Below are 144,179 nucleotides of genomic sequence, written 5' to 3' on the forward strand. Positions count from 1 at the left end.
TTCACTTCGACAGGAACACGTTGGAATAGCAAGGCAAACTAGGAAAGCGTGGTTGCGACATACGGCCTAAACCAGCAACTGATTACTTGGTACACTGACGGATCCCTCACAGCAGGAGCGGATGCCGGTATCATTGGTTCAAAGAAAATGTACTTTGAGCCAATGGGCAGGTACCCTAGCATATTCCAGGCGGAAATATACGCCATAGACAAATGTGTCTCCTTTGATCTGCAAAGGAACTATAAGGGGCAGAACGTAGCTATTCTCACTGATAGCCAAGCAGCGATCAAGGCACTTAGGTCCAACCAGGTGAACTCTAAACTGGTATGGGAATACCTTGAGAGATTGAATACACTCGGCTCGTTCAACGAGGTCTGGATACTTTGGGTTCCAGGCCATGCTGGGTTGGAGGCAACGAGGCAGCGGACGAACTAGCCAAGAAGGGAGGAGGGACGCCTTTACACGGGCCAAAACGCTTTTGTGGAATCGGAAATGGTTTCATGGCTATGAATCTAAGAAAGAAGAGGAACGGTTGAGGGAACTATACTGGGCGGGCCTACCAGGGATGGAGCAGTCCAAGGTGCTTATTGGGGGCTACGAACCCATACGCACAAAGGATTGCTTAAACCTCACCAAAAAGAACCTCCGGATCATAGTGGGAATTCTCACTGGTCATTGTCGGCTGAACTATCACCTAGGGAAGCTAGCGATATCTACGGACATTGCCTGTAGGTTTTGTGAGGAGGATGACGAAACTTCTATACACGTCGTGGGACAGTGTCCGGCACTTTTCGATTTTCCCTTAATAGAATAATAATAATAATAATACTATTAGCCAATGGGTCGGTAATCTGGGCAGGCAGAACTGAACTCACCACAATAGCCAGGGAGTTACAAAAACTTCAAAAATTGGTTTGCGTGAGTATCACTGGGGTAATGGGGATATGGACAATGCCATCCCTAGAGGTTCCCGGGGATTAACTCCTCTCCACCGCATATACAGATGAAGGCAAGGAAGGCGATCTTCAGAAGGGCCGAAAGTGTTAGCGAGGCGGGAAGCTGCTTAAATCGAAGGAAAATTGGCATTATTTCTAGGCGGTATCCCGAACTACTGATACCAAGGGATAGCACGTTAACGGGGCTTCATTTCGATATGAAGTGTGAAACACGATGGGGTAACAGGGCAATATGAGTGTGGGCGTAACCTACAGTTTATTCCAGCAACTGATTATCTGGTACACTGACGGATCCTTTGCAGCAGAGCAGTAAGGAATGTGTACTTTAAACCAATGGGTAAAGATACTGGTATATGCCGCGCGGAAATGCATGAACTACAGTAGGTAGAACATTGTTATTCTAACCAAGTCATTAAGGCACTTAGATTCAATCAGATGAATTCCAAACTGGTGTGGGAATGATTTGGCAGATTGAACATGCTTAGCCCGCTTAATAAGGCCTGGATACTCTGGGTTGCAGGCTACATTGGGTTAGAAGGCAATGAGGCAGCGGACGAGCTGGGGATACGCACCCACGCGCTCGAAGCATTGCTTAAACCTTACCAAGAAGAGCCTCTATAGTAGGAATACTCACTGGACACTAGGGAAGCTAGGTACATTCTGTGAGGAGAAAACCTCCACACATGTTTTAGGACAGTGTCTGTCACTTGTGCAAAGTAGGTTGAGGCACCTTGGAGAAAACCTAATACGAGATGCCAGGTTGGAATGTGACAACATAGTAAAGTTTCTGTCCATTATAGGCTTGAACGAAATACTGTAGTTGATAGGCTTCCGTTAACAAATGTTATTATTATTGTTAACCTGACAACCTCAGATGACATTTTAAATACCCACTCCGATCCTCAGGTTGCATAAAAAAATATACAAATCCACCTAGGTCGAATTAAAAGAGAAGTATGGTTACGTCACCTAACGGGCTAAAGATTCCGTGAATGGTGAAATGCGTTTAAGAATCTTAGTATGCAAAGGGGCAGATGACTAATGTGGAAGAAACATATCGAGACAAACGCACTGCAAGTAAAGCTGGAAACAACATGCATTGGTTTCTTAACTAACGCCTTCTCTATCAACTCGTCATTATGTCAATCTGGTGGTCAAAGGGTAGTATAGGTCTCAGGGCGAAACGTGGATTGGTAAACAGGATGGAGCATAAAACCTAGGAAACGCCTGCTGAACCAACACCAATAGCTCCACTACTAAACCTTATTTCGACCTCCACATGGTGATCGCTTGGAGTCACTGCAGACGGTGAAGGATGCAAGCGAGTCTCCCACGTATCAATTGGTTCTCCAGGGTGGGGCTGATAACCATACCCGGGAAACCAAAATGATGGAATCTGGCAATGAAGTGGACTAACGATTTGCGCATTTTCCCATGGAACATGCTCTCCCTATACAGAAAAGGAAGGTATCCGACACCCTGTCCCAATATGGGAATGCAGTAACAGCGTTGCAATAGATACTCTGGACAGGGACCGATTTCCTGGAGAAGAACCACTACACCATATACTATGGTGGTCATCCGGTAAATCATGTGCTTGGAGTAGGTTTCCTAGTCAGCTAAAAAATGAAACCTTCTGTTATCGGCTTTGAGAACCTAAGTAAATTGCTATGCACTCTGCGTTTGCGAGGTAAATTTCGAAAAATAAGTCGCATTAACGTTGACGCACCTACAGAGGAGACTGCAAAGTCAAAGAAGGATACTTTCTACGAGGCAGTAGAACGAATTCTCGAAGCCCCCATCAAATTTGGGGATTTTAACAGCCAAGTAGGGACGGAGCCCGTATACAGGCGATATATCGGCTCCCACAAAACTAGCAGAGCATAAACAAATAATTTTAACAACCACCTGAAGAATATTATCATTGGTACGGTCACGAACATACTTGGCTCAAGTTGTGAAAAGAGTCAGAACGACTAATTTGATGATCACTGTAAGTTTGTAACGGAACAGAAAAATGCTGCATATCAAGCAATGTTTCATTCTCCTTGAACAACCGCACGCGCGGAGACTTTTCACGTACTTCGTCGAGCGGAGAAGCAACTTCACAGACGGAAAAGGAAACCTGGGAGAATCAGTAGGTCAGTGAACTGGAAAAGTATAGGGAGCAACCGCATCAGGCGTGGAAGTTTTATCAACAAGTCAGCAGAATGTAGCCTTGATGTTCATCTCGCAGAAAAAACAAGGAAATCTGATTTGGGACAGAATGGGCATATTGGAGCGATGTAGTTTGATGATGGCGGTCAGTGCAATCCATCGGCTTATCATAAGTCGCCAGGAGTGGATGGAATAACAGTCAAACTGATTAAATGTAGAGGCGACCAACTACACCATGCGGTTCATCGGCGTATACTTAAGGCGTGGGCCAGTGAATCATTGTCTGACGGTTGGTAACGAGGCATTATCTGTCCCATACATAAAAAGGGAGATATCATGCAGTGCAGCAATTATAGAAGTATCACGTTGCTGAGAACCATCTATAAAATATTCTCCACTATCGTGCTAGGCCGGATAGCCCCATACGCCCAGAACATTATTGGCCCATAGCAAACAGGCTTCACTCCAGGCATATAAGCGACAGATCAGATCTTCTCTGTGGCCATCAGATGGTGCATCTTTTCATTGCATAGCATAGCCAGGGTAAAACTGCATAAGGCCATGAGAGAATTCGGTATTCCAACGAAACTGATAAAAGTGACTAAGTTGACCCTGATTGTGTGAGGCTAGACAAAAGCAACAGGATCACTCTCGAGACCATTCAGCACCAATAGCGGCCTAAGAGTGCCCTATCATGCCTCCTCTTTAACCTGGCCCTGGAAAAAGTGATCCCCGATCCAAATGTTATTGCAAGATGCACCATTCTCGTGAAGCCCATCCAACTACTGACCTATGCTGATAATATTGACATTATGGGAAGAACGAGCCAAGATGCACAAACTGCCTTCATTCAGATCGAGCAAGCGGCGCGAGATCTTGAGCTGCACATTAATGAAGACAAAACGAAGTATAATATATGGTGGCAACGTCAGTACCAAAGAACAAAGAAACGACAACATAAAGTCGCATTGGTCAAATAAGAACAATAAAGGTAGGGGATTACATAATGACGAAATTTAGAGCGATACCATGACCGTCTGGTTGTGGATAAAATCCAGCACAATAGGTCGCGATGGGCGGGTCATTTAATCCGTATGGGTGAGAATGATTTAGCCCGGAAAATCTATGAAACCAATATCTATGTTAAAAAAAGAAGATGAGGCAGATCCTGCTTGATATGGAGCGATGGCGTTGGCCAGGACGCTAGACAGCTTTTAGGGATTTAGGGATCAAATTGGTGGACGTCGGCGCAAAACAAGGATGTCTGGAGATTCTTACTAAGGCAGGCGTAAACCGGATACCGGTTGTAGGCGCCGTTGATGATGATGAATGTCAGTCTGGATTGGATTGATAGTACATCATGAAACATTAAGTTGCTACATAGAGACCAATTGAGAATACACTGATGCATGCTCATATGTTTCGCGGTTTTCCTAGTAATCGTTTTCCCTTCTCCTTTGCCCAAGGCGCATGGGAATTCTTTCGTCGATACGCCTTGACAGCAGTTGGAAACTGGAGCCTTAATCTGCGCGACAGCTTCTAGTGTGTCATAGAATAGGTGTAGCTGATTTCTTCCATGGGCCTAAGATTCTGAGGACTCGACGATCGGAAGTATCGATTTTCTGCTCATTGGCCTCGTTCATCGTCCAAGTCAATGTATTGTGGTTTTTGTTTCGAAGAGCGCTGGAACATAAAATTTAGAGTGTATGGTACCGATTCATCGATATTGCCGTGTGTCTCTTTGGAGCCTACGAAAATGCAGTGTACATCAACGTTATATTTCCAGCATTTCTCTAGAATCTGTTTTACTGAGAATATCTGATCGATCGTTGTTGCTCCACGTTAAAATGCTCCCTATCCTTCCTTCTGTTCGCCAGGGTTCGATTCTTCTTTTGATTACAGCATTATAATATGTACACAAAAAAGATGTGCCCTTTCTTTTTTTTTCGCAACTGAGTTTGTCAGCTCCTTAGATAGATAGATAGATGAGCCAAATTATACTTATGTGCCAATCTTCCAATTTAAGAGCTCATGAAGCTGTTCGTTTTCGAAAATTGAAGGAAACAGTCAATTGATCAAGAAGAATTGAGATGAGGATTTCTGGTGGTCAATGGCCGACAATGGAGGTTAGCAACAAAGAAGAAGACGTTGGTATGTGAAAAAAGTAATTATCCTTAGAGATCTAAAAATTGCGACAATGAAAGAGGAGATCTCATTCTAGATGACGAAGTATAAAGGAAGGTTATCTTCTTATACTAACCCCTCAGCCAGGAGGCTGCACTGCCATAAAATGGTTAGTGTGACATTTTACCATCTTTAGAGGAAACACTGTGACAGCTGTCGGAAACCAGGCTGCTGTTTGCAAACATGTCTTCTTTATTCCCACCTTTCTGTTAGTACTCCTATATTTCATTCGCGGGTTTGGTCGATCCGAAGTTGATAACTCCAGTGTTCTGTAGTGCTCCTACTCCGGAAAGAAGTCCAGAGGAGATCGGTGAAACTGGAAAGATGGCTTTGGATATAGGCGGAATGGAAGCGCAGTCGACTGCCCTCAAAAGAGTTTGAGACGAATTCCTTATTAATGCCAACTTCTAGTAGAAAAACGGGTAAATGGACCTAGAACCGTACCTGGATTGCTTTTCCCCTTACAGGTGGATATGAACAGCAACACGTGACACCTGAAAGCGTTAAATGGACCGCAGATGGTTCATTGCAGAGAAAAAGTGGAAAGAAAAATATGCATCGGAAGGATACTTTATCCAGAATAAGAAGAAATAAATTGGTATGGTAAAGGAAGAAATAAAAAGACGAGGAAACGATGTAGGACCAGACCAAACCGATCAAACGTGAAGACAGTGGGTTAGAAATATGTTCCATACGGAAAACGAAGGGTGGCGGAGTTTTCATTAAGTTACATAGGAATATTTTCTGTGAAATAGTCTGGGAGAGAAGGCTCTGGTTTCTCCTTTCCGTGCGCTAGGTACATTGGCGGGGTCAATCGATGTGTCCGGCAGTATTTTGCGGATATCAAGCGATTATCTGAGAGACTCCTCTCGGCTAAATGAGAATATACAGGGCCAGATGGGAATGGCAGCCGACTCAGACATTTGTCTGCCTAATGTCTGTCTGATATCTGAGACAGACGCAGCCATTTGCCTGTCTGATGTCACACAGACATTAGCCTGACACAAGCACAGATGTTTATCTGACACAGAGTTTTGTCTGAAACAGTCATTTATATGAGAGCGACATTTGTGTGACACTGACATAAATATTTGTCTGTCTGATGTCTGAAACATGCACAGAGCTTTGCCGGCTTGTTGTCTGGGGGAACCAGAAACATTTTCCTACGCCAAATATACGTTAATAATAGTGTTTTCAAAATGTATACCTTATAAATACCCGAGGCTATATTTTGGCGTGTCGTGCTGTGCCGTTCCTAGTGGGCGGGCTCCTTTAGCCAATCTGTCCTGTGTCCTGTGCCGTGTCGTTCGCAATGGATTTTAATAAAACTGTCGCGTTGTTCCAGTGACGCGATACTTTAAAATAAAGTCCCTCGCTAAATGTTCCTGCCAATGGGTCTAACCTTTTTCGAGCGAAGTGTTTGTGACAGACAAACCGATGAATAGAAAGCCAATTTGAATAGGGTTTTGGGTAAGACGAAAGTTCAAAAATTAAAACACAAATCAGTAGAATTAGAATGCGAATGTTATTGAAAAAAATACTTCCTCATTTCCGAGGTAAAATCAGTACAATTCTGATTCTTCATAAATTTGAACTTAAGGCGGTAATTTGTTATGTTTATGTCTCGTACACATAAGGAAGGTAACAGTAAAATATATTGCATATGAACTGCATAAAACAGAACAGGAAATAGATCATAACCTCTTTAACAAAGAACTACTTTCGCTAGAAACCATTAAATATGCCGTTCGGTATTTATTATTATCTAAAGTTATGTGGCTACTCGTTTATTTGGTCCTATATTTATTTTTTTATAATTTTAATAATAATAACAATATCTTCATTCTTCATATTCACTTTCCTTAATTATCTAGGATTAAATTAAGGATATAATACTTTTTCTTCAAGTTTACAGTATTGGCATTTAGTATTTTATTGAGTAGGAGACCTTCACACAATTTCATTTATTTTATATCATTATTAATGGCGTTTTTAACTCGGTTTATCATTTTACAATTTTCAATATACAACAACCAAATATTGTCCAAGAAATTTTAATAAATTTCCTATAGGATTCAATGTAACGGGATAGAGCCGTTTCCAAACTAAAATAGTAACAATTAAAGATTTCCACCTTTAATTTCAAATAAATAAAATATCCTGAAAGCAATCAATTATCGCTACAGCTTTTTGTATGCTTGGTTGTTTGAATTACAAATTCTATCTTAGTATTTTAAATATAAGATTATCACAATAGAAATATTGATAGTTTTGTAGGAATATAAAAAATCGTTTGGTTGCAGGTTGTTATGGTTCAGCCTCGATTAAAACTACGTTAAAATTTCCGAATGATCCGCTAAATATTTCCGCTATGTTTAATATGTTTACTACAATTGCCTCTATCGTGGTAGATTATCTTACATAATTTCATCTACTTACGGCTTTAACATGAATCCTTTATTAATTTTAAAGCTTTTCTATTTTAGAGATATCTAGAACCCGACTCCATAGGAGACATTATTGTGTAGCATTCACGCTGAATTTCCAATAAATCAATGGCGTTTGCTTCCTTGTGAAGACAAATTTTCAAAATTCTCGATCTGATACTCCATTGGTTTCCGTCTTTTACAAAATAATACAAGAGCCCCGTTCACGCTTCACGGGTTTCGCTTGCAGTTGCTCCAGAGCCGCAAGCTCAGCCTGCCGCCTGGCAAACCATGCCTGCTTCTGGAGGCGATTGATAATGATTCGGTAGGCGCCAGTAACATCACTTCGGGGTCCATTTTTGATGGCAACTCGTAGCATTTCGGTTGTGATGCCCAACTGTTCCAGGATCTGCCTGGCTTCCACTTCTAAGGAATTCAGCTTAGAAACGTCATCAGTGTCGGTTGGGGTCATAATAAAACTGCCTTTCTCCTCGTCGTAATTTTTCAGAGATATTGGCGACTGGGGTGATTCCCTATGAGCACCGTAATCCAGGGGGCGTGCCAAGTCTCCATTTTGGATGCTCTTTTTATTCCTGTCCACTTCCATGGGCCCAATCTTCTTCTTTAGGGTTCCTGCGAAGAAGGATCTTTTTGTGTTGGCCGTTGATTGATCTGGCTCGAAGATATCACTGGTTAGGTCAATCGGATGTAGGAAGTTATCAGTCATTATCCCGTCGTTCCTTTTCGTGTTGAACTGCAAAATGCTTTTGTTCGCCACTTCCATGTATCTTTGGCGCAGGGAATAATTTTTTCTTGCGCGATTTGCTTTGGTGCGAAACCAGAAAGTTGATTTCTTCCCGTTTGATGATTTTGTGTGCTGATTGATGTGGTGCGTCATGAGTGTGGCACTCAAGTTGGGGTTCGCTACCCATTGGCTAGTGAGGATTTCGTCGATGGTAGGCCGGCGTGCAGGTAAGTGGACTAGAATTCGTTCTGCAGAAAAAAGTAAAAGTTGTTAATTTTGCATTTATTTATCACTGATAATTTTTATTTCTAAAGAATAATTCAACAATCAATTCTGAACATATGCCCATCTAGTGAATTATGGCTAGCCAGAATATCCACAATACTCCTGCAAATCTTCCTGTTTTTTGACAGGATAAACTTTGCCGTATGTTTGTTTGGTTCTAACAGAAAAAGCTTGGTGTGTTCAGCAGCATTAAGACTCAGCCACCTGTCATTATGGGAAGCTTGTTCCCAGTTTTTGTTAGCAGCATTAGCCAATGCTACTGACATCCCAATTGCTGGTTCCGGGCCGGGTATAGGAGAAATGGAACCTTCTTTTGCTAAAGCATCCAAGATTTTATTTCCCTCTACACCACAATGACCGGCTACCGAGAGTAGTTCGACCGTATTGAATCTAGAAACAGAGTTCAATCGATTTCTACATTTCTGAATGATTTTGGAAGTGACGAAAGGATTGCTCTATCGCTACGGATGGCGGCATCACAGAGTTTTTGGAAGAGCGTACAATCAAAGACCCTTCAATGTCCACGAACACGCCGCTCGCATATTCGCCTTTCAGTGTTGCGTCCTCTATCTTTGAAACCAAAGAATGAAGACCAGACACACAAGACTTTTCACATTGATAAGTATGTTGGTTTTCATTTAAAGGGTGCGACCTTAGCACCTTCTCGCGAATTTCACGCCCAACCAGTCTCTTCAGACATTTCAGCGAAAATGATGTTAAGCTGATTTGCTTGAAAATCTTGGGATTTGAATAGTCATCTTTCCCAGGATCGGCTATAAATACTATATCAACGTAGGCACGTAGCCTAGAGCAAGACATCCTCGAAAAATATTTTTTAGAAGTCGTACTAAGTGCTCTACACCCTCCTTTAGCATCGCTGGATAGATGCCATCCATGCTAGGTGCTTTGAAGTCTTCAACCGCTCTTGCCGTCTCTCAATTCCCACTGCAACACCTTCGTGTTGAAAGGTTTGCTGAAGCCGCTAATTCTCTTCCTCCCATTTCTGAGACTTGTTTTCCTGAATGTGGTGCTGCCAAGAGAGTTTGTATAGAGTCAAGTCTGGCTTTTGTGAAAGTACCATGCGGTTTTCAAAGAGAGTCCAACTTGGCCGACTCATCCATCCAGTGCAGAAACAGCCTTGCAGTCTCCCTTTCATCTTCCAGTTTCTGACAGTCTTTTATTAACGCTGTGAGTTCCGGAAGTTTAACCAGTCTTCATTCTTATTGTATTTGCAGGTACGATTTAGAAGCCGTCCCTGAGTGTTTGCAGTCAGTCAGTCTTTGCTCTCTCAAGGAGTAAGTGAGAAACTTAAAAAATCTTGGGGTGTTGAAGAGTACTCGGTGGGAAAATTGAACGATCCCTATTTAGTTATTAATTCCTGGCTCTTGGGGCTTTTGCTGTTATTATACCTTTAGTAATTCATGCTGAACTTTGATAAATATATGTTAGCTTTTCTCAGAATGTTTTTGACTATATTCCCAGAGTGTAGGTTCGATTTTAACGCATTATTTAGCCCCTCAGCATCGTAGCAGGTACTGTCTATAACATTTTCGGGGCCCTGTGAGGAATTAGCTAATCTTAGAGATGACTTTGTGCGTCCACAAATCTTTCGTCTTATGCTCGGGAAGGCATGACACCATTCCAGTCGCAAGTCTTATTTTTCGCTCGCTACAGATGGGTCCATTTATTTCACTTCCTATACAAGTAAGTTGGGTGGGATCGAGCTCGCTAGAATCACCGTTGCTTCGGCAATTGGTGTATATGTAGTTCGTTAATTGTGCCCATATTGACATTTTGCTTACAAAGTCTATAAGAGTAAGTCCAAGTTAACCTTAATCAATTTCATTCTGAATTTGCATGTGAGGCTTCCCCACATTGCAGGCATCTACTCTCTACTCCTTAATATACTGATGGTTCACATATTGCTTCGTTCTGCTACACAATAATGCATCTTATGGAGTCGTTCCAGCTTTGGATTTTCCGCATAACTTACATCTGCAGTTCAAATTTCTCCATGCAATCGGAAACAGTTATCTTATTTTGAACGAGGCTAGGAATTTGAAGTACATATAGCTTGGATTTATGTGGTAGCACTTGTCAAACTTGGTTAAAGTTAATCGGCCTCTTGTTACGAGTTAATCGGCCTCGAGTCACGATGATTGCTCCACGTACCACGGCTGCTTTGCTGGAATCTAAGGGGATCACTTCATCAATTTGGCATATGCAGCGGATCTATCTTTCTTCGAAATTATAATGCAGAAACAGGGTGCAGACCTTTTCCTATGACAGTCTAGCGCTCTAACCACTAAGTCATCCCATATTTATTGGCTGTCATATTGAAAATTTCACCAAGACCCAGCAACGAAAGGCCGAATGGTGTCAGTAGGTTTATTGCAATGGACAATGATGCCTGTGCTGTCCAGTCAAGATTTCTCTAAAGAGGTCATTGTACTCGATATTATTTTGCATCAAGGGGATACTCTGTTCTGGTGTTGTTTAACATCTCTTGCTTTACTGGGTCTTTATGTCCTTTGACATTGATGCCCAAATTACTCAACAGGTCGGCTCCGATAATTGACTCGAGCACGTTTGCAGTTGAGGAGGCTCACCTATACTAAGTCCAAGGTTAATTTACAAATCGTCCGGTCTCTCTCCAAATGTGTCAAGAGGAGTGTTTGTTGCTGCAAACAATTTAAATTTCCAGGTTTGAAATTTCTTCGTGCAAAAGAGCGGGCTCCTTTCTATAACCCTCTTTGCACATTACGACGATGGTTGCCCTACCAACAAATTTGTTAATGGTACGAAAATAGCCCCTTTTCGATTCGCCCTAACTTTTCAAAGATTAATGACCGCAACAGGTTTACCTCTCCTCTATATTCTCTTCCTCTCTGGGAGGTGAGGTAGGCAAACCAAATTTTACCATCATTCTCTCAAAATTATCCTCATTTTTAAGAGGGATGATCCCCCAGATTTTTAACAAGGTTTAATTTAGAGGACCTTCCAATTCTTTCTTCATAACCTTCCCTCTTTGCGGAAGTGGTTCAATATCAAAATAGCCCTGCTTTGAGGAACCACGACTTTTTGAGAGGGTGAACCATGTAATTCTTTAACGGAATTAGCAAGAGTGGAGCTCCTTCTTTCCTCAACATATTCTCCCCGTCCTTTTCACCCCACGAAGTAGGGTTGAAGGGGGGTTCAAACTTTCACACTCTTTTTATTGATTCTCGGCTAATAAGGAACTTACGGTATTGTCTGCAATGATGTGACAATTCGTGCTAGATATTCCCTTTCCCATTTTCGTAATATATGCGTGGAATTGTCAATGAATTGGTGAGGTCGGCACCTTTTTATGTACGCATCAGTGAATATGCGAAGGATTTCACGTTAGTTTAGTGCATTCATTTTTGGGATATCGATCGGATTTTACGATTGTTCTTGTTCTTCTTTGGATGTTATGACGTGTATAGATAGGCTTGAAAAAATGCATTCACAAGTCCGTAACTTTGGCCGTGGAAATTGCATATTCGATAAACTGTAGTTAGGCTCAGTTTCGAGTTTTATTTTCCGACCGGAGTACAAGTAAAGCCCATTTTGTGTGGGGCGTAATCAGGAGGGATCTGGTTTATTCCCGAGGATTCCGGTGATGCTTTTGATCGACGATCCTGTTTACAGCTGGACAACTTTATGATAGATTAAAAATCATCTATTGGTCATTCTCATAGCCGAGCATGCTACTTCGTCGATATCTCTGTCGACTTCTGCGGACAAGATGTCGCATACTTTTTTTGGGAAAATACTCCAAATTGATGGAGTTGAGTTCTATCCCACTAACATCGTTGGTTTGGCTTGAACCGTTTCCCGCATGGTTACATATCTAACGAAGAAAATGATCTTCACTTTTCGCACTCTATTTAAGAATCATTGATCGATCATATGGATATCACACGGTACCCTTTCATTGAAAACCTGCTTGGCTTTTAGATGAGTTTTTTTAGTTGGGATTAACACTGAGTAGCCTGCTTGAGAATATTGACGAAGATTGGTCTACCATCAAAAATACTCTTTCACTCGTCCCGAAGGGAGGGAACAACATCTGGCCGACTGCCGAATTGTGGAAATGGATCGATGAATGGAGGTGGCTCTATTGACTGCTGCGAGCGATGATGGGGGCGGTGCGCTCGAATTCCGATACCGTGCCAAATCCCGAGAAGTTCAGTGTAGTGTGCGTCGCTAGGAAAGGGAATTTGCTATTGCGCTGTCCTTCGTCCTCTTCGATTGAAGCTGCTAGGCTTAGCTATCTCCCACAGAGTTATTTATCGCTTCACTTGCAGTTATTGATACATTACTTCCACTGGTACGGAAATTTTGGGAATCCGAGACCTTTCCCCGATAGCTTTGGGTGTAGCAATTGGAGGGGTATCTGAAGTGATGTCTGCTGTCGCAAAGGTAATCCTGGAACATGTCTGCACGCTAAATGTTGGCACCCTAACTGGATAGAGCGAGGAACTCGCCCACACACTCAATACGGTGTTGGCATTGCCATCTCAGAGGGTTTCCGTAATGCCATTAAAGAAGTCGAACGATTTGAAGACCGGCTCACTTCTTCACAGCGTACGTATCACAGATAGGTCAACCTGATGCCGAGAAAGATGCCTTCTGGAAACTTCTTGATGAAAAGACCTGCAACGTGCCTGTTGATGACTATATCATCAATGCCGGTAACTTTAATGGTCATGTGGGTGAATATGCAGACGGTAACAGGTGCCATGGGTAGCGCGCGTATAACCGATTTTGTGGACATCCATGCCCTTATATTTATGAACCCTGTACATGGTTCATTAAACAATTGTCTCATATTCCTACATTTTATGCTTGGAATAGTAAAACGCAAATCGACTTTATTCTCTAAGACGCCGACATTTTACCACTGCCACTGATTGCAAAGCCGTTCCCTATGATACCATCTCATCTCAATATCGGCCGTTGATTGCCGTCTTGCCAATCAAGCCACCGACAAAAGAGCGTGAGGAACGCACTGGCTCGCCGCGCTAAATGGTGGTGATTCCGCGTGAAATTTTTCCGATAGATTGGATACTCGGGATGACGAGAGAGATTTCGACTTTCCAAAAGCCGAAACGAACCCACACACAATATCGAACACTTTTGTTGCGTTAATGTCAAGAACGGTAAGTTGCTTACCGACCGCGGTGAATATATATCGAGAATATTTCAAGGAGATTCCAACTGAAGAATTTGCTCATCCTCCATTTCCACAATCATTGCCGACATTTGGAGCGGTTCACCTGTCAATGCAACTGAAGTCGAGGAAGCAATAAAACGAATGAAATCGGGGAAAGCAACAGGACCTGACGACATCGCAGTTGAGCTCTGGAAAGCGGAGAGCTGGAACCCACTGTGGCTCAGTGAACTCTTTAATTGGGTTATTGAAGAAGGTAGAACACCATCTGACTGGCAAGAAGGTACCACAGTTCCAATATGGAAAAAGAAAGTTAGTTCAGCAGAATGTTCAAATTACCATCCGGTCCGGTTACTTTCCCATACCAAGAAGATTTTTGAGCACATTCCTGACGACCGTTTTCGCGAAATCGTTGAAAAGACCGTGAATCAAGCCGGATTTGTAAGGAACTGCGAAACTACTGGCGCAATACATTCTATGCGGTTACTTATGGAGAATTTAAAAGCCTCGCGATTACATTCAGATCAGGTATTTGATAGAATGAAATGGTCAACCCGATCACAACGAATCGACCCCGCTTGTAAACGGGGCAAAGGCCGGAGAAAAAGAAAAATCCTGGAACGCATCAAAGAACATCACGAAAGCTTGATCGACAGACAAAATATAAGAATAATGATAATAACCATTGGCGCAACAATCCATATTGGATCAGGGCCTTGAACTGTGTTAGAGCACTTCATTCAAGACCGTAACGGTACACTACAGCATACTGTAGGAGGCAATGTGGTCACCATTGTGCTCACCCGAGATTATTACCCTGATTTGACTCAGGTACTCAATCAAAGCTGAGTCGACTGGTATCCGACGGCAAATCACAAAACAAATTCCACTGCCACCACTGCCTTGCGCTCTAATGACTCAGCTATCCGGACAGACAAAACATTATTAAAATCGGTCTTAGCGTCTGCTTGTCTGTCTGTCACACGCATTTTTCTCAGAAAAGTGGGAACTGCGAACGCTTGCGCATACGGTAAGTCTTTCTTCGTTGCTAGATCGGAGTACTACCCAGCAAGTGACCCCCCATATCACTCAAAAGCTCTAAATCTTCTCCAACATCTGCGACGTATTGTCCGAGTACGTTGACCTGACACTATCACAAAAGAAGAACTTGTTGGGCGCACAGGCTTGACATCCATACGCGACGTTTTCGGATGGCGGAAGTGGCAAGGGTTAAGTCACGCATTACGGAGGGGCGTCAATTGCTTTGCTGGCTATGCCATATTGTGGAATTCACTCTTCCAAGATGGTCGACGAGAGGGTCCTTCCAAGGGCGGACGCCGTGAACGATGGTGCATAGGCGTTGTTGATGCGCTATACTCCACGCCGTTCATTGTCTTTTATAGTCGGCCAACATTCAGAACCATAGAGGGCGATAGAACGGACGACATTGCGATAAATTGTGGAGCGCCACTTCATTTGTGGTAAGACCGCATTTTGCCGGTAGATCGGTTTGAACAGACAAAAAGTCACATGAAATTCCTAAAATCATTTGGGAGGATCGACGAAATCCTTTTTATATATTATATTGTTTCGGTTTGCGCGTTCGGCGTTTTCTGAGGTCAGCGATATTCAAAGAATCAAATCACATGTTTAGTAAATCGAGCCGACCCCGCTTGTGAACGGGACAAAGGCTGAAGAAAAAGAAGAAGATAGGTGTTCAGTAAATGGCACTTTTTCGACAGATGCTGAGAATTGAATGTTTCACTATCACCATGATGAATTTGTTGAGGCGACCAAAACTGTGGAGGTCGCTGGAATTACTCTATTGACAGAAATGCTTGTGGGAAACAAGATAAGCTTTCAGGATTTCTCGCTGTTTTTGGTGTGATAGATTGTGGACAAGATAGTTGTGCTCCTATATAGGTGAGAAGCGAGGCGAGACTTTCTTGCTTTTTATTACCCACTCCTTATGTGAAAGTTTCTTTTTATGAAAGCGATGACAGTTCAGTCAGGAAAGTCAAGGTTTTTTTTCGGAGGTAGATGAATGGGAGTTGCCCACTCACATCATTGTAGGTTGAATTTAGTCGGAAGGAAACAATTTCTCATTTACTGGTCTGATGATGGCGATAAGTTAAGATAAGTTGTGTTAACGTTGTATGTATACATTTTCTTTAGAAGCTATCTTATATTACTCGTATTTTACAATAAGTGTTCAAGTCAATGGTACTTACGTATGAGCCTTATGCAAGGTAAACTAATATGCGATGGAAGAGAATAATCGCCTTTCAAAACGGCTGAGCGTAGTGCGGGTACAGTTGGTGCTCGAAACGGCATGTTTCCCACAACCATAAAATATAAAAGTATCCCTAAGGCCCATACGTCGACTGGACCGCCTATATAATGATCATCGCTGAATAATTCTGGGGCAGCATATGGTGGAGATCCGCAAAAGGTATCCAGTTTCTGTTGGGGTCCTGGAAGGGAATGTTTAAAATGTAAAATTTGCATTGTACCGAATTTAATTAAATCTTTGAAAAGATATGTATTTGTGTTTAACAATATTGTACTTAAGGAAGATAAACTATCGTCCTAGCATTGTCGCTTCTTATTCTGAACGAGATTTCTTTTTCATTTTTTAGGTTTTGTGTAAAACAGAACCTTATTAAAATCGATTCAATGTTTGTCTGTCCGTCTGTCTACGTACTTTTTCAGAAACAGTTAAATCTACCGAGACGAAATTTGGAGGGAAGATGGGAGCTCTCAACTCACACGCATGCAGTGACTTACATCTTTCTACTTAGATTTTAAGGGGAGGGTTAGCTTAAAATTGACACTTTTGTGTAAATTGACTGCAGCCAATAACACTGAAAGTCAATATCACACTAAAGTGAATAGTCCGATATGCTGAACGCATGTACATTACGTATACAGCTCTACACACAAATTTACTTACAGAACAAATACATAAAACCGTTCAAACCTGAAACGTCGAGCTTTCGGTTTTCTGATTATTTAACTTAAATTTATTCTGGATAGATGCCTACAACCTCACCTCAAGTGTACCGAAAATTTGGAAAGCCATCGTGTTGGCTTCTGTCAACTAGTCTGTTAAATGAGGTCAATAGCTTCACAGGATCACTTTTATGTATGATATTTAATTTATTGTAATTCTTACGTGCCATGATTTGCCAAGAAGAAATATGGGAAGTAGTATCTAAGCTTGCGTACAATTTAGAGAAGGTACAATGTCTAAAATAAAAATGCTCTGTTAGGGTTTGAACATGTTAGGTCTCTTGACTTGGAGTTGGAAAAGATTACAGTAGATTACAGTAGATAGCCGTGAAGAGACTCATATTTTTCGCGATTTAAGGGGGTCATCCCGTGTGTCGGGTTGGAGAAATCGATTTTTTTTTGCATGAATTGTGTCTATATATAGTGGAGAATATGCGGGCAAAAGGATTTTCCGATATTCCGAGTCGTGCAGAAATTACAGTGTTAAACAGGTGAGGAGTTTGCAGCCGCGGCTAGAGTACTCGATGGGAAAGAGCATCAAATCTTTTTTTACCTGTAAGTTTTTTACCTGAGCCTTATAAATTCGAACACAGGTATAAATATAAAAAGATGGAAAACCAATCAATTGTTTAAACTTATTTGCTGTTTGGAATAAAAAGAGTGAGCACTGAAAGGCTGTTTGTGTGTTCAGTGATTTTTTTAAATGGATCGTACGAAGGGAGATCGCTTTAACGTTCAACGTCATGCTCGCACGAAAAAACGAGTATTTCATGGGAATCGATACTTATCAGAGAAGAAAAAGGACTTCGCATCAACATCAGCAAAGAAACTTTTAGCAAGCATGAACATGGATGTTCCGATTGTGACAAGTTTTGTATATTGTATATTGGATTTTGCTGGAGTTTTCTCCGGTATTTCTGCAAATAATAAAATATACGTAGTAGTAAAAAAGGATGCGTAGGACATGTCGAGAGAAGAATTTGAACGCGGCTTAGAAATGGAAACTTACTGATAAGGTTATTAACGACCTCACTACATTTTGTAGGCTAGCTATTCGTCGACCGGCAAATTCGATAGAAGGAATGAAGCAAGAAATTTGTGCAACTTTCTTCCATAAATGTTCTACAGACCAAAATCCTCAGCATCAAAATTGTCCAGCAGGCGAGGGCAGTTGGTGCAAATGGCGCAAAGCGGAAGCTAAAGGAGAACTGGATAGTTTCCACCACGAGAAGGCACCTTTGACTGAAGAAGTTCAAACAGTCATCAAACCAATCTACGAAGATTTGTCACGAGATGATCTCTTGAACAGATGTTTAGGAGCAGAGACCCAGAATAACAATGAGTCGTTAAATGCATTGATCTGGACTTTCGCTCCTAAACACCTTCAATCTGGGGCCTAGGTCGTAGAAATAGCCACTTTTCTGGCTGTAATTATTTTCAATGAAGGATTCAATGTCATTCTCAAAATCCTAGTGACAATGGGATGTCAATTTGGTCACATATGTCAGGTTTATGTCGACCGTTGGAATGAAGCGCGAATTTGGCGCTCCAAACGACGATCGACTGACCTCGCTAAAAGAGCCAGAATTGAAACCAGAGAGCAACAAACGGCCTTACAAGACTTTTTTGAAGAAACGGAGGGTGCTCTCTATGGACCAGGAATAGCAGATTAATGGTGAGTTAAAATTTTACTGTTTTGAAAATCAGCTGCCACCATAGCTCCAAATCTATTCAACCAAATTCTTTGAAATTTTCACTTCTTCTTTAGTACATATTTCTACGGTCCGCAAACTAGGATAATTGCAATCGGACGGGTCGTACCAACTACCAAAAACCAAAAAATTAAGTTTAAAAGCCCACCAAAAATTTACCTTTTAATATTTTCTAATTATCCTAGTTTGCGGACCGTGGAATACTGTCCATATTAAAATGCTGTTTAGTTTTTTTTCCTCAGATGAACACACCGCCCTCCAGCGTGGGAGCAGAAAAACACCTTTTTTTGGGGATGGGTGAATAAATTGACACGTATTCCGAAAACTAGCTACGATATCAAGCTGAACAATTCTATTTGATATTTTTATATCATTTTGTTTTAAGACTTACTCCTCAATAAGTTACCACATATACTAGAGATATCACTAAACATATGGTGAGAAAATCACGTTTCTATCTTTATCCAGTCCTCCAAAATAATTTTTCAAAAAAAGGCAAAACAAACGGCCTTCACACGGGATGACCCCCTTAAGTGCCATGACTTGCCAAGAAGGAATATGCGAAGTAGTATCTAAGCTTGCGTACAATTCAGAGACGGTCCAATGTCTACAATAAAAATGCTTTGTTAGGGTTTGAACATGTTAGGGCTCCTTACTTGGAGTTGGAAAAGATTACAGTAGGCAAATTTTGCATCACATAAATGGCGTGAAATTCTAAGTAGCACGTCAACTGTAATCATGCTAATTCAATGAGTTTCGAATTTTGACATGAACTCGTCCTTATTTGAAGGGAAGGTGAACTGTCTGTCTGTCAAGACGTCTGTATCTTGAGGCGACTTTCAAGTTAAATGACCGCATTGGTATGCTTCAATTTTTGTACCACCAGGCACATAACATAGTGTACATATGTTTATCAAGTACTTAAGTAAATGGTCGACAATTTCATATTTCCCCCTGTTCAAATTGACCATAACGGTATTAATTGCAGCCTTCAGAGAAGAAATAGTGTTATGAGGATGTTTGTTGGTTTCACGCTCAACTACGCCCCATACGTAATAATACAAAGGATTAAGGTCTGGGGAGCTAGGCGGCCATAAGTTCGGTGTTATGTGGTCATGGAAATTTTCAACCATCCAATCTTGTGTCGCTATCGCTTTGTGTGAAGGAGTAGAGTCTGGTTGAAAGATGTATGGGCTGTCACCGCGAACACTATCAATGCAGAGTTTCATTGCTGTCTCTAGAACCTCGATGTATGCAGCAGAATTCACACGAAGTCCTTGAGTGAAGAAGTGAGGTGGCATGCCCACAACACCCAAAACCATAACAGTAGCTGGAGACTTCGTGTGCATGACAACAGGAACATCTGTACGATCGTAACAGAGCCATCTGTCATTTTTACGGTTGGCCTTTTGGTCTTGGTTAAAATTTTTTCATCAGGAAAAAACCATAACATATCAGGCCCTTCAGGGTGTTTAATTTTGTATAGAAAGCGTTTTGATTGTATAACTCGCTGTTCTCGTGTTTGCTTCGACATAAACTGTCATCTCTGCAAAACGTAGGATTTATACCGGAGATCTTCTTGGACAAGTTGACGGATAAGACGGTCAGAAACATTTAGCTCCCTCACAAGGGCCCTCATTGATTTTGAAGGGTCCTCGTCAATGATCATTTGCACTTTTTGAATAAATTCTGCAGATCGGGCAGTGTCAGAATGTCGCACGTGCGTTTTGCGTTTTGCAACAGATTCTTTATCGCCGCCTGATGCTTCCAATTCACGGCGAACCTTATGAACGAAGGAACAGGCGCACTTAAGAAAATTAGAGTAGGGATTTCTAAATCGGTGTGATTTGCACATATAGCGACGATAACCGCATGTTTCTTCATTTCTTGAGTTAAGTTGTAGTCGCCCATATCTTATCTGAAAAAGAGCAAAAAAAAAATAATGATTTCGGGAAATTATAGCGGCATATATGCATGCCCTCAAATACCGCACGCACCCTGTATAATATTAATCGACTATCTTGAGAAGGAAAACCGTCAAAAGCGACTATTATATAGCGTTATTGGAGCATTTGAATTATGAAATCGCTAAAAACAGTCCCATTTGAAAAAAAAGAAAGTGCTATTTCATCAAGACAATGCACCATGTCAGAAACCAATGAAAACGATGGCAAACTTGCATGAATTGCGTTCCGAATTGCTTCCGCATCCACCGTATTCTCTAGACTCGGCCACTCAGTGTCCTTTTCTGTTCTCAAGACTCAAGAGAATGAAAGTCCTGGGGGTTTAACGTGAGTACCTGCCGTGAAGGCATAATTCCACGGTCCTCTTCGGACACGGATTGATTTTGGGACCACAATCAGAGCCCCGCCATGCAAGCACAGCGGTCCTGGTTTATACTGAGTGTAGGCTCAGCATTCATACCAGTGGATGCGAGGCCTATCTAACACCTCTGCCGTAACTAAGGAGTACGGCACCCGAGTTGTACAGTGCAACTCCATGCTCGAGCTCCGAGGAGCTCTGCCCGCGATGTAGGCATAACCACAACCACCATGAATCTCCCACCTGGGGGGCCAACCACAAATAACCGGACCGAGAACACATCTTCCAGGAATTCTCCTGGAGCATATGCCCTCAGAGGGCCATCCCGGTTCCCATAGTACCAGATAACCTCCGGTGAGGGTTCGTGGCAGAGCCACTTCAGATGAGTCCCTTGCGGACTCGGGTCTGATCACCCTCCTCGAGTACGTGGGGACAGAACTCCCCAACGGGTTAACTGGAATCAGCCAGACTCAAGAGAATGCTCGCTTAAACTGAGACTTTCGCATAAGGACTCGAGTCGGACTTCGAAATGTCTGTACGATTCTCTACAATGGTACCAGAGGCCGCCGAAATGCTCGCTTCTTCTAAATTTAGCGTGAGTACCAGCGCTATGAGCTTGGCATTCTGGGATTGAGTGAGGTGCGTGTAACATAACACCTTTCCTCAAAAATCTTGACTGCGCTAATGATTACTGTTTGCTCACTCACTGAGTCATGAATCTTGGGCAACTGGCTCTGAATTTAGAGAAGGCCGTGAGCAGAATGAAGGTTCTCAGTCAAACTAATTATTGCAGTCTTCCTATCTGCAGTAATGGGTAAAATATTCAAGGCGTCGACCAATTTGTATATCTAGTAAGCGTTGGTTCTATTGGCAGCGGTACCGAATTTGATTTCGTTCCACGCATTAACAGCACTTTCAAAATTTGGAAATGCAGTAACCTCAACAACTGCATCAAGTTCAGATTGTTCCGGATTAACCATCTTTCTATATTTTCTGAGAGCAGCACTAAGAAAGTGACCGCCGTCACACAAATCAACAAGTTTTCGTCAACACTTGGTGTGACAAAAAAATGACCGCACAAAAAAAGGTTCTGCGCCACGATCATACACTAACTCGCACAAATGAAAAATCCATGACTAAAGTGAAACTTTCAAAACTACGATGGTCTTCAGGCATGACACCGAGCAATTCGTTTTTGCTCCCGAATTTGAAAAGTTAGCTACAGGCAGATAATTTTACTGAAATGGAGAGGTCAAGTTTGCAACAGAGGCTTATTTTGAGCCTTTCGATAATTTGAAATACCAAAGGTGTAGAAACGTTGAAGAAACGCTACAAAAAGTGTGCTGTTCATGATGTTGAACAGTTAATAAAAATCGTATATGAGTAGTATATGAGATGCCAAGAAGAAAACAGGCTTCAGTGCCGTATGTGCTAAATTGTATTTGCACTATCTAAAGGAAGGCCTGGAACAAGAAGACTCAGGTTAGATTTAAGCCATCAACAGCAAAATCGACGACGAAGAAGTGGCAGAGAATAGCCCAGAGAGGAATCCTCCAATGAGTCCGAACTTAGGATCCTTAGGAATCTGAAGTTAGGAGCCAGGAAACCCTATGCCAGCGCGATCATACTGGTCATTCAACCTAAGTCATTTCTAAATACAATCATGAAATCATTATCAGCCAGATGTATAAGGGACAAAGTTTATACGCTTTCGATTAGGTTTAATATTTGTGGATCGTGTCACGGAAGACACGACAGAGTGGCTCAGAACCATAGTCCCGAAATTACTGGGTTGGAAGTGAGCAAAACTGTGAACATGTGCTGGGGATGATATATCAGAGAAAGATATATGGGCCGGACTAAATTTCTAAAGCAGCAGCAAGGGAAGCTTCTGATTGTAGAAAAGAGTAAAGTAAGTAAAGCAGAGGATAAAAATAAACTCCTCATGATCGGGGTGGATGACCGATCCCTGCAGGCGATCAAAAGCTACAAGTGTTGCATTAGCAATAGATTCGGGAACATCACGGTGCGTGTACCCAAGGAGAAACCGAAGAAACTTGGCTGTACCGGAGCAGTGGTGTCATCTAATGAAAATACGAGACCTGGCATTATTCTTCAGTCCAAATTAAAACGTCTTTCAAAGTTTCTTGCTGCAGATCTCGTGGCTGTGGAAGCTCTATTGGAAGCCGGCAGGAAAACTCTAGAGACAGTCGTGCATCGGGCTACTTTCTAGTAGACAACGAAGAAAGTTCACCAGATCAAGTCCTTAGACCGGTAAAGTATTGTGACAGGCACTTCTCCTCCGCTTCGATGTCAATGCACACACTGAGATCCATATAACAGTGGCACCAGGTAAGGATATTCGTGAATTGATTCTTAGCAATAGCTTGGAAGTATAAACAATGTAGGAATCATGTTAATATTCGGGACCAGCACCAGACAAGGGGTTTTGGACATAACCCTAGGATATACTCTTAATAAGTTGAAAACTGGAAGCTCAACACTTCAGGTAAGAAGGGTTTTGTGTATTTTTTCTGTAAATATTTTGTATGCCGAACTGTTCCATTTGTACGTAGCTCGTAATCTATATGCATTCAGCATCTCAGATTACTCACTTTAATCTGACATTGACATTCAGTGTTATTAGTGATAGTCAATTTACACAGAAAAGACAGCCTTGAGCTACTGCTATCTTGTCACTAATTGGATATTTAATGCTTTATACTATAGTATGTATATGGTTTTTGATTTTAGCGAAAGTTTAAGGGGGTTTATAGTCAATTTTCCAAAAACATAGTAGTATATTATTCTCAACTTTATTGGAGTTGATATCTGTATGGGAGATATTTTGCGGCCTGAACACCATATAGGGGCTGATCCAGTTTAAGAATGGGTCCGGGAAAGAAATCAACACCCTGCACGACCAGATTTGGTAGAAAAAAATGTACACCCCCCTTTTTTTTTTACGCAACACCTTAAAAACCGATTTTTTACACCAAACCTTAAAAGCGGGCTAACCAGGAATTGGAGGACGTCGAAAGACGACTTAAGACGATTAAGACAGTCACTTCATAAGGGGACCTATCCTCGTTGTACAGGAACCTAGCCAAAACTCCGAAAACTTTCGTTTCATGAGCAGCCTGGGTCACTTCTTCGGGGTAGACGCGGGTCTGTGTCTAAACTTATATTCGATGCGTTTTCTCAATTATAAGATCTTGGTGATTGCCTAAATTTCATATAATATCTCATAATGAATTTATGGTATCACCCTGGTTTCTGTTGTTGTTATTTTTTCGGGGATAATGTGAGGCGGTTTTTGACAGATCCTTGATCCTGTTAAAGGAAAATTGATATCCCCATACCAGTTTGCATTCCGCTATGGCTGATTCTGCAAAGCGGTTGGGTTTATCATCACTTTCATGTCCCTTTGGGAGTTTTTAATATATGTCTTCTTTTCCGTGGGGCTTTGAAGATGGTGTGAATTTTGTGTGTTCCTTGACGATTCTCCCGATTCGATTCGAGTTCGCTCTGTAAGTCCGTGTTTTCTTTGAGATTCTTTTGTCTTTTAATAGTGCAATTTATTTGAGTAGATGTATGTATATCCGTTGAAAATGAGCACTTCCCTTACTGTTTTCAATTCCTGGTGTAGATGCGGGGATGATAGAGTTGATGACCGATTGTTTGTTTTCCCATAGAAAGCCTGACATTTGGATGCAACCCGTTTACGTATACCTGGAATTCACGAAGTTTCTTATGTCCATGCGGCCTGATTGTTTATGAGGCCCTTGCTGGATGTTTGTTCGTATAATTGGTTGTTGATGGTGAAGGATGCGATGTAACGGAAAATTCGGTATCTGTTTGATAATTTCAATGATTTCGGGAATAGGCACTTTTGTAAATAGGGATCCAGTGTCGATACTGGTTAGTATATCCGTTGGTTGAATCGGTGAATTTTTGATTTTGTTTATGTCAAATAAAATGAGTTCTAAACGTGTGTCGGATTGGCCACTAAATGGTGCTAATCATTCTGGCAACTAGCGTGCCAGTTTATATGGTAGAGGGTCGATGGCCCTTACAATCGGCCTGAATGGCATGTTTCGCTTATGAATTTTTGGTAGGTCATATAATCGTTGGCTTATTGAATTCCCTGAGATGAGTTTCTTGATGGTTGCTTTTGGTAATTGTGATTTCTTCAGCGACATTTCTGCTGTGGTTGATATTTTGTTAGTGGAGTCTTTTTTTAGTTAATAATAGGATAGGAACTCTGAGATACCGGAGTTGTAGTCGGGTTTATTTAAGATTCACAGGCTTCTGCAATTTGCAACGTACAAACTGGCACGATACCTAACAAAACAATTAACACCATTCAGTGACAATACCGGCACATACGTTCAGAGCTCGTTTGATATCATAAACAAAATCAAAAATTCAAAGATTTAACCAGGAAATGCGCCCAATCTTCGAGCCCCGGCGAAAATGTTAAAAACCCCGAAGGACAACACGCCGGTATATGTGTAAAATTCTGGTAGGACGATTCAACAACGGATTAAAGAGCAAGAAAGCTACGTAAAACAAAACCGCTTTGCAGAATTAGCCATAGGGGAGCACAAGTTGATATGGAGGCATTTTTTTTTAACAGGACCGAGGTACACTCCAAAAACGCCTTACATTACTCCCGAAAACCTTATGAGGCTATTGAGATAAAAAAGCATCTACACAATATGAAGAGGGACCAGGGTTATATCAAAAATATATTATGGGATATTAATCCAGAAATCCGACTGAGAATGTTACCTAAATCCCTGTTGATCCTTTGGTCCTCAGGAATTCTGTAGATAATGAGACTTAAATGTACCTAATTTTCGGAGGTCGGAGGCCCCCTTAATTACTCTTCCATTATCGTTCAATATTGTCTGCTTCTCCTCGGTGATGTGTCCGGTTACTAATGATTTGAGGGCATGTCTTAGTCTGTTTTTCTCTTCCGCCAGATTTGTTTCACATGAACCTTGCCGTTATTAGCCTTCTGGTATATTATTTTTCGCAGCCCATGCAAGCTATCTAATAGAGTTTGCTTTTCTCATTGTCATCTTGGGGGTCCTTAGCGCTTTGAAATCGTGTCTTCAGTTGATGAAGTATCAACAGGTACCAATGTTATTCTCATAAGACCCCAAATTTATTTCATTTCCCGAGTTAGTGGCTTATAGTTTATCTTCTCCATTTATTTTCGCACAATGGGGGATAGTGACATCTATAAAACGCGCGAAGCGACCCATATTGTCAACTAACAGCGTTAGTTCAGTTAGATCAGTTAAAACTTGCCGATTCCATTTATGGTTAGTACAATCTTTTCTTCGGTAGCATCGGCAAAGTTAATGGCCGGGATAGTAACATGCTGAGCGCGAAACCCCCTAAGACAATCCGAATATTATTACATATTAGATATTTCATCTGTCATTTGCGACTCTCCTATTTCTCTAACACACTTTTTGATAGTACTCAATAATTTCTTGTAAGTTTCGTTATCAAACCTAACATCGCTTTAAATTTACCCTGGCCTGACTGTAGGAGTATTTGAAGGAGCTTTGTCAAACTCCCAAGAGTTCCATTTTATGAAGTGGCTAATGACGGTTGCACTGAATGAATTCGATGCAATATGAAAATCCAATTCAATCTTTTTTGGAATTCAATTAAGGAAAACTGGATCGCTTCCATTTGCATTGTGTGCAGCCGTTCTATTGTTGAACATTCCTTCTAATTTTATCTACATAAATCTTAATTAATTTTCCTTTTGTCAGCTGGACGTTATCTTGTATCTAACAAGGTTCTGTTCACCTTGTAATAGAAATTCGTCCACATGTACTGAGTTTGAATTTATTAGACAACAATGGGTCTTTTAAGGCAGAATGTACGGTTTTGTTCGAAAAATTGATTAAGGTACAATAAGTGGCGGTTGGCGTACTTTCGGAAGACATGGAAACTGAATGCGAATATTCTAATGTTTCCAAATGGAATGGAAATACAATGGATCGATTGTCTTGTGTGTACGTCATGAGCAATTGTAGGAGATATTCTTCTGTCTCGGGTTCTGAGCGAGCACCTGGGAGGGTGCAAAGTTACTCACAACTATTGATTAAATATTAATTTTACCAACGGATTTCCAGCACTATCATTTCTTTACTCAAGTTTGGATTTCCAATCAACTACCCTTGCATGAATTTGGAAAAAATATGCTTACAAAAGTAGTAGAAGTTCTGGAAACGTTGGGAAGGACGAAGGAAACTATTGACACAGCAGTGCTTGGGGAGAAGTCCAATGTATGGTTAATAATTAATCTCTAATTCGTGATCTTTTTCTTGGAGATAAAATGCGACTACAAACTATAACAGGTGCAGGAGTAGCAACTCGAAAATCTCGAAATTTGCCAATGAAGTACTGAATTCAGGAGGATTTTAAGCTACAGTTTTCAGTTATAATACAAGGTCTACATTTTATATAAAGGAGATATGGTCCCACTAGGACTTCGAATTCGGATTTCGAATATTGCAGGTGTTCAGAAAATTTGCTATCACCAAATAGAGAGGTGATGGATAGTGTTAATAATAGCTGTGAGGCGCACATCTTGTGCGATTCTGTGTCCGACTGAGTATTTAATCAAGCGAAAAGTGATGGACGTGGTGAAAGGGTAGTATAGGTCCAAACGTGGATTGGTACCCACGATGGAGCATAAAACCTGGGAAATGCCTGCTGAACCAATACCAACAGCTCTACTACCAAACCCTATCTCCACCTCCACGTGGTGACCGCTGGGAGCTCTTTCTTAACGAAACGCTGCAGACGGAGAAGGATGAAGGCGAGTCTCCCGCCCTTAAAAACGGGACAAATTGTACAAACTGGTCCTCCAGTTTGGGGGTTGTGTAGGGCTGACAACCTTACACGGAAAACAACATGTTACGAAGCCACAACAGGAGCCTCGGACTGGACGGATTACACAACGACGAACCCGGCAACGACAACGGAATAACGATTTGCGCATTTTCTTATGGAACGTGCGCTCCCTGTACAGAGATGAAGCTGATGAGCAGCTAGCCGATACCCTGTCCCAATATAGGGCTGATGTAACAGCGTTGCAGGAGATGCGTTAGACAGGGACCGGGGTTCCTGGAGAAGAGCCGCTACACCATATATTATAGTGGCCATCCAGTAAACCATGTGCTCGGAGTAGGTTTCTTAATAATAATAATAATAATCGTTGGCACGACAATCCATATTGGATCAGGGCCTTGAAGTGTGTTAGAGCACTTCATTCAAGACCGTAACGGTACACTACAGAACACTGTAGGAGGCAATGTGGTCAGCATTACGCTCGCTCGAGATTATTACCCTGATTTGGCTCAGGTACTCATTCACAGCTGAGTCGACTGGTATCCGACGTCAAATCACAATACAAATCCCACTGCCGCCAGTGAGATTTGAACCGCGGCGTTCGGTACGACAGCCTTGTGCTCTAACCACTCAGTTATCCGGACACAGTAGGTTTCTTAGTCAGTCAAAAAATGAAACCTGTTGTTATCGGCGTTGAAAACTCTTGAACACTCTGCGCTTGCGAGGCAAATTTAGAAAAAGCCTCATTAACGTTCACGCCCCTACAGAGGAGACTGCAGAGTAGGAGAAGGATACCTAGTACGAGGCAGTAAAACGAACCCTCGAAGCCTGTCCTAGATATGATATCAAAATCATATTTGGGGATTTTAACAGCCAAGTAGGGAAGGAGCCCGTATTCAGGCGATAAGTTGGCTCCCATAGCTTATACCAAAATACGAATGATAACGGAGTGCGGGTTATTCAATTAGCAGTGTCACACAAAATGGTTGTTGGAAGTACTTGGTTTGCGCGGAAAGCGGTCCACAAACATACATAGGCCTCTCCAGACGGGCCACTTTCAACCAAATTGATCACATATTGATCGAACACCGCCACCTCTCAGCCTTGATGAATGTCAGAACACATATACTCGGATCACTATCTCGTTGGCATGGTGTTCCAAGTTCGAATAACAACACCACCCAGAATCCCCTTTGACAATCAGCTGAGAGTTAACATTGAAGCCATCCACAACACAGCCCTCCACAACACCTATAAGAGGGAAATGGATGCCGCTATAACCGCAGTCAACAAAGATCCTGGAGATGAAGCATCAACAAATGATCTTTACAACCACCTGAAGAACGTTATCACTGATACGGCCACAAACATACTTGGCCCCAGCCGCAAAAAGAGTCGGAACGGCTGGTTTGAAGATGAATGTAAGCTAGCAACGGAACGGAAGAATGCTGCATACCGAATAATGTTGCATTCTCAAAGAACGCGGGCACGCACAGAGACTTATCACGAACTCCGTCGAGCGGAGAAGCGACTTCACAGATGGAAAAAGGAAGCCTGGGAGAACCAAAAAGTCTGTGAACTAGAAAAGTACAGGGAGCAACTGCACCATCCGCGGAAGTTTTACCAACAAGTCAGCAGGATGAAGCCTTACACACCTCCATGCTCATCCTGCCGAGACAAAGAGGAAAATCTGATTTCCGACAGAATGGGCATATTGGAGCGATGGGGTAAGCACTTTGATGAGCTACTGAACAACCACAACATCCTAGAGTTGGATGTCCCGCCAACTGAATACGACGGACAAATACTGCCATCACCAAGTATAGAAGAAACAGTCCGTGCAATTCATCGGCTAAAATACCATAAGCCGCCAGGAGCCGATGGAATTACAGCCGAATTGGTTAAATATGGAGGCGACCAGTTACACCAAGTGGTTCATCAACTTGTGCTCAAGGTATGGGACAGCGAATCAATGTCTGACGATTGGCAACGAGGCATTATCTATCTCATACATAAAAAGGGAGATATTACACAGTGCAACAATTATAGAGGTATCATGTTGCTGAGTACCATATATAAGATATTTTCCTCTATCTTGCTAGGCCGGATAGCCCCAGGTAAATCAGAAACAGATCATATTTTCTCTCTGAGGCAAGTGATGGGAAAACTGTTGGAATATGGACCACAGTTGCACCATCTATTCATCGACTTTAAAGCAGCCTATGATAGCATAGCCAGGGCAAAACTGTACACGGCCATGAGAGAATTCGGTATCCCGACGAAACTTATAAGACTGACTAGGCTGACCCTGACCAATGTGCGAGGCCAGATAAAAGCAGCAGGATCACTTTCAAGACCAACAACAGTGTAATACAAGGAGATGCCCTATCAAGTCCACCCAACTACTGGCCTATCGATATCGACATCATGGGAAGAACCACCCGAGATGTATAAACTGCCTTCATCCAGATCGAGCAGGCGGCGCGAGATCTTGGGCGGCACATCAATGAAGGCAAGACAAAATATATGGTGGCAATGTCAGCACCAAAAACCAACCAACCAACCAACCAACAACCTCGAACTGCACTGGTCAAACGGGAAGAATAAAGATAGGAGAATACAACTTTGAGACCGTTGATAATTTCTCTCTCTCTCTCTATCTCTTATCTAGGGTCGAAAATCACAACAGCTACGATGATGAAATCCGCGCGCGGTTGTTGCCAGCCAACAGAGCCTATTTCAGGTTACAAAAACTGTTCCACTCGACACGTGTCACCAAATGATCAAAGCTTTTACTGTACAAGATAATGATCTTGTCAGTTCTCATGTATTCCTCGGAGACTTGGGTTCTTAGCAAGAAGAATTGCGAACTCTTGGCCGCGTTCGAGAGGAGAGTCCTCCGAACAATTTTTGGCCCACTACATGTGGATGGACAATTCCGTAGCCTACACAATGACGAAATCTATGAGCGATACCATAACCGTCCGGTTGTGGGTAAAATCCAGCTCAATAGGTTACGGTGGGCGGGTCACTTAATCCGTATGGATGAGGATAATCCCACCCGGGATTAGGCAATATCTATGATGCCTAAGATGGAGCGGTGGCGTAGGCCAGGACGCCAGACATCTTTTAGGGATATCTAATTGGTGAACCTCGGCGCAAAACCGGAATGTCTGGAGTTCCTTATTAAGGCAGGCATAGACCGGATACCGGTTGTTGAGCCGTTGATGATGATGATGAAAAAGGGATGGAAACAAACAATCGTGGGCCTCGCTTGATAGGGGCAGTTTCAACCAACTTACCTAGATGTTAAACGAATATATGGAGAAGTTAAAACAGGCAACAACCGATGTCTGATCTAGGCCTGGCCTAGTAAGGAAATGCAGATATTCTGGTTTTTCGACGAGTTCCAACAATTTGTCTGATGTCTGACTTAGGGTATTGCGCTATCTGAGTGAGGGTCTGTTATGTCTACTGTTTCCCCTACATTGCCCCTATAGGCTTTCCAGACTGGATCACTCTCACCCACGTGAATCAAATGTTCCGCCCACCGCAGCGTTTTGGAGTCGATGTTTTGGATACGACTAGACGACTAGACGGTCAAGGCACAAGCCATAAATTTCATTGTGGTGACTACGGAATCGTCCATCCTTCTGTGGGGGCCAAAAATTCTTTGGATGATTCTCCTCTTCGGTCTGACTAAGATTTGGCAAGTTTTTATTGTTAAAGACCGACGCACCCGAGAAATATATGAAGATTGGCAAGTCTTATACAATGAGCGCTTCGAATGTGTGGTGAGATATTTCGAACGGAACAGTTTTTCTAAGCTGAAATAAAGTTTGTTGCAACCTTGCGCGGATCAGGGACGAAGACGTCCTGCGGTTTCGTTCAGCCCAGAGACATTACCTCACCTCTACCCTGGGGGCAGCATGACTGAAGCGGTTAGGAGATGTTAACTTTTTTCTTTTTATATCCACAACGTGACTACGAATTATAACCAATCCGTCATAGTTCGACCAAAGCTTGACCGAAGTTAGATTTTTTATTTGAGGATATAGGAATTCTAAGTCCGCATCCATTTGATGTTGGACCGGACCAACTGGAGAGAAACTTACTTCCACTGTTGTTGATTCTCGGAACTATCGTTTTGAGCTTAGCACCCAGAGTCAAAATATCAGGGACGAAGACAGGTTATAGTCACTAATAACTAAGTCCAGGTAGGATAATCTTACCATTATCGAGGTCGGTCCACCGAATAGGCTTTATCAATTTCGTAGTTAAATATTTAAATTCTCGGCAGGAGGTGCACATTTGCTTACGCGGATTCCCCTGAGGCCTTTCACGTTGTTTATCACACGTTGTTTTTGCCAAAACTTGTCTTGCTTAACATCCTCTTGTCGCTCATTACATATAACCTTGGTGGTGGTTTATAACATTCCTTTTCCCCTACTATTTTTGTTTTTAGTCAACGACCTCATCTCTCTTCTTATTGTCTTTGATTGCCTTACGACGATGACCTTAAGCTCTTTTCCTCTGTAGCTTCCTAATAGAGTCTGTGCCCCTACAGTCGAATTTAGACTTAGACTCTTATTCAATGGTGCTGTATAAATGAGTTTTCACTTAAAGTGAGTAAATGTCTTTCGATATGCCATTTTCTAAAATCATCTCCCACTCTGTATTCATCTGGTGCCTACGCTACAGCATACCGGAGCTCCATCCAAAACTTAGGTGTATCTTTCGATAATTGCAGTAATCATGCTTTCAGATTGTCATTTGCGTACCACTTCTGAGTTTGAGTTTTTTCACCCCCTTTAGAGTCTTGGATTTCCTACTTCAAGGCTCTTTGTGTATTGTTCCGTGATCTAGTCCCCCTTTGAAAATTGCATTATGAAGGCCTTCCCTCGTTTGGGTTACTAGACTCATCCCTTACTCTTTAAATTTCCTTTACATAACAATATGGACCATGAACTGCTCCATCTTTTCTAACATTTCTTGTTCTGTAGCACTTATAAGAAAGAAACTTTTACATTACCTTTCGCCGGGCTCGAACTCTACTTCTCTCTCCTGATTTTGAGGCAATGTCGGTACTTTAACGCACGACGGCTTGGTTCGTCAGACGTTTTCTCCTATTATAGTTTTAAAGCATAGGCTAAGCTTCCTACTTTCCCCTTTTGGAGACAATCTTATGTTTATTGTCCTCTTAAATAAGTAAAGTACCTCGCTGGTTATGCTATGCAATGAAACTCACCATCTCAGGAAGATCGACGAGTAGGTTCATTCAACTGATGAGGATCTGTTCATTCGTTGGTCATATTTCGATGGCAAACAAATTTGGTTACCGCCCGGGAAACGTTACCCATGCTCTATAAACGACGACAATAGGAACGTAAGTCAAGATGAAACAGTGCATGCCAAGGGTTACATAGTCAAGGGGGAGATTAATCTTTAGTGTGTAGATTCTGAATATCCTGCACACCTTTGGTTTCAATTAAGATCCTGGTGGTAGCCCTTACCACCTCAACCTAACCTCAGGGGAAAAAGACATTGACTCAAATTTTATAAAACGGACAACGATAAAAGAAGAAGAGGTGTTTATGCTGTAACGAGGAATTCATTGTTGTCCAACTGTATGTAAAGAGTACCTGCCATGGAACTCCTGTTCTGAAATCATCGAGGTCCGGACCTCTCTGAGAAGGGACGATTGATAAGAATTTCAGCGGCCAGAAGCCAACGAAGCAGTTGAATTTCGTTGGAATCTTGCTCAAGCGTCAGTATCAAAAAGCTATATATCATATATTTTAAACGAGATTGCGGAGAGTAAGGAGGATTGTTTGATGAGCGGAGTAAAAAGGACCTCCCTACATATCAAATGATTACTACTCAATTAACGTATATGTTATAATAATGAAGACTTGGAAACTAGAAGAAGGCGAAACCTACCGCCACCGATCTTAGCATGAGGTCAATTAGGAGAGTGAAAGGAGAGAGAGAGTTTGTAAGGGCTCAGATAACAAGCGACCTTTGCATACAGTGTGCACGCACTAAGCCCTTCAGCGAGTTAGTTACGAGTGGCAAATCCACTAGTGGAAAACTGGCAGCGGAGATAAATACCAGCGTCGAGTTGTGGTGGTTATAGAGAATCGTTGGACGGCAAGGGGAAACCCCTGACAGTGCACCCCCTGTTTCAATTGCTTCCAGGTGATCTGTGAATATCAAATTTTAGTATAGGAGAATCAGTTCTCAAGGGATTTTCTTAGTTCGTGCGTTGGTAATATCAGCGATGCCTGGAAGGGCCTGAAGCCGAAGAGTATCTCAAATAATAAGATTCGCTGAGGATATATTGCTCTCGTCTGGTTGCCGAAAATCCAAAATCCGGTGACATAATTTTGGTGAAACTGTAGCGATAGCGTACACATCTCCTCCCTGGCGTACCACCGATAAGTACCATCGGTGTAATTACAACGTTTCCCAAAATCACATTGAGGAAAGCCAACCTAAGATAGACTACGATGCTAATACAAAGTGAAGCCTCTGGGACCGTTCGGCACTGAACGAAATACGCCTTCCTTCGATTTTATTATTAATCCAAACTTATCGGTATGCAACAGGGCCAGGCACCTTAGTAACTGGAAATGGGACTTTTAGGGTAGAGGACTCAAGAGTGTCTGAGTCCGTTAGAGGTCCATCATGTATCCCAGCCGTACACTTTTCAATCTGAATCGCGCTCTGAGATCCCAAGAGGATTGAAATTCATAGATGCTGCCAACGGTAACCTCTGGGTTCTGGAGAAGAAATAAGAAATCGCCTTTAAAGTCATGCGCCCGAAAATAATAAGGCAAAGAGACATTGCCACTGTGGTGGAACAAAGACCCGTCCAAATTCAAGAAGCTTACCATAGAGGCCTTTAGCATCCGTTAGCCGCATAAATATAGGTAGGCAAAGACTATCTGAAGACGTATAACGGCCATAACGACTATCAGACTGGAGTTTTATCAAAACATCGAAAAAATCAGCAATTCTGCGAAGCTGAGTGAAATTCTGGCTAAGAAATACAGGAACCTATTCCTTTTTAAAACATCAGAGGGCTTCTGGATCGAATTTTCTGGCGAGACTTTGGAGCTACTCGTCCAGACGCACTTTCTCGTCAGCGAAGAAGATCAGAACACCGATAGGAACCTAACAGGGTAAGTCGTGAGAGTGTAATGACTCAGCAATCAGCGGGGATATAATCAACTAGGCTATAAACAGTTTTTCTGCATATACAGCTCTGGGCCCAGACGTCTATCGTACTCCTGGAGAGGTCTTTCAGTCAATCAGCCTCACTTCTTTCGTCTGCTGAACAACTACTCAAATATATAGTTGTCCTTCACCCTTGGTAGGGTATAGCGCGTCAACCATAACTACGCGTCATCGTTTGCGATTACCTGAAATGCACTTCAGCTCCCCGACGACTTCTCGATATGTTCGCACTCGTCTTCCACTGATCTGCACCAAGTGTCATTGTGGCTACCCACTCGGTGGCCATCTTGGAAGGGTGGTTTCTATTGCATAGGATAGCCCGCAATGGAATTGTCACCTCCCCCTTAATGTGTGACCGGTCAACTGCTACTTCCGTCTTCCTATCACATAGCATACGGGTGCCAGGCCTGTGCCGACCAAATTGTTCGTTTGAGATATTGTCAGACCAGCGTACTCTGATGATACGACGTGACAAGTTTTGACAAAAGCTTGGAGCTTTTGAGTACAGGGGAGTTCACTTTTCACGTGCTACTTCCCTTATAGTAAAAAAACAACATTAATACAGAACAGTCTCAACTTGACCTTGGTGTTGAGATAACTGTATTTCCAAATTTTAGACAGGGCAGTGAAACCGAATCTAGCGCTGTTAATGTGTTAGGTAACAACTAATTCGGTGCCGCCGTCGGCAGAAACCATGCTTCCTAGATACACAAATTGAAAGTGGTCCCCAACTTCAAATCTCAGCACGTCATTAAGGAGGCTCTAGACAGAATAAAATTGGGCTGCTACGCAACGAATAGTATACTAGGAAGGGTAATCTAGGGGCCAAGTAGTTGTGATGACAGGGACGCCCCAGGAGGGAACCGTATCTCTAAAGCTCTGGTTGAAAGCGGTGGATAAAATTCTGCGGGTACGCAGTGAATGTTCGGCGATTTGATGATATTGGTATCAGGGATGTGGTAGATTATGGAGGGCACGCTGGGCAAGATGTGGGCCGTCAGATTCCGATTCGGGAAAGGATTGTTAGTTTCCTTGAAAGTAAAGCATCTGGGAGTGGATCTTAAGTTAAATTAGAAACTAAACATAGAGCTGAGGGCTCTGAAGGTCTGTGAGTAATAGCACAATATAAATATTTAGGGTATACATATAGAATAAATATTATTGGGTGCAGGCATAATGTATTTTATATTGCCTGTACCATAGTTGTAGACATATTCTTATCTTAAGATAATAACAGGACCTTGTTCGAAGAACGCATCTTGTTTTGTAACATGTGTGAACGGGCCTGATAATAAAAATGGTACAAGCATAATGTTATTTATATTGCTTGTACCCTATTTCGTAAGAAATGTGTCTTCATTAATGAAGACACTTTGACCTGCGCATTGTAAAATGCAATATGGACATGTGCGCGACACATGATAAAGATAGGATAATGTTTACAAGATAGGTTACTTTGTAAGAAATAGTGTAAGTAGTCTTTAGTCTAAATTTGGAATTTAAATAGAATGGTCATACGATCCTTCCCAAACGGACTCAAAGTGAATTTTATTTTAATTTGTGTAGCCTCTGCTCCTGGAAAAAAATTTTCGTGAGGAAATGGGATCTCCAGCCGAGGAGGATTTTTTAGATGTATACCTAACGTACAATTTTATTGTAGGGTGGCTGACAGTGAAAAGGAAATACAATAGGGTAAAAGTACCACATGTGCAGATACCATCGGGACTTTACAGCATTACTTGGCGGATACACTTGATATAATACTACACTTCCTTTATCCCTACGTTCATAGCTATATCGTGCAGTACTATCTTTAGAGGCAGCGAAGCCTTACAGTCCTAATAATATCCTATTTGTTTCGCCATGAGCTTTTCAACCACCGCAAAGTGGAAGACCGGTGATGTGTTGGGCAAAAACGTGTACAAACTCACAGTTTGCATGTGCTACTGGGCTTTAGTGCACTATGCCGCCAAACTACGTACACCTTCTTTTTCTTTGTTTTAGATAGAGCAAGGCTTTGGATACTAGGTAAATAATCTTTGGCGACCTCAAAGAGATCTCTGGTTGCAGGGTGTGGTAGCTACTGTCTTCCGCAAATTTCATGGGCTGGCTCTGAAGATTTGAGCCGGCTAGATTCTGTCCCTCTTGTCCTTCCCACAGTAGGTCTGGAACAGCAGCTTATGGCATCAACACGGCGCACAATAGTACTAATTGGAGCGGCCACTTATACCTCTACCCTACCTACCTACCATACAATATCACTCAGCTTATTTTACTTTACGATTAACCGACTTGAAACCAATATTATGATTTCTCGTTCCAATAGTGAACAGATGCCTCCCTAAATGTCTTCTTGCTAGTCCAAGGATGAAATGACAGCATATCTATATTATGATGCTGCTACTCCATATACGTATATGTGTGTCTATATTCTAATAATGACCCCATATTTTGGAATAATTACCATCAAGGGAACACTTTCAGGTCCTTACTTACCATTTAAAAGCTCCGTACTAAATCCGAAATCGGCTAACTTCAGGCGATTCTCTGATACTAAAAGTACGTTTTCCGCTTTAATGTCCCGATGGACATATCCCAGGCTATGCTGGAATGATGAAAAATACAAAATTAATCAACGTGGGATTCTTACAGCAAACGACAAGCAAGAACAAGGACAGCAATCTTAAACAGTTCTTCCTTGAGTTCTTTCAATCGCTCACCATATGCTTAACAGCTAAGAGTAATTGCTTGAACAATGGAGCAGCATGTATTTCCCTTAATGGGCCTCCTTGAGTGATATGATTGTACAGTTCGCCTCCTCGAATCCATTCGGTTACTAGGTAAACACGTCCGAGTGTTTCGATGACTTCAAACAATCTGTAAGATAGAATGGGGTTGATCACTTCACATATCTTCAAGTGTTTGCGGAGATGTCCTCTGTCTACGTCTACGTACATAATTGACGTGAATTTAACTATATGTATCGCAATAGAAAGGATATCCGGACGCTTACTATGTGCTTATTGTAATAAATGGACCACAAGCAATCTTACCTAAGGATGTTGGGGTGATGAACACATTCCAAAGTGGCTATCTCACGGGATAACATCCGCAACGCTCGAGCATCCAGACCCCCTCTATCAACTACTTTGATTGCTACTTTGTCTGCAATTGTGAAAGAAAGGCAATTGGTTAACACAATAGATCGAAGTTGGTTTTGTAGATATAAACAAGTCGAAAACCGGAAGGTTTGTGCTTCAAGTATAAAGGTTTTGTGTTGCTTTATATTATAAAAGGAACTTTGGGAAAAAAGCCAGCTTTTTGTATCGAATTAATCTTATTTATTGGGTAAACCATGGTTCTGGAGTGATTCTTCTCTTTCGCAGCTCTACAGCTTTACAACTGTCTCGGTCCAGTGACTTTGTCTTCTTTATTTCTCACCCTTAATAGTTCTTCACAGTCGGTGTCAGCCGCGTTTGCTCATCTTTGCCTTGGTTTGCCGACTGGTCTCCTTCTGTCGATTTTCCTCTTGTTTCCACACAACTGCTTCTAATATTCTACATAGGACCTTGCTTCCGGAGACATTTAGAATTTTTATGGGTTCCAAGCTAAGGTCCATGCATCACCGCCATAAACTCTGATGGTCATTTTGTAGGTGCACAGCTTCATATTCCTGTGTATGTATTTTGACTTTAAAATGGGAGGGACCAAGTAGTAAGCTTTATTTGCAGGCTAATAACTTAAATAGTAGTGCCTTTCTGGTTTCGGTGGGGAACTTTCCAACTACATATGTGTTTCCCATTTACCTCTTTGCAGGCATATCCTGTCAATTACGTCTACGCGCCGTCGCGTTCGTGGTTTGCAGAAATGCGCTTCAGCTTCTTCCAGGACTTCCTGATACGACTGCGCTCTTTTTCAACTGTTCTGCGCCATGTGCTCCTGGAGAGGCCCATTCGTCATGTTGGGATAGTGGATTTCCCTGCATGGTCTAGTCAGCAATGGAGTTCTCACCCCCTCTTTAGGATGGTCAATGAGATAGTGAGTTGCACCTATTACACGATGAGCCAGAAGCTGCCTTCCATATTGAGATTCGAAAGCTCTTGTGGGCGAGTTATGTGGGGTGTATGGATGTCGAAAGAATTTTCAGGACATCGGACCATAGCGCTATAAAAAAGACAATGTGATCCACATTTCCATTTGCTCGCTGCTTCGGTTCTGCTCAATAATACCGACTTATAATGGCCCGTATGCTGCAGGTAGACTCACGTAGCTTTATTTTGAAAGATGAAAGTCGGTGTGGTCCTTTGGAAGCAGGACTCATTGAAGGCACCAATTGGTTAGCTTCTTTTACGACACTTCTGGGATTAATTCTGCAACAATATCTATTTTCGTCTATGTTTACTTTTCTTATTAAAACATTAATATTTTAGAGAAGCTGGAACAAAAGCTATTAAAGGGTCAAGCAGAATACTCCGGATAAACCAAAGGGGAATGTAAGTCATTGGGAACCAACCTATCTCTTTCTGGGGTGGATCCACCAAGATAGTTAGTGGGTGGTGATAGCCACAGCCTGTACGAGGTGACTTTACTATTAACAAAATGCTACTGGTCTGAATTGAAGCGTCGAAACGAATTTAAGCTGTTATGCGAACCGTACCTATTGTATTGTTTGCAGTTTGGGGTAATTGACTGTATTCAAACGGAACCTCACTGACTCCTTGTCGCTTCAGCGAGTAAGCTTGATCATAACGCGCTGCGGGGCCCGGGGCGGTAGACTTCCTAATCCCCATCTAAAGTGATATATTAAATAATAAGATAAACAAGAAACAAGCGATACTCCATACCATTCCATATTACATCCAAGAAGGGAGAAATTGGGAAGTCAGGCAGTGGAGCCAAGCCTAACACTGACATATAGGTCGGTATATAAAATGATAGGATGGAAGCAGGCACTAAATGGTATTTGCGATGTCTGAAGGAAGGCGTTAATAAAAAGAAGCCCTTAAGAAGCCTTAAGATAGATCTAAGCCTAGAAAGGAACTAGAGAAGCGAGGAGTAGCAGAGATCAGCCTACAATAGGGGAGCATTTCACAAAACCCAAATCTGAATCCGAGAGAGAGGAGACCCCCGATATGTTAGGGACGAAGGTAGGAGCCAGGAGCTCGGCGTTAGCTATGCTAGTGCGGTGAAGGCCCTTCAATTGACTATACTACTGATATTATTTCCGGAGGATCAGAAAATCGTCGAAGATCTTGCGGCCATGCAGACATGCAAGGGATCGAATGCAGAGCCACTGGTAGACCCTGCGACAGAGGATGCGGCGAAATAGCTTAGGACTGTAGTCGTTAAATTATCAGGCTGGAAGGAAGCAGAACTATCAACGTACACTGGGGTACACATGGTGCGATTTGATGTTGTTGCTTATTTATTCTTTGGGTCTCTAAATTGTTTATAATGAAGATCCTCGCACGGGATTGCGGAGAGTCTTTAGAAACTTGGTGGAGGGCAAAAGCAAATGCTTTAGGATTCGGGTACATGACCGGCTCTTGTAGACAATCAATCACCGTAACTGTCTCATCAACTGCAGATTTGGCAACATCTCTGCATCTACACAGGGGGAAACCAAGAAAGGATATTGCGGAAGATATATCAGGTGGAAAGCCTATCGAGATCCTTGAATGAATGGCAAAAGTTATAAAAGCCGAAATGGTAGGAGCGAGCAGGGAAGTGGTTGTGTTGCCCATTGAGGAGGGGAGGCTGGGGAACCTAGACCAGTATCTTCAAAGTCGCAATTTTCAAGAACCCTGGATATTCCGGAGGCAGATGCATGGTTTGTAAGGAAAAAGTATGCCGCGAGTGAAAAAATCAAGAGTTTGCATCTTCCTTAAACCCATACAATATTTTTTGATTTTAAATTTCGTGGCTGTACAAGTCAGCGGGAGAACTCGAGAGACAGTCGGGGCATCGGGACGACATCCAGATTCCACCGGAAATAGTTGTTTGATTGGTAAAGTTCTGCAGGAGGAAGGCGCACTCTCCCGGCTGCGAAACTATCAACCATCATAGGTTTTGGGGGAGTAACGACACCAATCAAAGAAGTGAATACCTTCTTGAATATATCCTCAGTAACAGGCTAGAAATATATAATGTACGGAGCGCGTCAGCATTCATAACTAACAGAAGGCAAGAAATACTAGACATAACTCTAGGGAATGAAGCCTCCAGATATAGAATAATAAGAAAGATGGGACATTTACCAGGAATGAACAGGACAGGCCACAGCTGTTACAAAACAACAACACTTTGCTTGATACCCCAATAATAGATAGAAGCAGAAACCAATGAAGGGCAAGTACAAAGTCTCTTGTCGCTCATGTACTGTATAGTAATTGATGGACTACTGGGGAAGCTGACAAATATTACGGGCCCGGGATTACACTGATCTTTTTTTTCAGCCTTTGTCCTGTTCACAAGCGTGGTCGGGGTTACACTGATGACATCGCATTAATGTGTAAGGGTAAATATTGGGATCTTTTATGTGACAGAATCCAAAATGGATTAAAAGTTACCACCACCTATTGTAGGAGGGCCGGGGTGACCATCGATCCAGCAAACGAAGCCGGAGTATCATCCACTAGGAAACGCTAGGTTAACCACCTGAGGTCAAATATTTCGGAATTACCCTAGACCAAAAATTACTCCGGAAGACGCATGTTGGGACCATATGTCGGAAACTATAAGGGCTTTGATAGCTTGTAGGTCCATAGCAGGAAAAAAAGGGGTGTACTCCAAAAATACAACGTTGGATAAATACTGCAAAAATAAGGCCAACGATTACCTATGTGACGGTAATCTGGGCAGATAGAACCGAACTCAGCTTTGTTCATCACTGGGGCACTGACTACATGCTCTACGGCCAACGGGATTGATTCTTTTCCATCTTTACATACAGATATAGGCAAGAAGGGCAAAATTCAGCATATCCGGGAGTTACCTAAAGCGAGGGCAGATTAATATTCTTTCTAGGCGGTATCTTGAACTGCTACGAATCGCTAAGGGATAGCATTACAATTAGGTTTCATTTGACAAAAACAGTAACAGTAAACTGGGAGAACTGCCAAGTGACCTACAGCGTAAACTAGCAAATGATTACTTGCTGCACTGACGGGTTATTAACCAACATTAGTTGGCGGTAATATGCGCTATAGATAGGATCTCTAGAAGCAACCCAGTGCTATTCTGACTGATAGCCAAGCTACTATTAAGGCATACAGGTCGATCCAGGTCAACGCTAAACTGGGATGGGAATGCCTTAATAGAGTGAATACACTCGGGTCGCACAATAAAGCCTAGATACACTGATTAGAAGGCTATGAGGCAACGGACCAGCTGACCAGAAAAGGAGCGGGGGCGGCACTGTGCGAAATCTTCGGTGGAATCACAGGATGAGTAATAATAATAATAATAATCATTGGCGCAACAATCCATGTTGGATCAGGGCCTTGAAGTATGTTAGAGCACTTCATTCAAGACCGTAACGGTACACTAGGAAGCAATGTGGTCAGCATTGGGCTCGACCGAGATTATTACCCTGATTTGACTCAGGTACTCATTCACAGCTGAGTCGACTGGTGTCCGACGTCAAATCACGATACAAATCCCACTGCCACCAGTGAGATTTGAACCGCGACTTTCCGTACGACAGCCTTGCGCTCTAACCACTCAACTATCCGGACAACAGGATGAGTAGGTGGGAGCAAAACGCCTACCCGTTGATAAAAATTGGCTATGGGAAGGATAGCCAGAAATAAAAATAACATGGAAGAGTAGAAGAGAGAAGAAAGTTAGAGAGAAAGAAAGTTACGGTGGAGGACCTCGGAAAACCAGTTCCGTGGTTTTTGGGAGTGACAAGTGCTCTTCCGGCCGTCGATATCCAACGACTGAAGTGCCTGGGAACTTTGACTACTGTGGCATCTAATATTACAAGTGCACGGCTCGTTCAGAAGAAGCATGGTGCTTCACAGATCCCCATTCATATGGGCACAAGCCCTTAGTGGGCAGTGTGCAGCAAGATAACCCAAAAAGGAAGAAACCTTGGCGCCAAACCACTCGAATGATGTAAAATGCACTAGGTAACACGGTCATGAAGCTCTGCAAACACATTAACGGAATATTCACCAGAATATAGGCGCCATGATAAGGAGCGATGAAGGGGCATCGAGTTGGCGTGCGGCGAGGCGAAACGAATCAACAGGGCAGTGAACCTACTGGTAGAACAAGCTGTATGTTTCCGTACTTCACCAGAGGCTTAGAGGAAAGCCCGGTAGAGATAATCGAGAGGAGATACACAGATAACTGCGGATCCACTTAAAAGAGTTCTTGCGGAAGTGTAAAAAGAGTCGCTTCTAAAAGCTATGCAACCTGTCGATATAAACCTTTGGGGGGGGGGGGGGGGGTTCTATAGGGCGGTAATGAAAAAAGTACAAAAATCGCATCAGCCCAAGCCTTCTGGAAGAGATTGTTGCCGTTTTGTTTTCTCAGCACCAACACGACGTAAACGTTGGTCCACCCCAACAAGCGTGTAGTACCTCTAAAAACCGAGGAGGAGCTGCGTGAAATATGTGGTCGGGTCGGCGACAAGAAGACTCCAAGTTTGGATAGCATCCCTAACAGAACTTTTGTGCTGGCAGTAAAGGCTAGGCTCGACCTTTTCGTTAACCCCTTCGAGGTGTGCCTAAAAGAGGGAATATTCCCTGCTCCGTGGAAAAAAAAAGTGGTGCTGCTTCTCAAACCCAATGAGCCACCTGGGCATCATCTCCCCCGATCTGCTTGTTGGGTATAATGGGAAAGCAATTTATTCTGATGTGTGGACGGAGGCGCTTGCAAACTCTGAGAGCAGGAAGCATTCGGTTTATCGACTGTTAGTTCGAGCGTTCGCAGCACTTTAAGAACCACATCAGTGCTGTATCATGCATGACGTTTGGAGGGGCGTATAGACCGTAGGAATGCGGTATGGTCAGAGTCATATGATCTCTGGCAACACAGGCTAGGAAGGGCTGTTGGACGCACAGACTCATTCCCAACATTGGGTATATCTTGAGCAGAAACATGGAGAGCGAGTATTTCCTTCGCTTTGGGTTGGAAGCTGAGTTGTCCTAGATGCGGTGGAACAGCGGAGGATGTACAGGATGTGATGTTTCGCTGCACGAAGTTTGGGATAAAGAGAAGAAACCTCAATTAAACGCTGGAATGGAGGGCGAGCCCCGAGAATATGATTTCGTAGATCCTAAGGTCGAAGGAAGACTGGCTTACGGTTTCTTCCGTAATCTTCAAGTTATAGAACAAGTCGGGGCTGGGGCTATAGAGACCATGGGTGGTTTTTAGCGAGTGGAAATCCCACATGCGTCCGCTCTCTAACGTTCCCGTGACCGAGCTGGAGTCGACGTACCTTTCTAAGAGTTTTACACCTTCGTGTGTGTGTTCCTGTCGATTATAGACTTGGACAGCGTATTATAGTTAACAGGTATCCTATATTGATTAAAGGGCGGTAATAGTTAGTTGATCCTACTATTAAATGCAAATAAATCCTTCTTTTATACAAACATTTGCACCATAGTCTTTCCTTTGATGTCTTCCTTCTTTGCTTCTGATACTTCCGCTACAGTGTCCCCAAGGACAACTAAAACACTTAAGTGAGTGTAAAACCACAAAGGAACTGCTCCTCACATGTTCCTGCAATTTAGCAAAGTTTCATTTGTTGTTCGAAAGTGCAATCGAAACATTCTCAAAGGAGTGCTGCAAGCAAAATAATTTATTCCGCTCAGTTTCTCACCTGATTTAATTAGTGTTCATAATCACGGAATAACATGCGAAAAGGTACGAAGCATCGTAATGAATATTATTACACCGCGTTGCAAACAATTGGACTTAAGAGTGGATTTAATAGTCCTGGGAGGCGGCGGATTATCTTTTGTGTTCATTTTTTTCCACATGATGAGGTGAATATTTCATCCCCCGAGGTTGCCATGGGATGAAGTGATGTTTTTATGCGCGGCTCTGTGTCGACAATATGTGCGCATGGAAGGTACCGAGTTTAATGAATGCATAATTTTATCGCAATTGTCCTTTATTCTGTTGCTTTATCTGTGTTGGTTCTGGGTCGTTTTCTTCTTGCTTCCATTTGTCTTTATGTTGGGGCGATACTAAGGGCCATGCAGATATGATATGAAGGTGTCCTGGGCTCTGTTGCTACTACAAGTGTGTGCACTCATTTATATGTCGAGGAGACGCGAAAACCCGCACTGAAAATAAATTCCGAGTCAAGGGATCACGAGCACGTACTCTGGTGGATGTAATACTTAAATTTCGCAATGAAATTACTGTAATATCTCGAGGGTTACAGGCTTTCGTTTTGGATTCATAATTCGTGTTGGGAGGGTTGATACTTTGATGTTACATATTCTTCAGCATAGCATATGCCGTAAAATGCAGCAACGGCAAATACATTGTGAGAAGAATTATATTAGATTCGATTGAGCGCTATGCCCCGAATATGACCGGAATGGATTGACACAACCAACACACTAAAGCAGGATAAAACAAAGTTAATGAAATATCCTTTCCCAGAGGGAGAGATAATCAAATGAACCTGGTCGTAACGATAATGTGATCTGGTTCTTAATAGGTCTGATGAAGCCTTTAAATAAATCAGGAAACACTGCCTCGTGGAAAGTACAATCAAAGATCCTTATCCCTCTCTTCCTGGGTTATATTCCCTCGACAACGTGTTCGACGAAGCTAATTACGTAGTCAACTCTGGCACATTTTAGAATGAATATTGAATTATTGTAATTGGAATATCGTTTACTGGATTATGATCACGACATTCCTCGGCACCATTCCAAAACGGTCGGGCTAGCTCATTTCGTGGAGTAAATTTACAATTGCTCCCTGGTACCGCCCTCATTTTCGGTGCCTATTTATAAAATAATATCGCTTAATCCACTCAATATCAATTTGGTATTCGGAAATATACTTGGGCATCATGCCAAAGCGAAGTCAAACAAATTAACTAAATCGATGGACAATTTATCCTCTGTTATCTGGAACTGGAGTTTTGGGAAAGCACAGTGCAGACACTTGATGGAACTGCGGGAATATCCTTGGAGAGCCCTTCCTTTAGGACACTATTAGACATCACGTCGATTATTTAAATTGAATTCGTACTTGGAATGGCTCGTTCTATTTTTATGAACAATGGCAGTTATCGTCGCTTCCGATGGCACTTTTGCTCGGTGGCATGGATATGGAAAGGACTTGCTCCTTTTTGATTACAGTTTGTCTGCTTCAACAAGTGATGGTGGAGCAGTGGTAAATGTAGTGGAGGAGGTTAGTGTGCTTTCATTGATTGTTAATATTGAATAGTTTGGTGAATCAGTTGTTAAATCACTTGTGGCCAACATCAAGTATTGTTACGAGCAAAAATGGGACTACAAATGTACCTGGTTTACTCTTTGTAAGTGCAGCACTTGAGGTGGCAGCGATAAATGGCGTTTTGTTTTTCTGAACGCAGGCTTTTTTGTTTCAGAAATATGCATGTGCGAAAGAATTAAGTTCATGTTAGATAGGTGGTGGAGTTTTTTATCGCAGTTGTGGTAAGTTGGTATCGGGTTCTTATATTCATTATTCCGGGTTTCCGGTCACAAGGATATAGGTCAAAGGGACTCCGTTATTGGTTGTCTCTATATGAGCGTTGTCTGCGTCCGGCTGACGATTTTGTGTGTGCCTGATTCTAGGTGGTGGAGGTTCGTCACAAGTTTTTGGGCCAGACGAGCGCAAACCCGTATAGGTTTACGACGTACTAGCTTATAAAGGACCATGTCGAAAAATCCCCCATACACTGCAGGGGGTATTTCCTTTGGAATTACCAAGCTCTTGCTAGTGTCAGACTGAGGGCATTAGTCAAAGCATTTTGTGGTTTTTGGAGGAGTTGCACTTCGTCCTGCACGTCCACAGTCATAGTCCTTAGAAGTTGCGGCATAGAGGGGACACACACAGCGCTAATTGGACTTCTCATAGCTTACTTATAGTCAACTCCACTTTTTCTAAGTCACTAGAAAATTCCTATTTAAAGTTTAAAATGATTTGGTAGTGATTAAAGAGCTGTGAATCGCAACGGCTAACAAGGCATTGACTCAAAGCTCTGATCAAAGGGCAGGATCAGGCGGGGAAGTGAAATTGCTGCCCACAACAGCTAGACGACCTAGACCATGAGTTTCCAAAGTGCAAGTAGGACAGCGAAACATAAGGAAGTGCAACGTCGGAGGAGGATGATTATACTCTAAAGAAAGCAAAATGCAGGGAAGTGTCATATTGGAGGCGGAATATGATACTTCAACGGCGAATAATAATATTCCTCAGGAACACCCTATCTTGCAAAAGTTGCATTTGCAGTAATTGCAAGGGCAAATTCCAAGGATATTATTCGAATAGAATTAGTTCAAGAACCTTGGGTATACAAAGGGTAGATTTGCAATCAGCAAAGAGGAAGCATGTAGGTAATTTGGGATTCCTCTTGTGAAAAATCCAGAGCTTGCTTCATTCTCAAATGAAGTACAATATATATACGTCTTTCAGATAGTCAGGGTGGAAACTTCGTGGCTGTCTAAGTCTCATTGGAAGCTGGTGGGGAGAATTCGAGAGACAGTCGTGGCGACCAGATACTTCCCAGGAGACGACATATGGATCCCACCGGAATGACTTGTTAGACTGGTGAAGTTCTGCGAGAAGAAAGCGCTATCACCTTTCGGCTGTGATCCAATGTTCACCATGAGAGCTGCGGAAGCAGCGACATCAATCAGTGGATTGGTAATTTCTTGAATTCATCTTTAGCACAAACCAAAGAAATACATTACATACCGAGAATGACGAGGACAAGGTACATCAACTTCTCAGAACTCATTTTCCACAGCCGAAGACAAGAATATTCTGCTTGACACCCAAACGATGGGCAGAAGGGCCAAAAAAAGTAAATTGGGAACTAGAAAACGAGGTATGCTCGGAAGTTAGAGTACGATGGGAAATTTTAAACCACTAAAATCACCCAGAGTAGATGGCATTTTACCAGTGCTTCTTTATAGAGGCCATTTCATCCTAAAGACAATAAGGACGTACTGGGGCTGTATCAAGGAAACAAACTCGTAAGTCATATAAGCTTTTCAAAGCAAAATACTAAGAAACATAGTAGCTACTCACTCGTATATTCGAAATGAGGATTTGAATGGGGATCTACGAATAAAGATTGTTAGTGAGGTCATTAAAAAGCATACAATTAGCCATAGCCAGCGATTACGCTCCGATGGGAAAAAATCGTCAGATAACACAGGTCTGACCAGAGCACTAGAAAGAGCAAAGCAAAGAATAAACTTCCTTAGGGATTAAGTTTTTAAACAAGAGCCATTTAAGAAAAAAGCGAAGTCAAAAAGCCAAGTGGGTAAAAATCGTACAACCCCAGGGCGCCAGGGTTAGCCTTCTGCTACTTATTGCATCTGAGGTATCTTAGGCATGGAAGGGTTTAGATTTGCATAATTATTCTAGGTATTTACGGGCTGCTCATCGAAATAGAACTCAATTTCTCTCTACCTTCAACGCCCTAAAGCGGATTAAAACCGCTGGGCTTGATGGTCTCTCTACGGATTTGTTCTTTACAGTTCTAGCAATCCCTGTTATTTCCATTCATTCATAGGAAAATCCTAGAGTTCAGAGATATTTCCCAATAGATGGAAGAATCATCATCACCAACGGCACAACAACCGGGATCCGGTCTAGGCCTGCCTTTATAAAGAATTTCAGACACTCCGGTTTTGTGCCGAGGTCCACCAATTCGATATCCCTAAAAACTGTCTGGCGTCCTGATCTACGCCATCGCTCCATCTGGATCTGCTTCGTCTTCTTTTTCTACCATAGACTTTCCGGGCTGGATCTTCCTCATCCATACGGATTAAGTGACCCGCCTACCGCAACCTGTTGAGCCGAATTTTACGTGACGGTCGTGGTATCCCCCATAGATTTCGTCGTTATGTAGGCTACGGAATTGAATGGAAGAATGGGATGAAAAAATTACTGCGAAGGGTATCCACCTTTCGTGGAGAGACTGGTTTCTACTCGACATCCTATGCTACTGCCTACATTAACACTCCTCGTTTCACTTACCTCCCATCAATACTGAGCAGACTTTTGACAGCGGCAACAGGAAGTATATCTTGAATGATCTACTCAAGGCATACGGAGGAACTAATAGATGTTATCAAAATAATATATAACGGTTCAAAATGTTACAGGCTGCGTTGACATAAAATGTCAGAGGAATCCACAGCTCAAAGCAGGGCTCGGCGGGGTTGTCACTAATACTTTTTCTTACATTATCGGTGATGTTCTTCCTGTTGCCTTATCTGGAGGATATGGACGTTCAATGGACGGAGTCATTTTTCTTCAAACACCTCGACTACGCTGATAAAATCTGCGTGCTTTCTCATAGAGTCATTGTTCTCGGCAGATGGCTGTCGATTTGAAGAAAGAAGCACATAAATTCAAATAGAAGAAAAACATAAACAAAGAAACTAGCAAAAGAGGTATGTTCAGAAGATAGGCTAAAATGGGCGGTGGGAACTTTTAAACCAGTGAAATCTCCCTGAGCAGATGACATTTTCCCAGCACTAATCCAGAGTGGCCTAGAAATTTTCTTAGAGTCTCTTCTGAGGGTGGTAAGGGGGAGCATAGCACTGGGATACATACCAAGGGCATGGAGACGGGCAAAAGTGGTCTTTATTCCAAAAGCGGGTAAAAAAGATCCTTTTCACCCTAAATCTTTCAGACCAATTTGGCTAACATCGTTTGTACTCAAAACGGCGGAGAAGGTCATAGACAACTATATTAGAACTAACTTTCTAAAGCTTACCGGGCAGGACGGTCAATTGAAACTGCTCTGTATCAGCTGACAGAGGTACTACGGAATGCCATAGAAACAAAAGAAATTGCACTGTGCGCGTTTTTGGATATCGAAGGAGCATTCGACAACACATCGCACACAGAGATACAAGATGCCCTGAGCCGCAAAGGAGTGGGAAACACCCTGGCGTTCTGCAGGTGCAAAATGCTAGAAAGCAGGCAAATAGAGGTACCGACAGGTCCAAATTCTATTATCATGAATACCACTCAAGGCTGTCCACAGGGTGGGGTACTATCACCGCTGATGTGGAGTATGACAGTGGATGAACTCCTGGACGTGTTAACAAATACTGGATTACAAGTCCAGGGTTACGCGGAGGACATTGTTTTAATCTGTAGAGGCAAATATGAAGATACCCTATGTGATAGAATCCAAACTGGACTAAGGGTTACTAGTGCCTGGTGCAGGCAGGTGGGACTGTCGATCAACCAAAACCACCATAGTATTATTCACTAGGAGGCGTAAGCTTGGTCACCTGAGAGCATAATATGGAGGTGAAACGAGAAACAGAGGTCAAATATTTGGGAATTACACTAGACCAAAAATTACTTTGGAAGACACATGTCGGAAACACTTGTCGGAAAGCCACGAGAGCTCTGATGACTTGCAGATCCATAGCAGGAAAAAAATGAGGTTGCAGCCCGAAGACACTACTCTGGATATATACTGCAATAATAACGCCAATGATTACCTAAGGAGCGGTAATCTGGGCAGAAAGAACCGAACTCAGCACATAAGCCAGGAAATTACATAAGCTCCAAAGGTTGGCATGTGTGTGTATCAGTGGGGCAATGAGGACATGCCCAACGGCATTCCTGGAGGTCCTTCTGGGATTAACCCGTCTCCATCTGCATATACAGATGCATGCAAGGAGGGCAATATTCAGGATGGCCGGTAGTATGAGTGAGGCGGGGAGCTGTCTAAATCGAAAGAAGATTGATATTCTTTCTAGGCGGTATCCCGAATTGCTGATGCCAAGGGATAACACGACAACGAGGTTTCACTTCGATAAGAAGTTTGAAACACGTTGGAGTAACCAGGCAAACTGGGAGAGCGTGGCTGCGACATATGGTTTAAACCAGCAACTGATTACTTGGTACACTGACGGATCCCTCACAGCAGAGGGAGAGGGTGCCGGTGTTATTGGTCTAAGGAAAATGTAGCATATTCCAGGCGGAAAAATACGCCATAGATAAATGCGCCTCCTTTAATCTGCAAAGGAACTTCAGGGGGCAGAACATAGCTATTCTCACTGATAGCCAAGCAATGATCAAGGCACCCAACCAGGTCCAACCAGGTGAACTGTAAACTGGTGTGGGAATGCCTTGAGAGACTGAATACACTCGGCTCGTCCAACAAGGTCTGGACACTTTGGGTTCCAGGCCATGCTGGGTTGGAAGGCAACGACGAAGCGGACGAACTAGCCAAGAAGGGAGCAGGGACGCCTTTACACGGGCCAGAACCCTTCTGTGGAATCGGAAACGGTTTCATGGCTATGAATCTAAGAAATGAAGAGGAACGGTTGAAGGAACTATACTGGGTGGGTCTTGCAGGGATGGAGCACTCCAGGGTGCTTATTGGGGGATACGAACCCATACGCACAAAGGATTGCTTAAATCTCACCAAAAAGAACCTCCGAATCATAGTGGGAATTCTCACTGGTTATTGTCGGTTGAACTATCACCTAGCGAAGTTAGCTATCTACGGACACTTCCTGCAGGTTTTGTGAGGAGTATGACGAGTGTCCCGCACTTGTGCAAAGTAGGTCGAGACATCTGGGAGAACACTTAATACCAGATGTAAAGCTGAAAGATCTGGAAGTAGGGAACATACTAGAGTTCCTGACGGTTACAGGCCTGCTTGAGATACTGAGATCAATAGGTACACTATAACCACTAAAAGGGGCACAATATTTCTTTAAGGACGCGGTCCGACTTTCCCTTAACAGAATAATAATAAACATAAACAAAACCAAGGCTCTCAGTCAGACAGATCGCCGTAGTCTTCCTGTTTACAATAATGGATACCATTAAGAGATTAAGCGACGAAGTGGGTTTGCCGTTTCATTCAGGGGAGAGGGGATCCACCAGACGCTGACTCAGCTCTAACCTGGGAGCAACATGACCGAAGCAGTTCGCAGATGCTAATGTTCCGTTCGAGCAGACGGTAAATGGAAATAAAGATTATGTTCGGTAATAAGTTAACCTAATAAAATGGAACATCATATCACCTCTTGTTGCACCAAGGAATCATTGCTCTTCTTCCGGAATTATTGCAATGCAATACCGTTTTATCACTAGCAGCGACGTAATTCTGACCGTCATCAGGGATCATGTACGACTTGAGATCCTCATGGAGCTGATAGTGTTGTACTATGGAGAAGGTATTTAGTACTCGGCCAAGCATTCTTCCTTATCCTCAGGTTGATATCAAACTAGATCCACTACCAAAAATTCGTTTGGAATGCATTGGGGCAGGACGTTATTAGGCTAAATCATATCATTAGATCGGTGAAAACGAAAGTGCAGACGATTGAAAGGAACTATGCTATCTTAAACGTAACAAAACTTGAATTTTTGGGATTTTAAAGAGGAAGGGGTTCAACAAGCCATAAGCAACTCGAAGAACTGGAGGCATATAAGCCTGGATCGGGTGCAGAGCGTCTAGTATTCCGCACTATGTACTTCTAGGGTAACCCGCACGTCGGTTAGTTGGGTGGGATAGTAGAGCGAAAGGTCTGTGGAGTTAGATGAGCAGCTGCAAAGAATTGCTTATTATTGACTCAGTAGTTCTTGGATAGGCAACTAGAAGCCAAACAATTTGCTAAGTTGCTTTTTGGATTATGCCAAAGCCAGCGTCCCGCATGCCTGCCTGATCAATGTCCAAGTCTACATTACATAGATCCGAAACAGGTCAAGTTTTTGGCCAACCTCCTGAGGGTAACAACACCTACGAGTCAATTCGTATAAGAATAAGCATTTCCCAAGAGAGGCGTAAATACAATAAATGACAGTTTCTCAAGCTAATGTGGACAGAAACAGAGCAGAGCTGGTTTCAAGACGAAGGCGACGAGGTAACAGCGAAGTGTTGCAGTATAAAACGGGACAAAATAGGTGTTATGTATGTCTCTCTGATGGATTGTAATCTGACACCCAAAGATTGGATAGAAAGGAAGTCAATCTTACCGAAGACAAAACAGCAGAATTGGGAGGACATTTACTAGTAGAAGGAGATTTTAACTCTAAGACAGTTGAATAAGGCATGCAAACGACAAATTCAAGAGACGTGTTTTAGATACAACAGGCAAATTGGGGCTGGTTATAGCCAATACCATTACCACTTTAAGAAGACCAGGATGCGTGGCAACTTTCTCGGATACAAAGCCAGCAGCGGAAGACCTTGATATGTAGATAATTCGAAGAATGTAAACGCTTGCCATGGTATGATCGCGACAGACTTTAAGGAAGGCAAGGAGAACTTGAAGTTGGTTACACTTTTGGTTGTTCATAGAGTATGAATTGAATACAGCAGTGAAAACTCTAAAGAACAATAAAGTAGCCGGTCCTGATCGGTACCTACGGAGGTTATAAAGATACTTGCAGTCGAATGTCCGAAAGGATTTTTTTTCAGAGGGATATGGCAAAAGACAAAACGATTGGTGCTACCTAGGTAAAGGGACCTATACAGATTCCTTAGTATCTTTGACACAGCTGCGAAACTGCGACTGGTGGAACCTATTCAGAATTCGGGCACATTCTCAGAAAAACGGCATGATGTAGTAAGTGTACAGTAAGTGTAAAACAAATTTAATGTGGTATCCATTTTTTGAGACGAAGAGTCACAGTAACAGCGATGGACACCAGTAATGCATTTAACAGCCTCAGGTTATTAGACCGAGCCTGAAGCCACTGAAAGCAGGGTAAACGCCAAACGGGCTGCAGATAGCCCGTTGCAGTGCGAATCAACGAAAATGGGGAAAATAGAAAGACGCACTTGAAGGAGACTTCACGTATGTAGTCTCCAGGATTCAAAAGAAGAAGACCAAGAAGGATAAGCTGATAAACCATTTTCCCAAAGTAAAGGTGGACCAGCATGAGATCTACTGTAAGAACAAGCTCGAAGAGCAGAAGTTTCATTTATACGCAAAATGGAGGGTGGTAGAGTCTTCGTTGAGAACTTGACAGAAAAGACCGAAGCCGAAAAAGTCAATAAGAGGTAGCGCCGAATAGGTATCCTCGAGGCCAAAAACTAGCTATAATGGAAGTCGTCGAGCAGTACATGTTATTCTGTATGCCTTACACTGTCGGGAAAATGCTCGGAAATCTCATCAGCAGTTGACTCACTGAAGCGATACGTGCTGCAGGGGATTTATCCCTAAGACAGTTGTAGGTTTGTGACTGCGGCTCATCAAACAGAGGCACATAGCCGCCGATTTCGCAACGTTTAATGTCAGAAATGTCTTTATTTTCGTAGGATGGAAAGACATGCTAGGCACATTAGAAAATTCATTATATATGCCCGACAACAACTTACGTATATTGAGGTATTATCTGAGAGACTGTTCCCTGCTCTATGAACCGTTAGAGGGTCAGAAGAGCAAAGCTGACTTGGACTATTGATGCGGTGGATAAGAGGATGGATGACTACTCATGGTTTCACTTAGATTTGTGGATGAATCGAAACCGTGGTTAGATTGTCGATGTTCTTACCTAGCGGGCAGGGAGGTTTCCAGTCTTACGTGCACAAGATTAGGAACGCACAATCTTTTGACTGTGTATTCTGCAGCGGGATTGTGGACGACGTCGATCACACCTTCTTTCTTGCAGAAGGTGGAATGGGACTAGTCAACAACTTTATGCAAACATAGTGGAGTTCTTTTCTGATAACACTGACGGAGAGACGCTGAACAGCTCTGACAGACGGAGCCGAGTGTCCCGATCCGTTCAACTTTTTCTTGTTACGCAGAAGGTAGAGCTCGATCGGTGGTGGGGCCGGGTGGCAGGGAGTTTCTTGAACTAACGATTCGCTTAGTCCTTTCCCCTTCCGCTGTTGAAAGCGGTGAGAGTGGGTGCCAGTTCTCTGACGATGGGGGTGTGTTTAATTGGTAGTTCGACGGCATACCGATGCGGGAGCCCAAGGCTCTACTCACAACAAAAATAGCCTAATGTAGACTGATGCCCTTGATGCGTTGAAGCACACTTTTTAAGTCTATTGTTTATTGCAGAGTAACTTCATCATATCCCATTCTATCGGAAACGTCAGTACTGTTTTTTTCGTGGTGTCATTCCTGTTGATATGCTTGCCCAGGAGCAGAAGCTCTAAGAATTCACATTACTGAACCACGAAATGAGACTTCCTGAGATAGAAGAAATGACAGACGGGTATCATAGTTTGGTGGAAGGCACAACTCAACGATGTGAGAAAATCGGGCGAAAGAAATTTTGGTAAATATCTACCAACGGAGTCCTTGCTCGAATACAAGTATAATCATCGCATGGGGAAAAGGGAAAGGGAAAGGAAAAGGGAAATATATGATACTGAGTATATCTTCTTCAGCAGCGTAGATGGCAATTAAAAAGATGACTCAAACCTAACGGCACTGGAATATCATATCAAGCTTTATTGGGGCTATCTTGATGAAGCACCGCGAACATCAAATCAACTAAGTCAACCAAACTAGGGCATCGAGAATGGAAATTAGCATTATATACATTATATACGAGTAGATCATAATTATTGATTAGTTACAAAAAGCCGAAACCGCGCGTTTAGTTGATCACAATGCCAGTAATAGCATAATAATACATATAAAATAACCTGTAAATAAATGTTTTTTTATAGAAGGTTGGATATAAAGTAGTTTATAGAGGAGAGAGCAGGAAGAAATCATAAAATTATAAAAAGTTGTAAATATTAACTTTATAAGAAAGGATTTAGGTATGAAATGCAAGATATAGAAATTTGCGATAATTGATTTAATAAATCCCTACGCTATGAGGAGAAAAGAGGAGGAGTACAACTAAAGAAACGTTCCAAGCAACGAAGGAGATTCTCTGGGGGCCACGCTACGAAATCAATTTGTCAAATGGTATAGAAAATTCGTGATCATCAACGGCGCAACGACCGGTATCCGGTCTAGGCCTGCCTTAATAAGGAACCCCAGGCACCCCAGGCACCCCAGTTTTGCGCGGGCGTCCACCAATTCAATATCCCTAAAAGCTGTCTGGCGTCCTGACCTACGCCATCGCTCCATCTTAGGCAGGGTCTGCCTCGTCATCTTTTTCTACCATAGATATCGCCCTTATAGACTTTCCGGGCTGGATCATCCTCATCCATACGGATTAAGTGACCCCCCCACCGAAATCTATTGAGCCGGATTTTATCCACAACCGGACGGTCATGGTATCGCTCATAGATTTCGTCGTTATGTAGGCTACGGAATCGTCCATCCTCAAGTAGGTGGCCAAAAATTCATCGGAAGATGAACGTGGCCAAAAGTTCGTGCTTGAGCTTTGACCCTATGGTGAAAGGTTTCGAGCGGAACAGTTTTTATAAGCTGAAATAGGCTCTGTTGGCTGTCAACACCCGTGCGCGGATTTCATCGTCATAGCTCTTATCGGTTGTGATTTTCGACCCAAGATAGGAAAAATTATCAACGGTCTCAAAGTTGTAGTCTCCAATCTTTATTCTTCCCGTTTGATCAGTATGATTTGATGTTGTCGGTTGGTTGGATTAGAAAATTGGTAATAAATTATCAATAAAAAGTTTACGTGAACGTCACCATGTAGGTTTGCGCTTGTCAAGGAGAAGGATGAACCCAGGGTAGTAGTTTATATTATTTCATTAAAGTTCGGGGTCTTAAGTAGCAAATGGGTAGGAAAAAAAATTTACATTAGGTCTTTGCAGAGCCAAAACAGTAGAGAGTTTTGGCAGACTTCAATGTTTTCTTCGAAGCACACAGAAAATACCATTGTCAGTTACGAAATAAGTGTCTTAAATTGGAAAGAATCTAACATTCAACAGTACCAGCATCGCGACTTAAAACGCTTACAAGTGTTGTCCAAACAAATTAGTGCGAGGAGTTCTTAGCAAATAACGTCGAAAAAGAATGTCCTTGGCTGCCAATTCGCAAATTAAAGCGTGTAAACAAAAATGGGAAAATGCTCGAAGGAGCTTTCAGTAAAGTCAAGAGAAAGCTGAATATTTAAGGAAGGAAGTCGGCATGATTCGGAATTTCCTATTAGGGGTGCAAAGGGATTGGAACAAGAACGAGGGGATGCAGGCTTCTTTCGCATTTGTTGGATGTTCATTCCTCCGCCGCGAGGAGCTTCCGCACGTGGTGGCAACGCATTCGAATCCCCCAAGACTTCTAAAACAATTAGCCAATTATGCAGACTTTAGCGCACCCACAGACAAAGTGAGTTCCGAATTGAAAGGCCAGAAGATTTCCAATTGGCATCAGCAAAGATGAAATGTAAATATTCGCGAAATGGAAATAAATTGAAAATTTTGTTTGAAATGAAATTGTTTAATTAGAAAAAGGTCATTTTTTTAGAATGTCCATTAAAAGTCTGGCTTTTATTTTAATTGGAATTTTTCGAACTTGTTGTTGGGAATTAATTAGATGAGAGAAATAATGATTACTTTGGATTTCATCCCAAAGTTTATTTATACAAAAATTCTTCGTTGCCTCAGGGAAAGAATGGGGAAGGATTATTATTCGGGAATATTGGGGAATGGCTTTTTGATGGATTGTTGCCGAAAATAATGTTTTTATATACTTAGTAAAATATCTTTTTTCGGAGAAATATGTATATTCCTCAGAAAAAGTTACCTCTACAATGCCCTTTGAGAGGAAGATGAGTAGGAGCACTTATTTAATTTTCAGAGGGCTCTTTCTTATGTACATACAATAAAGTTGAAGCGATGTTTATTGCCCTTGAGATTGGAGATAAATTACAGAATCTATGAGTTTATTTGACTGGCAGGGTATGGGATGAGTTGTGAAATTTGAAGAACTTGCAGGAGAAGTAAGGCTGTGGACAGAACTCAACTATAGCGTTAGAAAATACATACATGAATAGTACACAAATATGGAGAAGTATTATTGACCCTTTTATTACGCCATTCCGTTCAGTCACGCGAAAACCAGAGCTAATGGTGGATCCAAAAAGGCAATGTAAAGTGCTTTAGATAGAGCCCTGAAAATACTGTCAAACTATTGTTGTGTTCGCTGAGAAAGTTATGATATTTCTTCAAAAGTTGTGGATGGACCTTGTTTCTATATCAAATACAGACTATGCGGAACTTTCTCGCTTCAAAAAAACCATCTTCAACCACGAAAACCACCCCCTACTGCCCTCTTGCATGCGCAACTATTGTTAAGTATTATATCGCGGGGCGGACATGGCTCTAGCGTTTCTTTTCGCCCGTCGATTGCATTCACAACCGCGCCTTTCTCGCCTCCTTTGCCTCTCTCAATCTGCACTGAATCTGTCCCACTGTGAATTCCAGTTCTATTGGCACGTAATCAATATTCCTATTCGACTTTCCGGGGATATGTCTCGTCCAGACTCTTCCTCTCCTCTGCGAATTTAGGACAATGGGAGAAGAAATAATCCGAAATAAGGTCGCAACTACCACAGTTAGGTGGATTGTCCAGTTTAAACCTATACAACTGTCTACAGCATCTGCATGAGCTCCTAGCTTATCTCACCAGCCCTTTTTTGCGTCCGCATTTGGATGGATCCATCGACCTTCTCCGTCCTTTCCTACAGATGTTGCCACCTGCTCAATTATTCGTCTTTCGGGCATTGTTCAGTCCACCAGTCCACCACAGGAAAAACCGAGCTCATCATAAATGCGTCCCAAATGGTCAGCCAAAATGCTGATCGGTATTATTGTGACTATCGCATAGGTCGGTTAGTCTGAGACGGCCCTACAACTGCAGCTCCAATAAACTGTCATCACTGGAGCATTGCGTGTGTAGTTCCCCAAACTGGTGTTGCGTAGAGAAGTATAGAGCTCACCGCTCTAGCTATAAGCACCCTACGTGTGCGTAGCTGTCCTTCATCATTTAGCATTATTCTTGCAAGGATCAGGTTGGCATTGAACTCCTTAAGCAAGAATGTTGGAAGCTTCGCCATATTTACATGGCATGCTGATGCCATGACCAGGAAAAAGAAGAGGGTTTAAGGCATCGTATTATATTTTGTACTGTTCTCAGTAAAAGAAAACAAAAAGATGCTGAGATCAGGGAAAAAGACAAATAAAGTATAGTTGAAAGTATTCCACTATGCTAAATCCTATCTCCCGCGACAAGCCGACCAAGATAATGCATCAAAACGAAATGATCGTGTTGAGCTCTAAGCATTGGAAAAATGTTTATCTTAGTCGAAACGGCAAGGCAGGCCCCGATCCTGTCGAGAAAACGGTAAGGGTTCCTAACGCATTAGTCTGAGAAAAATAAGCATCTGCATGCTAAATATTGACATCCTCAGTGGAAAGACGGAGGAATACACAAGGACCCTCCGGTGGCGAGCGTTTAGTCGATTTTGCGGACATCCATGACCTTGTACTTATGAATATATGGTTTATCAAACGGTTAGTTCATCTTCCTAAATTCTGTAATGGGAACAGTAAAATGCAAATCGACTATATTCGCATAAGACAATGACATTTTACCACCGTAACTGGGCACAAAGCTTTTACCTATGAGACCATCCAATTGGCAAACTTGCAAAAATGCCAATCGGGAGGTAAAGAAAGCGATCACTGTTACCCGAGCCGTCCATTACAAAGATCTTTACAATAAACTAGATACTCGGCACAACTAGACAGATTTGCATCGACTTGTCAAATGCCGACACGAACGCTCGTAAGTTGTCGAACACGTCTGTTGCGTTAATGGCAAGAACGGAACTTTGCTTATTGACCGACGAGCCGTGGCGGATAGATGTCGGGAATATTTCGAGCAGATTTCAATGGAAGAATTTATTCATTATCCACTTCCACGACTGAAGTCGTGAAGACAATAAACGAATGAAATCGGGGAAAACAACAGGACCTGGCGGCATCGCATGTACTATAAGTTCTGGAAGGCGAAGGGCTGGGACTTAATATTGACTCAGAGAATTTACATTGCATTCCTGGATCTGGAGAGAACGTTTGACCGTGTGCCACATAGATTCATCTGGTATGCTCCGCGACAAAATCTAGTGCCAAAAGACCTCGTCCGCCGGGTTAAATTGGTCCACCGCGATTCAAAAAGTAAAGTTCGAAGTGTCGCGGGTGTATCAAAACCGCTTCGTGTCTTGTTGGTGTTTATCAAAGAAGCCTTCTCACCATTCTTCATTGTTCTTGTTATGGACATTGTCTCACGGAACATACAACGTCCGGTGCCCTATACACTGCTTTATGCAGATGATGTTTCCTTAGCTTAAATATCTCGGATGAATATCATCAGCTAATGGAGAACTGCGTTATGAAATCGCTTCATGCACAAGATGTTGCGTTGGACTAGCGACGTAATGCGATGAACATCGAAGTCCATGGTAAGCGACCAAAAGGTCGGCCGAAACAATGGTGACTTGGTGTACTGGACGTTTGAGAGCGTCACGACTGCACCCAGATCAGACCTTTGATAGAGCAAAATGGTGCAACTTATCAGGACGAGTCGATCCCGCTTGTGAACAGGACAAAGGCTAATGAAAAAGAAAAAGGAGAAAAATGCAATCATATTGGATATTCTGCCTGAAGTCCACCATCTTTACATCAGTCCAAGGTTCCTTATAGCTAGTTTTGATGATGTGGTTTCCGATTCTGAGGCGAGCAGTCATGATAAGCACCGCCTCTGTTTTGTCCACCGCCAGTCAAAGACAAAACATTCAGCCACTTCTTTCTAGCATTTATTGCTTCGGATGAATACAACTCCATATGCCAGACTGTTTCGCAACAACAATCACAGCTACGTCATTTTCGTGGCCCCGCTAATTAGCGGAAAGTTGAAAATATCGTTATACATGATCATTCACAGTTCCGCTGACAGTGCATTCCCTTACTCCATTGTCTGTGTGGCACAAAAGCCTTCTTCCTGTAAAAGATCCTCTCTAACCAGAAGCAATTTGTTGCCTCTCTAGTCAGGAATAATTTGTTGGTTGACATGGGAAGGGTAGTACCACCAAATATTGCGCAGTGGCCTTGGCAAACATGATGCCGAATGTGAGATGGCCGCGGTATACTTATAGGTTGCTCATAGTGAAGGTGGTGAGCTCGATCTTGCTCTATGCAGTTCCAGTTTGAGGAAAGGCATTACTTTGCAGACTTCAATTAATATTCATAAACTGGGTACAGTCTACGGAAGGACAATCCCAAGAGGGTGTTCTGCTTTCGGGACTGTCTTAGATGGTGTAGCATTCGTCATCTTGGGAATGATGCTGATTGACATCTTGGCAGATAAGATGACGAACATATACAATTTGAAGTCAATTTCTTCCTTATCACAGACGAAGAAAGCTTAGAGAGAGAGATAGAGAGGTCTATAAATAGATAGCAAGAGCGTAGTATTGCTTAGGAAAGGTGGTTGAAGAGATGGCATGAAGATATCAAATAAAATCTTACCCTGTTTCCCAGGTTTGAACTGGATACTTCATGGAATTGTTCAAATTGCCATGAAATCCCAGATGACCCACTGTACACATTTTTCTACTGTTCAAGATTCGTGAAAGAAAGGCGGAACTTAGGGGAGATTCTAGGGGAGCTGCTGATACCAGAAGATTTTATGTGGAGAATGATAGCAGCTTCATGATCGGATCGATTCAGAGGGAACTGTGAAAGGCAGAGAAGACCAGGAAGGCACGGTTACGTACGCCGTCAAGAGAAGAAAGGAGACCAAGCTAGAATGAACTAACTCTGCCCCGTGATGTAATACTTTATGGTGGTGGCGGGGTATGGAGGGAGTCAGGGGTGGTTTTAGTGGGTAAAGATTCCACACAATGTCGTGTCCGTATCTTTTGCAGCTTTTCAGCTCCTGAAGACAGACAGATAGACAGTACTACTTTTAGTTGTTTGAAGGGACATTTTAAAGGAAAACTTCAGTTTCTGTGTTTTGATATTTCCTTAGTGCTCCCAGAGAAATTCAGGAATCTATCAATTCATTTTTTCCTTACTCGTATAAAGGAATGTATTCCAGGCATAGGTTGGCGTCATTCCATTTCCCATTTGGTGAGATTATTTATTCTAGACTTGTCATGTTGACTTAAATTACTCTTAGGCAATGCGTTTATATAAAATGCCCGTTGAAAGTCCTGTTAAATCGAATACATAGTTTATGGAAAAGTTTGGGTCTAAGTACTGTTAAATTGGAATTTACTTATTCATAGCCATTTGCTGGGAATATGTGATGTTGCTTAAAATTTAATATTACAATTTTCCTCTGTTCCCTTCCTCGCTCATTACCTGGCCATATCGCCAAGGAAACATTTGCCTAATGACTGGATGGTATCACCACCATTTACCTGCATAAATCCCAACATCTTCTTGGGAGGATATAATGTGAGATCTAAATCATGTCTGTAGCTCCCTCGTGGAATCTTAATTGCGGCATATTAGGGTTGAAACGTGTCAAGGGAGAAATGGATATAATTTATATTGTTTGTAATAAATTACCCTAAGAAAACTGAGGAAGCAACAAAAGCACTCAAAGTCCTAGTTCAACCATATTTACACACTCATACAAATGGATACTATCAAATTCTTACTCACCTCGGGTCAATTGATGTACGGCCAATTTTACTTTTGAGAAGTTTCCACGTCCGATATCGCCACAAAATCTGTAGAGACCGACTCGTCTGCCCAAAGCGACCTGTTGCCGCAGGAATCGAAAACGAAAAAAGGATACAAGAAAATTAGAAACTTACTAGACCAGGAAATGGAAGTAGAGTCAATTTTTACGATTAGAATTCTTTATGCGTGCAGAAAGCCACAAAATAGCTCACTTTGGGTTGTGGTTTCGCTAGGTATCACCTTCGCCTTCGGATATTTTATTATCAGTCCTTAATAACCGCACGGCGATAAGTCTGGGCTAACAGGATAATGAATAACGAATGACCGATAGTCGCTTTTGGGATTTCACCTTTTTTGTGTAAACTTGGGACTCATTTATTATGAATTCGATCCAATTAATTTGAGGCAAAGGGCTGGGTAATGGATGGGTGGGTTTTCTTCTTGGAAGCGGGAGTATCTCAAGTGAATTTATATCTAAGAGAAAGGACGAATGTTGAGGTGGTTTCAGTTTGTTTAGGGATTGGGAGTTTCTTTTTTGCACGAAGTCAAGACGAGGAGGGTCCTGTTTATAAGCCCAATCGTAATACAGTTGATTGTGGCTCTAAACTCAATTTTGTTGTTGATGTGAATCCTTAATCGGGTCATTTGAAATTTTGTTCGAAAGATATAAGTAAATTATGTAAGATTTGATAATATATACCATATGCGCGTCTCAAAGGCCAGTATCTATTTGGCAGTATCTATATGGTTATGCAAATTATCTAGAAGTATCTTGAACAAATGGCCTAACTTTCAAAAGCAACAAAAAACAAATGGGGTATAGATATTAAGGAATACTTCAGTATTCAAAACCGGAGAACAATTGTTTTTGCTTGAAGAAGTTGTCTTGTTATCAACATGGCAATTATGCTTTCAAGGATGCACTAATTAGGCTCCAATGATCCTGCCTAACCAGTGTCTATACAGTGGCCAATCTTCCACCAGTGTAGTTTCCATCAGCTGTTACTTGGATAGCCTCTGGGGACCGCACAAGCTGGAGACTTTGTTCTTCGGCCCAGACAGGTAATATTGAGGGCGATTGATGCTGGACTACCTTGAGCAAGAAACGATGGTTGCCCAAGAACTTGTCACAGGCTTAACTGAAATTGAAAGGGGAAGCTCAAAATAACTTGGAATTTGACTGGGCCCGGTTAAATGTCTTCAGGGGTTATCAGATGGGCGAGGAAACCCATCTGCAATTGTAAGAATTCGCAGACGAGGACCTGACCATAACCTAAATATACAAAACAAGAGTTAAGGCTTCATGGCACAGAGTGGATAAATTTCTGAAAGGTTTGTGCTGCATTGCACAGCCCAAAAGTCATTCTAGTGAATTCAAAAAGTTCAAAAGGTGTGCGTATTGTCGTTTTCGGAATGCCTTCGGGATTAACGGACTACGATCCGTAGTGAATTCCGGTATTTTCGAAGAAGTACGCAAATATGTAGGTCGGCAACGTTTTCAGAAGTTATGGAAAGAATCTTGGTGTGTAGTTGAGATTCTTCCTGACGATCTAAGGGAAGTTATGGATTTAATGAAGTATCTGTTGTACAGATCAACCAGCAATCCATAGTGGCGCAGGAAGTTTGTACTTAAGGTGGGAATGCCAATGTCCGCGATAATGAAGTGCCTCGCCACACTCCTAGGCTTATGTTGACCTGCCTATAGTCATACTTATTGATTGACGAAGAATTTCCTGCACGAGTTTTAAGGTATGCGGTATTGTTTATGATTCCGGGATGCGGGGAAAATCGAGAGTTCAGCACCTGTATCGATTAGGTAGTGGCGTCGGGCCATGGTCTCAATTGTCAGGCAACGTGGTGTTGCATTCCGGGTAGCTGTCGCCAATGCTTCTGGTGAGTCTAGTTTTTTGAAAAAGCGCAGCCCAGGGACTTGTACATTTCGAGTCTTTTTTCGCAAACCCTCGGTGGTACCAGACTATCCGACTACCCGATAGACATTTTCGGGAGGCGGATCTAGGCCGTGATCAGCTTCTCTTAGCGAACGAAAAGCACTGATTGTCGCCGCCAATTTAGAAGTGGTGACCATGAACCCTACCACCGTCTGTTACAGCTGTTGTTTTGACGTATCGCGTCACACCTCCCCAAATACAGGTTTCATGTAGCCCTCCTTCTACAATATGTTGGCACTCGTAGTGCCACGGCAGTTATATATAATGTTCAACTTAGTCCGGATCATTTTTTTGTTCCAAATTATTTCTGCCCGATACTTGCCTTCACCATGGCGGTTTGCGTTTTACTTTCTGGGCGGGGGTTCATTTGGTTGATGGGAGAACCGTTTATTCCCTTGGATCGCTGTCGGATTGAGTGATTCAAATACCATAGGAAATACCTATAAAAACTAGTGCGACGGCCACGCCGATAATTCGGAAATGGCGCTTGGTAGACACAATTGTTTCGGCCGGCAGGGGGCCCTATATTAAAATGTTGTCGTATCGCGGAGACCTTTTCCCCGGAATTTTTGTCTTGGTCTCGCCGCTAAAAATATTGTTAGTTTTCTTCGAAATCATGGCCAAACTACTTTTTCCATGCCGTTCACAATTCAGTGCGTTCCTCATGCAAGTTGTTTCACCGCCACAATGGAGGGATCAGCATATCCAGTGGGCGCAGTACCTCAGTTCAGGCTAGTGTGGTATTCAATGCTAGAGATCTACAAATCCTTTTCTTAAGAATTCGTAGCTTGATAGATCACCACCGAGGACAAGGTTACCTGTCGGTAGAGTAGACTCGTTGAGGGACTCAGACAGGAATGCTTTTGGAAATATTAATGCGACAGAATTCGAATTCGTACTCGTAAATACGAATTCGTTTGTATTCACTTTCGGACCTCAGAATATAGCCGTATTCTTGTTCACTTATGTAAATACCGATCCACAATATAAACTATTTTTACCATGCCCGCGGTATTCAATTCAACAGCTGATGTCGCAGGTAAACAAATGATAGCTGTCTGCGTACCTTTTCAGTTGTGTAACTTTTTTCAGCTTTTTTATGACACTCTGTTTCATTCCGCTAAAGTTAAGTTGTTGCTCCTAGGGCAGCGGTGAGGCAGCATCTAATGAGTTGTCTCTATGAACCACTTGGGTCTGGTCTTGGCAGCAACGTTTATAGCTTTGTTTGGAATCTTGTCCACACCTGGAACCGTCTCGTAGCTCCTTTTCGGTAACACCGGAGATCGGCAAAATGTCTTGTTAAAGTATAGCTCGATTTTCCACAAGTTGCGAAAAAGCGGTTGAAATTATTTTGAACAAAAGCCGCAAGCACATCAATTGGTGTGATTTTTGTGAACATATCTTGTGTCCGGAGAGCTCAGTGGTTAGAGCACTAGGATGTCATACGGAAGGTCGCGGTTCAAATCTCACTGGTGGCAGTGGAATTTGCATCGTGATTTGACGTCGGATACCAGTCGACTCAGCTGTGAATGAGTACCTGAGTCAAATCAGGGTAATAATCTCGGGCGAGCGCAATGCTGACACACATTGCATCCTACAGTGTTCTGTAGTGTACCGTTACGGTCTTGAATGAAGTGCTCTAACACACTTCAAGGCCCTGATCCAATATGGATTGTTGCGCCAACGATTATTATTATTATCTTGTAATTAACGCTGTACATATTCACCTTCTTGCGTGTATACGCGATTCTGACATCTAAATTTAATAGTCTATGCATTTGGTTCCCAACTGTGGTGGGAACGTTGTAGTGACATTATAACGTCATATCTCTTAGTTGGTGGTCAAAGGGTAGCATGGGTCCCAGGGCGAAACGTGGATTGGTACCCACGATGGAGCATAAAACCTGGGAAATGCCTGCTGAACCAACACCAACAGCTCTACTACCAAACCCTATCCCACCTCCATGTGGAGCCCTTTCGTAACGAAAAGCTGCAGACGAAGAAGGATGAAGGCGAGTCTCCCGCGCCTAAAAACGGGACAAATTGTACCAACTGGTCCTCCAGGTTGGGGGTTGGGTAGGGCTGACAACCCTACATGGAAAACAACATGTTACGAAGCCACAACAGGAGCCTCGGACAGGACGGACTTTAAAATGACGGACCCGGCAACGACAACGGATTAACGATTTGCGCATTTTCTTATGGAACGTGCGCTCCCTGTACAGAGATGAAGCTGATGAGCACCTAGCCGATACCCTGTCCCAATATAGGGCTGATATAACAGCGTTACAGGAGATGCAATGGACAGGGACCGGTTTTCTGGAGAAGAGCCACTACACCATATTTAATATATCATCCAGTAAACCATGTGCTCGGAGTAGGTTTCTTAGTCAGTCAAAAAATGAGACCTGCTGTTATCGGCTTTGAAAACATAAGCGAACGGTTATGCACTCTGCGCATGCGAGGCAAGTTTAGAAATATAAGCCTCATAAACGTTCACGCCCCTACAGAGGAGACTGCAGAGTCGGAGAAGGATACCTTCTACGAGGCAGTAGAACGAACCCTCGAAGCCTGTCCCAGATATGATATCAAAATCATACTTGGGGGTTTTAACAGCGAAGTAGGGAAGGAGCCCGTATTCAGGCGATACGTTGGCTCCCATAGCTTACACGAAAATACAAATGATAAATACCTGGTTCGCGCGGAAAGTGGTCCACACACATACGTGGGCCTCTCCAGACGGGACCACTTTCAATCAAATTGGCCACGTGTTGATCGAACGCCGCCACCTCTCAGCCTTGATGAATGTCAGAACATATAGGGGGCCAATATAGACTCGGATCACTATCTCGTTGGCATGATGGTACGAACTGGAATGACAATACCACCTAGACCCCTCTGACAATCAGGTGAGAGTGAACACTGAAGCCATCCACAACGCAGTCCTCCGCGACACCTATAAGAGGGAAATGGATGCCGCAATAACTGCAGTCAACAGAGGACCTGGAGATGAAGCATCAACAAATGATCTTCACAATCACCTGAAGAACGTCATCATGGATACGGCCACAAGCATACTTGGTCCCAGCCGCTAAATGAGTCGGAAAGGCTGGTTGACGACGAATGTAAGCTAGCAACGGAACGGAAGAATGCTGCATACCGTGTAATGCTGCATTCTCAAAGAACGCGGGCACGCGCAGAGACTTATCACGAACTCCGTCGAGCGGAGAAGCGACTTCACAGACGGAAAAAGGAAGCCTGGGAGAACCAACAAGTATGTGAACTAGAAAAATACAGGGAGCAACCACACCAGGCGCGGAAGTTTTACCAACAAGTCAGCAGAATGAAGCCTTATACACCTCGATGCTCATCCTGCCAAGACAAAGAGGGAAATCTGATTTCCGACAGAATGGACATATTGGAACGATGGGTTGAGTACTTTAATGAGCTACTGAACAACCAGAACATCGGCGAGTTGGAGGTCCCGCCAACTGAAGACGACGGACAGATACTGCCACCACCAAGTTTAGGAGAAACAGTTCGTGCAATTCATAGGCTTAAAAATCATAAGTCGCCCGGAACCGATGGAATTACAGCCGAATTGGTTAAAAATGGAGGCGACCAGTTACACCAAGTGGTTCATCAACCTGTGCTGAAGGTATGGGACAGCGAATCAATGCCTGACGATTGGCAACGAGGCATTATCTGTCTCATACATAAAATGGGGGATATCACACAGTGCAGAAATTATAGAGGTATCACGTTGCTGAGTACCATCTATAAGATATTCTCCACTATCTTGCTAGGCCGGATAGCCCCATACGCCCAGAATATCATTGGCCCATACCAAAGAGGCTTCACTCCAGGCAAGCGATGGAAAAACTGTTGGAATATGGACAACAGTTGCACCATCTGTTCATCGACTTAAAACCCGCCTATGCTAGCATAGCCAGGGTAAAACTGTACACGGCTATGAGAGAATTCGGTATCCCGACGAAATTAATAAGACTGATTAGGCTGACCCTGACCAATGTGCGAGGCCAGATAAAAGCAGCAGGATCACTCTGAAGACCATTCGACATCAACAACGATCTACGACAAGGGGATACGCTATCATGCGTCCTCTTTAACCTGGCCTTCGAGAAAGTGATCGTGATGCTGAGGCAAATGCAAGAGGTACGATCCTCTTCAAGTGCACCCAACTACTGGCCTATGCTGACGATATCGACATCATGGGAAGAACCACCCGAGACGTACAAAATGCCTTCATCCAGATCGAGCAGGCTGCAGGTGTGGCGAGATCTTGGGCTGCACATCAATGAAGACAAAACAAAATATATGGTGGCAACGTCAGCACCGAAGACGAATCAACCAACAACATCAAACCGCACTGGTCAAACGCGAAGAAGAATAAGGATAGGAGAATACAACTTTGAGACCGTTGACAATTTCTCCTATCTAGGGTCGAAAATCACAACCGATAACAACTACGATAATGAAATCCGCGCACGGTTGTTGTCAGCCAACAGAGCCTATTTCAGCTTACAAACACTGTTCCGCTCGAAACGTCCCACCATAGGGTCAAAGCTCTTACTGTACAAGACTACGATCTTGCCAGTCCTCATGTATTCCTCGGAAACTTGGGTTCTTAGCAAGAAAAATTGCGAACTCTTGGCCGCGTACGAGAGAAGAATCCTCCGAAAAATTTGGCCCCCTATATGAGGATGGACGATTCCGTAGCCTACACAATGACGAAATCTATGAGCGGTACCATGTCCGGTTGTGGATAAAACCCGGCTCAATAGATTACGGTGGGCGGACCACTTAATCCGTATGGATGAGGAGGATCCCACCCGGAAAGTCTATAAGGGCAATATCTATGGTAGAAAAAGAAGACGAGGCAGACCCTGCCTAAGATGGAGCAATGGCGTAGGTCAGGACGCCAGACAGCTTTCAGGGATATCGAATTGGTGGACCCCGGCGCAAAACCGGGATGTCTGGAGTTCCTTATTAAGGCAGGCCTAGACCGGATACCGGTTGTTAGTATCGGTATATCTAGTTTTTAAATGTTACTATATATCATTTTCCAGATTATCGGGTTAGTGGATAATATGGGTTTCGCCGAGACCATTCTACGACCGATGTGATGGTAGTGGTCGTAGATGGAAGGCCGTTGGTAAGTGCTCTACGGTAGCGACGCTTGATGCCTGCAAGGCTTTTAATATGGTGAATTGGGGTTGCTTAGTGGGCACTTTGTGTGTATGTTAGGTATTTAACTTGAAGGTTACCTTTCGTATAGGCTTCCCTGGTATGGGGCGGATAACGACCCGAAGGAATACATTGTGACAGCAAGGATCCAAATCCTGCAGTCATGTACGATGGACTGTTTGGGATTTTGTGGATGCGGGACTGTATGAATTTGAAACCATTTTTTCCTTTTTCTTCTCCAGCCTTTGTTCCGTTTAGTAGCAGCCACAGTTCGTATGCAAGTGAAATTATTAATGAAACCAAAACATGACTACGAATAGTTAAACTGAACATGGCAGACGGGAATACAATATTGTCAAAATCTTGGTTCGGTTGGTAGCTGTGAATCTTAATTCAAAATGGATCATTAGATACCAAGGGGTGATTATTGATGTCAAGTTGAGTTTGAAGGGGTCCTTAGACTATGCCTGATATCGGGTCGTTAAAATATGGTTGGTGGTATATGGTGGCTATAAATAGCAAGTTGCAAGCTTATTGCAGGGGTAGTGAAATACATGCCCTATATGCGGCGCCTTTCTGGGCCAGAGCTAATTGCGATGAGGGTTGCAGAACATACAGAGGTGCTTCAGAAAAGGAGGATGTATCTGTCTGAGTTGATCACGGACTTTTAAAAAGCCACTACAAAAATTGTGGGATAATTTCGGAAAAGGCCGCTGGACTCATAAACTGATTTCCTATATTGATAGAGGAGTCTAGCAATAACAAAGAGAATTTGAATTACTACCCGATATGGTTCCTTACGAGACACGGTGGTTAAAGGAAGTATTTGCATCGCCTTGAATTGTACGAGTGTTCCGACTGTCCCAAATGTACCGCTACATCCGAGTACCCGAAGCATGTTCTGTTCCATTGGCGGATATTCGAGGGTGAAAGGAGGTTGAGCAATGCCCTTAATGTGGTTATCGAATCGCAGACCATTGTCGAGATTACTTCTATGAAGGATCAGTTATCAGGGAATAAGGATTAAAGAATGTGTAGTAACAGCAAACGGAAAAACATTATTTTTACATTTTTATGAAAAAGAATTATCTTAACATTCTGGATTCTTTTTTAAATCTGGAAGCTATAGCTTAGTGAGGTGGTTCTCCGTTGATTCATGGTTTGGTGGAATTTCTCAGCTTCTGAAATTCTGAAGTCTAATGCTTAGTAAGTTATGGTTTTATGGTTACTCCGTCAGTTAATTGCAATTGCAGTTCCAAGGAAAACTTTTGATGACCACATAGCATTCCGGTACTGCCTTCGGCTTCTCTCTCGAGATATATCTTATGATAATACAAGCTGCTTACTTGTGTGCAAGAGAATTTTCTGAAATAGTCATTGCATAGAAATTCTTTCCAAACAAACTTATTTCTTTCTAAAACTTGAGATTTCAGTTAAATTCCGCAGAATTTGTTGACTCACTGTATGCGCTGAACTTGAATAATGTCTGACAAAGCAAAGGGGTTGGAAAAAAATGAGTTGTCGATGTCTTACTGGATTAGCTGTTTGCAATATTGGCCTTTGTTTTAGTGGCTGCAGCGATCTTTTGGCGATAACACCGTTGCAATATACGCTTCACATTGGATAGCACTAGGTTAATTTGGGTTGAGAAAATCGGTGGAGTCGTAGATCCTCTCATGCGGGCCTCATATGTAAGATCTATTGTGATTTCCCTTGCTATTTCTATACAAATAGTATATAAGTGTCTTCAGAGATCCTAAAAATTCCACTTGGCGGTTAAGGAGGAGTTAAAATTACAGAATTTGTATGGTTCCCACTTATTCCTTGGTGGGGTCTAGCGCGCCACCGCTCGTGGTTACCTCAAATGTGGTCCAACTCCCTCATGACTTCCTGAGATGCCTACACTCTCTCTCTGCTTTTCTGCGCCTAGTGAACTTAGCGCGACCCATTCGTCGGCTATCTTGGGAAAGTGGATTCCACTGCATGGTGTAGAGAGCAATGCAATTGCTCCCTCCCCTTAATGTGTGGCCTTCCGCCTTCCCACCACATGTGCTACGCCGAATAAGTCCTTCGTAATAGTGTCAGGCCAGTGTACTCCGATAATACGTCACAGATACGTGTTGACGAAGGCTTAGAGCCTTTATGTGACAGTACAGATCACTTTCCTCATGCTACCCTAATATAACAACACAGAAAGAACATTAAGAGCTTCAACTTGATTTTGGTGCTGAGATAACTGCATTTCCAGATTTTCCCCAAGGAAACGAAAGCGAATCTAGCGCTGTTAATGCCTCTTGCAACATCCAATTCGGTGCCACCGTCGGCAAAAACCACGCTTCCTAGGTATATAAATCGATCAACGCTTTTGACGTTCTGCCCATTATTGCATATAGAAAGAGTTCGATGCCCCATCAGATCGAGGATCTTGGAGTTGTTGGTGTTTATCTTCAGTACAACTCTACTCGTTTTTCTTCAAAATCTTGAGCAATGCGACCGCCATCTATAGAGATTTAACTAACCTCCAACTGTGTTTCACCTCATCGACGTTCTGCAATATCCTTCCACGTCCCGCACTGGCACTAGCCGCCTTTTTCAAAACATAGAAGCTCAACTTAGTTTTGATCATCACTGCGCAGATGACTGTGCTCAAATTGCATTAATTTCCCGTTCCCCTGTGGTTCACCAGCAAATCTCTTCCACCTTCTCCTTCGTTAAGCATATTCTCATTTTCATTATTCATATCATCGTTTCGTAGAACGCAACAATCTCCATGTATTCTACAATAACATCCAAGCCGCGAGTCGGAAAGCCTGAGGAAACTCAAGTAATACGCTGGACCCAAGAGTTAGCCCTAAGATAATCTCTCTCTGTACTCTCTATGTCTATCAATCTTCTGCTTCAGCCTTTGTCCTGTTCACAATAATTTAATCGCTAGTAATACCGCACGATCGCACTAAGATAAAGTGGATCTATGTTGCTATGTAGGTCCAGTGCACTACTGCTAGAAACCTCTAAATATTAATTACTTTGCCTCAAACAATCTCGAATGAAGATTCCCATGCCCCATGCCTATAGACGTGTTAGGGTGACCTCTTTCGAGAGAACACGTTTTCTTATGAGTGCAATGTAATTTGCTCTGTTCTGTGCATGGGTGCATGGCATGGGTGGCATCTGCCTACCGCGATGTGTCAATCCAGGCTGTGATGGTGATCTCAGAGTGACACCCGCAGAGTTCGTTGCTAAGGAACGCAAAGTCATCAGTAGGCGCGAAAGGACTTATGGAAGGTAACAACGGCAATATATACTAAATATATTGCTGTTCTTCACGAGCAAGCAGTGATAATTCTGTTGGTCAAATGAGTGCACGGTTAACCGGCAACCGGAAGTGTGATAATTTTCTTGCCCAGCTGCTAAGCAGGAATGAAGGTTTTCAGTCTTACCTGCCCAAGCTTGGGAAGACAGGATCCACTGATTATGTATTTTGGGTGGTGGTCGTTGCCGATAACACCTTTTTTCTTGTAGAAGATGAGGAATGAGATTCGTCAGCAACTTTATGTAGGTATAGAAGAGTTCTTTCCGGACGAAATTGCCACAGCCCCCCTCCGTACCTTCAACATCGTTATGCGGAAGAGGCGCCAAAACCCTTGATATCACGATGGCCGAGTCTCACATGTCTTCAGAGCTATACGATTGCAGCTCCGATGAAACGGTGAAGAGCGCACCTATTACTCTTTCCGAGATGCAGGAAGCAATTGGCGCCTCCTCGAAAGGATTGAAAAAGCGTTCCCTAAAAATAAGTTGCAGGAAGATCCCAACCGAGTGCTCCAAGAGACTATTAAATGGGGGTTCAACGAACCGGGCCATAGCAATTGTGCACCCACAGTAGTGACTGAAGAGCTAGAGTTCAGCAGGAGGGAGACTCCCAACTGGCCAAAGCCACCACCAATACCACACCCAGATTTCACAAGTATCGGCAGTTGCGACCCTGCGTCTATCAAAGATAACCACGGCATGACATAACTTGCTACAGGAAAGCAGAAGGAGGTAAGTCAAAAAATTCTAGTAGTAGTCAAGTTCAAGATTAACAGTTACCTAATCAAAAAGTCAGAAAAATTGCACACTAAACAACGAAAGATTATTCCAAAACCAAAAAAATCCTGGTTTAGAATGAAAACAAGTTCTTCGCGTACATCCTTCTCTCCCAAAAGATTACAAGCCTGTTTCTCTGCGGTATCGGCGCAAATTTCTCCCACAGAAGATCGTTGATGGATTGAAAACTCATGGGGTTATGAGTACCATGAGTGCCAAATCCTTCGACACCACGTGGGCCGACACTAAAAATGCAAATCTCAACAACTGGCTGGTCACATCCGACGCCTCGTTCACTTAGAAGTAGATCAGTTGCATAAAATCGAGGCAGCACCCCATTGTTCGCTTCGAGCAGATCGAAAACAAGCAGGCGCTGCAATACAGAAACTAGCAGCGAGTGGGCCATGTGGCAACAAACTGCTAAAAACAGATCCTCACTTCTCACTGTGTAAGCGAAATCCTGTACCGCACACAAAGTGGCCCATTAGGCGGAGGTAAATCTCCGCAACATTGAGAGCCAGGCAACTACACCCATGAAAGAGAGAAGTTGGGAGGTCAAGCAGTGGAGTCAACGCTAACAGTGGTTTACTGCGAAGACCGCAACCAACAAAGGTCCCGCTCAAAGGGTAGGGACGACCAGGGTACGTCTGAGGGCAAAATATGAGACGCCAGGAAGGAAACAAGCCTCTGTGACGTAGGTGTGAAATGAATTCTGCGTTACCTGGACGAAGGATTAAAGGCAGAAGAGACCCTTAAGAAGGCTCAAGAGAGAATTAAATCTTCAGTATCAGAGCCCGGAAACCGAAGAGCAGCGGAAAAGGAAGTGCTCCCAAGAAACCGAAATCCAAGCCTAAGAAAGAGGAAACCTCGTGACAATCAGAGATGAAAGCAGGAACCAGGACACCCATCGTTGGCTATGTTAATACGGTAAAAAGCATACTGCCGAAAGTATTTCCGAAGCAAATACTCTCTCGTGAGGAGCAGCAAATAATTACGGAGCTCATCGTCATGGAGATATGTAAGGGATGGAATAAGGAGTTTGTGTTTACCGGCATACGTTTTCGAGCAGGTCTTATACTGGCAGACTGCGCGACGGAGGACACGGCGGGTTGGTTTAGGACTGTAGTTCCTAAACTGCCAAGCTGAAAGTGAACAGAACTATCGACATGTACTGGCGATGGCATCCCAGGGGCACATATCGTGACGGCTTACCTTCCCAAAGCCGCAACGATTGAGACCGTGAAGCATCTACGCCTCCTCATCACTCAAAACATGGGCCTCCCCACACGGTTATCGAGAGTTTTTAGAAGCAGGGCATAGGCAAACTTCTCACGATCTGGAGACAATTAAACGTCGTAACTGCCTCACTAATTACAGATTTGGTAGCATGCCTGTGCAAGTGCACAGGGAGAAAAATCGGATGGAAATCCTATCGAGGGCTCTTAAGGAATTGGGGAAGCCATAGAGGCTGAAAGGACAGAGTCAAGCAAGGAGGTGGACCTGCTGCCCACAGAAGAGGAGAAGCTGAACGGCCTTGATCTAGACTTTCTAGGGCTCAAGTCGGACAACGAAACGCAAGAAAATGCCATGTCGGAGGAAGAGAACAATACTCTGACATTGGAGTAGAGCTCCAAGCACTAATGGAGCCGATGGCCAGTACTAAAACAGCCCAGGTAAAAATCCACCATGCACCAGCAGTAATTGTAATTTGGAATTCCTCTCGTGAAAAGCCAACAGTTTGTATCATTCTCAAAAGACAGCTAAGATATGATACGTATGTCTTTCAGACTTTGTAACTGGAGACTTCGTAGCTGTCGAAGTCTCACTGCAAGCCGGGGGAAGGGCTTGAGAGGCAGTCGTGGCATCATGATAATTTCCAGGGAGTGACACCCGGATTCCACCGGAATTAGTGATTAGACGGGCGAAGTTCTACCACTCGGCTGCGATGCCAACGTCTACCATGAGATTTAGGGGAAGCAGCAATATTAACTGAAGAGGTGATTAACTTCCGGAAATCATCCTCAGTAACAGGTTAGAAATACATAACTTAGGGAATATTCCAAAATTCGTAACCAGCACCAGGCAAGAGGTACTAGACATAATTCTAAGGTACACTCTGATGAGCGGCTTATTCAAGAATTTCTTCTATGTTGGATCACACGACATTGAGGTAACTCGCAAGTAGATATAATAAACGGAAAGCTCAGGAGAACACACTGGGACTCCTACACAAGACACCAGAGTGACAACGTCATTCATCCACAGGTGAGCGGTTATGTCAGGAGCGAAATAGAGCTTGAAACAGTGGCGGAATGCCTCAACAAAGTCGTCATTGGCGCATATGAGGCCAACTGTCCCACAAAGATAGTCAAGTCATCAAGTGACGTATCGTGGTGGATCGTGAACCTAACCAGAATGACAAAGGAGGTGCGAAAACTCTTCGACTGGCTAAAACAAATCGGAGACTGGCAGAGGTACAAGAGCATTGACGACGTACAGCAACGCGATCAGGGAACCAAAACGAAAGAGCCTCTTGAAGTGATAGAAAAAAACACAAAACTATTCAGGCTATATAAAACTATAGCCAACGACCGGCAATATATTCTGTTTGTCTCAACAAGGGAGATGGGATTTTTACAGAGAATAAGGGGGACAGGGTACATCTATTTCTCAAAACTTCTTTCTCGGGCCATCCCCCACGGCGGAAGACGATAACATTCTGCCTGGTGCCCCAACAACGAACAAAAGAGAAAGAAAGGAAACTAGTAAAAGAGGTATGTAGGGAAGCTAGAGTAAGATGGGCAGTAGTAACCTTGGCATCTTTCCAGCAATATTCCTGTAAGGGGGGCCTTGAAGTAATCTTAGGATCTATCCTAAGGGTGGTGAGGAGCAGCGTAGCCTTAGGATAAACACCAAGGGCCTGGAGATGGGCAAGAGTAGTTTTCATTCCAAAAGCGGGTAAAAGGTTCTTTTTTACCCTAAGTCCTTCAGACCAATTTGCCATCGTTCGTACGTAAAACCATGGAAAAGGCCGTAAACAATTAAATTAGAATTGAAATTCTAATGCGTAATTTCCTACATCGATGCCAGCACGATTACTGAGCGGGACGGTCAACTGAAACTGTCCTGCATCGGATGTAGTACAGGATGCTATCAATGCTAACAAATTAATTAGTACTGTGAGCGTAGAAGTGCCGATAAGTACAAATTCTTTTATCATTAACAATACGAGGCCATGGTTGAGTGGGTAGAGCCTCCCAATCTCGCTGCTTTGGGGCGAATGCCAGTCGTCATGGATGCCTATGTTCGTTTTGTGTTTTTCTCGCCACTGTACGCTTATCACTTGCACAGCGTTAAGTGTGATGATAGTCACGCTGAAGCATAAACTGACTGTGCGGATGTTCTATACTCCACCAAGGAGTGAACAGGAAACACTAACTGTTAACATTACTCAAGGTTGTCCACAAGGTGAGGTATTATCACGATTAATATGGAGCATGGTAGTTGATGAACTCCTAGCAGAGCTAGCAAACACTGGAACACAGTTCCAGGGTAACGCTGATGATATTGTTTTAATCTGTAGGGGCATATATGAGTATACCTTACGTGACAGAATCCAAACCGGACTGCGGATTACTAGTAACTAGTGCAGGAAGGCCAATACTATTCATTAGGAAACGAAAACTTCACCACCCGAGAGCCATTAGATTCCATGGCGTGGAGAGGTCAATTATTTGGGAATCATAATAAAGCCAAAAACTACTCTGGATGACATATGTCGGAAAGCCACAAGGACTCTGATAAATTGCAGATCCATAGCATAGAAAACAAGTCGGGAAACCGGAAGCTGGGCGCTACAGGTATGGAAGGTTTTTTTTGCTTCTTCTGTGAGTATATTTGAGTGTAGAACTATCCCATTTCTACGTAGGAGAGTCAACTTTGAGCTACTGTAACTTTGTTAGTAATAGTATGATTCTGATCAAATTTGGGGATAATATGCTTCATATTATATTTTATACTACTACCAACTTTTATAACTCTGGGATAAACTTAAGGAAGGTTTTACCCAATTTACCCAAAAATATGGTAATATACTATTATTAACTTAATTTGAATAGATATCGATATGGAGAGTATTTTGAGGCCTGGGCACCATATAGAGGCAGCTTCAGATTTTCCGGTTGGGTAGTTTCTGAGAATGGCTCCGTTAAAGAAATCATCACTTTCCACCCCTCCCACTCCCCGCCTTTTTAACAAATCTGAAAACTAAGACCGGCTTCGAAAAGTTCTAATCGGGACCTTTCATTTGATACCCCACATGACTATATTTGGTGGAAAAAAATTTTACACCCCCCGTTTACATGTATGGGAACCCCCCCTAAATCTCAACGTAGGAGGATATGACTCACTGCATGTCTGGGGGTCCACAGTTCCCACCTTCCCGCCAAATTTCGTGTCAATCAGTAAAGCCGTTTCTGAGAAAAGTGCCTGCGACAGACAGACAAACAGACAGACAGACAGACATTGAACCGATTTTTAAGGTTTTGTGTAAACATAAACATTGGTGTGAACGTGAACGCTCACGCATATAGTGAGTTACATCCTTTTACGTTGAATTAAGGGGGTCTCCATACATGCAAAATGGGGATGTAAATTTTTTTTTCATAAAATATAGTCATGTGGGGTATCAAATTGAAGGTCTCAGTTACTTACTTTTCGAAGCCGGTCTTAGTTTTGACATTTGTTGAAAAGGTTCGGAGTGCGGGGGCTCAAAGTGATCATTTCTTTAACGAACCCATTCTCAGAAACTACTCAACCGAAAAATCTCAAAAAAATCAGGGGGCTGCCACTATATGGTGCCTAGGCTCCGAAATACCCTCTATACCGATACCTGTTCAAATAAAGTTAATAATAGTACATTACTATACTTTTTAGTAATTGGCAGGAACACCCCCCTTATGTTCACCCTGGAATCACAAAGTAATGCAATAATGTAGGCTAGATCATAGAGCATGATCCTACCAAATTTTCTGAAAATCGAACTATTACTAACAAAGTTATAAAAGGCCAAAGCTGTCCCTTCAGTGCAAATTCAAGACTTGGAATGTCAATATCACTTGAAAGTGGGTTTATGCATATATTACGTGCTACATACTAATGGGACAAATGTGCACTCAAATCTCTATATAAAAGAAATACACAAAACCTTTCATACCTGAAGCGTCTAGCTTCCGGTTTCCCGACTTGTAATAAGGTATTGTTTGCAAATAAAACCTGGACTGAATATAAACTGCGTTAGTAAGGCTAATGATTACCTATGGTGCGGTAAAAAGGCTGCCTTGCTAGTGTATCATGGCAAAGTGGGCGATCTTTAGAATGTCCGGAGTACCTGAGAGGCGGGGAGCTGCTTATATAGAAGGAAAATTGATATTCTTTCATTCAATAAGAATACTTTGGGTTTCAGGCCACTTTGGGTTAGAAGGTAATGAGGTAACGGATAAGCTGGCCAGGAATGGAGCAGTTATGAGGGAAATGGGTTCATGCCATGACATTGAAAAATGAAAAGGAGGGGCTGAGGGAACTTTACTGGGCGAACTTACCAGGAATAGAAAAGTCCAGGGTGCTCATGGGGGATACGAACGCAAGCGTTCGAAAGATTGTTCAAATATCACAAGAGCCTCCGAAACATAGTGGAAATATTTATTGGTCACGGCAAACTAGACTATCACCTGGGAAGCCAGGAATATCTGTAGATTCTGTGAGGCGATCTCTCCACACATGTTCTAGGACAGTGTCTTGCACTTGTGCAGAGTATGTTCAGGCACCTGGGAGAATATTGCCAGGTTGAAACACTTTGGAAGTGGAAGCAGACTTGCCTTGTTAATATTATTATTATTGTCACTAAGGATTCCGTTTATATATATATAGGTCTTGGATTTACCAGGGGCTTTGGCAGTCTCAGGTGTTTACATAACGATAACCAGTCCTAGTACGGTACGCCCACGCAACAATATGTACATACATTCCATAGAAGCTCAACCTTCGTTACTATCATATTTTAATCGAACGATGCCAGTGGTCCACTGCTCCATTAGATTGCTAAAAACCAATCCAGACTTCTGAATTTCCGAAAAATGTAATTTTTCTCAAAAACATTCCAGCAGATGATGAGGTTCACCTTGAGTAAATTCAATTTCCATGACGACGCCATTATATAATTTTCCCTTTTCAATTTATCTATGTTATCCTAAATGATATATTCACACAAAGAACAAACATCCTTCATTTCCATCATATTAACCAAACACCTCTTTTATCTTTAACTAATATAATGAAATTCGCAGGAGATTGACATGATTTAAATCACCCTCTTTATCATGGCGGCGCACCTTCCGTGGGAGACTTCAATAAACATCCTGCCGCTCACATTGGATTTATTGGGATTAAATATTTATATCGCATACCTGCAAGCAAACAGGCGTTTTGAATATGACCTTTGGGAATAGGAAGATTTGTGTTTATTGATGCCGGGAACATTGCCGCTGCCACCGCGAATGCGAAACAATTTACATTTTCAATATTTCAAATGAATCCTAGTAAAATGTAATTTCCGCCCAAAAAGATGGTAAATAATAGTCCTTCGGAACGTGATAGAAATTTTCCAGGCAGGATTTGTTAGGTTGGTGTTTGTGCGTTTGAAAGGGTTATGTATGGTACATATACAGTAAAGACGTCGTTGTTGATATTTATGAGGGATGTGCTTTAATTATCGCAGGGGGGGCACCTGAAGGGAAGTATCCTTTTTGATGGATGTGGCGCCCAACGTGGGGATATGTATTAAAGTCATGTGGTGTATCGGGTGGGCAAAGCTGCAGGTTACTTACATATACTTACTGACTAAAGACAATCACTTCGATTGGAAATAATCGACCAAGGACCGTTTGTGACATCAACGATCTAATTTCGAATCTCAAATCAAATTTCGAAAAGTTTCCAGGGACTTGAAAAAGTCTATGATTACATACTTCCCGTCGAAGCAGATAAATTGAACACGATTCAGAGAAATTGCTTTTGGATTCGGAGGAATGAACATTTTAAGGGCCTCCGACGGGGATGACTTCGTCTTCAGGGAAAATGTGCCCAGGTATGTAGTGAAAGGGAGACTGTTTGATGATGGCAAGATTTACTGGGAGAAAATCGAAGGCACCCCAGAAGTGGAGTTCTTTAAGTTGGGAGGAAACAGTGACTTTTTATTCGATCCCAAGTTATTTTTAAGATTTCCAAATGTCACGAATTTCTTCCTATTGATCTTATAAGGTGAGTTGATATATTCAACATTTGAGCTTTCTCTTACGAATGTGAATGAGAAACGTGTTCATTCCCCACCCACCGGAAATTGATGTAAGGATTTTAAAGATATTTGAATTCCGACAGATGTTCAGATTTTACTTTTTCCCCCCTTTTCTACCAGACCGCCTGGTTAAAAAAGGAGACCAACCCAGGCTGTGTGCCTTGTTGAAAAAGGAAGAGTTCTATAGTCGCAATAGGAGAAATACATCCAGGTGTCGCGGATGGGTAAAATCCTTGTTTATCAAACAAATATTATCTAGGAATCGGATAAACAAGGTGAACTGCTGCTTCTTTGAGGAGCCTCGTATGTTGTGTTCCTCTTAAGCTCCCAAGAAATAAATGCTAATCCGCTATGAATGCTATCAACGCAGGTGAGATGCTTCCTCGTGACCAGGTAATCAAAAATATTTCTATTTAGTTGTGCTGTGAATGCCAAGGTGCTTTCCTTTCGTTCCTGCACGGAGGCCGCTGCAAGTTTGCGCGTGGAGAGTTCACAGCCAATAAAAGTCAGCACGCTCTTTTTAGCCGTAAATCCGCGGGATTACCATTTAAATACTACTCAGCGAGGTTGCTTTGACTTTAGGTCCTCGTGTTTGAACCTTATCAATTTTTCTCCTTCTTGCTCCCTTCAGTATTTCTTTTGGATTTTTACTGGTGGGCTTAGTTCGGGTTTCTTTTTTCACTCACAAATCTTTTGCAGCGAAACATCACTTGCCCTGCATATCTTTGTTGCGCTCTCGCATTTAGGACCGGTGAAGCATTCAATTCAAAGTCGAGCAGATAATGTTTTTAGTAACCGCTGCATTTGTAGTAACCTCCTTCCAGTTTTTCTCTGCTCGAACCATACCCTGGTGTTAGGAACGAGTTAATGCGTCCACTGGCTCTCCAGGAATTTATGTGTTCACGGACTCTATTAGAGATCATGCCGATCAAGGAAGTCGAAAAGGGTCATGAAAGCCGCATGCCGCCCATACTTGTGGCCCTTGTTATGAAATGGATTACACAGTATCGATATATTTTCCCGGGTTCTCATTAGTCCCGTACTGAAGGACCATCTATGAGAAATAATTCTCGTACCAGAGAGTCCTCTCTAAAAGATAATTCTCCACTCAAGTGTCCAGGGACACCTATTTTATTCAATACTTACTGCAATAATTCATCTTCAGTTTTTCCAGCTGAATGCATTTTTGATATCCAACGCCAATGTAGAACATCACCCCCTAGAATTTACCGTGGAATAGGCGTGCCAAAGCCCACACTGTGGGCTGCTTATGTCGATAGTCAGTAGGTTGTTACATTTATTTATTTATTTGTTAACGAACAATAAAGAGAGTTAGTACAGTTACTTATTAGCTTTAGGAGGAGAAAGCAAGAACCTTAGCAGCTTAACGCGAGTACACAATCCAATATCCACATTCACATCCATCCGACCTAGACCCAATCGACGCCGCCAACGAGCTGTTGGAGGAGACGGCGATCGACGGTCCGACGGGGGCTGACGAACCCCCCACGCAAGCAGATCATGCTGAGGGTAACGCAGATAAATCTGCAGCACTCGAAGTGCGCCTCGGCTATTCTGCCCGTCTTCCTCTTAGAGGAGACATCGACATCGCATTAATACAGGAGCCCTGGGTCGGAAGCGACCGAACCATCAAAGGGCTCCAAAGCAAATATTTATATTATATTATTACTTATTCCACAGCACAGGAGACGCTGATCAGAGTAGACCTAGAGCATGTATTCTTGCGAGGAAGAGTCTGCACGCTTTCCTATGCCAAGACCTGAATTCCAGCGACCTAGTCGTGGTCAAGCTGGAGCAGGCGGGGGCAGGGAACGTGTATATTTCCTCGGCTTATATGGCTCATGCCGATCAGCTCCGCCAGAAGAACTACAACATCTGACGAACACCATAACAACAAAGAAAGCCAACCTGCTGATAGGCTGCAACGCGAATGCAAGGCATACGCTTTGGGGCAGCTCCGAAATCAACGAAAAAGGTGAGTCATTCTTTGATTTTATTATTACTTCAAATCTATCAGTGAGAACTGTGACGGTTGGGAGGAGGTCCTTGATATCACCCTAATAACCGACAATGGGATTCTTAGGGTGGAGGATTGAAGAGTGTCTGACCAGAGATCCTTCTCTGACCACAGTTGGATACTCTTCAGTTTAGATCTCGCCGCAGAGGTCTCCAAGCCCTTTAGATACCCCAGGAGGATCGACTGGAGAAAGTTTGGTCAGGTAATTAAGAACAAACTCTCCGGTGCGGAAATTAGTAGCATTGGCACGACAGACGAACTGGAGTCAAAGGTCGGGGCTCTGGAGAAGGCATTTGATACCGCCTTTAAAGTCTCGTGCCCTACTAAGTACAGAAAAAAGACCCTGCTACCGTGGTGGAATGAAGATCTCTCTAGTCTCAGGAAGCTGAGCAGAGAAATCTTCAACATCTGCTACAGGCAAAAATACTGGCAGTCATACAAGGACTGCCTGAAGAAGTACAAGTCAGAACATCGAAAACGCTAGTGAATCCGCGAGACTCATTAAGATTCTGTCCAAGGAACATAAGAGCCCATCCTTCCTTAAAAAGTCGGAATGCTCCTGGACGGAATCTTCTAGGGAAACTTTGGAGCTGCTGGTTCAAACGCACTTTCCCGCCAGCGAGGAGGACTGTGAGTCTGAACCTTGCTTGGAGGGTTTGCGGCAACCCCAGCTGTGCGAGACTATCAAATCGGTAATTACCGAGGATAGGATCGGCTGGGCTATAAACAGTTTCCCCGCATACAAGTTTCCAACTCTAGATGGCATAATGCCAGTCATGCTACAGAAGCAGCAGGAAAGGGTTGTGCCGTGGCTTGTTGAGATTTAGCGGAGCTGCATCACTTTAGGATACGTACCGTAGTCCTGGAGGCGCGCACGAGTGGTTTTACCGAAAGCGGGCAGGCGCGGTCATGAGTCCGCGAAGGACTTTCGACCAATCAGCCTGACCTCTTTCGTGCTGAAGACCCTAGAACGCATCCTGAACATTCACTTAAGGACGATTATGGAGAGAACGCCTTTCCCCAACCCAGCATGCCTACCTCAAAGAAAAATCCGCTGAAACCGGCCTCAAAGATGTAATTGGCACAGTTAAGCGGTCGCTGCAGTACAAGCAGTATACCCTTGCTGCTTTCTTGGATATAGAGGGAGCTTTAAACAACGTCAGTGCCAATGCCATCAAGGAAGCCTTGACCGGTATTGGTTGGAGGGATATCTCACGCATTGGATTACATCCGTGCTAAGTACCAGGATACTCCAGTCGGATCTGGGAGGCAACCACTTGACCAGAGCTGTGAACAGACGCACGCCCCAGGGTGGCGCTATCTCACCGGTGCTCTGGTTAATAGTAATGGACGAAATTTTACGTACATTGGGCAGCATCGGGGTGAAGGTGGTTGTATATGCCGACGACTTGGTGATACTAGTATCAGGGATGATTCTGTCCATTATGAGCGACATCATAGAAGGAGCGTTGCGGTGTGCCTGTGGGCCGCAAGATGCGGACTCAGCATAAACCCAACCAAAACGCAACTGATGCTATTCGCCACCAAGCCAAGGATACCTGAATTTCATCTACCACGGCTGAATAAACAAAGATTGGTTCTTTCCTCTAATGTAAAGTATCTGGGTGTAATCCTGGATCTTAAACTAAATTGGAGGTAGAACATAGAACTGAGGGTTAAGAAGGCCTGTATAGCCTTCTATGCCTGCAAGAGAACCTTTGCAAAGAAATGGGGTCTTCCAGGTTTCGCCATCGTATTCCAGGCGGAAGTACTGGCGATATTGCATTTTCTCTGCGATGGCCCAGCAATGGCTAAAGTTAGGCTGCGGACACTGGATAAACCATTCTTTGCGGACCTCAGAGAGATTTCTAGCTGCAGGGTCGGAGAGCTGCTTTCCTTCGTGAATGCTACGGGCTGGCTCTGAAGATCCTAGCCAGTTGGACTCTGCTTCCCTGCTCCCATAACAACAGTCACGATCTTAGGAGTTTGTGGCATCAAAACGGCGCACCAAAGCGCTAATTGGGCTCCTCGGAATGGCCTGATACCTACCTACCATCCACATCCAAGTATTGTGTTATTTCAGGTAAGAGGTGGCTAAGACAGTTCACACGGAAGAAGTAGTTTCTAAAGTTGGGAGACCGAGTGAATGAGTTTAAGGTAATCGCTGCAAAGCCAGCAGAAACAAATGACTAGAAAAGAATAAAATAATAGCCGAATGAAACGAAATCTGATAGTACACTAGAAGGAACGTCAAATACAATCCTCAAATGAAGTAGTGCGGGGCTCGTATCTACGTAACGACATCCTTCTTTGTCTATAAAAACTAAGCTAAATGAATAAAACTTAAATGAGGGTCCCTGGACGATTGCCTTATGTGTCGTGGTGAGGGAGTTCAGTAAAGAAGATTCGCTAGGGAATCAGAGGTGACATGTGAAGCTAAGCGGTACTCGAAACCTCAAGCCAAGGTGTGACTACCGTCCGGAGGGCTGAATAGTCACAGGGGCTGATAAGTGGCCGTGAAGTGTGAACTTTGAGTATAAGGCGATCCCAGTTTCAGCTAGACTCTCTCGGCAATAAGAGATTCTGGCGAGATAGGCTTTCGCCGGCAAAACTAAGGTCATAGCAACCAACTACGAATAATCGGAAAACAAAAAACCCAAATGAAAATGGGTCCAACCTTGAGGGAAGGGGCAACCTTGGGATGGAGAACCAGACTCTAAACTCAGATTCTCAGCTTATTGAACTGGAAACTAATACAATTGAGACGCAGTCCTCAACGGGCGACCCGAAGCAGGCCCCTTTTGACCGCACTTATTGCCTACGGGCATCCATCCTCGGACAGCAAAGAACCTTCGGGAAACCCACCTCCGGACTAACACATCGGGCAAACCATCTCCGTGCAAATGCCTTCGGGCAAACCGACTCCAGATAGATCACAATCCACCGGCCGTGCCAAGGTTGAGGTGAAAGGAGCATCTGAAGAAACTCAGGGCAAACCGGAGCGGCATCGGTTCTTGGACATGTCATTCCGTCGACAGAATAAACAGCAAAGAGGGCTCGGCCGGCAGAGCCTTCGCTGAAATGAAAATCGAATCCAATGAAGGGCTCTTGCATGACGACGCAGGCAGTACTGTTGATCCTTCCACAATGAGTGAGCGGGTGGGCCGGCTGGTGCCGGATTTATTATGGGCGGTGTCCTCCTGCTCCCAAAACCATTAAAGGGAACCTGCAGCCCAGGGAATCTTCATTCAAAGCGTAGTCAGGTAAGAGGTTACCCACATCGACATCACAGTGGAAAGTATCAAACGATACTCCAGTTTCGGATCGCTATCGCATTGATTTCGTAATGGGCACGGATTTACATCTAACCGCTCCTTCCCGGAATCCACGGAAGACAGATTGAGCTGTCCACTCAAGACGTCAGAAAGAAGAAATGGTGAAACTCGGATTTGACCAAACAATCGAACGTCGAAGTCTGATTCAGCCGGCTGGCATCGGTACAAAGAAGCTCAGAAAGTTCTAAAGAACAGCATAAGATCGGATAACGATCATCATGGAGACGCTTGTGCACTTCCAGGGCATTATCCAAAATATGATCTCAGAGCCGACAGATGAACCCATTCACAGCGCAATACGCTTCCGACCGATTAGTTTAATTTCCTTCCTATTAAAATGACTGGAAAAACTGATTGATCGGTTCATAACGAATATATACTTTCCCATGTGGTCACTTCATTATAGGAAACATGCCTACCAGAAAGTCGAACCTCACGGCAAAAATTGAAAACATGATGTCCTAAGGCGAATGCCTTAGACGTATTTATGTACATCGAAAGTGCCTTCATTTATGCGGCGATTTGTTACTCGGTAAGAAAACATCGATCCGGTGTTAATCAGTTGGATCCTTCAGATAGTGGTGTGGAGAAAGGTCCATATATTTGTCAGACAGAGTCTATTGAGACAAGATGTCTTTGGGGCGCAAGCATTCGGTTACGATCTGGTCGTAATAATTACCGGTAAGTTTGTGGACACAGTATGTGAACGCTTGAATGCAACTCTGCATATAATCCACAGTTGGTGCCTCCGGAACGGACTTACGGTAATCGCTAGAAAGACTGGATTAGTTATGTTCACTACAAACTTTAGGTAGGGTATATCATATAAGCAATCAAGTATTTAGGAGTACATCTCAACTCCAAGTTAACGTAGAAACACCGTAATCATGAACAATATCAGAAATCCTGCAGATTGATCTGGTGCTGTAGGACTGCGTCAAATAAGACCTAGAAACTTTCGCCACAACGGATTCATTAGATGTACACAAAATCCATTTTGAAGTATATATGCATCGTCTGGTAGCCGGGAGTGAACTTTGCTAATAGCAGGAAGCTACTGGATTCAAAGGAAGTCATCCTAAATCCACCCCCATTTTCTGGAGCCTCTGTGAGTTGACGAGGATCCTTAGAATGCTCGTCCTATCCAGCTCGAGCGGAAATTTCAATGGCCTATTCAAGGTCTAAGCGAAGTAAAATGGTGGGACTCTAGAGACTACTCCTCTCCCTTAACGAAAACAAGAGTTTTTGCTTTAAACTACCCACGCTGCAAAGAACTGTGTGTCTGGGTATTATCGGTGACATGAGTACGACATCCGGCGCAGCTCTGAACGCATGACTCAATTTGCAGCCATTGGATTCGATTAGATCTATGGGGAAACAATGGCACAGAGCATTGGAAGAACTGAATCCAGTTTTCGCAATGCCTTCTGATTCTCCGCTCCCCATACATCTGGTTGGTGGAAGATATGAGGTTATTTTGAAGCGAAGAGAAAACTGGGACGAACCAGAAGAATGTCAGGAGAAGAGAGAAGAGTATCAGAGTCTACCTCTCGAATAAAAACGAGAAGTGAGGTTTTCATTTGAGTCAATATACAACGTTCTTTCAGGCTGAAGTGTATGCGATGCCGAGGGCGGTAACCTGGATGATTGACGAGCGGTTGAAGGGCAGGCGCATCACAATCTGTAGCGCTAGTCAAGCTTCATTGAGGGCGTTGAGCAGCCCTTAAATTACTTCAAAAATCGTTCAGGAATGTAGAAATCGATTAAACTCTGTTTCTAGATACAATATGGTGGAACTACTCTAGGTACCCGGTCATGGTAATGTAAAGGGAAATGAAATTTCTGATGATTTAGCAAAAGAGGGTTCAATTTCCCCCATGCCCAGACTGGAACCAGCAACTGGGGTGTCAACATTGGCTAATGCTGCTATCAAAAACTGGGAATAAGTGCCAAACTTTTTTTCGTCAGGATTAAACAAATATACGACAAATTTTATCCTGTCGAAAAACAGGAAGACTTACAGAAGTATTGTGGGCATTCTGACTGGTCACAATTCATTACCTGGACATCAAAATGGGAATTCTTCAAGATGACACGTGTCCTTCCTGTAATGAGGAAGCGAAATCTACGGGACATTTTCTGTAGGAGTTTCCCACCTACGAATACATCAGACATCAGATTTTTGGTGCTGATGTGCTACAATTGCCAAGAGTGGCATCACATCCATTAACGAAAATCCTGTGATACATAAACGAATCCGGGATATTCCGTTAGACGGGGGAATTGAATAGAATGAACAACTAGAGTGTGAACGCTCAGAGGCTTTGTTCCTCCCCCAACTCAAAAACACACACAACCCTCTCCCTCTTGCGGTAATGTGCTTTTGAACTGTGGGAAACCAAGTGGCGGCAGACATTAATCCGGTGTCGGATTGTTTCTGACGGCTACCGTAAGGGGGGAGGGGGATCTGACAACACCTTCCTCGGATGTATGAAGGGGATTCACGGTTTTGGTGACCGAAACTTCCACTGCCCCGTAATTGGTAGCACATTGTTCGTGCACGGAGATCAGTTGAGTTTCAACTCACCAGCAACGTACGAGCAGTCAGATCGACCATTTCTAGATCAGTAGTAGATTTAGGAATTGTCTTCTGAATCTGTGTAATAAGAGAGGTGCTGACATTCGCTTCGCTAACGTTCACTTGCGTGCTGCTTCCTCCACTCCTCACAAAGTTGGATAGCTGCGACACCTCAAGCTCAGCATCGCCCGCTTGTGGGAGAACTATTATGTTGAGCGTCGATCGCGCCTCCGAAAGGACGTCATAAGTTTTGGATCACTGCGGAATCGTGGAAGCGGATCAATGAATGGAAGGGGTTGAAGGACGACGCGGTTGAAATCAGCGAGGAGTTCAGCGGAGCATACGTCGTGGCAAAAAAGGAATTTGCTATCGCGTTAGTCGAGGCAGCGGAAGATGTAGCAGAACGAAATGATTTCCGAAGTGTGTACCGCATCACGAAAGAACTTCCATGTGGTCGCGAGCTCTCGATAATCTTGTGAAGGATGATAACGGTCGACTTCTAATCCACTATGACGAATAACTGAAGAGGTGAAAAGAACATTTCACCACGTTTCTTAACTTATCACATCCGGTGAGGTTCCTCCTCTTGTGGATGAAATGGTTAGTTCCCTTAACATGCACATACGGACTGTTCCTCCAATAGAAAAGAAGTCATTTCGACGATCAGTGCACTGAAGCGGAGTAAACCATACTTCCCGTGGAGTTATTTATCGTTGCTCTTATGGAAATCTTGGGAATCCGAGACCTTTTCCAAAGAGTGAAAGAGGGGATGATCGTTAACATTCCAAGGAAGGGTACTTTTTTTTTGAATGCAACAACTGGAGGGGTATTTGCTTGCTCTCTGTTGTCGCAAAGTAATGGCTAAAATAATCCTGGGACGTGTTCCCTTCTTTTCTCTCCAGATCCTCCTGCATTGACTACATCAACACCCTACGGATCATCTCAGAGCAGTGCGCGTAGTTGAGATATTCGGTGAATCTGCTCTTCATCGATTTTGAGAAAGCTTTCGATAGGATGAACAGGGAGTGTACCTGGAGTTCTTTATGTAATAAGAGTATTCTGGAAAAACTAACAGCTATTATCAGAGCGACATATGATGGCCTGATACGATTACAAACGAAGAACTTGGTGAACGCACAAGACTGACACTTGTACACACTGTGATCGGAAGACGAGAGTAGCAATGGATGTGTGAGACATTAAGGAGGGGCGACAATCGCATGGAATTAAAGATCCAATAATCTTCATCGACGCATTAGGCATGGAAGACGGATCGGACGCAGGCGTGTTCTTGATAAATCCGGTTAAGGAACCGAACGACGACTATATTCCAGGCGAAGATATATGCCATTTCATCGGCAGCAAAGGAATGCTTGCGACGAAAATAGCGGATTCGGCCCATTCGAATCTATTTCCAAGAGTAGGGCAGAATTATCAATACTAAACAACAACGACATATTAGGTCAAGTGGTGTGGAGTTACCATCAGTTGCTACTGAAACGTGGCCGACTAAATGATGTGGGTATCAGGGCTTGACAGGGCTCCAAGACATCCAGAGACAGGTTTTGGCATCCCGGCAATCATTGTGAACTCTACTCTGAAGGGTAGAATTGCAAGAATTTATGCAGTCCAAAGGAAAAATTTGCCGGCAAGCGGAAATCTTTGTGAAAGTGGGGCATGAAGACCATAATAGGGCTTTCAACGGGACACAGCTCGTTAAGCTATCATATGTAAAAATGGGGTGATGGTCTCTGCTGAGAAGGAGTTGGTCCTGCATTTCATATGCAGCTGACAGGGCCACTCAAATCTCAGACGAATTCACCTCGTCAATGTTTTTTTCAATGAAGAATCCGCGCACCCTCTACCTCTGGATAATGTTCTCAGATTACCAAAAGACAGCAAACGCAGTAGATGGGAGGCCATTGAATAGGCGATTTCCGGGGATGGTACAATGGAACTCATAAAAGGTCCATTCACCCTGCCCACTAAACCAAAGTAAAAATGAATAAAACGTAATAGATTCCTTTTTTCAGGAATCCTAATCAGACTAAGCTGGCATAGTTTACACCACGACCCAGCGACAAAATATCTGACATACATAACACCAAATCATATCAACAAGTGTTAATGCTTGTTCACGCACAACATCAATCAGCCTGAAAGGATTAATGCCGAAATAACGCCACTCTTTAGGAAGTTCTAATGGCACGCATTTCCTCGCTATTTAAAGTTTGTTACGCACCAAATTGAACTTACAAAATATCGCCCCAAAATGCCAACTTGTTATTTTCTATCGAATTACCTTTACACCGTATTAGCTCAGCAGTACCCTTACGAATCCTTCCAGCATCACTTTCAGGATATTTACCGCCCCATACTTGCCATGGAGCTGATAACATAGACCACTAGGATGTATTCTGGTTAGAATGGAGTAACCCATCGCCACCCTTTTCGCTATCGAACAAATTTAATTAACAAGAACGAATGAGGATAATGAGATTTTGTGTTTTGCTACGACTTGGGGTGTCTGTGCGTCTGCTACCATTGCCTCAAGATAGGTGAGAATAGCAATTTCGCAATCGAAAACAATCAATAAAGTTCATCAAACCTGGGACACGTGGGGAATTTTGTGGAAGATACGGCGAGTACCTACTCAAACGTTTTTTCGCTTGGATAAGAGATAATTCTGGGTAAATGTTTATTATCGTGTTCGATGGCGACGAGGATGCCATCTATTTCACCCTTGGATTTTGCCCAACTGGTATTAATTAGTTTTGGGTTTGAAAGTAAGGGCTGCTTGGGAGGGACGATTTATTTGTAGGAGGAGAGCTATGCATGTTTGTCTAGTATGTGGTACTATTGCGTGATAAACTCCTCATTTGGATAACAGTCTGGACGCCGATTGCATTAACTTCCAGATAAATTTCGGAGCCAGATTGATTGGCACCTAATCGTAAACAAATTGGGCATCTCGAAAGTCGCAAATGGATTTCGTGAAACGAAACGTAATTCAGTAAGACTGGATGCTCCTTGGTTAGGGAGCCGATAAGTAGAATCCAATGTTGATTATGTGAAAGTAATTAATTAGCAATCTTGGGATATATTACGGGTCAGGGCACTAGGCATAGCACTAGGCATGGTGTACAGAAATAAGACGATGAACGGTTCATGTCACATGTAGAGCAGACATAACAAACAGAAAGGAATTGAGGTCAAGTATAGTCTACTGTGTTGTTCAGTTTGGGTGTTCCATGGGAAACGAACATGTTGGCTTGCATCAGGACGAACTTACCATTTAGATACTCAGTTTCCGATTCGCCCAAGAACACATTAACGCTGTTCACGATTTTTAGGGGCTTCGCTCTGGAGGAATAAGTCTAATGTGTACAAGGGTGTGTTTCCCTCTCTTCTCACAGAGGGGTTGAATATGGAGGTATTTTCCCTTTTAATGCTGTAAATAAAAAGCTTGACACAAACAGAAGTTACATTATCATAGAACTGGAAGCTAAGGTTCGGAGCGATTCAGACTTACGACGTAAACCATGACATTGTAAAATGAATACGGATTTTAGAGCACTCTTCGAATAGGTCGATGACTTGGCGGGAGAGGAAATTACTGGATAGAGAGAGTAGTATTTTATTTTTCATCGAAAACTGGATTCAAGAGTGGAAAAGTGTCTGAAATGCGAAAATATGATTCTGCAACTTTAACCTACTAAAATTTTACTAATAGTAGTAGGATTTCCACTAAACTTTCCAGTATGTATATTCCACATTAAAACATATGTTACTGCAAAATTTCACCGATTAAGGATGAACTTCAGAGGGTTTGCAGTGAATTTTCGAATTATGATAATGTACTATAATTAATTGATAACGTAACGAAGACTATTGTGAGGCGTAGATATCATGTGTATGAACCACCATATTTTTTCAGATTTTTCGGTTAGGTAATTTCTGAGAACGGGTTCTTCAAATAATTGGCAACTTTAGGATTTACGCACTCCCTCCTTTGAACCAATTCGAGCAGTTGCATGAACACTCCAAAGAAGCGCGAAAATATTGCATATATGCAATGGTAAAAAGTAAGAGCGAGCACTTTAAGCAACTATATAAGCAAGCTAACACGGACTCCCGGGATAATGTCGAAAGTCAAAGAGAAAAGCGGAGATAGTGCGCCATGAGTTGGGGGCAGAAAGGAACACATGAAGACAAATTGTTCAAATAGATTGAAATCACACTTGGAAATCGTTAAGCAGTCTAGTGCAAATAGCACAGTGATGAAGAGGTCCTAGAAGGAGCGAAGATGGGTAAGCATCTGTCTTCGGACAGCAAGCAGCTTTCGGGTAAAACTCCTCCGGGCAAACCGTTTTTCGACAAGTCACAATCCACGGGCTGTGCTAAGGTTGATGGAAAAGAAACATCCGGGGCACCTACGGCTAAGAGCAAACCGAAGCGGCAGCCGTCTTCGGGCAATCGCAACCCTCCGGCACGAAATGCAGCAAAGAAGGCTCGACCGGCAACGAACAAGAATTCATTTGCAGCTATGGTTATCGAAGCCAGTGGATGGGTCTTCTATGATGACACCAATCCATCCGGTTACGTTACTGAGCAGTGTGAACAGCTTAGGAGGAAACTCTTGCTAGCTGTAAGAACAGCATCCTCGCAAAGCATTAAAATTCGCTGTGGCGATGTAGGTGTATACCGTAAAATGTTATGGCTAAACTTTCCTGATGAAAACACGAACGAGTGGCTCAGGTAGTACTGCTCCTCCCTCAACGATGTGTGGGAGTTTACGCGACCAACCCTGAAAAGGGACTCTGAAACTCTCTAAAACTGCTTCTTCCAGCTTCCAGAAAAGGAGCGTAATGGTGCCGAGGAATAACTTGGTGTCCAAAACAACCTCAACACCTCCACCTGGATGGATCCAGGTAGCAAAACAGGAGAGAGCTCATTGAGCGGGGACTTTCCTTACTATCGGCGTTCCTGAACAGGATATTAGAAGGTTCGAGTACAAACAAACCATAGAGGAGGACGTGTAGTCCACAACATCTTCATCTGAAGTATTAAAGAGGTGCCATATTTCTCAAATAAATTTGCAGCATTGTAAAGCGGTGACTGCATTTATCAGTCGCTGGTTGAATAACTGCAGGATATTTATATACCCAAACTTCTAACATGCTGACCTGTTGCATGCCAATGAAGGTAACAGACCTCGCTCCTACATGGTGATCTCAAAACACCTTCAGGTTAGTTTGGCTACCCATCTAATTGATGGCGACACCACCATGACCAAACTAAGCGTAAAAAGTCAACAGGGAGATAAGGAAATTTTATAATGCTTCGCATATTTCCCCTATACCGCAGAAGAAGCTACTAGTGGAACACTCATCAGAGCTATCCAATATGCCAAAAGTAAAGGCTTTTATGCTGTTCCAACATCATCGTAAGAGGAGGGAGACTATGAGAGAGGAACCGATCTGCGGATTCTAAGTTTGGGTAATGAATCCGCTTTCTTCAACGTGATCAGGCGGGAGGACATTGCCGCTCTTGTCAGAAATTGGAGAGTACCAAGTGATATCAATTCTCGGATGACAGGTGAATTGATTTAGTAATGGGCATGGCTCCAACTCTGGCTACTCAATATCGGAATCCACGGAACACAGTTAGGGCCTGAATGCCCTGGGTCTCCATATTCGGAATATATACCGTGCATGCCTAGCATACGCTTATATTCCAATTAACTGGCGTAATGCAAAAGTAATATTTATTCCCCAAACAGGGAAACCCACCTACATAGACGCAAAAAGCTTCAGTCCAATTTCTTGGAAAGACTACTAGATCAGTTTATAAGGGATACATACATTTCTAGGTGGCCACTTCACTGTAGACAACATACCTCCAGAAACGCGAACCACGGAGACAACACTCGATGAGCTAATGGCAAAAAACTGAGAAAACGATGTTCGAAAAACATCGAAAAGCCTTCAATTATGCCTCGTTCCTGGCAAGAAAGCATGGACTAGATCCGAAGATAATCAGTTGGATCTTTCATATGCTAGATTAGAAAAAGATCCACATATTGGTTGGACAAAAGTCTAGTCTATTGAGACAGGAGTTCTTAGGGATTACTCACAGGGAGGGGTTTTCTCTCTTCTGTTATAGTTTTTATTTATGGACGCCTTGCAGAAAGGCTTTTAGGATTATACCTTTAATATTCTCCGACCGATGGGTCATGGAAGAGGGATTGGGCGCAGGGATTTTCTCGGGAAATTCGATTATCGAGACGAAAATGGAGGGGCTACACCACACCGACAGTCGGGTGGCAATATTAGCACTAAACAGCAACGACATATCAACCAAGTTGGTATGGAGTCGTCGTCAGGTACAGCTGAAACTTGGCCGACTGAACGAATCATTCCTGAAGTGGGTGCCATGGCAATTAAATATCACTGGTAATGCGGAAGCTGACAGACTGGCTCTCCAAGGTCCTGGATCTAGAATGGTGGGGCAGAACCAGCTTTTGGCATCCGGCCGTCCACTGTCAAGTCCACTCTGAAGGGGAAGATTGCAAGGATTCACGCTGCCGAATGGAAAAAATCTGCCGGCAGGTGAAAACCTTGGTGAAAGAATCCGGGACCGCTAGAGCGACATTTTTGTTGTCCTTTAGGAAGTGGAACATGAAAACCCTAGTAGGCTTTTTAACGGGACACATAGATTACCGCATGGAAAAAAATTGGAGTGGTGGTTTCGGCTATATGTAGCTAATTTGAGGGGGAGGAAGAGATGGCCCCTGCCCCGTAGGTGAGGGGCCGTTCTCCGGGGGTAGTACAATGGGCCTAACAAAGATCTATTGGTGAAGCTACAGATGAAGAGAGCCTACGGCCATCAACCTAATGCAAGCAAGGACAGTATTGATCAAGAGTTAGCTAGCTAAAGGTAACTGAAATGAACTTCGTCAAACATGCAGAGATGGCGCGTGGGTTTTTCTGGCACATTTCCAACTATATATTTAATTACATGTCTCTTTTTAAGCTTACATCACCCCTATAACCCTTTCCACCTTATTACCCTATTTTTTTCTTCTTTTCGAAGGGGCTTTTCAAAGTGAGACGCCGTGACAAATGTCCGTGGCTGAGCCCGTAATTCAAACCCGGGGCTAATGTTCCAAAGTTAAGTTCCATGTTCCATTTTCCATTTTCCCGGCCTTGTCGAAAGGGGAGGTAAATTTATATATGCGGCATTTTTCTTTCTGAAGTTCTATGAGCTCAAAGCCACGCGCCGCGGTCATTGGAAGTGTCCAGAAGAAAATGCATTCCTTAATTCATAATGCGGGATTAAGTTATGAGTTATTGACTTAATTTGTCAATACGTCCGTAAATGGGATTAGTGCAATAACAAGCAAGAAACTTTTGCATAATTTGATGGATGTAGGCCTACATAAATATGGAATGAAGGAGAAAGTACATTACACGAAAGAATTAACATTTTCAAGTGCATTATTTCCGCATTTCCAAGCAATTACCAAGGAAAGGTTATGCCAAGAGCATTTCTGTGTAGTTTATGTGGGGTAATTCGATGACACTTTGGAGACGTCTATTACGCTTGGGTGGTACTCGTGCTTAGAGGGTGCCAGCTAAGTTTTATTATTATGAATGCAGTGGATTGTCCGGTGATTAGGGAGTAAACGGAACAGCAAGCAGAAGTAACCGCACTTCGCGCTGAGAACATCATAAGCATCAAACGGACCGCAGAGAGTTGAAGAGCGAAATAGGAAAAAGCGCATAGGGGAAGGTTCATCTGAAGGATAATTCATGTAGGTAGTCTACGGGGCTGAAAAAGAAGGCGAAAAAAGAGAAAAAGAAATTAGACCAGCTCAGGTCAAGGCGGGCGAATAAAGGAAAAGACGGGGAAATGAAGGAGGAAGGAAGGAAGGCAAGACCTTTGTCTAAGTCCTCAGTAAGATCTGTTAAAAGATAAAACTCAAAGAGAGTGGATCAATGGGGAAAACGAAGGGAGGTGGAGTTCATTGAATTAGGTCTCGGGGAGACTGACAAGGATACGTTGTGCAAGGTGATTAAAAGGTTACTGAGAGAGAAGGTTTTTTTTTCAAGAGCTTATGTGCTGTTTGGAAACCCAAGATTTTGACTGCCTTACAGCCCAAAATCGGAGAGTCGGTTAAGGATGAACGCCTAGAAACAATAAATAATAAGCACCATCTCTGCGAATTTTCAGTCAGGTAGGCCGCAAAGCAAATATTTTTGCCTCTGGCGAGAGCCTGGTCCGGTATTCAAGGGCGGAACTGGAAACAGCTAGGAGCTGCAACTAATCGCGAGTTGCTGACGCAGCTTGTTATGGAGTTAAAAGCTGTTCTAGAGGTAATCAACGCATCAAGGATCCACTCATATGGCATCATACACCGTTGAAATCCAGGCTCAGGACGCTATCTGACTTCTAGTTCAAGCCCAAGAACGAAGGGATAGCTTCGTTTGGATTTATTGTTTAGGGAGAACGTTTTTCAGCCTCTGTTAAATAATGAATGCTAGGTTGATGCTCTGGAGAACGTCGCTTTAAATCAGGCATGTCTGACTCCATTGAGATATGCATACAGCAATTAACCTCGAGAACGAGGCTTGTGGTTCTGAATACCGGATTCACGCTAACGTTCTGGCATTTAAATTGCGAGGGAAGCATTCCCTCGGGGCGTCGCGAATGAGAACGTGCCGCGCTGGGCTTTACTTCGGGAGGTAACACTGTCATAAATTCAGTTATAAATGTGACAGCGACAGCCTTGGGGTTTTCATGCTCCGAAGGACCATTGGTGGATGATGGAAGCTGATGACCTGCAGCATCTGCCGCTATAACGTTCTGCAACGCAAAGTTTGCTGCTCCCAGGAGCTACTTAACGCAGCATATGAGCATCCGTAGGGACTTGATTATAAATTAGTCGCTTTAAAGAAACCCTATTCATTTAATACCGACCAGGCGGACCGTATTGTTCGGACATTTTTCTCTACTTAGCGCGGAGGACGTGGAAGATTGTCCACTTTTCGTCTCTGGAAGAGTTGGAACAGGCAGTCATCTCTATAAGAAAAGACTTGAGGACTTGACGGCATCTCGGCAAAGGTATATAAACTTGTGCTTGCCGACCACTTTGTAAGGTTGACACGACAGGGATATTTCTCGAAAAGCTCGTCAGAGCTAGAGACTTATCCTCATGGAAGTTCGGTTTTAGAGCTAGTAGATCCACAGTGGATGATGTCATGCAAGCGGTGGAGGCACGCAGTTGTCGAACTTGACGGGTGCTCCTTATAATGCATAGACATGCCTTCAATTCCGTAACATGGAAAGTCATTCTATGCATACTAGACAATACTTTGTACATGCCGAGCTATCTCGAACGGATATCGAGGGATTATCTGAGAAACCGATCCCTGCTCTATGAGTCGCTATACGGTCAGAAGAGGATACAGGCCACGTCGGAGGTGGCGCAGGAATCCATCCTAGGGGCGGATCTCTGGAACGCTTCCTACGCTAGTCTGCTAAGACTCAACATGCCAGAAGAGTCACGCCTGGTCGCTTATGTGGATAATCTTGCGGCATTTGTTACCGTACGCACAGTTGAACAGGCGTAAAGCACAGTTGGGATGTTGATGCGACGAGTAATCGGATGGATGACTGCTCATGGTTTCAAGTGGTCATCCTGCTTACAAAGAAAATCCTAACCCTGTATTCTATAACGAACAACGAGGTAATAATTGAATCAAAACGAACGGTTAGGCACTTTAGACTGACATTCGACTCAAAGATAAGCATTTTCGAGTAAATCACTCTGTCAGCTCTGTTTTGTGGTGCGGAGGTATGGGCTGATGCTCGTAAATCCCCCTGTGCAGATAAAGAGACGGGCTGCTTTGTCTGTGCCGTTTGTCGACCGCACTGTCTCTGAACTGGCGTTACGGAGATTGTGGAAGTGATTCTCGTTGCCTTTCTTGTCAAATAGCGTAAGCCATATATAAGCGCAAGGGAGAAGAACTAAAGAAGGTGGTTATTCGTGAAGAGTGGGCGTGGATTTTGGACGATGTCGATCACAGTTATTTTTTGTGGAAGGTAGGATGGCAGTCGCAAAAATCTTTTTTAAACACAGTTCAATCCAGGCAACATTTTCGGGGAGATGCTGAAGAGCGCTGACACATGGAGCCGGATTGTGCATTACGTTCGGGTTTTCCGGGTGGCACGGGTTCTTTGAAGTAACAGTTCCCTCCCTCCTCTTCCTTTGGTGAAAGGGCAAGCGGTTCCAGACTAGCTCTCTGACGATGGATGCGGGAGTCTAGCGCCCTGTAGACGCATTCACCTACCCTATCCTACCCTTCATATAAAGTAACCTAGTATTTAATGTTGTGTCCTCGTCCTTGAATAAGCAGCATATGCATAAAAGGTCAGCCAATAGATATGTAATACTCCCAAGTGGTGCACATTGAGCTACTTCTACATATAGGCTTAACCATTACACCACAGAATCTTCGACAGTTTCCCGAAATTGTGCCCATTATTGAACTCACCACATATGCATATAACGTATTTTATATATAACATACTCTGGTATCACTTCAAGGGCAGAATTGTTTATCTGAGACATAACGACTCCAAATAAGCATATGTATATACAACATGTACAAATGATACTTCAGAAGCAGCACCATATTTACCTACTTCGGTCTATTATCACAACATGTTTGCGCTTCAATTATTCCAACTTACCTCGTGAGCACATCTTGGATCTGTTTGCAATGATTTTGTCAAACGCTGATATGGAGGAGTGGAGGGAGAGGGTGGCGTCTCGTCGTATTCACTGTTGGTATCCACGACTGCAATTTTTCTCCAAACCGACTCTTGAATTATTCCAGATGCTCGTGTCGCGATTATTTGTTCACACGTATCTTTTCCCAGGACATTAATTTGCGGTCGTCTACTTGGAGGCGCCAGGCAAAGCACGAAGGAGTACCTACAACGGAAACAGATAAATTTATAAAGGATTCGCTGGAGTGGAATTAAGGAATGTTTTGAATATCGAACATGTTCTTTTATTTAATGGTACTTTGAGATACTGAAGTTCGCGAGGAGCATTCCATGTAGGCAATTAATCATTGAAGTGTATGAAAGCGTAATGAACCTGAGGGTTGTAAAGATGAACTGCGATACCATCAAAAGTCCCCGCAGCACGAACACCAAAACTTGAGAACCTTCAATATATTAGCATTGTACCCGAGGATGGAGCCATAAATAAGGGGGTGCACATCGATATTCCGCCCCAAAACCTTGCACTTTACTCGGCTTACGAGGAACCTTCTGCCATAAAATTGATTTTACCGCTTGCCTCAACGTGGAAAACGTTGACTGAATATGTTGTTCGCCTCCACACAGGTCGTTATCATCGCTAGTCAGTGTTCTTCATCTAAACGCGGCCTGGCCTCCCGGAAAAGAGGAAAATCCAGGGTATTTCCCACGGTGGAGTACATAACATAATTTTGTATGCAAAGTTTTTCGCCCCACATACATCCACTAGTCGTGGGCTCACCGGGAGTTCGTGACTCTTTGACATTTTTTTTAAAGAAAAATTTTCCCGGAACTTTATCATAAGTTTTATTTAAATTTTCCACTAGGTTAGTGTTCCGTTGAGTTTCAGCCAAGGGATTTCCACACGGGCAGTGGGTCTGCGTCCTGCAAGCAGCCTGGGGGATGAGGATGAAAGTTCACTAAGCGCCGAGTTAGTACTTAAAAGTTGGGTCTCAAAAGCGTCGGTGTTTAGGGAAAATGATTTATGTTTTTGAATTTTAATGAATATCAATGTGTTTTGCTGGGATTAAGTGGTTTTCTAATTGTTTAGGATTTATGTCGTTGATAACGTCGTTGGAGTCGAGTCATTTGTTTTATGTTGTGGTTGGGTGGAAGTAAGTGGTTCGCTATTGAAAAAGGATGTCTTAGCAGAAGCTTCGTGAATAATAAATTGCAGGCGATACATTACAAACTTAAGGAACTGAAGAGAGTCTTCTTTCAGATAGATTAGGTTTCCAAAGTTTTGTTTATATCGGGTTTACTGCTCCAATGACAGGAGATCGTTTTACATCTCAACGGCATAAACAATTAATACCCCGCGGAGAAGTGGGAACATTTTTGAAGCAAGTAAACAATGGAGTATCTCATCTTCGCTCTTTAAACATTACATAATTCTAGTCATGTTATATTTCGTCATCATCAACTTGCAGGATATACCTTGTCACCGTGTCATCGTGTTGGAAAATCTTAGTAGAAATCAACTATCCATATCGCTCTACATAAAACAGGAAGTAGTACAACATTATTCGTGGTTTTCACTATGGTACTGTCCTAAAAAATTCGTTTCGAGATTCGATTTTCTTGGGTTCGTCTACATGGTCGACCCACACAAACATTTCATTCTGCCGTAGATCGACCCAAACACTGCATGGCTGAATGGCTGCATGAGTCTAGGTGCATCAGGGACTAGATGGGGTAAACTACATCAGGACTAATAGTATTTACTTTCAAGTCGATACTCCGTTGAGATATTGGCTAAACGATGAGCTGGTAATTTATTATTTGCTCAATAGCTGCATGCTATAAAGGGCGACTATAAGGGTAGAGACCTGTGGACTAGCAATTTGCAATTTTCGAATTTTCTTTTCGCACTAGAAGTGGCAACCATGTCTGGGAGATTGTCCGATCCTTACGTTGCGATCTTTTTTTTTTTTTGATAGTGGTTTATGGTTGGATTCTGGAGTACTTGTATGCTCCTTGACGACAGTGTTGCGGATTTCCAAAATGTTTATCTCCTCCAACTTCAGCGAAACAGGTTCGGTATACAGCAGGAAGTGCACATCTCTCTTTTAGGACACTCTGCTATTGTACTCTGGTAAGCCTGTTGAAAGTAAGCTAGAATTCACGTACTCCAGGTCAGATCGCGACCAAAAGCAGATTTGAGGATTGTTTTCTGGATGTGCGAAATAAAAAAGGTGAGATGATAGTCGCTGGACTTCACATATACTCCCAGGGTTGATCAACGTCCGGATAGCTGAGTGGTTAGAACACAAGGCTGTCGTATGGCTGTCGTATGTCGCGGTTCAAATCTCGTTGGTGGCAGTGGGATTTGTATCGTGATTTGACGTCGGATACCAGTCGACTCAGCTGTGGATGAGTACCTGAGTCAAATCAGGGTAATAATCTCGGGCGAGCGCAATGCTGACCACATTGCCTCCTACAGTGCTCTGTAGTGTACCGTTGTGGTCTTGAATAAAGCGCTCTAACACATTTCAAGGCCCTGATCCAATATGGATTGTTGGGCCAACGATTATTATTATTATATTGATCAACTTTGACTCTCAACACCGTCAATTTTCGGGACCTAGTTGTCGTTCAATGGTCGAGGAAATATCTCGGATACCGGACGATAGATATCTTGAAGTGCTCTTTCTCTGGAGTAACTTAAGTTGTTGAGCATGGCTTAATGAGGCGCAATAACATTTTGGTTGACTAGTGCTGGATGCTGCTGATGCGCTAGAACTCCGGTACTAAAGCAAAAGTTGGAAACTGCGGGAGAATTTTTGAATTTAATATTGCGTTGGTCCGGGAGTTAGGAGTTCCCGCAAATAGCTATCGTATACTCGATCGCGAAAAACCTATAAGTTGTCACGAATCTTTCGATGGTCTGACTTTTCTACAGACCTACTACTTCCACTTGTTTGTAAATACTTAGACTCCCAGTCCGGAGCTCACATTTCCTGATCTTCATCGATTTCGAGACCAGGTCCGAACTATACTATATATATGGCGGGTCATCAAAGATGTGTGAGGCCGAGCGTTGTCCTGGTTGAACACAAAGTCATTCCTATTGACCAATTTTGGCCGCTTCTGGTCAATCGCCTGTTTCAAACGGTCGAGTTGCTCACAGTAGAAGACCAAATTGAGGGTCTGGCCATAGTTGAGCAGCTCATAGTGGATGATTTCCTTCCAATCCCACCAAACAAACAGCAAAACCTTCCTGGCCGTCAATCCGGGCTTGGCGATGGTTGGGCCCGGCTCGCCGCGCTTCTTTTTCGCTTGCCGTAGTCGTACGTGATCCACTTTTGATCACCAGTCACCATTCGCTTCAAAAATGGGTCGAATTCGTTCCCTTTAAGCAGTGCGTCGCAGGCGTTGATTCGGTTCAAGAGAGTTTTTTGCGTCAACTTGTGTGGCACCCGAACATCCACCTTTTTTTGGAATCCAATCTTCTGCAAATGGTTCCAAACGGTTTTATAGTCTACACCCAGTTCCTGGCCAATCGATTGGACCTACCAGTATGGGGTGTATCTTCGGCATTCACTACACCAGAACGAAATCGATCGAACCAACGCTGTGATGTGCGAATCGTTACAGTATCGGACCCATAAACTTCACAAATTTTTTCGGCCGCCTTCGTTGCATTTTTACCTCTCAGGTAGTGAAAACGTGAAATATGACGAATTTCTTGCTTGGTGAACTCCATCTTTGACACGCTATAACTTGAGACTGAAACGTACGATCACAACACTGCCAAAGAGACACTTGTAGCACAGATTATCGTCTCCAAATTGCTGTACAGTATGACCCGGTGCGATAGTACAACACAAAATATGTTCAAGTGTCGCCATCTACTGACAAAATACGACGTTTCTTTTTTCCCAACTCAATATATGCATATATTATGTCAGAATATGCACTTTCGCGTGCAATAGATATTCAAAATCTTCGATTTTGCACTGAGGCAACAATTTTGACCTATCATAACTTTATTGGTGATAGTGTGATGTTGACCAAACTTGGTAGGATGATTCTAGCAAGGGAGGTTTTGCAGCCAATTGCTAAAAATTATATTAGCATACTATTATTAGTTTTATTTGATTTTGGCATGGAAGGTTTTCGTTTTGTTCTACACAAAACCTAAACAAGTCGGGGAACCGGAAGTCGGACGCTTCAGGTATGAAAGGTTTTGTGTATTTCTTAATAAGGAAAGTATTATAACTTTGTTAGTAAGAGGCACTTTCAAACCCCCGCACTCCCCATTTTTCTAACAAATATCAAAACTAAGACCGGCTTCGAAAAGTACTAACCGAGACATTTAATTTGATACCCCACATGACTATATTCGGTGAAAAAAAATTTACACCCCCCGTTGAGTACGACGCAAAAGGTTGTAACTCACTGTATGCGTGAGCGTTCACAGTTCCCACCTTTCTACCAAACTTAGTGTCAATCGGTATAACCATCTCCGAGAAAAATTCGTGTGACGGACAGACAAACGGACAGTAAGCCGATCTTAATAAGGTTTTGTTTTAGATTCCTATCTCAAAACCTCAAGAATAAATGGCCACAGTTGATTGTGCAGTTCTGCCAGCATCGACTCGCGTTTGGGGGGGGGGGCATTATTAATTGACGGTACTACTTAATTTATTTCTACTACATTTTCCGGCCTTACATGGCTTCGTTGATTCTCGCCTTTAATTTATATTTCATTTGTGTTCATCATTTATTTATTTAGCTTCTTTAATTTATTTCAAAGTTGTCACTATCTTGATTGATGTACCAAAAAGTTAGGTTCAGACAGTCATTCTTCTTGAAAGAAATAGAGAGAAAATAAAATGCAGATCGGCAAAAATCTTCCAGAGATAATTTTTGCGTTTATCGGGCATTGCCTACGACTTTTACTCACCGATACGCTACTGATCCGGTTCCTCAGAGGTTTGACTGATCCTTCATGTTAAGTAGACTCAACCAGAAATCTGTCTTGCAAGTAATCACAAGCAAGATGCTACTCCTTTCTGTAAAGAAAGCACGTAGCTACGCCAATGCCACGCTCCAGATTAATCCGACCCATGCCAGAATTTAGGTGATGAATTTGGAATTGGGATTGGAATAGCCCGTATTCGCCGCTGTTGCTGGGCGTGTTCCAGATTAGTCTTTCTGGATGCATACCTCAGTGAGGGATACCGAACACATTCAATGCGTTTGTTGTGTTCTTTCTTAAGAGATGGGATTTCAGCACTAGTTACAGCCGTTGCGTGAATTCCGACGGTAGTGCATATTACAGATTATCAACTCGAATATGGCTTTATTGCTAGGTACTTATAGAAGTTTGCCTTGGTCATAGCTTGGATGTGGAGTTCACCAATTCTATGTCCGAATATGACGGCTGAAAACGTCATCATATGACTTGAGCTCGTACTTAGCACGTAGGGTATACTTGACTGCAAAACCATGCTCTATTCAGTAGTCATGAAAAAAGGGTTCAGTAACATAAAAATCTAATTTAATTCAATGAATTTCCTCTGCAAATACCTCTTCGTAGCCACCTAAGCGGGACGCTGTCAAAAACCTAAGCCTAATCTATATAGCAACTAAACAAAATTCTTTAGTATCTAGTTTCTCTGGCCTACAACTACCAAGCCGATAATGAATTGCTCTTAACCTCTAATCCACCTCGATAACCCATCTGCCCCTCGGGTAGAATCTTGTTGACAATGGATGTAACAATAAACGTTATGAATTTGTGAAGGTGGGACAAGTAAGTAATCGGTTTCGCGTCTGCGGTGTTTGTCCTTTAGGCAGAGAAAGTAGCTAATCTTCGCAGGAATTGCGCCCAGAGGTATTTGCTCTCTACAGCAAGGGTACCATTTCGTAGGCGGCGGTACTGAAAAAGTTGACACCTTCCAAAGGATCTAGGCGAAAATGGCAACAAGATCTGCTGGACCTAGAAAGGCGATCCCATGTTTAAGCTGAAAAAATTCAGCTTAGGTAAAGATGAAAACTTCCATAACCAAATTGAGAACTTACTTGGATAGAATGCCACAGTATGCAGCAAAATACATGAGATCTATATACAGTGCGAGGATCTCGATGAGGAGGCATCCATAGCAGAAAGCTTCACTGCCTCGAAAGGACAATTAAGTTGGAGGAACTCTGAAAACGATCCACTTTGAGTTTGAGAAAAGCTTATGCCAATACTCAAACATCCACAATGCAATTACTGGTGGAAGCAGTCCATAAATTGTTGTCGGCCAGAAAAGTTCAAATTGGATTGGTTGTCATCCATCTCAGAGAAAATACTTTAGTAGCGCGTTGTTTTAAATGCCTTGTGTTTGGACATTTTTCGATGGCATGCACCAGCAGCACATTGAACGGTCCGATTATTGCGGAAAGTGTGGGGAGAAGAATCGTGAAAAGGGGTGCAATTGTGGCCTCAAATGCCTATTGCGCGAAGGAAAAACAGGTTGGGATAGTCGGAATATTGCCGCAAGTGGTAAATGCGATTAATTTGGGAGCCCATTGACTTCCAATATTGCAGCTCAGGATTTACTTGACCAAAACACCCATCATAAGTAAATCTTACAGAAACCGCCACGAAGATGAATGGGTCCCAGGCGTAGTCAAGCTATCCAATCAGGAGTCGGTCGTTCAGTGGTACATTGCTACGCTCCACTCAGTCTGACATTGTCTGGGGTTGAGGAAATGCTACGGCGAAGAAGCCTAAAAGTAATTGCTGGTGATTTCAATGTGGGCCTTCGAAGCAGAGCGATCAACGCAAAGGGCCGAAGTCTATAAGAGGTACGTATATATAGTTCCGGCCAACGAAAGTAATGCAAAAAGGGGCCAGTTTGCCTCAATTGTAAACCTGACCTTTGTCAGCCCTTACCGGTGGTATGTCCTGGTAAATTAGTGAGATCTGAGTGAAATTATGCGGTGTTTCCAACGATTAATTAATTGAAATAATAAAACTTGTTGTTTCTTTTTCGTTGGTGGTGTTGGTTGGTGTGGATATTCATTCTTGCAAATACCGATACTTCGGGAACCACTTGTTCGTGTTGTTGGGAAGGGAACAAGTAGTTCCCGAAATGTCGGTATTTGCAAGAATAAATATCCACACCGACGAAAAAGAAACAACAAGTTTTATTATTTCAATTAGTTAGAGCTACACCCACAGCGATCACCAGGTAATTATCTTCGAAATATGGAGACAACCACACGGTAGGAAAGCAAGAAGCCAACAAGGGCATCAGAATAGCCTACAAAAACATTGGATGCATCTGCATGGAAGTGGAGCGAGACCAACCTACTAAGCCTAGCGTCCCCAAGGAAAGACCTCTTTATGTGACACAATGCACAATCAAAGCAAGTAATTCATCCAGGCTTGGGATAAACATATACCCCAGTAGAAGACACAACCTCAGATGGAATAGTGAACTGGCCAGCCAATCTGTCATCGAACCGTACTATAAGGTAGCGTCTATCAGAGTAAGAGGGAATGTTTTAAGGAGTCCGTGAGCACCTAAAGAATTGTAATGGAACCAGTCTGGAGCCGCTCATATTCTGTTGAAAATCACCCAGGCGCTTTTCTCCCAGCAACAGTGGGGCGCTGACATCTTTCAGTAATCTTTGAATGTGACGAAATTTTCAAAAGTCACCAGAAATGAGCTGGTGGAGATCTGCGGCAGAATAGGAGGCAGTAAAGCGGCCGGTCTGGACGGTCTGGAATAAGGCCCTCAAACAACTGAAGCTGGTACGGCTGCTTACGGTTGGCAGAACTCTAGATAGAGCATCCTTCTATAGACGTCTATACATCTTTTAGACAATATCGGAAAAATTTTGGGGAAGGTAACATAATTTACAATAGATTACTCCTAGTTATCGAAAGCCACGGAGGCTTTTCAGATCAACAGCATGGGTTCTGTGAGGCCAGTTCAATCATGGCATCAATCAAATTGGTTGCTGCCTTGATTAAAAATACAATTCAGGGGCAATACCAATAGATATTGGATGGTTATGATCCCAGATGTTGGGAATTCATTCAATTCGGCCAATTGCAAGAAGTTCCTGGCGACCATTATTTCCACCAATCTCGCTGCTATTGTCGATAGCTACTTGTAAGAATGGAGGCTCTTGTGTAAAACCGATGATAGAGCGCAGGAGTACGTTTTCCCCGCGATTGTCCCACAAAGCTTCGTAATGAGGATTTCATTACTGTGGGATATCATTTAGGCCGATGTACTTATGAGATTAACATTAGTTGTTGTTCAAAAAATGGGTTATTTTACAGAAATTTTTTTTAAGAAAACTTTGGAACTTTTTTGAACGATCATTAAATCATTCTAAAGTGGTTACATTGAACGACTTCTAGCAATTTTGTCAAGGAAGAATATTATACAGTTATGGCAAAAATAGCCGTCAAAAAATGTGTTTTTATTTTTACGTTTTGCGGTGAACGAGATTGTGGCGAACTGGATGATCTGAATCAAAAAATGTCGATGGATTTAGTTAAATAACAATAAAAGCTAGTATTTGGTTGAAGGAATTACAAAAATATGGATTTTTGACAAAAGTTAATGGTCTGATTTTTCAATAAAAAAAGTTGAAATTTGGGTTACAAATCGGCTATTTTTTATCGAAAAAGAAATTCGAACGATCAAACGCTACATTTTTATATGTTGATTAAGCCAGTCAAGTTATAAAAGGATCAGTTCGGTGGCTTGCGAGTAATTTTGGTGATCGGTTTCAAACATGTCATTTGTCGAAAAACTCGGTTAAAGTTTCGGCTTCAGGTCATTTAGGGTTCTGTTTCAACGATCATATCTCAGTCAATTTTATCTAGATAATTCAGATAATTATACTTCCAAAAAAACTTCAACAAAAAAAGTCGATTTTTTGCAAAGTGATAAGGCTACGATGGTAGGTTACACAGCTGACATAACATAGATGACAAGATCGTGAGTTGCGAAGCAATTAGTAGCTTTAAGGCGTGGTTAGAGAGCGCTGGACTGGCACTTATAGAGGAAAAGACAGAAGTGATTTTCATCACCAAGCGTCGTAAGAGAATTTCGGATTAAAATTGATTGTCATATAGAATTGGGTGTGATATGACTTTGGCAAGAATGATACTGAATGTAGGTGGGTCGCGGCATACTTGCAAGCTGCTTATGATCAGGGTGGTCAGTTCCATTCTACCATATAAGCAGTGCTGCATGTTTTATATAATGCGCATAAATTGAGTGTGATCTACCGAAGAACAACCCTTAGGGTATGTTCTACCTTCAGAACCCCCTCATCTCAGGAATAGTGTCGGTTGACAACTTGGCAGACGGGATGGCGAACATATGTATGTAACATCAAGTTCATCTCTCCTTTATCAGAGGCGAAAAAGATCGAACTAAATGACAACATCAATAGAACACATTAGAAAGGGTCTTTTGACACACAGATGATCTCTGTCATCGAGGAGTGGCTGGGTAGAGAGCATTGGAAGATCAATTAAAATGTTACTTAGCTTTTTGCGGCCATGGAGAGGCAGTACCTGTACACTGTTTAAATTGGATACCTCACCTTGTTGTCCAAACTGCGATAGGGTTCCGGAGGACCCAGCGCACGTACATACATATTCCGACGCCCTAGGATTGTGAAAGAAAGGAGAAACCTAAACCAATCTCTAGGTGAAATGCTATCATTTCAAATTTTGTCCGGAGAGTGCAAACAGGAGCATTGCGATGCAATCAACCCCATGATCGCAAAAATGCAGAGTAAACTGCATTGGATTGCTAGGAAAGTGCGATTAAGAAAGTTCACTAACTAAAGTAAACTAACTCGGCCCAGTGATGTGATACCCTAATAGTGGTCCCACGGGCAGGGAGACTCGGCGGTGGTTTTAGTGGGTAAAAATCCAGAAGATTTCCATCTCCTTAAAGTAAAAAAAAGCAACCAGATGGATAGGCAGACAGTGAAGCGACACTAATAAGGCTTTGTTGTACACGAAATCTTAAAAAGGAGCACATGACTAGCAAAAACTACATATGTATTACTGTTCGGCTGTGAAACGTGAAAGGTCGAGTATGCAAAAACCTTTGCAAATGTCATTGGCGTCTTCCAGCACCAAATTCTGCAACGCATGCTTGGTTCAAACCGGGAGAGTTGATATCTTTGACGATTCGGCTCTAATTCTTCTTTTGCAAGCTGCAGTGGGGAGGCTGCACGGGGCACATGGGTGACGCAAGATCCCCAAGCACCTGTTGAAGCGCATACGACTACAAGAAAACCGAGGAAAGATGGAAGGATACGATATACGATTACAGTGGGTAACTGTTAGGATTTGACCATCGGAGGGTGCGTCCGCGAAGGAAATATTTCGCCTCTACGAGGCTCAAATTGAACTATCGCGCTATTGATGATAATGATAAATTTTTCAAACAAGCCCTTCGAAAATATCCATATTATGAATCACAAAATTTACAAAAAAAAGTCCTTTGAAAAATCTGTGCTCAAAGTAAGTCTTTTACAAACTTAATTAAATTCATGCGATGCTTTTTGATTGCAATTCCAGTGCAAGTTGACAGTCAACATTGGAATCTATGAATGCATTTACATATATTCTTTAATTATTGCAAAATATTCAATCCACGATGCTCATAATTCATTTTTGAATAGCCCGAACTGGAGGGAGGTTGACAGGGAACTCCCATAATTTATTATAAAGTGGTGTCCTTTGAAGCGAAGTTTCCGTTAAATCAACACAACCTTCGCCAATATATTCGTTACCCCATAAAAACGCAATGCGTTCAAAAAAATTAAAAATCAACATTCCAGTCGAACGATAAGCAAAATAAATGCAATAAATTTTTTTTCGCCTGACCCGGTTAATATTTTCATACATATCAGCAAAAAATGTTCCGATTTTCATAATGAAAACATAAAATCCTCCCTCCACGCAATGATGGTTGCTCCATTGCCAGCCTTCTGGCAAGTTGCGCGTTGTAAATGGAAACGTCCATTACGAGGGGGTGGTTCAAAGAAAAAATGGCAAGTAAACAGTTCAGCAAATTTTTTTATTGCCAAACGAGCATAAATGCTTATTGCCACCCCGCCAAGTACCTACTATTTTTTTACTATGTGGGGACGAATTTTATGCAATATTATTTTCATTGCGTATGGCGCTGGCGGCGAGCTCGTAATGAACAACAGTTTAGAAATAATGAGAATAAATAAGGACTTTATTAAAACGATGCATGATAACAGGACCCGATTTACGATGGTATAGTTATGTTCGCAGCACTCCACGATTGCTGACTTATTCGCGATTAACTTTAGGGATGAAGCCCTGGTGAAGCCGAACCCGCTGAGTTGCTTGTCACATTAAATTCGAATTATTTGCCAGAGGAATTTGGAGGTTTATTACTTATGCATATCATACGACCTTGATTTGTGAAAGGGGATTTTCTTATCAGGTCGATCGGTGGGAGGGACCGTCTGGCTATATTTCGTTAGAGTACGTTAGAGGTTTGATAAGGGAAACTTTGATTGTTAAATTAAATTATTGCTGTAACGTGTTGGCCTTTGTACAATGTAGCTTCTGTCAACACTAGGTGCTTTATAGAGTAAACCACTACAGCAGTGACATAGCCACTGGTTGAAGGTTTGAGTTGCTTTCACTTAGGTCGTCTCCCCCCCCCCCCCCCCCCCCCCTGTATATATGTACCTGTCCTCCTTTAATTTTTTGAGAAGTGAAAACTGTACAAATTTTGAATATTCCGACAAGAACTAGCTGGAGAGTGAGGTATTCAGAAAAATAAAACAAATGGAATTGCGAGAAAGGATATTTTTGATGGGGCACGACTTCGATAACTCAGTAGGACAGGTTTGGAATTGGGAAACGGAGTCACTCAATGGAGAAACAATTGGATTCAGAGGAAATCTTTTATAAAGTTTTCTTAGTTGGGGCAGGGAGAAGCAGCGAGTGCATCGCAGGACTTGGGAAAAGGTAAGGATAACTAGAGAATTTGATGCAAAGAGCGAATATACACTCTAAAAAATATTGATGTAAATTTACTCTTATTATATGAGGCACTTATTATAGGAGTAAAATTAAAGTCTGGTGTTGAAAATTTACACTATAACAAGCCGTTGACAACGGTCCGCGGTGATGGCACATCACGATTCTTGTACCGCGGGGCAGTAGTAGGGTTACTACTAATAACGGCATTCTTGACATCAGCACATAAATTCTCATTAAGTTTGAAGTCTGACGATTGCGCTGGCCACTTCAACACGTCCACCCTATTGTCCTGGAACCTCTTCTTTGCTTTTCTGCTCGTGTGTTTTGGTTGTCTACCTCAAAAACTCATTTTATCAGCATTTCGTCAGTGGCGTATGACAGCATGATGTTTTCCAGTATATAGACATAAACACTTTGGTCCATCGTGATGAAAGTCCGTGAAAACAAACGCCTCTACCACAAATTTCTCGACGATAAAACACCGGCCCATCGGCAAATTTATAAGAATGCCAACTGGGAAGCAAAGAAAGCGGTCCCTGTCACCCAAGCGAACCATTATAAAAATCTTTACGATAAACTGGACACTCGGGATGGCGAGAGAGATCTGTATCGACTTGCTAAAAGCCGTAACGAACACATACAGGATATCCAACAATTCTGTTGCGTTAATGACAAGAACGGTACTTTGCTTACCAACCGTCGAGCCGCAAAGGATAGATAGCTAGAATACTTTGAGCAGATTTCAACTGAAGAACTTGCTCACTTCCACATTTATTGCCGATATTTTCACTCCAGTTTCACCTATTAGCGCAACTGAAGTCGAGGAGGCAATAAAACTAATGAAATCGGGGAAAGCCACAGGACCTGACGACATCGCATCTGAACTCTGGAAAACGAAGAGCTGGGACCCAACACTGTGGCTCAGTGAATTCTTTGATCGGATTATTCAGGAAGGCAGAACACATGTGACTGGCAAGAAAGTGCCACTGTTTCAATATGGAAAAAAAGGTAGTCCAACAGAACGTTCAAATTACCATCCGATCCGGTTACTTTCCCATACCATGAAGATTTTTGAACGCATTCTTGACAACCGTATTCGCGAAATCGTTAAAATAACCGTGAATCAAGCCGGCTTTGTCAAAAACTGCGGAACTACTGACGCAATATACGCTGGCCGACTATAAAAGACAATGAACGGCTTCTTGCGGTAATGGAGACGAAGATGTTGCATTGGACTGGTGGCGTGACACGTTTAGATTACATCCAAAATGAGGATATCCGCGATCGATATGGGGTTACATCGATCTTGGAAAAATTATGAGAGAGGCGTCTTCGATGATATGGTCATGTAATTCGTGCTAACGAGAATTCACTTACCAAAATTACTCTGAACATCGAAGTCAATGGTAAACGACCAAAAGGACGGCCGAAACAACGGTGGCTTAATACGCTGGATGGGGACTTAAAAGCCTCAAGATTGCACTCAGATCAAGCTAAATGGCGAAACCGATCACAAGGAGCCGACCTCGCTTGTGAACGGGACAAAGGCTGAAGAAAAAGATGATTTTGGTCCATCGTTGATTTTATCCAATATATTGGGCCTACACCATAGAATGAAAAGCAAGCCCACACCATAATATTTGAACCGCCGTGCTTAACTGGTTTTACAGTATATTTGGGGTCAAAGACAATAAGGTGGGCGTCTTACGTAGCTATGGGACCCTTTCTCAGTCTCCCAACTTAAATGGGTTTTGGCGAACTGTAAACGTGCAGTTAGTGGCCTTTTACTGAGCAAAGAGACTTTTCTCGGACTCTTTCAATTTATTCTTTCTTAATCGGCGGGCAATAGTTTGAACCATAGCTGCCACATCACATTTGTCTTTTAGCTCGGTTGCCGTGATGAAAGGGTTCCTCTTGCTACAACGGGCTAACCGCCTCACTAACAAAGGGGGCCCGCTTCCAACCTGAAGTTTCAGACTTACTTTTGAATTTGAGTGCATTTGCAATGGACCGGTCGATTTCCTGGTAATTTTTTCCTTGATCATGATGAAGTTTTTTTATGATTTCCCTTTTCTCCAGGGTGCACGTTCCACGTTTTTCGATTCAAAGCTAACCAAAATCAATAAAACATTTTTACTTTTTCATTAAAAATATATTCTATGGACGTAATATAAATTAAAACCGCAGAAAACCCTTAGTACTCTACTATTTTCTTCGCCGTGCCGTGCCGTGTTAGTAACTATCGATGTAGTTTAATAAACTTTAACTCCCCAGCTTTTTTGCCTAGGACTGGTCCACTTGATCATTTGGCGATTATCTTCGCGCACGTCACGCCTCAAATACATTACATTACATTCTGAAACTATAGTAACTTTACAAAACTGCATAATATTACTACGATTTTGGTTCATTCCCGAATTACACTCAGTTTTGTGTAATATTACTCAGAAAGAACCGTAATGTACTTTTACACAGCAATTTACATCTATTTAAATCTTCTTTTACATTTTTAAGGTTTTGTTGTCTGTCTGTCATACGCACTTTTCTCAGAAACGGCTATATTAATTGACACGAAATTTGGTGAGAAGTTCCCACCAACTCCCAGACATGCAGTGAGCGATATCCTTCTACGTTGAGATTTAGGGGGGTCCCCTAACATGTAAAAGGGAGGTGTAAACTTTTTTTCACCAAATATAGTCATGTGGGGTATCAAATGAAAGGTCTCGATAAATACTTTTCGAAGCCGGTCTTAGTTTTGTGACTTGTTGAAAAGGTGGGGAGTGGGAGGGGTGGATAGTCATAATTTCTTTAACGGACACATTCTCAGAAACTACCCAACCGAAAAATCTGAAAAAATTCATGAAGCTGCCTCTCTATGGTGCCCAGGCCTCAAAATACTCTCCATATCGATATCTGTACAAATTAAGTAAATAATAGTATATTACCATATTTTTGGGGAAATTGAGTAGAACTCTCCTTAAGTTTATCCCAGAGCTTTAAAAGTTGGTAATAGTATGAAATATAATATGAAGCATATTATTCCCAAGTTTGATCAAAATCATATTATTAGCAACAAAGTTACAGTAGCCCAAAGTTGTCTTTACCGTGTAAATTTACAACCCGAAGTGCTAAATCTGACATGCTAAATGCATATACATAACGGGCTACGTACAAATGGGATAGTTCTACACTCAAATATACTCACAGAAGAAGCAAACAAAACCTTTCATACCTGCAGCGTCTAATAGAGAAAGCTGGATAAATCAAGGAAAGGGTAAATAACCATTAGAACATTCGAGTTTTGGTACAGCTATTGTGGTGACTTAGCACTGGAGGAGAAATGTAACCAAACGTCAAGGGATCCTCGAGACAAAATTGGCGAAAAAGCAAGGAAACAAATTTGAAACGGTATCAGTGAGCACATAAGATTCCAGCAATAGCCTCTTTATAGAGTTAGGCTGACAAAGATACCCATAAAAGTGGCTATTTCTCGACTGTTGTCTCAGCACCTGCTAAAATCCTACACTCGGAAGTTCGATCAATGGATGAAGATAAGCATAAAGCGGAAAGTGGTCAAAAAAGATCTACTCGGAAGCAATAATTATTTCCAAGGAAGAAGATATGCCTGTCGATGAGACCTTTAAAGGTGTGAATGCGAAATAGAAATTGTCGGGCTTGGATGATAATATGAGTGGAATCAGGCGAGCACACAAAGGGAATGTGCTAGGCTATTGAACAGATGAAGCGAGAAGCCTTGCTGCATAGACCGCTATTATTACAAGTGGTTTGCCAGCGAAAGCCGCCGTGTAAGGTAGAAAAGGTTGGATCATTTATCGTAAAATACGACTAAAAGGGATGGAAATGTGCGGGCTAGCAGCCTGCAACTTAAAAAAATTTTATTTTCGCCGAAACCTCAACAATGCTTTGGATAGGAACTGACCACGCGGCTACAACCTTTGACTATCAAAAACGGCTAATGATTGATTTTTGGAATCTGAAAATCGTCACCCCGCAAACTGCCCACTTCCTGCAATTCTGCAACTTCTGGGCAAGTGAAATGAGCTTGTGTAACCCTGGGCAGCACTCTTTTCTCCCTTGTCACTCTTATGACCCTGTGGCTTTGTACTTTAGAAAGACAATTGGTAGCAGCAGATCTGCGAATCCGGTGTTCCACTGCTGCTGAGAAGAATGTGTTCTATTGGCAATTATATGCAATTCGGGAGAGGCTGCCTACAAATGTCATTGTGTCCATGATGGTTGATCTGCATGCCAAGGTGGGCTTCGGCAAAACCTTGCTCGGACAGGTGAGTTTCGATTGATCGGCACCGAACATTTAATCAGGTCAACCATCGATTTAGGAGCTGTCTTTTAAATGTACGCAATAATAGAGGTGCTGATATGGTAACAAAAGTGGTACCGTTGCCTCTGGTGAGTATTTTTCGTTGTTGTTTTCTTTGTGTAGCTAAAGTAGATGAATGCATGTACGCATAGAATGTTAGACTTCCACAACGGTACGTCGCTGTATACCTCCACGTCTTCAAAGAATTATTCTATAACGGTTTGTCACATTACTTCGGGCTATTTTTTCCGCTTTCCCGCCTTAGGCAGGTTCCAAGTCAGGGAATTCTTTACTCCAGTGAGAGGCTGATCACCATCACAGCTGGTCCGGAAATGCGATAGGCAGACGTCACCGGCAAAGCAGCAAGCACACCTCCTTGCCAACCGCTTCAGTCCATTCTTCCGCACCATAGAGCAGAACAGACTACACTGCCCTCATTTGAGGATATCGCCTGCTAGATACAGGACCTGACTTAACGTTTGACCCTTGTTGCCTTCTTCGCTACGTAACCAACTCTTTTTTGGGTCCCTTTTATCTACTCAGTTTTCCAATTTTTTTTATTCATGGAACTTGTACCAGCGCATCGCGTGTAAGGGCTCACTCGGGGCAACGTAGTCTATTAATACCGAGAGTCCCGAATAAGCTCGCTCTTGATACACGTCACAATTACTTCCTTCGCAGATCAAAGCTCACATCATTCCATCGACGTTGACAAAGAATTGCTGGAATATTTTACCAAGAAACTTTCTCAAGGCTACTACCTAGGACGAAAATATAGCAGGTCGGAGCTATTTGCTAGGGCATCTCACTTGCTGTATCGAAAATCGCTGCCGACCCCTGTTTGTGATGAAGGATACGTTAAAAACACCAAGTAGAAAACCAAACAGAATTGCCACAAGTAGTTCAGCCTTGATGCAAATCCAAACCCATGAGCGCTGCCTACAGTGAACAAGTTCCGCTGGCAAAATCAACCCCAGGTGACATGCTCGCGAAGCCTGTTCAGAATAATTACAACTACTTTTCCGCAACATGAAGAAAGTGGACCCGACTTTATATTTAACAGGACGTCTCCCCGGATTACAGAGGAAGAACTATGAGTCATCTGTTGGTGTATTGGAGAAAACAAGATTTCAGGATTAGTCGCACTTCTGAACAAACTCCTCAAGATGGCAGCTAAAATTAGGTTTCAATGGCTCATAAGCACATTTGAATCGTGCATGGTTAAAGGTGGGAGAAGCAGAAGTTGGTTCTGTCATCAAAGTCGCAAAAACCAGCTAGAATGCCTTATTTATATCATCCTGTCTGTTTTTAAGACACTAGGAAAATATGTTGGAGGAGGTGATCTACAAAAGATTGCTTCCGGCCGTCAAGTTAGCGGTTGGTCTATCGGGGCACAGTATGAGTTTCTGCGAGCCCCTTTTGCGGTCGATACGATAGCAGTGGTTGTGCAGCTGGCTCGGAATGCTTTGACCATTGGTAAAAGATACTCGGTGATGACGCTATGTCAGGAATGCCTTCAAATTAGCTAACTACGATTGGATTAAGTGCACATTGTCTGCATTAGGTGTCTCTGGTTACTTAGCTCAGTTAATTGAGAGATACCTATCGGAGAGACTTCTATGTTATGAGACGGGCCAAGCCCCGAAAGAGCAAATTTGGACAGCAGGTGTTCCACAATGTTCCATATTGGGACTCAATGTATGATGGAGTGATGGGCTATCGAGGCAACGCTAATTAATTTAGCAGGCGAACTGATGATTGACGAAACCATTTATGCCATTAAATCATGACAACTAATGATTAAATTGGTTTTTCTTCTGAAAAAAGCGACCACGGTCCTTATTAGTGATCGCAGGAGCAATAACGTCAAAATCCGATATGGTAATCAGGACCTCATTTCATAATCAACTTCAGTCTAATAATGGTAATTTCAGAGCAAAAGAAAAGATATTTACTTCCACCCATAAAAAAAATTGCGCCCGGTGAGGTTCAACCCCTTGTGAATGAGATGGGAAACGATCGCCACATCGTCAAAGGATAGCAAGATTGTGTTTCCCTTCAGCGCACTCAAATGTAGTAAGGCCACCGGGGTACTTTTTCGTGTCGCCTCAGCATTCTCTGCATGGTTGGTACTTCCACTCATTCGTAAATTATAGGAATCGGAGATGTTAAACAATAAGTGGAAGTAGGAGGTGATCGTGAAGATTCGGAGTACTCTGCCCTGTGAAAATGGTTTTAGCAAATTTTTAGCACAGCATTAAGTTTGCATTACAAAGTGCAAAATCAACAGCAACCATGATTCATCCCCTCGGGGTGTTAGGAGAAAGTGCGGACCAGGTGTTGTTTACGCGCAACATTGCACTATATATCCTGTGTTTACTATCGATATGTTTGAATGTAAACAGCTTGGAGTTGGGGGAATTTATATTAAAACACATGCTCGCAGATTCACTCTGGAAGTTATTTGCGTGAACTGTAAAGTTTAAAAGAGATAGGTAGGTATCATTGGCCGCTCTGAAGAGTCCAAGTAGCTCTATTGTGTCCCGTTTAATGTCAAAATTCCTAAATCCGCGACCGCTTTGTTAAGAACATGGGGAGCCGAGCCCATCCGGCTTAGATCTTCACCCTGCTTGGGGTCTTAATTTGTCTATCCAGTATTTGTAGCCTGGCTCTCAGAGGGTTTCTATCCCTTCTCCACAGCTTCGGAAATGCAAATTGTAGGACATGCCGAGTTGAGTGGTAAGGGGCCATACGATCGAACTCGGTATACCCTACAATTTACTTTGGCAAAGCTAGGCCAGTGCTCCATGCAGACTGCCGAAATCTTGTATGCAATTGCGTTTGGCGCAAAAGCTCTTCCCATCGGGTTTTGTTACATGTGGACTAAATCCATCTTGATGTGGCGCAGGTGGTAAGCTTTCGCCATCTGAAGTCAGCGCCTGCTAAGTAATTTGAGTACATTCTGCTCCTGGCCAGCGGGACGCAGACTTTGACCACCAAAGGACTCCCAAGAACAGGGTCACGAATAGCCAGTTTGCCACCCTGCTCATTCATGTCCCCACGACCCGTTCCCCTTCAGACACACCAAGGCGTCGCCACTAAGTACAAACATTAATGGTCATATAGTTGGCGGTAAGAACGCATAAGTTACTCTTGGGGCTCGAATCCTGCCCCAGCCATCGACAGCCTTTCACTATTCACAGCAAAGTTCCTCGTGAAGCTCGGCTTGTATGTACATAGTCCGTAGGCCCCCACATTCACTCTGCTTCTGTCCAATATGTGTAGAATTCCATCCATCACTAATAACAAGCGCATCGGAGAGATGGTGTCACCCTGGGGTATACTCCTGCTCACAGCTTTGGTCAAGTGGCTACCTTACAGATGTGACTGAATTATCTGTGTTCTTACCAGGGATAATCCATAATCATATTCTGGTTAGCGTTTCCTTGATTGCTTTGGTACTAACATTGTTGAATGCTCCCCCTTTTTCCAGGAAGGCCGCTAGAGTACTTTGCTTGTAAAGTAGCGACCGCTCAACCGTACTAGTTACCCCGTGAAGAGGGGTGTATATGAATATGCCTTAGGAGTAGGTGTGCTGAGACTTGCAGAAAGGCGTTTCCTCCATAATCGTCCTTAAGTGTAGAGCTGATTGGTCGAAAATCCTTCAGGTACTTATGGCCGCGGCTGCTCGCTTTCGATACGAATTATTATGCCATCTGGGCCCGGCGATTAATATGCGGAAAAGCTGTTTATAGCACAGCCGGTTTTATTCTCGGTAAATACCGATTCCCCACACGACAGGATATCACACTCACTAAGCAAGATTTTGATTCGTAGTCCTCATAGCTGCTAAGGAAGTGTATTCAAGCTCGCAGTTCCAGGGTCTCCAAATTCCGTCCAGGCGCTAGGAGACTTTTTAAGAAAGGATGAGCTCCAGTATTCGTAGGTCAGAAAGTGAAGGGAAGTTTGAAAGCTTTAGTTGCTAAATAGCACACTGTTGTAAGTTAAGTGTTCAAGTAGGCGGGCACCTTCTTCCATTACTGCAACCTTAAGATGAGGATAGTGATCATGATGATTAATTAATTTACAGGTTTTAGGAATTACCCGAAGGAAAAAGGAGGGTTCATTCTCGGGAAGAACCTTAGCTGTTGGAGTTTAGCCAGTTGTTAAGTGAGGATTAAGGGTTGAATGAAGGTAGCATGCTTCTTGTGAATAAAAAAACAAGTCGGGAAACCGGAAACTAGACGCTTCAGGTACGAAAGATTTTGTGTATTTCTTTTATAAAGAGATTTGAGTGTGAGTTTGTCCCATTACGTAATATATGCATATACATATATGTGGAAATATCCACTTTCAAGTGATATTGACATTCAAAGTCTTGATTTGCACAGAAGCGGCAGCTTTGACCTATTATAACGTTGTTAGTAATATTGCGATTTTCACCAAATTTGGTGGGATCATGCTCTATGATGTAGCCTATATTTCGTGATTCTAGGAGGAACTTAAGGGAGTTTTCCTGTCAATTACTAAAATATAAGTAGTGTAGTGTTATTAACTTTATTTGAACAGGTATGGGTATGGAGGGTATTTCGGAGCCTAGGCACCATACAGTGGCAGCCTCTTGACTTTTTTCAGATTTTTCGGTTAAGTAGTTTCTGAGAATGGGTCCATTAAAGAAATTATCACTTTCAACCCCCCGCACTCCCCACATTCCAAACAAATGTCAAAAGTAAGGCCGGCTTCAAAAAATACTAACCGAGATCTTTAATTGGATACCCCACATGACTATATTTGATGAAAAAAAATTACACCCCCTTCTGCATGTATGGGGAACCGCTGATATTTGACGTAAAAGGATGTAATTCACTATAGGCGTGAGCGTTCACAGTTCCCACGTTTCTACCGTATTTGGTGTCAATCGCTATAACCATCTCCGAGAAAAATACGTGTGATGGCCAGACAGACAGACAGACAGTAGTAAACCGATTTTAATAAGGTTTTGTGTTTTCACAAAACTTTAAAAATGAAGAACTTCGTCGAGATACGTGTCAGATCGTGTGGTTGATCCAAAAGCGAAAGTGGCAGTGATCGATAAACGGGCGATAATTCCATTGCGGATTATTCCATGCAATAGAGTCCACTCACCCAGAATGCCCGCGAGTGGTTATTACGAAGGACAGTCGAGGAAGATTGTGAGATTTTCAAAATGTCGTGCACTTTGCCAGGACCCGACAATGACGGCATGTTGGTATGGTTGACGCAATTTCTCTAGCTTAGGGATTTGTGGCGACCACGTGCGGTCCTCTATCGCTAGGTGAATCAATGCATCCCTTCCTTTATCAAAAACAAAAGGGGGAGTATGAATGAATGCTAATTATATTCAGCACAAAAAAAAAACAAAACTATGAATAATGAATAAAACATTCTGCATAGATTGCTTTCCGGTTATCGTCTCACATAAATACATTCCTATCAACAAGCTTAGGAGCTCATTATACCCTCGTAATCCCCCATATGCTGTCAAGCGTGTGAGCATATGTGACATTGCATGTATAGGGTGCATTCCAGTGCAACGAGACTCATAAAATCCGTTATTGGCTATGAAAATTCATGATGAATTAAATTTCAAAGCCAAATTAGCGTTAAGCGAGTAACACATTGCTCTGAACGATCCTGCGGTATATTTCGCGGATGTTTTTATATTTATGACTGCAGAATAATCCTTGGAACCAAAAATCAATTATGGTCTATCATGATATTGTGTTTACTACTTTCAGGAGGTTCATATGAAATGACAGACATATTTGTTATTATTGACGTGAGGCACGAAACAAGTAACAATAAAAGATGAATATTTATTAGTTTGCAACCGCAGTTAACGGCCTAGTCTGCTTAAGTTCGTCCCCTCCCATATAATACACACATAGATTGGGAATTCATAGAATACAAAAAATTCTTGGGAAATCGAATATGAATTTATTAACAAGGGAGAATAATACGAGCGAGAGATTCGAAAAGGTAGAAAAATGGCCCCAGGAATCGGTTCCCCTATAATTATACACAATGGCAGGATTCACAATGACACCCTTGGACACCGATAGAGCACACGACCGAATGGAGCATGCAGAAATATTTTTGATCACGCTATCATCAATTGAGGACTCCACTCAATTCCACCCTTGCCAACTGGCGCCGGCAGCCCCCCAGCAATAACTTTCGATTTTTCCTGTTGCGTGTTATTACTCCAGTGAAAAGAGGAGTCAGTGAATGTAGGTACTATCTGTAATCCTTGAACTTGTAATTGAATTTCTGTTGGCTTTTATGTAAGCAAACAACATTGCAGAGCCAAATGGAGCCGACCAGAATAGTCGAGGGAGGGTAAAACAAAATTCAGGACAGAATAAAGATTATTGCTCTGAGAATCAATATTACCGCAAGCGGGCATCCATTTGTCACAGGGAGCGGGGGTTGTTATGAGTTTGTTTTCATCCTATGACAAGAGCCTTTTGTATTCTGAATGGTTTGGTGGAATCTTTTTTCAACGACTCCCACATGTGGAATATTCATGGCCGATTGTCGGAATGCTCATCAATTCCACAATATGCGATATTGCCAGTTCGTGGTAGTTTGGATTCACGCTTTCGTAGGCATATCCTTACTTATGAATTGCTGTTCATAGTCAAATAAAGGATGGCGCTTAGTTCGCATCAACACATATGAATGGAGTTTGTGTTATTCATGAGAGCCATTCATTGAGGTTTTGAGAGGCAATTCAATAAATGAAGAAGGCTCTCATTCAGATGGTTCTGTGAAGATATGTGTATATTCGCCTAGGACATGCATGCCGAAATGTAAAACTATCCAGATTTACTTCTGAAAGAAGAGTATCTTAGGGTGATCAAAAATTGCCCTTTTTTTGTAATTTAGTGTCGCAATAGCATATTTATGGTTCTATACCATCGATTTAACCAATTCATGATCCTGATTTCTAGAACATAGTTTCAAGAAAAATGTTTCGTTGGGATCACACGTTGCTATCCCATATTACACCTGACTGAGTTAATCGAGCATCGGATTTTAACTTGACACTAAAGACTTTCAAATAACTCCATAGAAGGTGGTTCGAAGTCTCCTTAAAAAAAGAGTTACTATAATCTGAATGGTTGAGAAGAGGTCAGGTGCCTTAGGCAGTAGATGGGACAAACCTGAGGCACTGTTTATAGCAATCACTGCTAATTCAATTCATGACGGAAATAGTGGTTTCGTTGTGAGCTGAAGATTAAGAATTCACCTAAAATATTCTATGCTTGTCTCGTACCGGGAGTAACCCTGATTCTAAGTCATATTAGTGCCAACAACGTCGACTTTGGAAATAGGGTGAAACAGACTGCTATGAGATTGTGGCTCTGATTAGGGAGTATAACGACAGTACCAACATTGACTTTCAATATAACGGAGGAGAGAATCCGAGCAGAGTCCAGGAGACATTGAGATTAATATGCGTTTGGGGAGCGTGACGATCACGACGAGTATTTTGTGGATCTCTGCAACTTCCACCACCTGATCATTGTTAGGACATTTAAGGATAGCGCTTGTCATAAAGTCAAGTGAGTTTCAACTGAACTGTATAAAAGGTCAAAGGGTAGTATAGGTCCCAGGGCGAAACGTTGATTGGTATCCACGATGGGGCATAATAAGCACGGATATGGAATAACACCACCACTTTCCTTTTAGTCAATGAATTTAATCGGTCGGTCGAATCCAATTCTGCAGCAGAAGGCAGCAAGTGGCTGCCGAAATTGGTACCATATTCGGGAAAATAAACTTAATTAAATTCATTGACTAAAAGGAAAGTGGAATCAGTTTATTTGTTCGAATTTCATCACCATCTGAGAGCGAAGATAGTGATGCGTGCAAAAAGTTAAAAGGCAACAAAATACCCTAGTTAAAAGAAATATTCAACGTGGATACAAAAGCGTCATTTGGAGCCTGGCTGGTTCACTTTCACTTTTTAAGTCGCTTCGAATAGGGTCGTTTCCTGAGACAAGGGAAAACCAGGCATCGATTCTGCTTCTAATGGGAATTATCTTCGTGTCATTCTATTTGTTTGATGAACAGCATTATTATGCCGGAGCAACTTAACATAGCAGAAGCGCTCCGAGATGCAAGGTGATAAGGCGAGTCGAAGAAATACTAGGAGAATACTGTTTTTACCTTCATCATAGTGAAGACATAAATATCGATAGTGTACTCGTATTTGTACTGTGATCGTTAGTGCGCATCGGGTAATATTTTTTTTGAGTAAGGAGGTAAATGCGTTGACCCACAGAGTTGTTGGACGTTCGGAACAGTACGTCGTCGGACTACCAACTGAAATCCACAACCCTATTGCAAAACATACAGTCGGTTTCCTGACTTGTCAATTTTGCGTAGGTAGCACTGAAAACCTCCGTGTGCACTTAAAAATTGAGTTGGGAAATAGTTAGTCGCACCATGCTTTCGATTCAGCCATGCATTTAAGTTGCCAATGAATCGTGCAGTCCACCGCTCCCCCCCTTGTCTCTTGCCAAGAGAGTTGCTACCCACTCAATGTACCCTATGATCAAAAAGCACCGGGAATTTTCAATTTAAGCGAATTGCGGACCCGGTTATTTTCATTTTTAAGGTTTTGTCTGAAGCATACATATGAATGGAGAGTACAAAATTTTTTTCACAAAATGTGATCATGTGATTTTCGAAGCTGGTCACATATTTAATCTTGGGTGAAACATAGGGGCTCAAAACATGATGAGTGTAACAGGTCTCGTTCTCAGAATGTATCCGAAAAATCTGAAAAAAATCACAGTGGTGCATCTCTACGAAATCTAGACACCAAAATACATCCCGTTCCGATATCTGCACAAATTAAGTTAATAATAGTATATTAGTATATTTTAGAAATGTAGCCAGAAACCTCCCTTAAGTTCATGTTAGAACTATAAAATTTGGCAATTCCATAAGGGATGACATAAGACATAACTTTATGAAGTTTGAAGGAAATCCGACAATTACTAACAAAGGTATAGAAGGAGAAACTTTTATCTTTTGTGAATTTCGTGCATTCTTAAACTTGTATGACGTCATCATTACATATCAATTCGTCAATACCACAACAAAGTGAATGGGAGGTCGCAGGGAAACATTTCGTTCTAGTTTTTAAGATTTCAAGGTTAACAAAACCTTATTAAAATCGGTTCAATGTCTATCTATCTGTCTGTCTGTCTGTCGCACCCACTTTTCTCAGAAATTGCTGTACCGATTGACACGAAATTTGTTGAGAAGGTGGAAACTGGGAACGCCCAGACATGCAATGAGTGACATCCTTCTACGTTGAGATTAGGGGGGTCGCCATACTTGCAAAAGGGGGTGTAACATTTTTGTTCACCGAATGTAGTCATGTTGGGTATCAAATGAAAAGTCTCGATTAGTACTTTTCGATGCCGGTCTTAGTTTTGAGATTTGTTAGAAAGACGGCGCGTGCGAGGGGTGGAAAGTGATGATTTCTTTAACGAGCCCATTCTCAAAAACTACCCAACCGAAAAATCTGAAAAATATCATAAAGCTGCATGTATATGATATCCAGGCCTCAAAATACTCTCCATATCAATATCTGCTCAAATTAAGTTAATAATTGTACATTACCATATTTTTAGGAAAATTTAGTAAAGTAATTAAGTTTATCCTAGATTTTTAAAAATGTGGAAATATAGCATATAATATGAAGCATGTTATCCCCAAGTTTGATCAAAATCATACTATTACTAACAAAGTTACAGTAGTTCAAAATTGACCTTACCGTGTAAATTTACTGTAACTAAATATCAATATCACACTAAATTGAGTAGTCTGACATGCTAAATGCATATACATAACGGGCTACGTACAAATGGGATAGTTCTACACTCAAATATAATTACAGAAGAAGCAAACAAAACGTTTCATACCTGAACCGCCGAGCTTCCGGTTTCCCGACTTAATCATTTATATATTAGTATCAATTACTCCAGACATATGTATGCATATTCAGATAGATGCATTTGATATTGACCAAGTGGTATACAATATACGTACTTTAGATGTACACATGAATTGAAGTAAATCGGAAATGTGTGTACGATCAATGTATACACATGCATATATATAAGTGGTCTAAGGGAGGTATAGGTCCCAGGGTGAAACGTCGATTGGTGCCTACGATGGAGCATAAAGCCTGGGAAACGCCTGCTGAACCAACGCTAGCAACTCCACTACCAAACCCTATCTCCACCTCCACGTGGTGCCCGCTAGGAGTTCTCAACAGGAACCTCGGACTGGCGGGATAACACAACGACGAACCTGGCAACGACAACGGAATAACGATTTACGCATTTTCTCATGGAACATGCGCTCTCTATACAAAAATGAAGCTGCCAAGCAGCTAGCCGATACCCTGTCTCAATATCGGGCTGATATAACAGCGTTAAAGGAGATGTGTTGGACAGGGACCGGTTTTCTGGAGTCACTACAACATATATTATAGCGGTCATCCAGTAGACCATGTGTTCGGAGTAGGTTTCTTAGTCAGTCAAAACATGAAACCTGCTGTTATCGGCTTTGAAAACATAAGCGAACTGCTTTGCACTCTGCGCTTGCAAGGCAAATTTAGAAATGTAAACCTCATTAACGTTCACGCCACTACAGAGGAGACTGCAGAGTCGGAGAAGGATACCTTCTACGAGGCAGTAGAACAACCCAGATTTGATATAAAAATCAAACTTGGGGATTTTGACAGCCAAGGAGTCCGTATTCAGGCGATGCGTTGGCTGCCATAGCTCACATAAAAATACAAATTATAACGCGCTGTGGATTATTCAATTAGCAGTACCGCAAGAAATGGTTGTTGGAAGTATCTGGTTTGCGCGGAAGGTGGTCTACAAAAAACGTGGGACTCTCCAGACAGGACCACTTTCAACCAAATTTGCCAGGTGTTGATCGAACACCGCCACCTCTCAGCCTTGATGCATGTCAGAACATATAGGGGGGCCAATATAGACTCGGATCACTATCTCGTTGGTATGGTGCTTTGAGCTCGAATAACAACACCACTCAGCAGAGAAGCGACTTCACAGACGGAAAAAAGAAGCCTGGGAGAAGCAAGAGGTTTGTGAACTCGAAAATTACAGGGAGCAACCGCACCAGGTGCGCAAGATTTACCGACAAGTCAGCAGGATGAAGCCTTATACACCTTGATGCTCATCCTGCCGAGATAAAGAGGGAAATCTAATTTTTGGCAGAATGGGTATATTGGAACGATAGATTGAATACAGTTCCCTTCCCTACAGTTCATTAACTGCTCAACAACCAGAGCATCGACAAGTTGGAGATCCCGCCAACTGAAAACGACGAACAATTTGCAACCACCAAGTATGAAAGAAACAGCCCGTACAATCCATCGGCTTAAATATTATAAGGCGTTAGGAGCGGATGGAATTACAACCGAATTGGATAAATATGAAGGTGACGAATTACACTAAGCGGTCCATCGACTTTTGCTCAAGGTGTGAGGTAGTGAATTAATGCCCAACAACTGACAACGAGGCATTATTTGTGTTATACATAAAAAGGGAGATATCACACAGTACAGCAATTATAGAGGTATCACGTTGTTGAGTACCATTTATAAGATATTTTCCGGTATCTTGCTAGGTCGGATAGCCCCATACGCCCAGAGCATCTTTGGCCTATACCAAATAAGCTTCACTACAGGTAAATCAGCAACAGATCAGATTTTCTTTCTGTGGCAAGCGCGAGGCCAGATAAAAACAGCAAGATCCCTCTCCAGACCATTCAACATCAACATCGGTCTAAGATAAGGGGATGCCCTATCATACGTCCTCTTTAACCTGGTCCTGGAAAAAGTGATCCGTGACGCTGAGGTAAATGCGAGGGGTACGATCCTGTTTAAGTTCATCCAACTGCTGGCCTATGCTGACGATATCGAAATCCTGGCAAGACCAATCCGCGACATACAAACTGCCTTTATCCAGATCGAGCAGGCGGCGTGAGATCTAGGGGTACATATCAATGAAGTTAAGACAGAATATATGGTGGCAACGTCAAGACCAAAAACCAACCAACCAATAGCATCAAACCGCACTAGTCAAATGGGAGGAATAAAAATAGGAGACTACAATTTTGAGACCGCTGATAATTTCTCCTATCTAGGGTCGAAAATCACAACCGATAACGACTACGACGAAGAAATCCGCGCACGATTGTTGGCTACCAACAAAGTCTATTTCAGCTGACAAAAACTGTCAAAGCTCTTACTGTACAAGACTATGATATTGCCAGTTATCATGTGTTCCTCGGAGATTTGGTTAGCAAGAAAAATTGCGAACTCTTGGTCGCGTTCAATTTTTGGCCCCCTACATGAGGATGGACGATTCCGTAGCATGCATAACGACGGAATCTATGAGTGATACCATGACCATCAGGTTGCGGATAAAATCCGGCTCAATAGGTTACGGTGGGCGGATCCATATGGATGAGGATGATCCAGCTCAAAAAGTATGTAAGGGCAATATCTATGGTAGAAAAGAAGACGAGGCAAAGCTTTTAGGTTAGACTTGTCCAGATATACCATCTCGATGTCTATTGTCTTGAATGATGATGATCTCTTCATGTCTACAGATGGCACCCTAGTCCATTATGAGCAAAATGTTCGCAAAATTTTGTTTGGAGTTGAGGGAGGCCAGAGTTCGCCGACCAACAAACCGCTATGGTTTCGTCCAGGGTGGAAGTAACTCATCAGACGCTCCTTGGTTCTGCTCTGGAATCAACGTGACCAAAGTGGTTACTAATGGTTGTTCGCTCCCTTACCGGGGGTATGCATAAGTTTTCACCGGTTTCACTAAGAGATGGCACCGGCAAGAAGTATTTAACCTGATGCATACGTTATTTTGTTCGTCTGACAGTAGCCTACAAACATACACAAGTTGAATGTGCTAATATATATCAAAAGAAAAAGGAAGCTGTAAAAACTCTCCTTTGATACAAACATGTGAGGCAAGATTTCGAGTATTCTAAAAATCTTGGATTTCGCCAAGAAGAGTATGTTCTGTGTAGTGGGATCAAAGCGGTATCATGGATTATGAACTATTGAAGTGTGACGAAACCGTTAATATACGATGCTGTCACCAACAAATGATTAATTTAAACCTATTGATAAACGGCCGAGAGGAACCGAAGATACGTAACAGTATTTTTTTATGTAAAAGTGCTTTTACCTTGAAATCACTTGGACGGGACTTTTCGTACCTGAGGTACTTCCCAGGTACAGGCCTTTCGGATTATCACCTATTCGCATCGCGGGCGCCCGCATTCGGAGGGCAGCATCTCAGCAATTTCGAAGAAGTTAGAAAATGGTTCGTCGAATGGTTTACCGCAAAAAAAATCAGTTTTTTGGCAATGCTATTCTGAAGTTTTCAGGTAATTGACGGGAAAAATGAGTATGGAGAGAGTAGAAGAGTGTAGCCAATATGTTCAATAAAAAATTGATATCCTTTTAAAGTTTCGGTGTTTTTTAACAAATAAAAACGGTAATGCATGAACCTGGTATATTAATCGGCAACCACATCTTGGATGCGAATTATATTCACAAAAATAAACAGCCTAAGGTTTCTGGCCTAAGCCGGCGAAAGCTGAAGTAGTTTTTGTTTGGAATTGAGGGACCCCTAAGTCCAATTAGTCAGAAACTTTCCCTCATTTTTCTAGTCCATGGACTCTTATTTTTGGGCTAACAGCCAAAGTTCGAAATATATACTGCATTTGTTTCGTTTTTAAGGTCTGTCTGTCCATCACATGCATTTTTCTCAGAAACAGTTATAGCGGTAGGCTCTGAATTTGGTGGAAACGTGGGAACTAGGGACGCTCACGTGCACAGTGAGTTCTTCATTCTACGTCGAATTTAAGGGTGGAGGGGGGTCGCAATACATGCAAAAAGGGTGTGTATTTTTTTCCGGCAAATATAGTCATGTGGGGTATCAAAGGTCTCGGTTAATAGTTTCCGAAGACATTTGTTGGAAAGGTGGAGAGTGCGAGGGGTCGCAAATTATCATTTCTTTCACGGGCCCATTCTCAGAAACTGCCCAAATGAAAAATCTGAAAAAAAATCAAGAAACTGCCACTATATAATGCCTAGGCTCCGCAACGCCCCTCATATCGATATCTGTTCAAAGTTAAGTTAATAATAGTATTGTATATCGCTATAATTTTTAGTAATTGATTGGAATTGATTGGACCTCTTAAGTTCATCCTAGAATCAAAAAATATTGCAGCAATGTGGGCTATAACATAGAGCATGATCCTATCAAGTCTGGCCGCACTATTACTAACAAAGTTATAATAATAAAAATAATCGTTGGCGCCAACATTCCAATTGGATCAGTGCCTTGAAGTGTGTTAGAGCACTTCACTCAAGGCCGCACCAGTACACTGCAGGATTGCACTATCCTGTAGGAGGCAATGTGGTCAGCATTGTGCTCGCTCGAGATCACTCATTCACAGCTGAGTCAACTGGTGTCCGGCGTCAAATCACAATACAAATCCTACTGTCACCAGTGAGATTTGAACCGCGCCCTTCCTATCATACGGAAGTGCTCTAACCACTCAGCTATCCGGACCCGGACGAAGTAATAATAGGCCAAAATTGTCACTTCTGGACAAATTCAAGACTTTGAATGTCAGTATCACATTAAAGTAGATAGTTTCACATAACATAACGTACTAATAGGACAAATGTCGACTCAAATGTTTTTATAAAAGAAATACACAAAACCTTTCATACTTGAAGCGTCTAGTTTCTGATTTCCCGACTTGTTTTAACTTTGAGTGTCAGCGTAAAAAAAGGGAGCCAATGGACGAAAATCGTGGGAGAGTTTCTATTGACCATTATCCATGGTGATTATACACGTCAAGACGGCTCTCCGCGGACACCACTTTGACGTGATGGGGGAGGCTGTAGTAGCTCACTATCCTACTAAAAGTGGCCACAATGTGAATACGAAATTTGCGGATAAGCACTCTCCAAGAAGTAAAAGATTACAAACTTCGAATAGAGTTAAGTCGCGGCCGAGGTTCGAATTTAAGAGGCCTTACCTAATTCATGGTCGCGCGCGGAGAAATTTGTGAAAGGTATTGTCTCGACTTCAATGGAAAGCCTGCACTGATTGTCTACGACGAAGTCTACCAAAAGAGAGAACATAGCGATTCTTCTAAAGGAAAAAACTGGGAAGCCAGCCACGGCTAGCCGGTCTGCGCCATTAATACCAGAATTTTGCAGAAAATCTTAGAAAAAGGTACGGCAAAAGAATCAGCCAGTGAAGAGATGGCCTGCAAGTTAAATCTTGCCTGTCAGAATCTTCCTCTTCATCTATGCCAGAAAGAAACATAATCTTCAATATGAACACAGCTGGCTTGATTTCACTTATGTGGCCCGGTCCACTGAGTAGAGGAAGACATTGAGAAAGAGGCAAAACTCCTCAAGAATGCAATGATACAGAGAAGTAGACGCGAGGAATTGGAAACTACGACAGAAGGTGGGTACTAACCGGTGAACCCCCCCCCCCCTCCTCTCCTGGATATTTATATTGGAGCTTCACATTCTTTGGTTAGTGGCACTGTGTGTAAAGAGCGTGGAACACTTGTGCTTTGCATCAGTGTCTTCTGCTTCTTTTTTCTTTCACGAAGTGTAGAACGCGAGATACACTTCAGTGACGCTGCTTCTGCTCATATGAACATGAGCAAGGAATCAGCAAAGAAGAAGGCGTATGCGTAACTGGCAGGCACGTTTCTGACCATTGTCCAAGGAGTTTTCTTGAGGAATGGTATAATATCAGACTGGTAACTTACCATACGGTGAGTGTGACTGTGGGCAAAATATTGTAGGCCTGACAGAAATCAAAATTTTCGTGTGGACCCCTTTATTTGGAATACACTAATCGAGCTACTTCACAGTGAATCTAGCCGGCATTCCTAGTGTTCACTATCGTGAAATCCGAGTTGAGCAGGACAAAGCATGTCGGATGTTGGATCTGTATGTCCGGAAAACAGAACTGAACTTCGAATGCGAATGCAAAGTCCATGAGCATCGAAAAGGAGGGAATTTCTGCAAATCTTTCAATGTCGAAGTGCTACAAGAAGAACTGAAACAATGCAAGAGCGGTAGTTCCCAGTGAAAAGGTAACAGCTACTATACTAGTTTGGAGGATTTCAAAGTACCTGGCATGGATGCCATCTCTCATGTGATGATAAAGGAGGATATAGACCATCTTGAGCGGCTTCTAAGAAATATTTTCTGGCTCTGGGCTGTGTTCTTACTCTCGACAGAAGGTTAGGGTACTTGTCATAACAAAGTCTGGCAAGGATGGTGATTCACCTAACCTAAATTCACCAAACCTAAATGTCATAGTAACGAGAGGACGTTAAGGCTGCACCAGTTGAAAATCATGGTTATGCCGATCACCGCAGTGATAACGTAGTAACTTTTATGTGCTGAAGTAAGTGTTGTTCACTATCCAATCATAGGAGCAACGAAAGTCAGCCGGCAAGCAGATGGGCTTCCGCCACTTTTGTATAATATACTGATTAACCCACTGCCATGTCAGCTACAAGAACTGTCAATACATAAATTGCCGGCTGGAGATATTAGAGGAACTGTGTGCTTTTTTGTCAATATTGCACCATCTGTAACCGAACAGACTCAGTAACAATTATGTAGTACCTATTTTTATGTTCGCGGTAAGTGAAGCTTGCATGATTTAATCTAGGCATTTCGGAGATAACAAGTCGGGAAATCGGAGGCTAGACGCTTCAGGTATAAAAGGTTTTGTGTTTCCCTATGTGGGGAACGATGAGTGTATGATAGTTCCGCGTGTACATAAATAAATATTCAATTGTGCGCTATCTTTTAAAATCCGTTTACACAAAAAAGTGATCTGAAAAGCACTATATTGATAATAGTCAATCTTACAGGCTTCACACTAGGAATTCCATATTATTCACATTAATTAATTATGAGGTCAGCATCTTATTTGCATTGCTTGATAATGATACATTTGAACTGACCCTCTTCTTCTTCTTTTTCTTCAGCCTTTGTCCCGTTCACAAGCGGGATCGGCTTGTCGTGATTTGGTTCGCCATTTGGCTCTATCGAGTGTCTGATCTGGGTACATTCTCGAGGCTTTTAAATCCCCATCCAGCGTATCAAGCCACCGTTGTTTCGGCCTTTGGCACTAATAACTGGATTTCCATGAAACTTGGCACGCGTATGTGCGATACTCCTCTATGCTCGTACAAAATTTAGTACTCCTTAGATGAACTTAAGGGGGGTTTTGCAGTCAATTTCGAATAGTTGGTAATATACTGTTAATAAATTGATTTGAGCAGATATCCGAATGGGACATATTTTGAGGCCTAGGGTTGGATAGTTTTCGAAAATGAGTCCTGTCTCACTTTAAGTGTATACATTTTGACTCCTTACTCGCGACTTTACAATTCATGTAGGAACTAATATCAGTACTAATCGAGACCATTCATCTGACATCCAAGATGACAGTATTCGATGAAAAGAAAATTGTACATCCATGCATGGGGAGCTCCCTTTAAACTCCACGTAAATTTATGTCACTCACCGCATGAGTGGGATTTCATAGTTTCCATATTTCCACCACGTTCGGATCAATTTAGCAGTTTTGGAGAAAAGTGTGTCATACGCACAGACAGATAGACAAACAGCCAGACAGTGAATCAATTTTAATAAGTTTGTGTTTTACACAAAACCTTAAAAATGACTTCCACCGCAAAGAGAGAATGAGAAAGGATCAAGCTAGAACCACAGACGGTCTATTATAATCAACGGAAGTACTTCAAAAGTTGTCTCATTCATCATTGTGATGGGACAACTCCATCAATATTCGTTTCATAATGCCAAAAAGAATGAAGCGAGTCCATTTGAATGACATTAGCAATTACCAGAGCGAAAGAAAACTTCGGATAGTTTTCAATATTCTATAGGAAAACTCCCAAATAAGTATGTCCCAATGTAATTAAGGGTAATGACTCAAAGAACTCCATTTATCCATACATTGATCAGTTGAGAACAAATTTCACTCTCCTAAGAACGAATTTGCATAAGAACATTAAGAGTCAAGAAAAAGAAATATGGCTCCAGCCGTTACGAAACTTTGCAAATTGGAAAAAGTATCTCACGACCACATACACCCAGGCTCGTGCTTCGACCTTGAGAGGAGGTGAATCCTCAAGGCTTGCTGTGTAGAATATATTGAACACTCTGATAGGGTGAAATAATGGGTGGTGGCCCAGCAGCTATTAGAGCTGCAAGCCGCACTTCGCGCCCCCGTTTAGCTTTTTAGGTCGGTCAATGGTCAGGTCATTATGTAAATTTTATAGTGGCGCGAAAAGAAACAGAAATTTTCAAGAGAATTGTTGCAATAATTATTCAACACCCCCAACAAGTAGTCAGATAGTCGAAGAACAGGATCGTTGGTCGGAGTATTTCCATTTACAGCCTGCGATGGAATAGACGAGAGACGGGACGATTGTTGGATATTTGTATTCGGAGCTGCATTATTTGAATTTAAATTGCATTTTAATGGTAATGTAGTAAAATGGTTCCAGTGCGATCTGGAGCATCTAACAAATGCCGGAATTGCTCTTTAATGAGGGTAGAAGATTGAGCGTGGATATACGCTTTAACTCAATATAACTTCCAAGGCCAGGAAATAATAAGGTGGGAGTCATTTACCAGCTTCATGGAAACGATGTGTTACTCCGAAATACATTCGAGATTCAAAAGCACTTTACCCAAAAACTGTGGGACGGCGCTAAGGTAATTGAAATCATTTTGGCAAAGGTTGAACTTTTAACTGCATGACACGAAGGGAGCAGTAGAAGGTCATCCTCTTCAATTCCAGTTAAAAACCCGAGGCGGTTACTTCCTTAAAAAGTTATGACATTTGAAAATGTTTCGCTCATCATGGTAACATTTCAATTTTCAATCCTACCCTCATAGGTGGACAGGATGAGGAGGGTATTAGGGAGGAACCCTAACCTCTTTCTAATCCTGTGCAAACAAGCATTTTTAGAGGAGGTTATTTTGATGACTCAATGATTAGGTTTCGTTTTCAGCTTCACCCAGGAAGTGCATGGCTGGAGGAGAGAGAGGTGCCCCTTGCTCCAACCCTGTTGAAAAATCGTAGCGATTATCCCCTTAAGAAGTGATGTGGCCTCGAAAACTAGGTATTTTATAATCATCAGAATAATGTTTGATCTGTCAATCCCACCCACAGGAAAAGAAGGATTTTATTCTCTTAAACGGCTGAAAACTCCCCCGTTACGCCGTTCTCTTTTAAAAAGTCACAGCGCCCCAAAATGGGACTGTTTTCATACCATAAATTAGCTTATTAATAAGGCAATTATCGCCTTGATTAAGAGGGTATTTTCACTGGGATTGAGTAGTTTCATTCCACTTCTATATTTTTCGCACCACCTCCGGGGCGTTTGCGTTTTACTACTATTTCTACCGGGATGCAACTTTTCTTTGTGGATTTACAGGACACTCCATCAGGTTTGTCATCTAGGGTGAATAAGGGTATATGTGTATTACATGCTTATGTGCAGGTCGGGTAGATGAGAATAGTGCTCTTAACTGTGCACGAAATTGGCAACTTTGACTTACCATAACTTTGTTAATAGTAGCAGGATTTCTAACAAACTTTCCAGTATGCTGCTCTATTCATTACAAGAAAATTGTACGGATCTAGGATGAACTTAAAAGGAGTTCAAAGTTAATTTTCAAATTAAAATAATATACTATTGTTTCGGAGCCTAGATACCATATGGACGGACCATTACATTTTTTTTTCAGATTTTTCGGTTATTTGGTTCGGTTATGCCGACGAGTGTTCGGATAGCTGAGTGATTAGAGCACAACGTTGTTGTACGGAAGGTCGCGGTTCGAATCTCACTGGTGGCAGTGGGATTTGTATCGTGATTTGACGTCGGATACAAGTCGACTCAGCTGTGAATGAGTACCTGAGTCAAATCAGGGTAATAATCTCGGGCGAGTGCAATGCTGACCACATTGCCTCCTACAGGCTATCCTGTAGTGTACCATTACGGTCTTGAACGAAGTGCTCTAACACGCTTCAAGGCCCTGATCCAATATGGATTGTTGCGCCAACAATTATTATTAAATTGGAAATTAAATCATCACTTCCAAGCTGACCATCAAATACTTGGCAGTGATAGTAGACGCGAAGCCCAGTTGCTGTATATTTGCAACAAAGAACTCACTGGTATGGTCCTGACAAGTATGATGCCGAATGTGGGGGTCACGAAATACTTCCAGGTTGCTTATAAATAGGGTGGTGAGCTCGACCAAGCTTTACGCTACCTCGGTTTCGGGAAAAGCAGATCTCATTTAATATTGACAAACTAAGCGCTGTCCACAGACGGACAGCGTTGAGAGTATGCTCTGCCTTCAGAACTGTCTTAGATGATGTAGCGCGAGAATGATGCCGAGTGACATCCTGGCATCCTGGAATATATACAATGCGATATCAATCTATCTTTTATGGCAGACGAAGAATGCTGCAAGGGGGAGATCTGTAAATAGATGGCAAAGGCGTTGGGGACGCTCAGGAAAAGGAAGTGGCAAGCGATAACTATCAAGGAGTGGTTGGGGAGATAGCACGTTGAGGTGAATTATGATCATACCATGTTTCTCACGGGGCATGGATGATATCGTCAGTAACCGTACAGTTTTAAACTAGACGCCTCACCCGATTGTCCAAACGGTAATTGAGTCCCAGGGGACCCAGAGCACATATTCTTCCACTGTTCATGGTTCATGGAAAAAAGGAGGAAACTAGAGAAAACTGTAGGAGAAGGCCTAGCGCCAGAAGTTGTAGTACAAAGAATGCTAACATATCAGGAGGATTGGGAAGTGATCAGCTTCATGATCACATTTACCCAGAGAAAATTCCGATAACCAGAGGAGACCAGGAAAGCGCATATAGAAGAAAGAAGATCATGCTAGAGTAATCTAACTCCGCCCCGTGATGTAATAGCACTTGGGAAAAGACGAAACAGGTTAGGCAAGGTTACTGGATGTCGAAGGAATGAAAGGGTCAAGGTGGAAGGAGCCATCATTGAATTGGAGGTAGTGATTAACACTCTAACAATGGATGCGTCAGAATACAATTCAAATGTGAGATCTTGAATGGGGTAACCGGATGGATTTAAGAGAAGGATATTAAGGAAGAATTTCGTGAAACCTCTTGACCGATATATCATTGGGTGGCATTAAGAGAAAATTGTTTAAATTATCCGATAGTTGTTAGAAATTTGTGGTGGCATTATGTTCAGAAAGAGATTGCTCCCCCGTGGAGACCCGAATTGTGGGCGGAATTACAAAACTTCAACTCTGCTGGATACATGTCAGCGATTCAGAAGCAGATGAAACGTATAAACTTTTGGGATGTAACAGCAAGAGGACAACGACCACCTCCTCAAAAAAATAATTACCATTGCGAAAATTACGGGAAGCTCGCAGCGGAACAATCTAACAATTTCGCGATATCTCCGGCCACCGTGGTGAAGCTGCAAGTTTCGCAATGATAAGGTTCTCAATTTAGGTGTAGGTGTTAGTGAAGAGGCATGACCCTGGGGGCGACCTCAAAAGTAGGCTTTCCCCTGCCCAAAGAAGAAAGCAGAAATAGACTCCCCGTTTTATTTTCACTAATGACGCAAATCACTTCTAAGCTGCAATCTAACAAAACTTTCAAAGCCCGTTTTTTGAAAAAAGCTGTGGGTTTGAAATTATCAGCATTTTAAATTTCAACCAAGTTCAAACAGACTGAAAAGCCCGTGCCATGTTGTGTGACGTCACAACTCGAGCCAAGGAACTTCGGTAGCCCGGCAACTGCCAGTTACTCATAAAAATATAAACTGTCAATATTGATTTCCCGCGTGAATTGCTAAGGACTAAGGTGAAACTGCTATTTCGGCGTAAAAAGAACATATAGTCATTTTCTAACGCGGGAGGTCTATTGATACTGTCACGCAAACTTGGTAAGCCACCGGAAGAACCAATGTCATATCATCCAATCTGCATGTTAAACAACATATGAGTTTCGGTGTGTCCACTCTAGGTAAATCCAATTAGCATGATGTTGGACTAGACAAGATCTGGCAAGCGATGCGCCATATTGATGGTGGATAGGAACAATATTTCAACAAACGGAGAAGTCCGCGGGTTAGTTCCTAATAACTTTTAGGATTTATACCGCCTTAAGAATATCCACGATCGATATGGGGTACACCAACCGTGGAAAAATTGCGAAGAAAAACCTTCGATAATTTTCTTTTTTTTTCAGCCATTGTACCGTTCACAAGTGAGGTCGGCTCGTCGTGATCGGTTTCGCCATTTGACTCTATCGAATGTCTAATCTGGTTGCAATTTCGAGGCTTTTAAATCCCCATCCAGCGTATCAAGCCATCGTTGTTTCGGCCGGCCTTTTGGTCGTTTACATCGACTTCGATGTTCAAACCAATCTTGGTAAGTGAATTTTCGTTAGCACGAATTGCGTGACCATACCATCGAAGACGCCTCTCTCGCAATTTTTCCACGATCGGTGAAACCCCATATCGATCGCGGATATCCTCATTTCGGATGTAATCATAACGTGTCACGCCACAAGTCCAACGCAACATCTTCGTCTCCGTTACCGCAAGACGGCATTCATTGTCTTTTATAGTCGGCCAACACTCAGAACCATAGAGAGCGACAGGACGAACGACGTTGCGGTAAATTTTAGATTTAGATTACAAAGAAAACCAGTTGTGGAACGCCACTTCATCAGGTTGCGTTAATGCGTGAAGGAATTTCATAACGCAGTTCTCCATTGGCTGATAGCGTTGACCCGAGGTATTTGAATCGCTCAGTTCTGGGCAGATTACTGCCGTCATCAAAAATTCAGTTTTGTTTAGATTAAATCTGAGACCGTGTTGCATGAGGCGATCATTCCATTTTTTGACAAGTTGCTCGAGATCATTTTTGCTATCAGACGCTAGGAAAACATCATCTGCATAAAGCAGTGTGTAGGGCGCTGGACGTTGGATTTCCCGTTTGACGGTGTCCATACCAAGAACAAAGAGGAGTGGTGAGAGGGCGCTTCCTTGATGAACACCAACAAAGACACGAAACGATTTTCATTCACGCTATTTCAACGATTTCCCGAATACGGTTGTAAAGAATGCGTTCAAAAATCTTCATGGTATGGGAAAGTAACCGGATTGGATGGTAAGTTGAACATTCTGCTGGACTACCTTTATTTTTCCGTATTGGAACAGTGGTACTTTTTTGCCAGTCAGATGGTGTTCTTCCTTCCTGAATAACCTGATTAAAGAATTCACTCAGCCACAGTGTTGGGTTCCAGCTCTTTGGTTTCCAGAGCTCCGATGCCCTGACGTCAGGTCCTGTGGCTTTCCCCGATTTCAATAGTTTTTTTGCCTCCTCGATTTCAGTTGCGCTGACAGTTAAGCTCATTGGTGTTTAACGTAGGTACCTGTCGTGGAGACTTAATCCAACGGTGTTCTTCAGACACGGATTGATTTTGTGACCAGAATCAGAGCCCCGCTGAGACAAGCAACAACGGTACCAGTCTATACCAAGTACATGGCTTAGCATTCATACTGGTGGATGCAAGAATTACCTAATTCTTTACCGAAATAAGGAGTACGGCACCCGTGTTGAAACGCAACACCACGCCGAGGCCCGAAGGTCTCTTCTCGCTTGAGCACAACAACAACCACCATGAAACTCCCATTAGGGGGGCCAACCGCAAATAACCTAGCTGTACTCACATACAACGGGAGTTCACCCGAAGTATGAGAGTCCAGGGGCTTTCCCGGTTCCCATGGTACCAGTATACCCCTGGTAAGGTTTCGTGACCAATTTGCCACTTCAGGTGAGTCTCCATGCAGACTCGGGTCTGATCGCCCTGATTAGACCTTTGGAGCATTCGCCTACTGCATCACGGCCGGCAAACCAAAGTGAGTATAGGGTCTCCCGATGCCACCACTATGGAAGTTCTCCTCGGCCACTTGGTTTTGGTTTGGCCGACAGAGTTGCCGCCCCATCTTCCTCACCGCCACCTCTGAGCACCAGTTGCGCTGACAGGTGTAACTGATCCAAATCTCGATAATGATTGTGGAAGTGGAGGATGAGCAAATTCTTCAGTTGAAATCTGCTAGAAGTATTCTCGCCATCTATCCGTTGCGGCTCGATGGTTGGTAAGCAAATTACCGTTCTTGTCATTAACGCAGCAGAAGTATTCGATATCCTGTATACGTTCGTAACGACTTTTACCAAGTCGATACATATCTCTCTCGCCATCCCGAGTGTCCAGTTTATCGTGAAGATTTTTGTAATGGTGCGCTCAGGTGATAGCGACTGCTTCTGATAGTTTCGTAACGTAATTCGCAATTTCATATAGTTCAGAACTTTGACCGAGCAAAAATGGTGAAATCGCGTTGGATATATCAGACAGAATCCTAAATGACTTGACCATGTCTGTTGCAATCAAGAAAGTGGATTGACTCACCGCCATACTGGTGCCGAGTCCTGTAATGACACTGATCACCACATAAAGTTATTTTCTAATACTAGGTGAAACAAAAAACTACAAGGCAGTATCAGTATCACTCTGATTGTGTAATGACTCTCAATGTGGGGGCTGTTCAAATGAACATTCGGGGTGACTACCTGTTGTATCATTAGGTAGAGCTATTCTAAAACCGGTCATGCAACTCCATCAGAACGTCCACTCCGAAGATTTGCTTGCTTTCGTATCGTTGGGGCGAGGAGAAAATGTTTAATGGCACCCTTAGAAGTTCTTTCTGAATCGATTTTTCTTCATATTCACAAAGAGATGCAGGGGTTAACATCGAGATGCGAGGAGCTGCCTTGTGCGATCCACCAGGAGCAATGAGAATTCAGACTGGCTCAACTTCAGAAATTACCAGTGTGGATACAAAAGACTTGAGTGAAGTTCGAAACGAGACTCTGAGAACCTGAAGGCGAAAGAGATAAGCTGCGTAGGGTCCTTAACGGAATATGTCGGTCAAATTGGTTTCACTTAGAAAACCGGCGATTAGTTTTACGAAGAGAGAGTTGGGCTAGCAGAAACTGTCTTGGAAGTATATCATCCCAGAGAACAGGTGACAAGTTTGGAAAGAATTAGTGTTTTTTGTAAGATCTTCACCCTGAAAGTGTTGTAAAGTAGTATTAAATGCATCGTGGTTATCAGTGAAAAGTAAGAACTTTAAAGATTTCAAAGCATCTGGCATGAATGTGATCTATCTTGTGTCGCAATGAACCACTTAGAGTGACACCTAGGAAATAATTTGCTGACGGGCCTCAACCTGGGCTAGGTGGACCTAGGACAGACGCCACAACTTTTAAAGGTGAATGCGCGGTGGGCGTGTTCAAGAACATTGTGTCTGATTGGGCATCTTTCCAAAAAAAATGTGATGTTGTCAAAAAGCGTAGACTTCTATCTTCTTTTTCTTCAGCTTTTGTGCCGTTCACAAGCGGGGTCGGCTCGTCGTGATCGGTTTCGCCATTTGGCTCTATCGAATGCCTGATCTGGGTGCAATCTCGAGGCTTTTAAATCCCCATCCAGCGTATTAAGCCACCGTTGTTTATGCCTGCCTTTTGGTCGTTTACCATCAATTTCGATGTTCAGGCCAATCTTGACAAGTGAATTGTCGTTAGAACGAATTGCGTGACCATACCCCCGAAGACACGTCTCTCGCAACTTTTCCACGATTGGTGCAACTCCATAACGATCATGGATATCCTCATTTCCGATGTGATCAAAACGTGTCACGCCACTAGTCCAACGTAACATCTTCGTATCCATTGCCGTCTTTTATAGTTGGCCAACACTCAGAACTATAGAGAGCGACAGGACGGACAGCATTGCGGTAAATTTTCGATTTAAGATATTCGTTGATCCGTCGATCACAAAGGACACCAGTTGTGGAACGCCACTTCATCCAGGCTGCGTTAATGCGTGAAGCAATTTCATAACGCAGTTCTCCATTGGCTGGTAGCGTTGACCCGAGCTATTTAAATCGCTCAGTTCTGGGCAGATCACTGCCGCTGACAGTGATTGTGCCTGTTTCATGGGGATCGGTCGTCAAAAATTCAGTTTTGTTTAGATTCAATCTGAGACAGTGTTTCATGAGGCAATCATTCCATTTTTGGACAAGTTGCTCAAGATTATTTTTGCTATTAGATGCTAGGAAAACAGCATCTACATAAAGCAGTGTGTAGGGCGCTGGACGTTGGATATCCCGTGTGACGGTGTCCATAACAATATACTTTAGTTAGTTTTATTTGTGAAGTATACTACCATGTGAACTGTAATAACTAGCAATACACCTTCAAGCATAGGGGGAAGATGTAATGTCGAAACGGTGTGAAATAATAAACAACGCGCCATTGATTTGATTTACAGTTGGCTACTCAGGTATGGGTGTTCAGTAAATTCATATATTATTTTGATAAAGAAGGAAACTGGTAGTTATTCTTAATCAGAAGGTCCTTTGGAACAGACATGTGGAGGGAAAGATGGAGCGAGCTTTCACGACTTATGGACTATACAAATGGAGCTATATCTCGACATGGGGACTCAAGGCTTTGAGGGACATATGAAGAGATATTGAACGGACTAAATTCGATTCTGGCGTTCCCTTTTGATACCTAGATACTCATACATTCTAAAATAGAAGAAGGCTCTAAAGCAAGGACTTACCTCTCAGATACAAATTAGAGTTGGACTTTTTTCCTTGGGAGAATACACAAAACCGCACTGGGCAAACGGGAAGAATAAAGATACGAGACTACAACTTTGAGATCGTTGATAATTTCTCCTATCTAGGGTCGAAAATCACAACCGATAACAGCTATGACGATGAAATCGGTGCACGGTTGTTGGCAGCTAACATAGCCTAGTTCAGCGGCTCAATGGGTTTCGGTGAGCGGGTCACTTAATCCGTATGGATGAGGATGATCCAGCCCGGAAAGTCAATAAGGCAATATCTATGGTAGAAAAAGAAGACGGGGCAGACCCTGCCTGAGATAGAACGATAGTATAGGTCAGGATTCCAGACAGCTTTTAGGGATATCGAATTGGCGGACCTCGGCGCAGAATCGGGATGTCTGGAGTTCCTTATTAAGGCAGGTCTAGACCGGATACCGGTTGTTGCGCCGTTGATGATGATGATATATGCGATCTTAAAAGCGGCAGCCTCGTTGATTAAGGGGTTATTGAAGGGCATGCGTATCGCGATGGGCATCGATTACCCAGCAGCCTTGAGGACGTTGCCTAGTTCATTCAAATTTTATAACTAGATTCAATGGAGTGGAGTTA

At 42.7% G+C, this 144,179-nt stretch overlaps 1 protein-coding gene across 1 annotated transcript; it reads right to left on the bottom strand.

The window, feature by feature from the left end:
- Window positions 1-6,803: 6,803 nt before the first annotated feature.
- On the bottom strand, window positions 6,804-100,457 carry LOC119646448 (probable serine/threonine-protein kinase SIK1B). The gene is made up of 7 exons (XM_038046900.1): window positions 100,214-100,457; window positions 62,887-62,986; window positions 38,171-38,282; window positions 37,838-37,994; window positions 37,614-37,722; window positions 16,182-16,424; window positions 6,804-8,716 (listed from the first exon to the last, which is right to left on the bottom strand). The coding sequence occupies exons 3-7, from the start codon at window positions 38,224-38,226 to the stop codon at window positions 7,923-7,925; spliced, it is 1,359 nt and encodes a 452-aa protein (XP_037902828.1). The 5' UTR covers window positions 38,227-38,282; window positions 62,887-62,986; window positions 100,214-100,457; the 3' UTR covers window positions 6,804-7,922.
- Between the last annotated feature and the right edge of the window lie 43,722 nt (window positions 100,458-144,179).

This window comes from Hermetia illucens, chromosome 1 (assembly GCF_905115235.1).
Source record: "Hermetia illucens chromosome 1, iHerIll2.2.curated.20191125, whole genome shotgun sequence".
Classification (NCBI taxonomy): domain Eukaryota; kingdom Metazoa; phylum Arthropoda; class Insecta; order Diptera; family Stratiomyidae; genus Hermetia; species Hermetia illucens.

Coding starts and splice junctions, on each gene's coding strand:
- LOC119646448 (XM_038046900.1), bottom strand. CDS start 38,226: ATGTTATCCCGTGAGATAGCCACTTTGGAATGTGTTCATCACCCCAAC. Junction 37,995..38,170: donor CATCACCCCAACATCCTTAG/GTAAGATTGCTT, acceptor TCTATCTTACAG/ATTGTTTGAAGTCATCGAAA. Junction 8,717..16,181: donor ACCTTGCATAAGGCTCATAC/GTAAGTACCATT, acceptor TTTTTTCTGCAG/AACGAATTCTAGTCCACTTA.